General features: G+C 44.7%; 3 protein-coding genes across 7 annotated transcripts in view; 2 read left to right on the top strand and 1 right to left on the bottom strand.

Annotated features, from left to right (window-relative positions):
• The window catches only part of chic1 (cysteine-rich hydrophobic domain 1), a 31,466-nt gene extending 9,273 nt beyond the window's left edge, over nt 1–22,193 (top strand). The window contains exons 2-6 of the mRNA XM_055643548.1: nt 1,045–1,099; nt 5,378–5,533; nt 16,276–16,332; nt 17,954–18,013; nt 20,007–22,193. Coding sequence (XP_055499523.1) covers nt 1,045–1,099; nt 5,378–5,533; nt 16,276–16,332; nt 17,954–18,013; nt 20,007–20,057 — 379 coding nt within the window. The 3' untranslated portion in view covers nt 20,058–22,193. The remainder of the gene's footprint in view (nt 1–1,044; nt 1,100–5,377; nt 5,534–16,275; nt 16,333–17,953; nt 18,014–20,006) is intronic.
• A 5,692-nt stretch (nt 22,194–27,885) lies between these two features.
• LOC129702037 (pre-mRNA 3'-end-processing factor FIP1-like) lies at nt 27,886–64,212 on the top strand. Of its 4 annotated transcripts, none has more exons than XM_055643546.1 (16): nt 27,886–28,206; nt 36,323–36,365; nt 37,031–37,106; nt 39,726–39,829; nt 41,370–41,425; nt 43,096–43,206; nt 44,155–44,285; nt 45,746–45,870; nt 48,019–48,124; nt 49,386–49,524; nt 51,341–51,367; nt 52,919–52,976; nt 57,831–57,889; nt 59,712–59,904; nt 61,661–61,783; nt 63,871–64,212. In XM_055643546.1, exons 1-16 carry the CDS (start codon nt 28,119–28,121, stop codon nt 63,998–64,000), a joined length of 1,569 nt encoding a protein of 522 aa, XP_055499521.1. In that variant the 5' UTR covers nt 27,886–28,118; the 3' UTR covers nt 64,001–64,212. The 4 variants fall into 4 exon arrangements, with proteins under 4 accessions (XP_055499521.1, XP_055499520.1, XP_055499519.1 ...); XM_055643545.1 differs by having other exon boundaries at nt 48,007–48,124; nt 59,715–59,904; XM_055643544.1 differs by having other exon boundaries at nt 27,887–28,206; nt 48,007–48,124.
• Nucleotides 64,213–68,079: 3,867 nt separating this feature from the next.
• On the bottom strand, nt 68,080–138,962 carry lnx2b (ligand of numb-protein X 2b). 2 transcript variants are annotated; one of them, XM_055643542.1, is made up of 10 exons: nt 138,641–138,962; nt 100,292–100,752; nt 90,364–90,554; nt 83,197–83,393; nt 80,703–81,098; nt 78,969–79,124; nt 76,501–76,675; nt 73,281–73,503; nt 71,426–71,584; nt 68,080–68,549 (listed from the first exon to the last, which is right to left on the bottom strand). In XM_055643542.1, exons 2-10 carry the CDS (start codon nt 100,687–100,689, stop codon nt 68,414–68,416), a joined length of 2,031 nt encoding a protein of 676 aa, XP_055499517.1. In that variant the 5' UTR covers nt 100,690–100,752; nt 138,641–138,962; the 3' UTR covers nt 68,080–68,413. The 2 variants fall into 2 exon arrangements, with proteins under 2 accessions (XP_055499517.1, XP_055499518.1); XM_055643543.1 differs by lacking the exon at nt 138,641–138,962 and adding an exon at nt 138,468–138,588.
• Between the last annotated feature and the right edge of the window lie 5,217 nt (nt 138,963–144,179).

The following is a 144,179-nucleotide window of genomic DNA, read 5'->3' as shown; positions in this document are numbered from 1 at the left end:
GCCGGAGACGTCAGGACCAACAGGAACCCGCTCCCTGATGGGCCGCTACAGCGACAAGTGGCAGTTCGCCCACAGCCTGAGCTGCGCCCCCTCATCCACAACCCGGGTTCCTCTGGAGTTGGAACGGGGCTGGGCTAGAGTTGTTGCTGGCTGTGAGTCTCTGGGATCTCCGTGCTTGCAGTCGGTGTCCCGTTGGTCCTGACGTCTCCGGCCACCCCCCTGGACAGGACTTCTCAGCTCCCGTACAACGGGGTGGCCGGATACATCACAGCCCGAGCTGCGCCCCCTCATCCGCAACCCCAAGAACAAGACGTACCTTGCACACCATCAGCTTATGTCCCTACGGGGAGCGTGTTCCTCTGGAGTTGGAATGGGGCTGGGCTGCTGCTGGCTGTGGGTCTCTGGGATCTCCGTGCTTGCAGTGTGCCTGGGGGTCGGTGTCCCGTTGTTCCTGATGTCTCCAGTGACTGGCACTGACCTGCTGGGTTCGCCGACCTGAAGACAGTGCAAAGCCCCCGCGCCGGTACAATGGGCGGGGAGCTGGAGAGGGGAGGGAAGGGGTCACACACATGGCCGGGAAGCAGAAGGGTGTAGGTGGGGTGAAACTGAAGGGAGCGACAATCTGCTGCTGCCTGCCCGCTGAGTTAAAATGTTCCCACGCAAGACGCACGATACACTGTGTACACTGTATATCGTGAGTCTACCGTGAGAACGTTTTAACTCAGCGGGCAGGCAGAAGCAGATTGTCAATTATTAACCCTCCCGCGCTATATACCCTCACCTTCTCTTTTATGAATGGGGATTTAGTTCCCCTTTCTTCGAGGACCGACCGAGGTTCCGCTGTCACCTCTGCGGGCTGCCCTCGGTGAATGTCTTCAAGGACCTTTCTTCAAGGACCGAAAAAATGTCCGCTGTTCGGAGCTTTTCGTTATTTGGATGTTCGGATAAAAGGTTGTGCACCTGTACTTGCAAAATAGCCTTTTGCTAAAAAGTCAGTCTCCTCCTTGAGCAAAGATTTTTATTTGTGTTTTTTTTCCCCTTCAGGTTTGGCCTCAGCAACAAATTTGATCCAGAATTTCCTTCAGTGCTTACAGGAAAGGTGAGTTGTAATTGTACACTGGTGATTTTCCTCCTTTCATATATTGCCACCCAAGACTTGTTCAAAAAACCTTTTTGCATTTATCTCATGATTAAATCTTAAAACAAATTTGATCCATACTATTTAAGCAAGCGTTTTTAAAATCAAGTACACACGGGGATGTTTTGGCGACCTCTTGGTTGCAATAACGGGATCATTCAGATATCAATTTCCCTCCTGGGATAAATAAAGTTCTATTATATCGTAGATTCAAGATTTAACCTCTGATCCATGCTGAATGAGCTACTTCAGATGGGATTGTTAAATCTTGACTATAATCTATTTTTTGCAGCCGAAAATCACAAAGAACCATCCCAATGTGCTTTTTGTGCAATTTACTGCAACCGAGACTAATTTTAATGATTTGAATATTGTCCTTTTTTTAAAATCAGGTGTTCGCTGAGTCAGTAATGTATGAGAATGCACTGACAAACCATCTATTTATGCAGACAGTAAGATGCATTTTAATTTCTTTGCTTCCTTCCTTGCTGGTAAGAATTAAGTATCAAACCAGTAATGCATAGTTTGTAAATAACTTTATAATTACATTCACTGAAAACTATTTAACATGAGCTTTCCTTTATTATCACTAGTCCAACCTTTATAACTAAGTCCCAAAATGGTAATGAAAGCTTTTCACCTTACCTCGGTACATGTGACAATAAACTAAACTAAACGGCTTAAATAAAAATTGTACTTTGAATGTTCATTGAGTAAGATTCCAGAATTTAATATTTAAGGCAAAATTCATAGTTTGGTGAATTTTGGAAGATATTATCTGCAACTGATTTGATTTTGCAAAAAAAAAGACTTGCTTTTATTCTGCAGCTTCCTTTTAAAAAATATTCATTATGGGTGTGATGCAGGTCCAGAATCGATGATTCATACTCTTAACATCCACAAAAATGAAAATGTCAAAGTATGTCGTCATTCTGGTTCCTTCGGTGAAGTTCTTTCTTCTGATTCACAAGGTTATGGTTCAAATTCAGACAAATGAGTACACAGATCTTAGACTAAAGCTACATGGCAGTGCTTGAGGCACTGCTACACTGACTGAGGTGCCATCTTTAGTATAGCATATTTACCAGTTTGCCATATCAGTTTGATTTAAGGATTAACTAGGGATCGTTGCAGCATTCTTTTAATTAAATTGGCCATAAAAATAAAGGACAAATTTGCTTGAGCCTTCTGTAGTTGTTGCTGCTCATAGTTTTGAAGAGCTATATTGCTTTTAATGAATCTAAAGCAAAACATTAAAAGTATGCCTCGTATTTCCTTTCATGATCTCCAAAAGCTACAGAATTTTTATTCCATCTATTCTAATGACATTTAATTATTAAATATAACTCAAATGTTAATTTGATAATTACAAAGTTAAATTTGGCAGAGAGTTCCTGTCTTTTTTTCCCCGCAAAATACTATCCCCGTCCCGTCTTCTTTTCCTAACACATTGGATCCTGGCTACAATACAATTCTGCAAACTGTCTCAGTACCAACTTTAAATCTCCCTAAGGTTCATAGCAGACTTATTTGCTTTTGAATATTTCCAGCAAGAATCATTGGATTGAGATTATGTCTCATCTCTGAAGATCAAGCAAAGTTAGGGGGGGTGGGGAGAGAGAGGACAAGCAGTCCCAGAAGATCAACAAAAATAATTGATATTGTGGGCTTTTATGCGTAATTATAAGAAAACTGACTGCACAGTTCCATAAAATTGTTTGTGACAGATTATATGGAAACCAATCATGAATGTTTACTTGCATTTGCTGAAAGACTTCATGAGGGACAGAGTGAGGAGGACATGTTGGGGAGTAGAGAAGGGTGTTTGTGGAGAGAGAAGATAGGAAAATATGATGGATACCTGGTTAGATTTGGTAAGATGGGTATTGTAATATCCTTCCTAATTTTGATATTTTAAGGAAATTCAACCAAAATTACTTCATATGTACTTTATCATGTTAAAAAGAATAAAACTTCTGCTATCATAAAGCTTCAATATCATTTTTTTTTAAATTGTCAACTTGAGAGAAATAGTTTAATTTGTTGAGGTTGGAATAGGTTGATTCGGGTTAGAAATGTTGATTAGTACTGAAGTATTGAAACTAATGCCAATGACACCAAATTCTTTAATTAACATACAATAGATTTGCAGGTTATGACCTTTTATCAGCTGCCACGGAAAAGGGGTATTTATGTAAAGAAATTTGTATGCAATAAATTATCTTTTGTAAAACAAAGCCTGTGGTTCACTGTATTAATTTTAGGCGAGCACAACAAATTTTATTGACAAAAGCTGACCCTTTTCTAGGACTTGATCTTAATTGGATCTAGCTAACTTAATACTATAATTCTGTTCTAGACCTGTACTTTCTCTAAGAGAAGCATAGAGTAATGCCACAATGTTGTAATATACAACTCTGAGAATACACTCGATGACTAGACCTTATTAGTGATATGAAGAAAAGAACCTTCCTACTCTAAATCTGCAACAAAGAGCGAGCCTGTGGCTAGCTGGTTGTGCATTGCAGAGAAGTGCAAGCACTAAACAAGCCAGTTGCATTGTCCCTGTACCTGCCACTTGATAGATTACAGGGTTTATTATGATTGATGAGGTATGGTTAGCCTGCTGGGCTCTGCCAGGCTTTTCACTATTTGTGAAGTGTTTTTGCATCCTGTCGTAAAATGTTACAACCATGTTTTATTGGCCGGTCCAATATAAAGCTGGGAGGAAGTAAGGCTCATTTGCGGTGTGGGAAGCACGCCTTCCTGACCAGTAGCTGAATAGTCATTCACATTTTTCTGGCGGCCAAGGCTTGTAATAAATATGTTGCTATCTGGTAATAACTAGGATGTTTTTTGACATTTGATTATATTTACAAATGTGTCACAAATGAACTCATATGTTAGGATGTTTTGTACAAGTCATATAAAAGTAACATATTTAATTTTTCACTCTATTCAGTAAATTGTAACATGTTTTCCCCAGCTATTAGATTGATGTTAAAACTTTCAGAACTCTATAGGCCCATTGCACTCAAAACCCACACTGTTAGCAAGACCAATTTTAATGCTTTTGTTAAACGGTTCAATGTGGATTTAGTTTTTATTCAAAAAGCTAGAGTATATTTGAAAAGTGGGAAACAAAGCTGTTATACCTTGATCATTTTAATGGAAATTAATGTGCACTCGTTTCTCTCCAGCACCCGTTTATCTCCTAACCAGCTCCTCTTAAAGACCACTGTAACACTTGGTTTGCCATATAAATAGTTGTTGCTCATCTCTTTCATCCTTCTTTAGAGGATCACTTGCTTTGGTATTAACTTTATAAGGGACAGTAATATTGTAACATATTTTGTAAACCACATTATAATCTTGTATGTACACAAAAAAGCTGGAGAAACTCAGCGGGTGCAGCTTGTATCCTTTGCTGGATTTGATTATTTCTTTGAAGATGCACACCGCGTTATAAAATATCTAGGGGAAAATTAATATGCAACCTCATTGTCTCACTAAACATGTTTCCATAATAATTAAACCATCTGTAAATGCTGAGTGATTATTACATCTTGGGAACTGATTTGATCCTAAATAATGTTTCAGATCTTTGAGGTGAGTTTCCTTCCAACCAAAAGCTTTTCACTGTACTTCAGCACGCATGACAATAATTAACTAAACTAAACTTTTTTTTTAATGCCGATAAGGAAAGTATCTGGCATAAACATGATGGGCTAAATGGCCCAACACACTGTGATTTTTAATTCTGACAGATAATGGATTAAAAAAAAACTGTTCTACTTCAAATTTTACATGGAAAATTATCTAGCACCACATGAGAGGTTATGGAAATAGAGGGAACAAATCAATCAAATTCATGTTGTATTACTTCTCTCCTGCATTTTGAAGCCCGAAAGAAAAAAATTAGTAATAAATTATTTTTTTTAAATTGTAAAAATGATGATGGTCTGCTCGATACATTTATATTGAATTCACTGAACGCTCCAATTAAATTGTAACAATATTTGCAACAGGAACAGAGCAGGCTCCAAGTGCATTATAGATGTTAGTTTTTTTTAAATAATAATTAACTGGTCCTTACAAGCACACTTGTACACACGAACAAATTGATTTTAAACTGCATATGGGGGGGGGGATCAGTGTCCGCTGCTTGTTTGATTACTAACAATTTGAAACTTGCTCATTTTTCTACAAATAAATTCATTACAATTCATCCCTTTATAGGTGGCTCCAGAAGAGTATAAAACAAGCATTGGCCGAGTGAATGGATGTTTAAAGAAAAATCTCCCCATCAATGTGAAATGGCTGCTGTGTGGTTGTTTATGTTGCTGTTGCACCTTGGGCTGCAGTCTGTGGCCTGTCATCTGTCTTAACAAAAGAGTAAGTACCTTTTAATTTGGACCATACACACAAATAGGTCAATGTTACGAATTGGTCACTGACTTAGAGCTACTGAGGGAACATTACTTCCTTGAAGGAGACAAAGTAGTTTTTTGTTCTTGTTCTAGCACAATGAGCACTGGTTACAATCTCCCCCGAGTAGCCAGTGTTCATATGTAATATTTTGTAAGTATTAACACACAACTTGGTCACAAGGTATTGTCATTGAGTTCACTTCTATCCATAATTAATTTCAGTGCTGGAACTTCTTCTTTTCATGTCCATCTTGTTACAAATGTTGACCTTGCTGTCATCGTCTGTCGTAAAGAATACACACTCAATTACCTGTCTTTACACCTGCAGACGGAACTGTTTTATGCTATGTTTACCAAATGACTATCATATGTTTTTTTGACACGTGGCTGCTTACTTAATTTGTGTGGACCACTACTGTTAGTCTAGAGTGTTGTCCTGAATGTTGGTTCTATATTTAGAAGAAAATTGTGTCTCGGGCTGAGAAACGAGCCAATCATTTTTGTAGGTAGACGAAAATGCTGGAGAAACTCAGCGGGTGAGGCAGCATTTATGGAGAGAAGGAATAGGCGACATTTATTGCCGAGACCCTTCTTCAGACTGATGTCGGGGGGGAGGGGTGGGTGGGAAAAAGAAAGGAAGAGGCAGAGACAGTAGGCTTGTGGAAGAGCTGGGAAAGGGAAGGATGGGGAAAGCAAGGGGCTATCTGAAATTTGGGAAGTCAATGTTCACACCGCTGGAGTGTAAACTACCCATGTGAAATATGAGGTGCTGTTCATCCAATTTGTGCTGAGCCTCACTCTGGCAATGGAGGAGGCCCAGGACAGAAAGGTCGGATTCGGAATGGGAGAATGAGTTGAAGTGCTGAACCACCGGGAGATCAGGTTGGTTATTGCGAACTGAGCGGAGGTGTTGGGCGAAGCGATCGCCAAGCCTGTGCTTGGTCTCGCCGATGTAGAGAAGTTGACACCTGGAACAGTGGATGCAATAGATGAGGTTGGGGGAGGTGCAGGTGAACCTCTGCCTCACCTCTGAAAGACTGATTAGGTCCCAGGATACCCAACTTTTGCAGTTGTGGCCACAGAGACGGCACTAAAGCAGGCCCTTCGGCTCAACTTGTCCATGCTGACCAAGATGCCCCTTCCATGCTTGCCGCACCTCTTTATGTTTGATCCATATCTCCCTATACTTTGTCGGAGAGACTGCATGAAGCAGGGTGGGAAGAAGTATAGTCTAGATATTTGTGGGAATTGGTAGGTTTATAATAAACGTGTCGATAGTCTATCTCCTGTGATGGAACTTTATCACCCATTCTCCCCATTCTTCCATCTTCACCGTATATGCCCAGGATGATGTGTTTCATAGCAGGACATCCAAGTTGTCCTCATTCTTTAGGGAAAGGGGGTTCCCCATCATAGACGAGGCCCTCACACGTGTCTCCTCGGTACCTCGTAGCTCCGCTCTTGCTCCCCTTCCCCCTAGTCACAACAGGGACAGCCCCTAATCCATGCCTTTCATTCCATCAGCTGTCACAACACATAATCCTACGACATTTTCGCTAACCTCTAATGGGATCTCACCACTAGTCAGTCACATCTTCCCATTTCCACCCCTTTCTACAGAGACCATTCCCTCTGCAATCCCTTAGTTAACTCACCCCTTCCCACCCAAACCACCCTCTCCCTAGGTACCTTCCCCTGCAACCACAGGAGATGCAACACCTGGCCCTGTACCTCCTCCCTCGACCCTGTCCAGGGCACTGACAGTCCTTTCAGGTTAGGCAGAGGTTCACTTGCACCTCCTCCAACCTCATCTACCGTATCCGTTGTTCAAGGTGTGGACTCTAATACATCGGCAAGACCAAACGTAGACTGGGCAATCGTTTCGCGGAACACCTTTGCTCAGCCCTCCTGGGCCTACTTGATCACATTGACCTTTCTGTCCTGGGCCTCCTCCACTGTCAGAATGAGGGCAAATGCAAATTGGAGGAATTTCGCTTGGGCAGCTAACAACCCAGTGGTATGAAAATTGATTTCTCTAACCTCAAGTAACCCTTGCATCCACCCCAGTTCTCCGTAATTCCCCCACCCATGTCATTGTACTAGTTTCAAGGTTGTCTTGAATCTCATTGTAACTTGTTTTCACCCAGCCCACAGCTAGCAATGGCCTGTTTCCTTTATCATTGTTACTTTTTTGCATATCAACACTAAGGGTACATATCAATGACAAAATCCACTGCCACCATTCCCATATTGACCTTGTGTGTAGGAAGGAACTGCAGATGTTGGTTTAAACTGAAGATAGACACTGGTGTAACTCAGCGGGATAGGCAGCATCTCTGGAGAGAAGTGATGTTTCGGGTCTGAAGAAGGGTCTCGACCCAAAACGTCAACCATTCCTTCTCTCCCGGGATGCTGCCTGTCCCACTAAGTTACTCCAGCATTTTGCGTCTACCCACCCTTCCTGTCCTGGGGCCTCTTCCACTGTCAGTGTCAGGCCATATGCAAACTGGAGGAAGAGCACCCTGTATTTCACTTGGGCAGCTTTCAGCCCAGCGGTATGACTCTTGATTTCTCTAATTTCAAGTAGCCCTTGCATTCCCTCTCTCTCTGTCCCTACCCCATTGTAGTCGTCTTTCTAGTTTCACTGTTTGTATCCCTTCATTAAAGCTCTTCCAGGGTCAGGAATGGTGCATTGTGGGCTCCACCTTTCTTGTATCATCGGTGCCGGCTGTGATTTGTTCTGGACCGTTTCATATCTCTAGTATTCCTCTCCCTTGACTCTCAGACTGAAGAAGAGTCTCGAGCGAAACGTCGACTTTTTTTCTCCAGCATTGTATCCATCTTCAGTGTAATAGAGCTCCAGGGGCTAGTGGAGTCAAGGGATATGGGGAGAAGGCAGGCACAGGTTATTGATAGGGGACGATCAGCCATGATCACAATGAATGGCTGTGCTGACTCGAAGGGCCGAATGATCTCCTCCTGCACCTATTTTCTATGTTTCTATGTAAACCAGCATCTGTAGTTCCTACATGCATGAAAGTATGTGGATACTTATCTCTCCCATGTGAGGCAGAAGATAGACACAAAATGCTGAGGTAACTCAGCAGGACAGGCAACATCTTTGGAGCGAAGGAATGGGTGATGTTTTGGGTCGAGACCCTTCTTCAGACCATGTGAGGCTCGACCCCGACGGATTGCTGTGGAAGTTATCCTACAGAAAACATGCAGTTGGAACAGTGATGCTCTGGTGAATCTTAATTAGATTTTCTGTCATTGGATGATTGCATTGTTTCAACATCACTGCTGCCAGAATAAACAAAGGATGCAGCTGCAGACAATTACATATTGTTTTTGCAGTGTGTCACTAATGAGAGAATGAGAAGATTACATTTGTAACTGAGCTAAGCAAGTTTTCTGCCTGAAAGATTGAAGCAGTTGTTCAGATTGACATACTTGTCCAGAAACACCTACTGCTGTATTTATTCAACTCTCGCACATCTTTTTATGAGGATGTTGTCAGGATTTACGAGCATGTTGTCAGGACTAAAGGGTCTGAGCTAAAGGGAGAGGTTGAGCAGGCTGGGGCTCTATTCCTTGAAGCACATGAGGATGAGGGATGATCTCATGGAGGTGTATAAAATGAGAGGAATAGATGCACAGAGTATTTTGCCCAGAGCAGGGGAATCGGGGACCAGAGGACATAGTTTTAAGTTGAAGGGGAAAAGACTTAATGGGAGTCTGAGGGGTATCTTTTTCACACAATGGTGGTATGTGTATGGAACAAGCTGCCAGAGAAGGTAGTTGAGGCAGAGGACTATACCATCATTTAAATGGATAGGGCGAATTTGGTGGGATACGGACCAAAAGCGGGCAGGTGGAACTAATGCAGCTGGAGCATGTTGGCCGGTGTGGGCAAGTTGGGCTGAAGGACCACTTTCCACACTGCATCACTCTATTTAAATCTTTTTATTTAAATTTTGAATTTGACAGCAATTTGCATACATACAATGATAACAGACAGTGATAGTCAGGATATAATTGTACAACAGTATGTAAATGACCCTCAAAACCCTTGCTCTTACCCTTACCCACCCTCGCCACCCGGGGACAAACAACACTCACATACGTACACATTCACACAGATACAATAAGATAAACAAAAAGAAAATGAAAAAAAAAAGGAGTGGGAAGGGAGGGGAGGGGGGGGGGGGGGGGGTTGAGGGGATAGCAGCTGCAATAAGGCAGAGCAGTGATAGAGGGCACTCAGTCCTCTTCCGAGTCCGGAAACAAGTTAAGAGAGTTAACAAGTTCCAGGAAAGGGTTCCATGTATCTAGGAATGTCTTGGTAGCGCCTTTGAGAGAGAACCTACATTTTTCAAGCTTTAAGTTGTAGAGCACTTCCTTGATCCAGCGGGCATGTGTCGGGGGACAGGTAAGCCTCCAGTTAAGCAAGATCAGTCTCCGGGCTAACAAGGTTGTAAAAGCCAGGACCCGCTTCAACGCAACAGAGAGGTTGGTGTTGGGAGGAATACCAAAAATAGCTGACAGTGGGTTTGGAGGAATAGTCTGGCCATAGGCTCTGTTTAGCACATCGAAAGCACTCCTCCAAAAGGTTGCTAGCTTAGGGCAAGACCAAAACATATGACTATTGATTGCATCTGTTGCAAGTGTCTTTAACAGCGGGGTATATTCTAGATAATCTTGCGTTTGTGTAGTGGACTTTGTAAAGGACTTTGCATTGGATTAGGCCATGACGGGCACATATGGAGGAAGAATGGATCAAATCCAAGGCAGAGTCCCATTGCTGGTCTGTTAGTTTCGTATTCAGCTCGCCCTTCCATACAGCTTTTAATGAGGTATGAGGTTTCAATATAACCGACCCTAACAAGTTGTACAAAAAAGAGATGCATTTCTTCCGGTTGGGATCTAGAGCTAGGATGGAATCGGTCAGGGTTTCAGGGGGACGATTTGGGAAATGGGGGAATATCTTCTTCACAAAATCCCTAATCTGGAAAAAACGAAAAAGGTGGGAGTTTGGGAGGCTATAGTTGGACGAAAGCTCTGCAAAAGAGGAAAAAAAGCCATCCTTGTATAGGTTTTTGATACTACTGATGCCATTACTATGCCAGGGTTTGAATGCGGAGTCTGTACTTGAAGGTTTAAAGATGTGATTTTTAAGCAGTGGGGTCAAGATGGAAGGGCCTTGTAAACCAAAGTTTTTCCTAAGTTGACTCCATATCTTGAGCGAGAGGGACGCAATTGGGCCTGCCCCCGCAGATGTTATAGAAAGGGGGAGTTGAGAGCATAGGACAGACCGCAACGGGAGATGTGAACTCGCCTTTTCCATGTGTACCCAGATCGGTAGGTGGTCGCAATCATCATTCATCCAGTACAGGATTTTTTGCAAGTTAGCAGCCCAGTAGTATCGCCTAAAGTCAGGAAGTGCCAAACCGCCGTCACTCTTAGGAGACTGTAGTACCGTCTTTCGAATTCTGGCCGGTTTGCTGCCCCATAAAAATTTAGATATTCTCCTTTCTAATTTATCAAAAAAAGATTTAGTGATAAATATAGGAACATGCTGGAAAAGATACAGGAATTTGGGTAGGACGACCATCTTGACCAGATTTATCCGGGCCGTGAGGGATAACGGTAAAACTGACCAGCGGTCAAAGTCTCTTTCAGCTTTCTCAACCAGAGGCAGGAAGTTTGTGCGGAACATATCAGATATAGGTATTGTGATAAAAACGCAGAGGTAGCGAAATCCGTCCTCCGCCCATTTAAATGAGGTTAAAGAGCGAGGGAGCTGCTTAGCCGATGAGTTCATCGGTAATAGTTCACTTTTTTGGTAGTTAAGTTTATAACCAGAGTACGCACCGAATCGTTCTAAAATATTCGTAATCACAGGGAGAGAGCTGACTGGATTCGAGATGTACAGGAGCAGGTCATCCGCATACAATGAGACTTTATGAATTGTGTCAAACCGTGTGATACCTTTAAAGCCCTTCTCTGAGCGTAACCAAACCGCCAAGGGCTCTATCGCGACAGCAAACAGAAGTGGTGATAACAGGCAACCCTGCCTGGTACCTCTCCGAAGGGGGAAGTGGGGCGACAGTGTGTCGTTTGTTTGTACTGAGGCCACCGGGGACGAGTATAATAGACTGACCCAATGAATGAAACTATTGCCGAGGCCAAACCTGTCCATCGCCTCGTATAGGTACTTCCACTCGACCCTGTCGAAAGCTTTTTCAGCGTCGAGGGAGACCACCATCTCCGGGGTCTCACTACTTGTTGAATGGATGATGTTAAGGAGACGCCTAGTATTGTGGGAGGACTGTCGGCCTGGCATAAACCCTGTTTGATCTAACGAGATAATAAAGGGCATCACTTGTTGAAGACGGAGCGCAAGAACTTTAGAAAGGATTTTGAGGTCCACATTCAAGAGTGAAATTGGTCTATAGCTACTACAAAGCAGGGGATCTTTCTCCTTTTTAAGAATTAGGGAGATAGTAGCCCACGACAAGGTGGGCGGTAGGCGACGATGTAAAAACGCCTCATTGTACATATCTCTCAGGACTGGTGCGAGAAGAGCAGAGAAAGCTTTGTAATATTCTACAGTGAAGCCATCAGGACCGGGCGACTTTCCGCTTTCCGCTCCGTCAGGACTAAAGGGTCTGAGCTAAAGGGAGAGGTTGAGCAGGCTGGGGCTCTATTCCTTGAAGCACATGAGGATGAGGGATGATCTCATGGAGGTGTATAAAATGAGAGGAATAGATGCACAGAGTATTTTGCCCAGAGTAGGGGAATACTTACAAAATTCTTAAGGGGTTGGACAGGCTAGATGCAGGAAGATTGCTCCCGATGTTGGGGAAGTCCAGGACAAGGAGTCACAGCTTAAGGATAAGGGGGAAATCCTTTAAAACTGAGATGAGAAGAACTTTTTTCACACAGAGAGTGGTGAATCTCTGGAACTCTCTGCCACAGAGGGTAGTCGAGGCCAGTTCATTGGCAATATTTAAGAGGGAGTTAGATGTGGCCCGTGGGGCTAAGGGGATCAGAGGGTATGGAGAGAAGGCAGGTACGGGATACTGAGTTGGATGATCAGCCATGATCATATTGAATGGCGGTGCAGGCTCGAAGGGCCGAATGGCCTACTCCTGCACCTAATTTCTATGTTTCTATGAATCGGGGACCAGAGGACATAGTTTTAAGTTGAAGGGGAAAAGACTTAATGGGAATCTATGGGGTAACTTTTTCACACAAAGGTGGTATGTGTATGGAACAAGCTGCCAGAGAAGGTAGTTGAGGCAAAGGACTATACCATCATTTAAATGGATAGGGCGAATTTGGTGGGATACGGACCAAAAGCGGGCAGGTGGAACTAATGCAGCTGGAGCATGTTGGCCGGTGTGGGCAAGTTGGGCTGAAGGACCACTTTCCACACTGCATCACTCTATAACTGACTCTTTTGAAACTTTCTTTCAACAGTAATACATTTTGAGTGCAGAGATTATGTAGGCAAAAGCGGTGTTTGTGTTTGTCATGTTTATAATAGTGGCATTTAACAGATAGCAATGATTAGAGTGGCATTGACTGAGGGAAGAATATTATTACACTTCAAATTTTATTGCTGAACAGCAGATGGAACTGAAGCATAACATATAATGGAAGCACTTATCACATGACAATGCAGCAGTTTGCGTTTTTAGAATGTGATGAGAATTATAATATCCTAAGTATAGAGATGAAGCACTAATAACATTGCAGTAACATTTTATGAACTTAAAATTTTTAAATATTTAAACTTTATTGGTTTGCTAAATTTAGTGGTTTAATGATGCATTTGTGAATATCAGCATGACATTATAGAAGGATGAACATTTTGCAATAGGAAATGCAGTTATTAATGTTAACTTTATTTGATGTTTATGTCGGATCAGTCCTGCTGATAATGATTATTAAAAATATATATATCTTGCATACATTGCATTTGGTTATTTCATGCAATGTTTAAGTCTATTTCAGCCATGGCCCAACCTTGCAAACTTTGAAAATGCCCAAGGACTAAAACGTTGGGTGCTACTAAACATGTGTTTCATTCACATACTTGACAGCGTTGCATGGAGTCTGCATCAGGATCGTCGGGAAGTGGGTGAGAGGAGAGGACTTGGTGGTGAGAGAAAGGGGGTCAATTGATGGAGGGTGCAGGAAAGATTGGAGACATTGAGGGATCAAGGCATGGGCTAATTTGGGGCAATGGGTGTTGGAAGAAGAATCCAAAGCAACAACGACATATGTGCTAGGACCACTTTAATGGACATCTGTTGCTGCTAAGAAAGTGTGAGTTGTAACAAGAGAATAATGTCATATGGATATATATAGCCAACACTTTATTGAATGTGAAAAGGTTGAATTTCTGGAATGATATAAAAGAGTATCCAAGCTGCATTTTCAGTTCTGTGGGACAGAAATACAAAGCTTCTAGGCCAGAGTTTAATGACTGGGTAGATAGTAAACACAAACAATTTACGGAACCTGTTGGTGCAGAAGTAAATTGCAGTTGTTACAGGCCACACCTTGAATCCTCCAGATTCTTCAACAATCATATCTTGACATGTTTTTCTGCTAAAGAAAGGGTTCTTCAACAGCTTATCTACCTGTGACCACACTTTTCACGGAACTATGTAGCTATACTTCTAGGTCTCCCTGGTCTTCAACATTCTCCAAACCCCTACCGTTCACTGTGAAGGTTCTGCCCTGTTTTTTTCCCCCCAAATGCAGCAACATCTCATCTAGATTAAATTCCACTAGCCATTTTTTGGCCCACTTGCCCACCTGATCAAGTCACCAGTGATTCTTGATAACCATTTTCATTGTCTATGATACCACCTATTTAAGTGTCATCTTCAAACTTACCACATCATGCTTGTAGGCAGACAAAAATGCGGGAGAAACTCAGCGGGTGAGGCAGCATCGGGTCCGAAATGTTGCCGTTTTCCTTCGCTCCATAGATGCTGCCTCACCCGCTGAGTTTCTCCAGCATTTTTGTCTACCTTCGATTCTCCAACATCTGCAGTTCTTTCTTAAACATCATGCTTGACATTCTCATCCAAATTGTTGACATACATGACAGACCGCAATGGGCCCAGCACTAATCCCTGAGGCACATCGCCAGTCGGCACCACCACCTTGTTTCGTATAATTAAGCCAAGTCTGTATCCAGTTAGTTAACTCTTCCTGAATACCATGCAATTTTGTTGTTGGTGTCATGAAATGTTCAGCTGTCAGTTGTTGCACTATGCTCAACTTTGCATAATCACTGTCATTAGTCAATTTAAAACATGCATATTTGCAGTCTCCACCCCACCTTTCACCTTTCCTTCTCTGCAACTTCAATTATTCAACTTTCTATGTAGTTTCGATGGAAGTTCATCAACCTGAAACGTCAGTCTTTTCCCTCTCCACAGACACTGCTGGACCCTACTATATTTCCAGGTTTTTGTTCATTTCACAGCTTTCTTGTTTTACTCTACGCTTTGGAATGCTCTCTAATATCTTCCAGTGCTTCAAAAGAAGTAATCACGGCACAATTACTTATTTTGAAAGGTGGTTTACTGCAGTCCTCAATTACAGCTTTAAACTAATGCCATTGTACTCTATATACCGTATGTGTCTCAGATGTAGGATGGAAAGAGGAAGGAGTACATCCATTCATTTATTTACTTCGCTATTTTATCTGAAGAAGAATGTGCTGCCGTTCGAGAGGATACAGAGATGTATGAAAATGATCCTGGGAAAGAATGGGTTAATGTATGAGGAGCGTCTGGTGGCTCTCCTGTACTCGCTGGAGTTTAGGATGAGGGGGGGGGGGGGTGGGGGGTGGGGGGTTCATTGAAATCTACTAAATAATGAAGGGCCTAGGTAGAATGGATGAGGAGAGAGTGTTTCTCATAGTGTATACCTTTTAGAATGGGGATGAGGAGGAATTTCTGGGGTGGTGAAACTGGAATTCATTGCCGCAGAAGGCAGTGGAGGCCAAGTTATTGGGTATTTTTAAATTGAAGATTGATAGGTTCTTGATTAGTAAGGGCGTCAAAGGTTACAGGGAGCAGGCAGGAGAAGGGTTGAGAGGGAAAAATAGATCAGCCATGATCTAATGGCAGAGCAGACTCAATGGGACGAATGGCCTATTACTGCTCCTTTGCCATATGAATCTTAATTTATTTGTGTATATTTATACTCTAACCCTCCCCCAAATTAAAGTGACATAACATGTTTACAACTCCAGCAGCAAAACCAGTTTATTTTTTTAAACATTAGTTCAATTTATCTGTCTAAGTATTTCTAATATTTTCTATTTTTGGACCAAATATTCTTTGCTCTTGCCTTGAAGCTTTTCTGAAATTCCTATGAAGGCTAGTAGAATTAATAACCTGGTTCTGACGTTTAATGTCTTTTATTACTAATAGTATTTATTAATATTCTTTTAGTAAACCTCTTTGTTAAGAAATGGATTTGGTGTGTGGTTTTATGTAGACTGGTTACTATCTCTTCTGATGGTCTTGATTTAAAAAGCAAGCTTCAACTATGTAATGGGCAACTTTTGTAATGCTAGAGCAAAACGAAAAACGCTTTTACGAATTGTCTACGTTATTGTATAAATGCTCTGTTAAGTATAATACTGAAAAAAAACGATTTAATATTTTTCAGACTAGAAGATCAATACAAAAGCTGTTAGAATGGGAGAACAACAGATTGTATCACAAGGTGAATAAATAGTAATTCTATATTCAGAGCATATATATTCTAATTATGCTGGTTTATGACTTGAAGGTAAAGCTGTCATGCCAGATTATTGATAAAGATTATCGATGTGGAAATTCAACCAGTTCATTCCACATGGTGGCGCTGTATTTTGCTTGTCCATTTCAACACCTTGACCTGAAGAAACATTTTAAAGTATTAAAGATGTTATATTTTCTCTACATTGTATTGTGTTCATTCGCATTGAGATAATTTGGGCATCTATTCCATCTTGATTCTAAATCACTTATATTGCTGAATTGTGAAGGTTTCTTTTAGGAAGGGCTGGATGAAAACCTAAAACTGTAGGACATTAGAAAATCTTGAACTCTGCTGAAACTATTCAAACTGCTCTAAATTTCTTGAGTTATTATTGCATTGGTCCCGGGACAACAGACAAGTTGATTCCAAAATGATTGAAACCACTTTTCTGCAACTGTTCCATTCTCCTTCACTAATTCTCCATGACAGTGCATTTATACTTCTGTTCACTTCTAACAAAAGACAATATTCCTGTCATTGACATCTAGTCATCTCCAAGCATGTGTTTTGGGGTGGGGAGATAGTCTTCCATAACATGTTGCCCCTCAGTGATGTGTTTTGCAGACATTGGATCAGTTCACATATGCATACAGGGAGTAAACAGATCTACTTTATTATTTTTCTGGACTACTGTTCTGGTATGAAGTCCAGGGCATATTGCATCTTCTTTCAGATGAATATGAAGATATCAGATTGAAGCTTTCATTTTTCAGGACCTACTGACATTTAAAGCTGTGGGCATTTTCTCAGGAGGATTCCAAGTCCAGATTATGTATCATGTTTGATTTTTCTGAACTGGGTTTTATATTCATAATTGAGACATTTTAAGATCAGAAATTGCTCTAAAGTCTGTGCTTCATCCGATCTGATGCCCTTGATACCAAAAAATTAGTTGGATTTGTACTTATCCAAGTGCAGTAAGCTTGTTTAAATTGGAGCTGTCAATATCCTGAACCAGTTTTTGATTTGCACATTCATAAATTTCTTCTTTATATTTAATTGCAATCCTTGTCCTAATTTTAGATTCAACCATGACCGTGTTTCTTTTGCAATCCTCGTTACTTTTCTCGACAATTTTGGGCTCTTGTGAATTTCCCTCATTAAAACGTGACTAGAACTTTCCTCTCAATTCCCATAATGTCTCACATTCACTATAATCTTTTAGGTACAGCTTTTCAGCACGGCCTTGAATTATTCCTTTGTTCTCCCTGCAGGTTTGTTATCTGTCTCTCAGGAATTCTGTATAAACCATCTTTAGGATGTGTTGCACATTGGTTTGGTATATTTTCTATGGTGAAATACGACTTGTTTGTTAAATGGAGAGAAGTAGGAAGAATAATCTTAACATAATTCAGTGCTGCCAGTATCACTGAGTCATCATTTGCAGCATTTAAAACTCCTTCAATATTCTGAATGTAGATGGTTTAATAATTTAATGGAATTTTTGTTAATTGTCATATAGTTTGATTACTTCTGCACAAAGTTTGGCTCGTGTATTGCTTTTATTCCTCAACTAAATCTATTTTTCTATTTCTGAAATTAGCTTGGGTTGCATTGGAAGTTAAGTAAAAGGAAATGCGAGTCCAGTAACATGATGGAATATGTAAGTATAACTGCTTTTTAGTCATGTAGTTCTTTTCTTGATGGCACTTTCAAACAGAGTTTGTTCGCCAACGTCTATTTGGGATTTGCTATGAACAGTCACCTGCAGACCTCATTAGAATTATGACCAAATGTAAATGTTGAATCCCTGATGTTAATTCCTTTGATAGCAATATTTATCGAAGTATGATTTTAATGTCCTTGGAAAGCAGAACGACTGGAATTCCATGGAAATCTCTATACAGTATTTAAGCAATATTGAGCACCAAGGAGATAGATTCTGGTTGTTACCCAATCATCTCAACCCCAGGAAATAACCAGGGATGTTCCATAACCCAGTGATTTTTACAATGCTTCAGCAGTGATCTCCTTTCCATCATGGCCTCAGAAGATATATATTGGATTGTAAAATATACCATTCCATATCCAAATCCATGGCAAATAAAGCGACAAGTGGGCAACATTCAAGCTGAGGTTGAAGTGTTGATTTACATATTTTTATTGTTATGCGAGTACCTGGCATTGACCAGAACTAGAAAGAAAATTTGACTGCCTCTTCTAGACGATCAGTAAAGGGCCTGTCCCACGAGCATGCGACTCCATGCGGCAAGCGCGACCTAAAGGGCCTGTCAAATGAGCATGTGACTCCATGCGGCAAGTGCGACCTAACGTGGTCGCTTGAGCCATACGGCCTCGCGGGGCCGGTCCCACTTCGATCGCCGGAGCCGTATGGAGTTGTGCGGAGCTGGCCCCGACATCGCACGGGGCTCCGAAAAACTGACCATGTTCAAAAATTGTGCTCGGCAACGGCCTGCCGACCCGCAGCCGCCTCGACGCCGTACGTCACGCGCGAATTTCCCGCGGACTTCGCTCGAACTTCATGTCACTCACTCAACCTCCGCGCGGCCACCGCTTCTGGTTTGGTTGCGCTTGCCGCATGCAGGTCGCATGCTCGTGGGACAGGCCCTTAATTCTCGAATTATCTCACTGCCAATATCATCCCAGGTCATCATTTGACTTGAAACTTCACCAGATCAGCCATATGATTACTGTTGTTATAACAACAGTTCAAAAGATGGGTATTCTGTGTTAAGGGACTCTCTCAATTCAATCACCACCCTTTCCAACAAAGTATGTTATGAGCCGGATAAAATAGTCTATTTATCTGAATTGGTGGAATGATGACACTGGAAGTTTGACCCTCCTTGATTGACACCAATTAATCATATTGAATATTTACTCCCTGAAACATGGTTTGAAATATATCATGTATGAATATGCAATGCAGCTACTAGCTAAGACTAGTTTGACAGCACCTTTTTAAAATGGGTAACATCTTGCTGCTAAGGCTACAGGCAACAACACCGCATGCAAACATTATTGCTCCCACTCCATCTCATCCCAAATACAGTCTAACTTGGATTTGTTGTGTCAAAATATTGAAGCCCCCAACACCGCAAATAATGCAGTAATACCTTCTCACGGTCTTTGAGTTTCACTTTGGTTCATTATTGTCACTTGTACCGAGGTATCCAGTCAGCGGGAAGACAATATGATTACAATCAAGCCATCTACAGTGCACAGATACAGGATGAAGGGAATGTTTATTAGTGCAAGGTAAAGTCCGATTAAAGATAATCTGAGGGTCTCCAATGAGGTAGGTGGTAGGTCAGGGCCACTCTCTAGTTGTCAACAATGGGCTCTGATAGCTATTGTAATTGGTTAGCCCAGACCTAGAATTATAGTGAAAGGTGGTAAAGTCTGAAACTAATCACTCACCTGCTTAGTTTAAAATAAAACAGCATGTGAGTTAGTTTTGTGAAATGTATTTGTTGTGTCAGCATACATGTAAAATGCATCTATTTAAATGAAATTTAATACTACACTGCACACAATTGTTCTTGGTAGATTTAGATGCTTTTTTTTGCTATTTGCAGAATGTTCACTGTTAAATACTGTTTAAGGCCAAAGTAACTTGTTCTTGTTCTTCACAGGTAATATTAATAGAATTCTTACCAAAATTCCCTATATTCCGACCGGACTAAGAAAAAAAGCCAACCATCAAGAAAAACCATATCATTCCTGCCCTGAGTGCCTTGTAGATACCTGAACAGATGACTGCCAATACACCTGTTTTAAGTAATCTACTGTAGTGAGTGTAGATACCTTTCTAATGTATTTTTCCTTCACAAGCATATTTTGCACATGTATTATTTTCTTTCTTTAAGGTGTTGCATTCCCTCACTCTTGAAGACTGAGGTGTTTCACTTTGAAAGAATTTCAATCTTGTACATAATGCTTCCGTTCATATTGTACAGTGTGGTATGTTAATGTTTACAGAATATTTCTCTTTTACTACACCTCAAGAATATTGAAATATAGAAGGATTTTTTCATTAACTGTGACAATGTTTGCGTAGATTTCAATCTGTTTTCATAATGAGATTAGCAATGTAACTGGAAGAGAGAGTGCATTGTAGGAACAATTACTCCCATTGAAGTAAAATATAAAATCTAATATATTCTGCATTTGAAAATGACCTAGGAAGTGGAGTAGATAGTGTGGGGGGTGGAAAGGGTAAATGAGGTCACCAGTGCAAAATTGATGTGAAGCATCAATCTGTCTCCTGAAATTTAGATCAATTTGAGCTAAATTTTCAGTGGCAAGTACAGGTTTGATTAATAATTATAACCAAAAACTAAGCTTACCTCTATTTTTGGCGCTAATTGAATTTTTCAAATATTCTGGTCGTTTAAGTGTCAATTTTAGTGTGCTAATCATTGAAAGTAATATTGAATTTTGTATCTCATTTAAATGGATGAAAGATATAGCAATCAAAGAAGGTTGTTTTCTTGTGGTTTCTGTGATCAGACTGTCCTCGTAAGTAGTTCTTAACCACTCTCACATTACACTCACTCGTTTATTTTCTTGGTCTTTACTTTACCTTGTTTTGTCTTCCCTGAAATTGACTGAAATATTTATTTCCTTTGCAAAAGTGTTCTTGGCTTCATTGGTTAAACATCAAGTTTGATTCCTTTTCAGTAATAGTTGCAGACTATTTAAATTAGTTGCAGGCTACTTGGAAGTTATTATAGGGGAAAATGCATTGTAAATATTTGCTTCAGCTCCAAAGCATGTTGTTATAGAATGAGTATCTTTGCATCGTCATAGGTACAGGAGACAATGTTAGTGAAATTATATTTGTGGTTTAACTTTCCAGCCAGGAATGTAAACTTGAACTGCAAATGTTGTATCTAAAACACATCACAGCAACCTTTTAGTGAATAGAGTTGATCCTCTGAATTTTAAAAAAACTGGTCTTTCAGGGTTCAGCAAAATTTTGATTGAAGAAATTAATTAATGGTAACTTTTTTTAATGTATATTGTTGAAAATTGCAGAATTATTGGAAACTCCCGTAGACCAATTCCATTCAGTACAAAGTTTTTCTGATTGTAGAAGATTACCCTTATTGTCCTGGACATTTTTGATCCACTGAAACCAATGATGCAGTGGCCAATATCTACTGTCATACTCTCCAGCTACAAGTTTAATTTGTTTGTTTTCACTCTGCCTAGTGGTTCCAAGAATTTGATGATTTAAATAAAGATGGTCCCCATACTATTTATTTTAATTTCCTTTATTAACATTGTCTATTTACACTATCCATTCAGTTTTTTGGCAGTTCATAGAGGACCACTTTTTACTGTTTCTCTTCAACCTTCACCCCTCACTCACCCTTCCACCATGCCACATTTTAATTTCTAGAACTTTTAAGAATTTGTCAAATGTAATTTTTAACCAGATCTTAAACTGAATAAAATTTGTTCAGAGATAGGTGGAAGTGCCAAAGTAATTATATGGTTGCATCCGTGGGAGTAATTGCCCAAATCACTAAAACCAGTGAGAGTTTTTTATCTATTTGTCAAAAACAACAAAATCCAGTGTATGAAACTAGGATAAAAGGGATGGATTGCAAATATATCAAACTGCAATTGACCAAGACTTTTTAATGTAGCTCCCAATTAAGAATGGGGTTCCCAAGTTAACAAAGCATGTTGATTACCATAAGCTACACTAACCCACATTTTTAAAAACATTGAATCAAATTTTGGCATGCATTTCTTCATTTTAATTTTTGGGGATGGTGGGGGGGGGGGGGGGGGAAGAGATTAGTTTAAAACTATATACTTGCAGGAAGAAGACGTCAATACCAGGAATTAATTAGATTAAATTTAATGCGTCAGATTTTTTTTTTTTATTGTGCGCTCAGCATGTTGCTTCACGATTTGAAAGGTTCCTTTTGGTGCCCATTTTACTCTTAATTGTGCTTTTTGCCAGAACATTTCATCATAAATGGATTGAAAAATGTTATAATGTAATAGCAATTTGAAATATTCAAGAGATAGCTATGCGAATGATCCCTGATATTCCTGCACACTCAAAATATGTACTTTTTTTACTTTTACCTTTTTAAAAGGAAGGGAATGTTCATTTTCAAATGTTTTTAAATAACCAATTTCAAGTTTTTATAATTTGGATGTGCCACAAATGGATCTTAACTGCAGGAAAACAAAATTTTGAATTGTAGTTTTATGCTATTAAGGAGGCAAATTCGTCAAATCTGCTTGTGGTTAAAAGGAGTTTGAAAACAATAATTGTTTCAACAATCAAGATGCACAGTGGATTCAACACTTGTAAATTACATCAAAAGTTATTATTTGCCGGCATCCCTTTTTGGGTGAAAAATGCAGAACACACATTCTTAGTTGTTCAGTAACTTTATTTGACAGATTAATTATCAAGCGGTGCATGTCAGTTTATAAATGATGTCAGCAGAAGGATATAAACACACTTTCATTTGAATAAGGAGTTACATTTGCAAAGACTCATCATGGTTGGCTTTATGTATTATTAAACACAAGCAGGGGAAGACAAAAAATATACCTAAATATTAGTCTTTGCAAGTTTATACCAATATGCTCAAGTGTTGATTGTGCAGCAATTGATAAGTACATGATTAAAATTCCAGTGTTTTGTGAAAAACGTATTGGCCAAAACAGTAAAATGCTGTACTTGTGAATTGTAGATCGCATTAGAAATGTTTAACAAGCCATTCGTTCAATTACTTATTTACATTTTTTTAATCTCAGTGATTTGAGTTTCTTTAATTCCCTTTCTTCTCTTCTCTACTTTCCCCAAAATTATGTTATCATAGTTAAGATGTTAGCTATTTGTCTATTTCTGGAATGTATTATTTTCAGCTGATGTTTTTCATCTTAATAAGTCATTATCAACATGTATAAATAAAGTAAGTTTAAATATAGTGATGTTTTGACTTTCTTCCACTCCTCTTGCTACCCTTATTACATTGTCACATGTAATTATTACAAAAATACAATCCACAATTTTTAATTTTGCATTAAGGACTTTCTGGGCAGGTACTGATGTTAAATGGTTCCATAATCCTCTTAATTCCTACAGGCTAACTAATTTCTGTTCTATATGCCTTTCAGCCTTAAGAACAGAACTGGTTACTGCTTGCTAATTAAATGGTTGAATATGGTAAAATACTCACATTTTGTTTCCAAGTTTTCTCCTTGCATCACATAAAATTAAACAAAATGCCTAGAAACATAGAAAATAGGTGGAGTGGGCCATTCAGCCCTTCGAGCCTGCACCGCCATTCAATATGATCATGGCTGATCATCCAACTCAGTATCCCATCCCTGCCTTCTCTCCATACCCCCTGATCCCTTTAGCCAAAAGGGCCACATCTAACTCCCTCTTAAATATAGCCAATGAACTGTCCTCAACTTCCTTCTGTGGCAGAGAATTCCACAGATTCACCACTGTGTAAAAAAATGATTTTCTCATCTCGGTACCAAAAGACTTCCCTCTTATCCTTAAACTGTGACCCCTAGTTCTGGACTTCCCCAACATCGGGAATAATCTTCCTGCATCTAGCCTGTCCAGCCCCTTAAGAAGTGTTTACAATGTTTTTGGCAAAATATTCTCTGTTGGGTCCAATCAGCGTGCTGTAGGGATACCCGTAGTAAGCTAGTGTGTAGGGATCACAGGAGTAGACACAAAGTGCTGGAGTAAGTCAGCGGATCAGTCAACATCTCTGGAGAAATGGATAGGAGCGGAAAAGGCTGCAAAAAGTTGTAAACACTGCCCAGGCCATCACCTACTGACCTCCCTACTATCAAGGGGATCTATCGCAGTCACTGCCTCAAAGGCTGCCAACATCATTAAGAACCCACATCATCCTGGCCACACACTCATCTCTCCGCTGCCATTAGGTAGAAGGTACAGGAGCCTGAAATTTGCAACATCCAGGTTCAGGAACAGCTTCTTCATTAAACACGACTTCAAACAAACTCTGAACTATAATAACCTATTGCACTTTATCTGTTTATTTATATATGGTGGTCTATGGTATATAGACACACTGATCTGTTCTGTATTTACGCATACAATATTCTGTTCTGCTGCAGCAAGCAAGAATTTCATTGTCCTATCTAGGACACATGGCAATAAACTCTCTTGACTTGACTCTTGAGGTAATGTTTCAGGTCAGGGCTCTTCTGACTGATCCAAAAAAGGGTGCCGATGCACAGCGTTCCTGGTCCATGTTCTCCAGTGATGCTCTGCCCGACCAGCACTGTCTTTTATGTAAACCAGAATCTGCAGTTCCTTGCATCTACAGCTTTGGTGTGGCTTGTTGGAGCAGTTTCCCAACATTTGAGTACAGGAGAAGCTATGCACAGTGTGCTCTCAGTGGATTCTGGGATATCTAATATTTGAAGAGCACTAGACTACTGAAATTTCAGGAATTAAATTTGTATAGAAAGCCCAAAGTTACATGGTTACACAGGGCAGCACTCGCAATTGTACAAGGAACTCAATATTTTCCAGCAAAATCTATGGCAATATACTGGCAACACTATTCTCATTTATTATTCATGGGAAGCTTTCCAATTAAAGCAGATTTGTTCAATGGACATATGCTTTTTTTAAATTTAAGACTGCTTAAATTCTTTAATCTGGAATGATTTATTTTTGCATTTGGACAAGTACGTTGTTGATAGGAAAGGTTTGGAAGGATATGCACTAGGTTGGCAGGGCGAGTTGGGCTAAAGGTTTTGTTTCCAAGCTGTAGGACTCCATTTGCTCCAGTACTTTTAAGGTAACTTTAGTATAAGATTTAAGACTCCTAAAATCTACCCCATCTATAAATACCTTTTCCAGTTGAAGGTCTATACTTGTAGATCACTGAACAGAACCTAAGCAGCAAGAGTTAAGAGCAGTTTTGCCATGTGACACAACTTTTTAGAGTTTGAATGTACACCAGAAACCACCTCCAAGAGATGCTTCCAGTTTCTGAATAGCTTTGGAGTTATATAATACTCAGTGTGAATATCAAGAATTATTACATATCGCATAACCTCATCATCCATGGCCAGCTGTCACGTAACAAGGTAAGGAGCAGGAACATAAGAGGAGAAAGGAGAAAAATGTGAAATAGAAAACTAGCAAAATCAATGGCTCCTTTCTGCCTGGGCTCTGTGATGAAGTAATTAATAGTGGCATCAGGAAACCCAACTCCCTCATTCACCAGCAGTCACAAAGTTTAACTTTACTCTTAGTGGCCACCCTACCGGCTGCATCTGAGAATACAAAAAATAAAAGTAGCGTTGAAGCAGACTTGATTAATGGTAGGTCAGACTGGTTCTCTAGTTGATAAGAGGACGGTTCAGTTGCCTGATAACTGCTGGGAAGAAACAAAAGAAATGACATCTGACAAAAAAACTTTGTGCTCGTGGTCGTGTCAAATCGTCTCGGATTCTTAAAGCAAATTATTAATTTAGTTTATTATTGTCACATGCACAGAATTAGTGAAAAGCTTTTTGTTTGCGTGCTATTGAGTCAGTGGAAAGACCACATCATTACAATCAAGCCGTCCAGTGTACAGATAAAGGGAATATGTTTGGTGTAAGTAGTCTAATTAAACATCGTCTGAGGGTCTCCAATGAGGTAGATAATAGCTCAGGAGCACTCTATAGTTGGGGATAGGCTGGTTCAGTTGCCTGATAACTGCTGGGGAGAAACTGAAAAGAAATCTACCTCCGAAACAAAAAAGTTTGCGAGAATGCTCGTGTTCATGCCAAATCAAAGAAAATAAATTAGTTTAGTTTATTATTGTCACATCTGTTGTCGGGTGGAAGAGTGTAACCTTCACGTGGTCCGCCCTGTTTCAACAAATGCAATCAACCCGGCATACACAATCAAATAAGATCAAATAGAACAAGTTGTCCGACAACTTTTAAAAATATTTTTATTAGAATCAGTGTACACGTATAAACCGCGGCATATGACATAATACATTTATTGTACAGCTTCCATTTTAATTTTAACAAAGATGAAATAGAAAAAAGAGAGAAAGAGCAAGAAAGAAAGTGAAAGAGAGTGAATGTGTAAGAAAGTCCTACAACTTTAGGCTGTGCACGCCATACACTAGATGAAGACATGTACTGAGTTAGTGAAAGGTTTTTTGTTTACATGATATCCAGTCAGCAAAAAGATCATACATGATTACGATCAAGATGTCCACTGTGTAGATACAGGATTAAAGACATAATGAGAACTATATTCTGCACTCTGTATCTTCCCCATTGCTCTATCTACTGTTCTTGTGTTTGACGTGATTGTATTTAAGTATCGTATATCTAATCAGTTTGGATAGCATGCAAACCAAAATTTTGCACTGTACTTCAGTACATGTGACAATATTAAATATTTTCATTTCATAAGTTCTGGGAGCAAAATTAGGCCATTTGGACCATCAAGTCTACTCCACCATTCAATCATGGCTGATCCATCTTTCCCTCCCAACCCCATTCTCCTACCTTTGCCCCATAACCCACATTATTATTTGAATCTGCATCAAAACAGACTCCTTATTAAGAGATGATGGCACAAAGTACTAGAGTAACTCAGTGGGCCAGGCAGCATCTCTGGAGAAGAGGAATCTGTGACATGTCGGGTACCTTCTTCAGACAAAGATGCTGCCTGACCCAAGAGTCAAGGGCAGGGATTCCCAATATTTTTCGTCCCGTTTACCCCTGGCAACTGTAATAGCACATAACAATGTTGTTTCACTTATTTATGAACAATTAATGATGAACAGATACCAACTGGTATACCAGAACCAGTCAGTCAATGAGAAAAAATATGTACAAATCCACAACAAATTTACACCCTGGGTAGGTATGCGAAATTCACCCCCTGGGGATAAATTTACCCCAGGTTGGGATTTACCCCCTTGGTCAAGAGTGTTTTATTGTCATATCTCGAAGAAGGGTCCCGACCCAAAATGTCACCTATTTTCTCCAGAGATCGGAGATGCTGCCTGTCTTGCTGAGTTACTCCAACATTTTGAGGTAGTTGAGGCAGGGACATTTATCGCAACATTTAAGAAACAGTTGGACAGATACATGGATGGATAGGACAAGTTTGGAGGGATATGGACCAAACGCAGGCAGGTGGGACTAGTTTTTAGAAACATAGAAAATAGGTGCAGGAGTAGGTCATCCGGCCCTTCGAGCCTGCACCATTCGCCATTCAATATGATCATGGCTGATCATCCAACTCGGTATCCTGTACCTGCCTTCTCTCCATACCCCCTGATCCCTTTAGCCACATCTAACTCCCTCTTAAATAAAACCAATGAACTGGCTTCAACTACCTTCTGTGGCCAGAGAATTCCAGAGATTCACCACTCTCTGTGTGAAAAACGTTTTCCTCATCTCGGTCCTTTTGGGCCGAAGGGTCTGTTTCCACTCTGACACCGAGGGAGCGAGTCAGGCGGGTGGGCGCTAGGACCCAGCGGAGCTGCGCGCCGGCGCCGAGGCATGGCGGTGCGGACCCAATAGAGCGGATCGTGCGGCCGCGGGGACGGAGGGCAATGGGATGGGCGACTGGCGCTGTCCGCCATTGACCGTCCGCGACTGAGGGACGCGATCTTATTTTGCATCGTCTTTTACTTGAGGGGGAGGGGTGTCTATACTTTTCGGGACGCCCGCCCTCCCTGCTTGGCGCGGTAATGGCCACCGACATGGAGGCGCTGGGCTCGGCCGAGGCAGCGTCGGGCAGCGGCCTAGACGACGAGGAGGAGAGCTGGCTGTACGGAGGTAACGGGGAGGGCGGGAAGCGCGAGCGGCAACGGCGGCAACGGTTGAGTCGGTGGCAGTTGGTCGCGCTCCTCCCTCCCCCCCCTCCCGCTCCTTAAAGGGACGATGCCCTTTGTGTCGGCCCAACACGAAATGTGCTTCCCTCAAGCCTGACCCTGACCCGCCTTCCATCTCACTCACCAACTCACAAGTTTATAGGGAGTAGATAGGACACACACACACAACAAACTCAGCGGGACCAGGGCAGCAGCATCTCTGGAGAGAGGGAATGGGTGATGTTTGGTGTCGAGACCCTTCTTCAGACAGTCTCGACCCGAAATGTCACCCATTCCTTCTCTCCACAGATGCTGCTCAGCTGCCCCGTCCCCGCTAAGTTACTCCAGCTTTTTGTGTCTATCTTCGGTTTAAACCAGCATCCGCAGTTCCTTCGTACACAAGTGACACAAGTAGGATCGAGTCCACTCCGCCATTCAATCACGGCTGATTCTTAGAAACATAGACAATAGGTGCAGGAGTAGGCCATTCGGCCATTCGAGCCTGCACTGCCATTCAATATGATCATGGCTGATCATCCAACTCAGTATCCTGTACCTGCCTTCTCTCCATACCCCCTGATCCCTTTAGCCACAAGGGCCACATCTAACTCCCTCTTAAATATAGCCAATGAACTGTGGCCTCAACTACCTTCTGTGGCAGAGAATTCCACAGATTCACCACTCTCTGTGTGAAAAAGTTTTTCTCATCTCGGTCATAAAAGATTTCCCCCTTATCCTTAACCTGTGACCCCTTGTTCTGGACTTCCCCAACATCGGGAACAATCTTCCTGCATCTAGCCTGTCCAACCCCTTAAGAATTTTGTAAGTTTCTATAAGATCCCCCCTCAATCTTCTAAATTCTAGCGAGTACAAGCTGAGTCAAGCCGAGTCTTTCTTCATATGAAAGTCCTGACATCCCAGGAATCAGTCTGGTGAACTTCTTCTGCCTCCTGACCCCATTTCCCTGCCTTCTCCCCGGCACCCGTTCTAATCAATAATTTGTCCGCCTCTGCCTTCAAAGAAATATCCACTGACGGCCTCTGTGGCAATTCCCAATCTATTTATTCCTTCCCCCCCCCCCCCCACATGTCTGTGTTCCCTTTGCAATGATTCCCCCCCCCCCCCCATTTTAAACCTTTACAAAATAGATCACTTACAAGGGTTCTATCACTTTTTGTGTCTGTCTTCTATCACTTAAACTCTTTGCAATCTCCCTTTACCCCACAAAAGACGTTTCCAAAATAGACCACTGACATTGGTTCTATCGCTTAAACTCGTTGCAATGTTTTTTTTCTCTTTTAAAATACTTTTCCAACATAGATCACTGTCAAGGGGTTATATTACTAAAACTCTTTGCAATGTCTTATTTTTAAATCATTTTATAAGAATGGTTCCATCACTTATACCCTCTGCAATGTGTTTTTCCCCAAAAAACGTTTCCAAAATAGAGCACTGCACATAGTTCTATTACTTAAACTCTTTGCAATGTCTTTTTTTTCTCCCATTTTAAAATTCTTTTGTAAAATATGTCATTACCAAGTGTTCTATCACTTAGGGTCTCGACCCAAAATGTCACCCATTCCTTCTCTCCGGAGATGCTGCCTGTACCACTAAGTTACTCCAGCTTTTTGTGTCTATCTTCTATCACTTAAACTTTTTGCAATCTCCCTTTGCGCCCAAAAAACATGTTTCCAAATTAGATCATTTCCAAAGGTACTTTCGATTTAAACCAGCATCTGCAGTTTTTTCCTGCACATTTTGTCTGCTCCACGGCAAAATCTCCTCAAGGTATGTCTACTTTGAAACATGGAAAACATAGAAAAATACTTGCAGGAGTAAGCCATTCGGCTCTTGGATCCAGCACCACCATTCAATGTGATCATGGCTGATCATCTAAAATCAGTACCTCGTTCCTGTTTTTTCCCCATATCCCTTGATTCCTTTAGCCCTAAGAGCTAAATCTCTATTGAAAACATCCAGTGAATTGGCCTCCACTTCTTTCTGTGGCAGAGAATTCCACAGATTCACAACTTTGGGTGAAAAGGTTTCCTCATCTCAGTTCTAAATGGCCTGCCCCTTATTCTTAAACTGTGACCCTGGTTCTGGACTCCCCCAACATCAGGAACATTTTTCCTGCATCTATCCTGTCCAATCCTTTAAGAATTTTATATGTTTCTATAAGATCTCCTCTCATCCTTCTAAATTCCAGTGAATACAAGCCCAGTTGACCATTCTTTCATCATAAGTCAGTCCCGCCATCCCAGGAATTAACCTGGTGAATCTACGTTGCACTCCCTCAATAACAATAATGTCCTTCCTCAAATTAGGAGACCTAATACTCCAGGTGCGGTCTCACCAGCGCCCTGTACAACTGCAGTAGGACCTCCTTGCTCCTAAACTCAAATCCTCTCGCAATGAAGGTCAACATTCCTTTAGCTTTCTTCACTGCCTGCTGTACCTGCATGCTTACTTTCAGTGACTGATGTACAAGCACACCCAGGTCTCGTTGTACCTCCTCTTTTCCTAATCTGATACCATTCCGATAATAATCTGCCTTCCTGTTCTTGCCACCAAAGTGGATAATGTCACATTTATCCACATTATACTGCATCTGTCCACTCACCCAACCTATCCAAGTCACCCTGCAGCCTCATAGCATCCTCATCGCAGTTCACACTGCCACCCAGCTTTTTGTCATCCGTAAACGTGGAGATGTCACATTTAATTCCCTCGTCTAAACCGTTAATATATATTGTAAATAAAGGGTCCCAGCACCGAGCCTTGCGGCACTCCACTAGCCACTGCCTTTCATTCTGAAAAGGACCCGTTAATCCCTACTCTTTGCCACCTGTCTGCCATATCCATGTCAATACCCTACCCCCAATACCATGTGCTCTAATTTTGCACACTGATCTCTTGTGTGGGACCTTGTCAAAGGCTTTTTGAAAGTCCAGATCCACCACATCCACTGGCTCCCCCTTATCCATTCTACTTGTTACAACCTCAAAAAAATGCCAGAAAATTAGTCCAGCATAATTTCCCCTTCATAAATCCATGCTGACTTTGACCAATCCGGTCACTGATTTCCAAATGCGCTACTATAACATCGTTAATAATCGACTCGAGCATCTTCCTCACTAGCGATGTAAGGTTCTGATCTATAATTCCCTGTTTTCTCTCTCCTTTCTTAAAAAAGTGGAGTTACATTGGCTACCCTCCAGTCTGCAGGAACTGATCTAGAGTCGAGAGAACATTGGAAAATGATCACCAATGCATCCACAATTTCTAGGGCCACCTCCTTGAGTACTCTGGCCCCGAGGATTTTACTGCCTTCAGTCCCAACAGTTTCCCTAACACCATTTCCTGACTAATGCGGATTCCCTTCAGTTCCTCCTTCCCACTAGATCCTCGGTCCCCTAATATTAGTTCTCCTCTCTACGTCACCCTGTCCCGCTAAGTTACTCCAGCTTTTTGTGTCTATCTTCGTTCTTTCACTTAAACGCTTTGCAATGTTTTGTCTTCACATTTAAAAGACGTTTCTAAAATAGATCACTGCCAAAGGATTCTATTACGTAAACTGTTTGCAATTTTTTTGTCCCCAAAAAGGTTTCTAAAATCGATCAATGCTAAGCGTTCTATAATTTAAACTCTTTGCAATGTCTTTCTCCCCCCCCCCCCCGCCCCAAAAACATTTCAAAAATAAATCACTGCTAATGGTTCTATTACTTAAGCTCTTTGCAATGCCTATTTCCCCTTTTGAAAGACATTGCCAGAATTGATCACTGCTAAGGGTTCTATCACTCAAATTCTTTGCAATCTCCCTTTTTCCCTTCAAATAAAGTTTCCAAACGGGATCACTGCCAATGGATCTTTCACTTAAGCTCTTTCCATAGTTGCAGTGCCACCCCTCCGGGGGTTATTAAAAGTGTTTATTAAGCCATTTCCAAAATAGATTACTGCCAATGGCTCTTTCACTTAAACTCTTTGCAATGTCCATTTACCCCTTTTAAAAGACGTTTGCAAAATACATCACTGCTAGGGGTTCTATCACAAACTCTATCCATGGTTACAGTGCCGTTGAGCCAACCCTTCAGGTTTTAAAAGTGTTTATTAAGCCATTTCCAAAATAGATTCCTGCTAATGGTTGTTTCACATGCTCTTTCTATGGCTATGGTGCTGCTGTGCCATGTTAATTTTTCATGTGCAAACAGCAAGACTTCTGACGGGCCTTCACTTTGCCCATTCCCCCCTACTTGATAAATAATGTCTTCAAATCTAAGCATAAAGACAAACAATGTGATACACTAGCATGGTAAGCAAGAGCGTCATTTGTTGCTGACAGGATTTACCCAGTTAATTTTGCTCACAACCCTTCCTTGACAATGTCTTTTTTAATTTCAATAATAAACTTTATTCATAATAAGACATGTATGCAAAACAAAGCCCATGCAAAACTGTTAACACATTCTTAATATGCATTCAATATTGCTAGGGTAACACCCAGTAGTGTTTGATTGAAAGATACAGCATTGAAACTGGCCCTTAGGTCCACCGAGTCAATGCCGATCATCGATCACCTGTTCACACTAGCATCATGTTTATCCCCCTTTTCATCTACTCCCTACGCACTAGAGGCCAATTAACCTACAAACCCGCATTTCTTTGTGATGTGGGAAGAAACCAGAACACCAGGAGGAAACCCACATGGTCACATTGAGAACGTGTAAACTCTACACAGACAGCGCCCGAGGTCAAGATCGAACACGGATCTCTGACGCTGTGAGGCAGCAGCTTTACCAGCTGCGCCACTGTGCTGCCCTAGCAGTGTTAGCACCTCCTTGGCAATGTCTACATTTGGTTCATGCACTCGAGAGCATTGCAAGCAATTCACTAATTTGCGCACCAAGCTTTTAAACAAGTTTATTTGCAATGGCAGAGGACAACCAAGTTCTCCCAATGGTGAACCGCTTGCAGAGGATTGCAGTTGTACTTTTTATATCTATTTAGAATTCTGCATTAAACAAGTATACTAGCTTGTAAACAAGGAGCTGCAGATACAGGAATCTTGAGCAAAACATAAAAGCCCTGTCCCCAGGTCAGGCAGCATCTGTGGAGGGAATGGACTAATGAAATTTCGGGTTGGGACCCTTCATCAGTCTGAAGAAAGGTCCTGACCTGAAATGTCATCTATCCGTTCCCTCCACAGATGCTGCCTGACCTGCTGAGTTACAGTAACTTGGATTTGGTTCCTCGAAAAGTGTCAGTTAGAGAGAGTGTATTTTGGATGGTTCTGTAAATCGTTATCGTTTTCGTGCCTTAATGCTGTTGAAGAGTTCTTAACAACCCGAAAATAATTTTATGAAACTAATCTCTGAGAAATAATATGAATCACTAGAATCGACATCCACACAACAAGATTGCAGAAGCAAGTGTATAGATATTGGCCAAAATACCAGGGATATAACACGCCTACCCTCTGACATTATGTCATGGGAACTCTACCGCCCACTTGAGAGAATGTACAGGGATTCTGTTTAACATCTCATCTGAAGGTTTAGGTTTATTATGGTCACATGTACCAAGGTACAGCACAACGCTCTGTTTTACCCGCTGTCCAATCTGATCAGATAATACAATACATAAATACAGTCAAGTCCAACTCAAGTCAGACACAAAAACCTGGAGAGTACCTCAGCGGGGCAGGCAGCATCTCTGGAGAAAAGGAATAGGTGATGTTTCCCGTTAAGGCCCTTCTTCACAATCAAAACGCCAATACTCAGGTCTGTGTATGTTTTGCAAAATTCAAAGACGTCCATAAATATGCTATTTTGGGAACAAAATGATTTCTGTGGGTAGAAATTTTCTTACCACTGTAAATAGAATTTGTGACGGAATACACTCTACTATGAGTAGCAATGTGGTCACTGCCGTACCTGGCGACATCCCCTACGCCACAACTGAAGAAACATCTTGGCCCAAAAGCAAGCAGCTTGCAGTCTTGAGGCAACAGGAAATCTGCCACATGGCCAATTTTTCATTACTGAATATTGGAATATTTGGTAAATGTATTCTTTGATTTATGAAAATATTTCTAGAAAATATCCTGTTAAACAAAAAGTTGTGCATCATAGAGATATTTCTTATTTAGTTTCAATGTAAAAACTGGAACTGTGTTTAAAATCCACTGCTTAAAAAAATCAATATAAACCTTAAATAAATACTTTTATTAGCAATTTACATTTTATTTAATAAAATTGAAGATAAAAAAAACACAATGTTCCTTTCGCATCATGGCTCTTGTACTTCATCAAACTTAGTCTCAGTTGCTAAACTTATTTTCTTGAATATTTTTCAGTGGTTTGTAAACCCAAAGGAGACATGCACAAACTCTAGCCATAATTTTCTCCTTGTACAATTTATTGCTAAGATAAGCACTAAAAGCTTCTATGGTTATCTTGATCTCACATCACTTCTAGATGCTGAATAGCATGGTCATCATTGCTACTTAGCTCCAAAGTGACATGCCTCACTCTGCACTGCAAGTAGTAATCCTTGAATGTAGCAGCAGCAGCATCTTGGTCCAGAGCTTATAACAATGAAGTAGTCACAAAACGCTGGAGTAATTCCACATTTTGTATCTATCTTCGTATAAACCAGCATTTGCAGTACCTTCTTACTCGATGAAGTAGTGTCTGTGGGTACAAAAAAAACACTGAATGTTATTGGCCACGACTGTTATTGGCCATAGCCTTCATGTTAACTAGAGGTCCATGTATATTATTGTATTGCTCATTCTCTCCATAATATCGTTTAATAAAGCAGTGCCTGAATAAAGGCATTTTTGTTAAATGGCCACACCATTGGTAGATCAGACACTGAGGAGCTCTTTGAAGCCGTCAGGTTCTCTGAATGGTAAAATACAAGAGGCTTAAGCTTGCAGTTAATTTCTGCATTAGTTCCAAGGCGAAGGTGAAGGTTGTCTTTTGGCTGCCTCAAAACCTGAAGTAATTGTGTCATCCCTCGCATCCTTTTCCAATCCAATCTCATCCATGTTAAACACTGGGTTAGCTGAGTAACCACCTTCCTCGATGATTCAGTTCAGCTGCTGATGTAAATTCCCTGTCGCCTTGGTATCTGCAATTACTGCCTCCCCCACAAAACAAATATTATGCAGGTTTGATAATTCTTGAATCATTAAAAACAATCTGGCCCTGAACAGATTGACTAACCCCCTCACTAAGACTCTCCATAAAGATGTGTTTTTTTTTTCCTGGATCAAACACATGGGCACATGCTGTTGAATCTGACGTTCTTAATCCTTTTTTTCGGTTTTTTACATTATAACATCTCTTCATGTTGTAACATTTTATGCAATCTAGGGATAACATTTTGGACACTAAATTTTATTTAGTCTGCATTAAAGATTGATAGCACTGTTGACACTGCAAGTGAACAAACAGCTGATGTCCATTTATTTTTCTTCTGTTAATTAGCATCTGCAGTCTCTTATGTCTCTGGGATTAGTGTCAAGAGTCATGAGCATTTAATTGCCGGCAATGGAACAATGAAATTCTTACTTGCTGCAGCTTTACAGTCCGATTAACTCAAAACACTCAAATAAATATATAATACTCCATAATGTAGTAAATTAATAATCAGTAATACTAGGTAACCAGACCATAATAGTGCAAAACCAAAGTCTGTAGAGCAACCAATAGCAAAGTCCACAGCAGATCATAATTGCTGAGGTAGACAAAAATGCTGGAGAAACTCAGTGGGTGAGGCAGCATCTATGGAGCGAAGGAATAGGTGACGTTTCGGGTTGAGACCCATCTTCAGTGGTTAGTGTTGTGCTGCGTTTTACTGGGAAGAAGCTGTACTTGATCTTTGAGGCATTGTTTACAGGCCCCTGTACCACCTTCCCAATACTAGTATTGATTTGAGAGCATAACCAGGGAGGCGTGGGTCCTTCATGATATTTCAATGCGATGGTTGCGCTTTGTCACAGTGCTGGTTATTTTTCCAAATCATTAATTTTGAGATAATTTGTCTGCATTATGCCTTTTATCTTTTGTTTGTAGATGAAACCCCTGGTAAACAAGAAGAGATGTCTTTGTTGGATGGGTAAGAATCTCAGTTTTAATATCCAATACTCCATTGGGTGCTTCAGATGTATTTACTTCATTGGGAAGTTGAATGTTGAATTTAAACATGGAGTATAATTGACTGTAGACACAAATTGCTGGAGTAACTCAGTGGCACAGGCAGCATCTCTAGATTCTCCCCCTTTCTTCTGGGTTCTCCCCCTTTCTTCTCTCCAGAGATGCTGCTTGTCCTGCTGAGTTACTCCAGCATTTTGTGTCGATATTCGATTTAAACCAGCATCTACAGTTCTTTCTTACACATAGTACAATTGAGTAATCTGTTGTCTAATTTTAATCTTTTTATTTGCTTATAAAGCTTTGAAATGGCTCGTTGAACTTTTTTTAACATACTTGTATTTCTGAAACACATGCTTTATTTAATCATTTGTGTTTTCAGATGTGATCAGCATGATCTTCTGTGACTTTCTTGGTTTAGTTTATTCTGAATTGGTTGCATTTGTACAGATTTTCAAATTATTTACATGCAAGCTGCTAAACTTGATGTCTTACTTTTCAAGCTATTACTTCCTGTGACAACCTTTTTTATCCCCAGCTCACCTTGAACTGTTATTGTTGCTGTGTTCAGGAAAGCATTTTTTCGTGTAACTTTTGGTTTTGATTTAACTTGGCATTTTGCTTATGCAGGGATGAAGATTCTTTGAAACCATTGCAGGAGATGTCACTTGAATTTAAGGTCAACAACTTGGAAATGGCCGACGGTGTAAGTTTTGGAATAGCATTTCCCATCATTAGATAACATTCCTAATTTGTTTTGGTAAAGTTCCAATTCGCAAATATTGCAATATTTCAATGAGTAAATTCAGATTCTCTGTAATAGGTTTAAAATTGTTACCATATTGTTCCCCTAAATAGTAGGATTGGTTGAAAAGATTGTCACACTTGTCAGTCTGAAGAAGGGTTTCAACCCGAAACATCACCCATTCCTTCTCTCCAAAGATGCTGTCTGACCCGCTGAGTTACTCCAGTATTTTGTGTCTATCTTCGGTGAAGGCCGGCATCTGCAGTTCCTTCCTTCACACTGCTTTTGATCCATCTGTGTTAATAAGACATTAGTTTCTCCAAAGATAGACACAAAAAGCTGGAGTAACTCAGTGGGACAGACAGCATCTCTGGAGAGAAAGAATGGGTGACATTTTGGGTCGAGACTCTTCAGACTAGTAGGGGAAAGGGAAACGAGAGATATAGATGATGATGTCGTTTTTCCTTTCCCCTGACGAGTCTGAAGAAGGGCCTCAACCCCAAACGTCACCCATTGCTTCTCTCCAGAGATGCTGCCTGTCCCGCTGAGTTACTCTAGCTTTTTGTGTCTATCTTTGGTTTAAACCAGCATCTGCAGTTCCTTCCTACAATTTGTTTCTCCATTTTGCTGATGCGAGAAAAATTTGAAGGATTTGACACTCCTGTTCTGCATCTTCTTTGCCTGACATTGATTGTCTGCCTGCAAAGTCATTCTGCTTTTACTAGCGGTAAATACCGAAATATAATGAATCGTCAAGTGAAAAGTTATGTAATTAAATGCTGTGAATCGATGAACAAAAGACTGAAAATTGAACTGAAGAGGATGACAGGGTAGAGCGTGTTCAACATTTTTCATCACAGATACATTAACTGTAAAACCCTTTTAGTTTCATTGCAGGAAATAATGCATCCAAACAATTTCACTCAATTCATCACAGTGTGATTGAGGGACTCCGTATGTGAAAGGCATGGATATTCCATTGCACTTTCACGGGCCAAGCATTTGATGAGGGTTTAGGTCCTTTTCCCAAAAGACAGTTGCTCTGATTGCTTCTGAATGATGGGGAAAGCTGGTGGCGAGTTCCAAAAATAAAAGCTGAGGAAAATTTCCAAGGGGAATGGAAGAGTGGAGAAAACCAAAGGTGGAGACAGGAACTAAGTAGAAATAATAGTTACATAGCAAAAAATTAGACCCTTTGGCCAGCCATATCCATGCTGACCATCAATTACCCATCTACACCAATCCCATTTACTGCCTTGTATGATTTGGCAATTCAAGGACTAATATTGATACTACTTAAATATTGTGAGATACCTGCTTCCATCACCCACACAAGCAACTCATTAGAAACACTAAATTTGACTTCATTCTTTTCTCTATTGGGATATATTATTTTAAATACTTTAATTCATTGGTCAGCAGCTGAATGATGAAAACAGAAAAAATGAACCACCTGTTTGCTTAATGCATATCATGAATGATTCAGCACAAGTTTAATAATTGAGCTTGCACAGGAGAATGAATGGGTCATACAGGGGCAGAAAAAAAGCTGAGAGAAAGAGGAGGGATTTCACAATATTTTCAACATGTGACCATTATTCCATGCTCACTCCAGGGAAGTCCATGTCTGGAGCCTTTGGCTGAGAACAGTATTGGTTTCTTGTTTTCTGGGAAGGACCCCTGCCGAATGTGAATAAGTATTGTCCTTTCAAGTTAAAATTCTGTCATCAGAAGTGGAAAATTATTTGCTGAAAATGGTCTCCCATTATTCCTCGACATTATGTCCTGAAACCAACGTCAAAGGGAACGCCTTGTCACTATAACGTTTCCGTTTCCTGGGTTAGTCATCCTTGTGACTCCAGTGCCAGTCAAATGATGGATAGCTGTATTATGGACTGTAGCCACCTAGGAACGGATTGGAAACAACATTGGCCTTGCTCTGAAAGCATTCCTCCACTCATCACAGAGAAATCTTTCTCTCATCTGGCAACTGCTAGATTTGAATAATTTCTTAAAATGCCAGTGCATCAATGTCCTGTGGGATCCTTCCTCAACGTAAAGAATCCTACTATAATAATGATACTTTGTGATTTACTGCAGTATCTTGAAAAAGGAATCACCGTCCACCTAGCAACAGCAAATTGATTTGAACACATCTTTCTCTCCCATTTCAGTTCAGTTTCAGTTTAGTTTATTGTCACATGTGCCGAAGTACAATGAAAAGCTTTTGTTGCGTGCTAACCAGCCAGCGGAAAGACAATACATGATTACAATCGAGCCATTGGCAGTGTACAGATACATGATAAGGGAATAACGTTTAGTGCAAGTTAAAGCCAGTAAAGTCCGATCAAAGATAGCCCGAGGGTCTCCGATGAAGCAGACAGTAGTTCAGGACAGCTCTGTGGTTGTTGTAGGATGATTTCAGTTGTCTGATAACTGCTGGGAAAAAACAGTCCCTAAATCTAGACGTGTGCATTTGACCAATGTCACCTCGATAAGATAATTACGATAGTATTGTCCTGATCTGTATCAAGAGGATATTAGGACACTTATAATTGTAAAGGATTTTTATGTTTTTAGGTGTCACAAAATGGTGGTGACGAGGATGACAGTGATAGTGACAGTGATGACGATGATGTGAAGGTCACCATTGGCAACATTAAAACGGGTGCACCACAGTATATGTAAGTGATTTCACAGATGTATTCTCTTATTTTACTGAGGTTGGCACTGAAAATTAACCTTGGGGCTAACCTTACTACCACTTCATCATATTCCTACATTTCTTCATCAGTGCATCTTTCTTGAATTTATGGCACCTTCTGCAGGATTTCCTGCCAATCAATCCTCAAGTCCACCACATTAAGAGAAAAGTTATCATCATCTCCCTCTCATGTTGATTACTTAAAGCTAGAATGAAACTACCTCTATCTATTCTCGATTTAACTTAATAACCCAAGATTGACTTTCTACCCACAGATGTGTTCCCAAAATAGCATATTTATGGTCAGCTTTGTTTTGCAAAACACACACAACCAGAGTATGAAGAAGAGTCTTAACCCGAAACATCGCCTATTCCTTTTCTCCAGAGATGCTGCCTGACTCACTGAGTTACTCCAGCTTTTTGTGTCTAATTTTGGTGTAAACCAGCATCTGCAGTTCTTTCCTTCACAGAGTATTGAAAGATATTGTATTCTATGTATAGGGTCATAGATTTACAGCACAGAAACAAGCCATTTAGCCCAGCTAGTCCATGACGATCTAGGTACCCTCCTGGGTTACTTCCATTTGCCTACATGTAGCCCATATTTCTCTCAACCTTTTGTATCCACGTAGGTCCAAATATCTATTGAATATAATTGCATCTTCCCTACTATTTCCTCTCACGTAGTCCACTTGTGGCCAACCAGTATTTATAACAGTTCATAATAGCTTGCTTGTTCTTAGACTCTCTGCCTTCATAAATAAAGCCCAGCATCCCAACTGTTTTCCACACTTTTTCAACCTACCCCTTTGAACAAACAACGCACAAATCCTTGCCAAGCCTTTATACTACTTTAGAATTGTCAGCAGAAAGACAATACATCAGATACATAATGCGGGAATAATGTTTAGTGAAAATGCGAAATGCTGCTGTAGGAGTAGAGATTTAAAAGTGTGGAGCGATTGTAACAAGTGATTGCAGATCTGCTTCTGTGGACAGCACACAAAGAGTCGTTTGGGTTGGGCGCCATCTTGGAAGCGTAATTTTGTTACGCACAAATTATTAAACAGTGGAAATCCTTCCGAGTATTACTAACTTGGTCGTAGAATATTCTAGGGATCATTTGTAGATGTGAGAGGGCAGCCTGGTGTAGCATTTAGTACGACTGCCTCATAGCTCCAGGCACCTAGGTGTTGTTTGTAGGGAGTTTGCAGATTTAAAATTTAGAATTGGCCTCCTGTGCCATAATAAAACACAAAATATATTTTGATATTTGCTTCTGATGCTTATGATAGTTAGAAGGAAAGTGTCTTCTAAGTATCCCAACCATCTCATTTTTGAACAAAGAGAAGTTTAAAAAAAGAAATTGGGGATATATGAAAACACGTTTTTTATTCAATACCGTGAGATAGAATAATGAATAAAGACATAGACATACTAGAAACAGTATACTGTGTGTACTGATGGCTTTTAAGTTGTTTTGGAAACTGTTTTAATTTATTGATTTTAAATTTATATAGGGGCACGCCAATGAATTTGAATCTGAAGAGTGGACGTACCTATGGTTCTTCTGCAGGTTAGTGAGGGTGTTTATTCAGCAATTAATGGATAATTGGCATTTGTTTTGACTAAGAATGCATATTTTTATTCATAAACCCTTATATTAATGAGATAATGGAGCACAGAAGAAATATACAATGCTGAAGAAGCAGAGTATGCGTGCGCTGACACGGTGGTGCAGCGGTAGAGTTGCTGCCTTACAGCGCCAGGGACCCGGGTTCCATCCTGGCTACAGGTGCTGTCTGTATGGATTTGGACGTTCTCCCAGTGACCTGTGTGGGTTTTTCTCCGAGGTCTTGGGTTTCCCCCCACACTCCAAAGACATACAGGTTTGTAGGTTAATTGGCTTGGTATAAATGTAAATGTATAAGGGCCTGTTTTCCTCGCTGTATCTCGAAACAAACATTTTGAGATAGTTACATGTAGTCTCTTTACCCACTGTTGTGCTTCACCAATTTCATAGTGTTGGTTCTTGTTTGTGCATCCACTTAAAATGACACCATGTTTCAGTCTGACTTGCCACCGTGGCCAAAACTCATGACAACAGTTCAAATTTCTCTTTATCTCTCCTCTTTTTTGTTGTAACAAGTTTCCAATTTTTGAGTTCTGTCCAGAAGTAGTGTTTTCCTGCTTGCTCGACCAAAATGCTAGACATTCTTTGAAAAACTTTACAATAAATGTCCTATTTCTCTTCATTACCTCAAAACCTTTTTTTAATTTTTTTAACTCTCCCGGCCTTGAATCTGAATCAATCTTTTATGCTCTCCATTAATGTCATTTTACTAAATGGGATGTCCTGAACCGTGTACTGGGATAACATAGATTAAGCACTTCTCAAAAATAATGATTGTTCTTTAAAAGATTTTGTTCACTCAATAATTTTTAGTGATAGCGTAACACAGCGGCAGTGTAAGTATTTAAGTTGTCCAACAGCTCCAGCATCTTGTGTTGGACCTGAGCCCAGCGTTGGTCTGTGTGGAGGTTTTCATCGGGCGCTCTGGTCTCCTCCCAGGTCTGAAAGACATGCTAGATATTCGGATGCCTATTGTAAATCTGTGTAGGCTGCTAAAAGGGAAACAAAGTGATGTTAATAGGCTTGTTTAATGTAGTTTAGAGATTCTGCGTGGAAACAGGCCCTTCTGCCCACTGAGTCCGCTCTGACCATAAGGCCGCCAGTTGGCTACTTCTATCACGTACACGGTATGGACAATTTGCGGAAGCCAATTAACCCACAAACCTGCACGTCTTTGGAATGTGGGAGGAAACTGGAGCTCCCAGAGAAAACCCACACAGTCACAGAGAGAATGTATGAACTTAGTCAGGATTGAACCTGAGTCTCGCGCTGTAAGGCAGCAGCTCTGCCACTGTGCCGCCCTATGTAGGGGAATATCAAGATACAAGTGGCAGAACGCAACAGGTTGTATTAAAATGGACGTGATGGCCTCCTTTATCATAAGGAAACATAATATGAGTAATATTGTCGTAATTTTGATCAAATTCCTGATATGTTCAAGTAGTCAACATATATTGGGAGTGTGAAGTGAATGTGCATGGAGAGGTAACTGGTACATTTGCTGCTAACTCACAAAATAGGCTGTTATAGGAATTATGCAGATCAATGCAGAAACAATTTGAATAATAATCAATTTTACTCATTCTAAAATGTGGTCTTTGTTCTTGCCACAGCAAAACTACATTCTAGAGGCATTGACCTTGATGCCCCTGGAAGCATCAATGGAATTCCTGTGATTGAAACAGACTTGGACACATTTGAAGATAAACCATGGAGGAAACCAGGTATGTTTTAAACATGGAACCTCTTTTATTTTGTCTTTTAGTGTTTAAAATAGTTCACATTGCAAATATGCAATATTTCTATCTGTAGGTTCTCTGTAGCTGCAACATCATATTCTACAATCTGGTGATTTTTCTCTTTGCTCTACTTGTACTTGTGTATGATTTGATTAGACTGGATAGCAGGACATGTGACGATGATAACAAACTTATTTAGTGTCATCAGTTCCATGGTCATTCTATATACGTTACGACAGAACTTTATTTATCCCAGGAGGGAAATTGATCTGCCAACAGTCATAAAACACAAGGTATACGAGACATAAAATTAAAGTGACGAGTGAAAAGGATTGGAGATGTGCAAAGATTGGGGGGGGAGGGGGAGTCAGTCTACCACACGACAGATGGGGGAGGAGTTGTACAGTTTGATAGCCACAGGGAAGAAGGATCTCCTGTGGCATTCTGTGCTGCATCTTGGTGGAACCAGTCTGTTTCTGAAGGTACTCCTCAGGTTGACCAGTGTCTCATGGAGGGGGTGAGCTGTATTGTCCTGGATGCTCCGCAGTTTGAGGAGCATCCTCCCCTCCAAGACCACCTCCCATGAATCCAACTCTGCCCCCAGGACGGAGCCAGCCTTCATGATGAATACTTCACAGTAAGCAAATTAATTTTAATAGTGATCACTACTGTTACATATACAAAGGCAAATCTGTTTTGTTATGTCATAGTTGGGCAGAATGATCAGACTGGATTTTTTTGTCTGTTGTGTTTTAGCATAAGAAATCTTGATTATGCTTATTACATTTTCTAATGTAAATCTCCTGTAAAATTGAGAATGGAAATTTGCAGCTGCCTCCCTGTTCCAGTATAATTTCCAAAGATGGAGTCAAATGTACTGTGGGACTAATTGACCCTGAAGCAGCATGTACATATTTTGTTTCTTTTTCTTAGGTGCTGACCTTTCGGACTACTTTAACTATGGCTTTACTGAAGAGACCTGGAAAGCCTATTGTGAAAAGCAACGAAGACTTCAGTTAGGACTCGATCCCATCCTTGCAACTGTGCCGGAGAACAAAATATTGGTACAGATAAACTGCTTAATAACTAAAAAGTATAATAATTATTTTGTAAGTTCAGTTTATATCATTTAATATAGATTTATTAAAACTGCTCTGGATGGAGTAAGTTCAAAGTTATGTTTTAAAAAAATTGCTTGGTTCTCTTTGTCCTGAATTAGTTAACTCCGAAGCAGCAAAAACCTTAAGGAAGTCTCCTTGTCAAAGTTGGCGTATGTGATAAAATGCATGACAGACAATATTCCACATTTGGCGTTCACGGATATGTGTCGAGCGTACTCCACAGCACCCAAGTTCTCTCGCTGGAATTTACAGTTTTATGTGCGCAAAGAAAGAGATGGAGTTTGCACATTAATTGGACTCTGAATAGTGTGTAGGGACTGGATGCTCAAGGGCAATAACGTTGAACAATAGACAATAGGTGCAGGAGCAGGCCATTTGGCTATTCGAGCCAGCACTGCCGTTCAATGTGATCATGGCTGATCATCCCCAATCAGTACCCCGTTCCTACCTTCTCCCCATATCCACTGACTCCGCTATTTTTAAGAGCCCTATCTAGCTCTCTCTTGAAAGCATCCAGAGAACCCGCCTCCACTGCCCTCTGAGGCAGAGAATTCCACAGACCCACCAATCTCTGTGAGAAAAAGTGTTTCCTCGTCTCCATTCTAAATAGCTTACTCCTTATTCTTAAACTGTGACCCCTGGTTCTGGACTCCCCCAACATCGGGAACATGTTTCCTGCCTATAGCGCGTCCAAGCCCGTCACAATCTTATATGAGGTTTCATTGAGATATCCTCTCATCCTTCTAAACTCCAGAGTGTACAAGCCCAGCAGCTCCATTCTCTCAGCATATGACCGTCCTGCCATCCCAGGAATTGACCTTGTAAACCTATGCTGCACTCCCTCAAGAGCAAGAACTTCCTTCCTCAAATTAGGGGACCAAAACTGCACACAATACGCCAGGTGTGGTCTCACTAGGGCCCTGTACAACTGCAGAAGCAGCAACGAGTGTAGGCGGATCTGAAGAAGGGTCTCGACCTGAAATATCACCCATTCCTTGTCTCGAGAGATGCTGCCTGTCCCACTGAGTTCATCCAGCATTTTGTGTCTATAAACGGGTGATCAGCATGGACTTAATGGGCTGAAGGGACATTATTTCCATGCTGTACCTTTCAATCAACATAATCACGTTGTGTAGCGGGTTTCATCCTCGCAATGATGAAGCAATTCATGGACATTTGAATTGTTTTTGGGCATTGTCACAAATACAAATATGAATGTTCATTTGGGAATAATGGGTATTTTTAATAAATGTCTTGGTGCGCCGTGATAATGAGAAATGTTGTGCTGACCATTTTCTTTCATTCAATTGTTACATGGAGTCTCTTTATCCATGTGGGGGTTTGTTAATAAAAAAAGCATATCTGCCGTTATAGATATTATTTAAGACACTTCTTTTATTTAGTTTCACCAGGTGAGAGTGTGCAGCATGGAGAAAGATATGGAAAACAATTTGCCCAAATTGGAAATGAAGGATGATTTCATGTCTCCACCTGGAGCAAGGATGAAAGCAGGCCCACCACCCAATAGGTAAGATGCAGAACAACCAGAGACAACCCAGTATTTAATTGTAATGTTGAATGAAAATTAAAACAAGGTACAGTAGGCAGAGATGGAGCTCAGGGCTGAAGAAATTCTTTAGATCTTAGAGATCCAGCGCAGAATTTGTCCCTTCGGCCCAGCGTGTCCACGCTGACCAGCGATCACCCCGTACACTAGCCTATACTCTAGGGACAATTTATAAATTACAGATGCCAATTAACCTACAAACCTATTCAAGAAGGAACTGCAGATGCTGGAAAATCGAAGGTACACAAAAATGCTGGAGAAACTCAGCGGGTGCAGCAGCATCTATGGAGCGAAGGAATTTCCTTCGCTCCATAGATGCTGCTGCACCCGCTGAGTTTCTCCAGAATTTTTGTGAACCTACAAACCTGTATATCTTTGTGCCGTTCCATTTGTAGGAAGGAATTGCAGATGCTGGATTATACCGCAGATAGACTCAGCAGGACAGGCAGCATCTCTGGATAGAGGGAATGGGTGACGTTTCGGGTCGAGACCCTTCGTCAGACAGAGCTCAGTTGTTATCAAAAGTTGTTGAACATGGGAATTACTAGGGAAGAAGGGTCTCGAACCGAAACGTCACCCATTCCTTCTCTCCAGAGATGCTGCCTGTCCTGCTGAGTTACTCCAGCTTTTTGTGTCTACAGCTAAAAATTTTCCGAGGTTGGGGAGTCTAAAACTGGAAGGCAAAGGGTTTAAGGTGAGAGGAGGAGAATCTAAAGGAGATCTGGAGGCAAGTTTTTTCACACAGGTTACCTGAGATAGGTTTCCAGAGGCAGTGGTCGAGGCTGATACACAATGACAAAGTGCTGGGCAGATGGGAGCATGGTGGGGAAAGGAGATGTTTGTGATGTTTTGAAGGAGAAGTTTCATTTTCGAAATGTAAACACAGAATTTCATTGCTTCCAAATAGAGTCATGTAGTGTGGAAACAGGCACTTTGGCCAAATCTGCCCACACCAAATCTGCCGAACATGTCCCAGCTACACAAGTCACACCTGCCTGTGTTTGGCCAATGTCCCTCCAAACCTGTCCTATCCATGTACCAGTCTAACTGTCTCTTAAATGTTGGGATAGTCCCTGGCTCAACTTCCTCCTTTGGCAGCTCGTTCCATACACCCACCCACCACCCTTTGTGTGGAAAAAGTTACCCCTCAGATTCCTATTAAATCTTTTCCACCTTAAACCTATGTCCTCTGGTCATCGATGCACCTACTCTGGGCAAGAGACTCTCTTAAAATAATTTATTAATTAATAAACATTGACAATGATTCAGCTGGAGAGCTAATATTTTCTTTTTTTTAAGTTGGGTGGGACTCCGTGTTGTGAATGAAGACATTTTAAAGCTGGAGTAACTCAGCGGGTCAGGCAGCATCTGTGGAGAAAAGGAATAGGTGACATTTCAGGTAAAGACCCTTCTTTAGATTCCTATTCCTTTTCTCCAGAGATGCCGTCTGACCTGCTGAGTTACTCCAGCTTTTTGTGTCTTATCTTCATCTTCAGTTTATACCAGCATCTGCAGTTCCTTCCTACACATAAATAATAGGTTTATAGCTTTGCACTGTGTTTAGTTCATTCTTAAAGGCACAATCTGTCAGGCTTAAACAAAAAGATTTGATAAATACGTTTTAAGAGGACTAGCGAAGGAACTGCAGATGCTGGAAAATCGAAGGTACACAAAAATGCTGGAGAAACTCAGCGGCTGCAGCAGCATCTATGGAGCGAAGGAAATAGGCAACGTTTCGGGCCGAAACGTTGCCTATTTCCTTCGCTCCATAGATGCTGCTGCAGCCGCTGAGTTTCTCCAGCATTTTTGTGTACCAGCGAGTGCATCATATTTGCAGTGCAGCGATTTGAAAACGAACAGGAGAGATACTGCTCCTTCACTTCAAAAGTACATTTGTTTGACATTGTTTATCTTGCTCACTGCTTTGCAATAATTAAAAACAGAAAATAGTGGAAGGGCTACAGATTATTCATGTTTATAGCCATTAACTAACAATATCATGACAATATCAACCTTGTATTTTTAAATATGCGTTAATTCTCAGAGTTATTATTGGACCAAACTCTTTGGAACTGTCAGATTTAATGTAAAATTAAGTATTTACTGCAGAAAACTGGCCGGCACGATTGACGTTATTGGCGGATTCACGGGCTCGATCAGAAGGGTAGAAGGACGGCGGCGAGACAGGCACGGAGGGGATGAAACTGCAATTCAGGTACATTCCTTTCTTTCTGATACAAACAATTGATTTATTTTTGGTTGAAAGCAAGTGGCCTCAATGTACGACAGGTGGCACAATGGGCTAAGTGTTCGGCTGGCGACCGGAAGGTAGCCGGTTCGAATCCCGCTTGGAGTGCATACTGTCGTTGTGTCCTTGGGGCAAGACACTTCACCCACCTTTGCCTGTGTGTAAATGTAATGTAATTATGTGAAGCACTTTGGGGTCAATGCAAGTTGACTAAAAATGTGCTATATAAATAAGATTATTATTATTATTAATGATGGACACAAAATGCTGGAGTAACTCAGCGGGTTACATTGCTGTAAAAGATTCCGGGTGCAGCCCATTCCAGCTTCGGTGCTCCTGACAAATGTGAACGTGTAGTTGATCCATTCTGAAAACAAATTTTGAGGTGTTTGTATGAGATGTTTGGTGCGTGCGACAGAATACTGCATCAAGGTCATAATTTTCGGCAACAGAACCTCATATTTTGCTTGGGCAGCTTACAACCCAGTGGTATGAATATTGATTTCTCAAACTTCAGGTAACCTTCGCATCCCCTCTATCTCTCTCTATCCCTCCCCCACCCTAACCGTCGTACTAGTTTCACTGTCGTCTTGCTGTGTTTTACTGGTTGTATTACTCGTTTTCACCTTTCCCCACAGCCAACAATAGAACATTGTGGACTCCAACCTTTCTTGATCATTGTTGCTGGCTTTGATCTGTCTTTTTGCATATCTTTCATTAATTTGTTCCATGTACCTTTTCATATCTCTCAGTTCCCTCTCCCCTGAAGAAGGGTCTCGACCTGAAACGTCACCCATTCCTCTTCTCCAGAGATGCTGCCTGACCTGCTGAGTTACTCCAGTTTTTTGTGTCTATTTCAAAGTGTTTCTTATGTTGAGTAGTTAATCGTAGTTTGGTATTATCAATAAATGATAAGCACATACTCACCCAGGACTCGCTTATCTAAGATGTAGCATTATCACAGCGTCTAGAAAACATTTGTACAAGTACATAGATAGCATAGGCTGAGAGGGATATGGACCAAACATAGGCAGATGAGACTAGTGTGCATGGGGCATGTTGGTCGTCGTGGGCAAATATTGTTTCCACGCTGTGTGACTCTGTGACACTTACAAACTGTTTGAATGGTTTGTTGTCAAACTTGTCATCTTCCTCATGAGAAATTGTGATACTTGAATATATATTGGCTGTTCCATACAAAGATTTGTTTCTTGTTTTTGGGGATTAGGTTCTTGGAGATCATGCAAACAAACGGCCGCCATTTGCAGCCCCTACAGGTCCTCCTCCTCCGATGCCTGGACCACCTTGTCATTTCATGCACCCACCCCCTCCTGTCACAAGTGGGCCACCACCCATGCACCCACCAGGTAAAGCAGCATGAAATACCATTGCACTTTCTAAAGTTGTATTAAAAGTTCACTACCAATTTCCTGGCACCCTTGGTTCCAGAGCCTTGCTGTATTATCCGTTTTGCTGGACCAACAGAATTCACTGCCTTTGAGGGGGGGGGGGGGGGGGGGGGGGGGGGGGGGGCCGAGATATTGGCCCACAAAGTCGGCCACAAACGTTGGCGATGGGAACGGATCTGCCGGCTGGGGAAAATTCCAGCCACGGCCACAGGGGGCAAATTCCACCCGCCGATTGGCGCAGAAGTCCCGATGAGGTAGAGATCAGCCGCCTCACCAGGAGTGGGCACCACATTTTCGGGGGGGGTATCAAGGGGGCTTTAATCTCGTAATTTTGTCCGGATTAAAGGGGGTGCCGAACCAGGTTTGCCAGAAAATCGGTGGTTGATCTGTACCCAATGAAGAATACTAGGGTTTTTATTGACAGTAAACCTGGCCTTGATCAGTGCTTTGCAAGAAGTCACACATGTTAAAGGCTGCTACCAGAAATGAAGTCTGCCAATGCTTATCTCATGTCGTTTAAGAGGGAACTGCAGATGCTGGAGAATCGAAGGTTACACAAAAAAGCTGGAGAAACTCAGCGGGTGCAGCAGCATCTATGGAGCGAAGGAAATAGGCAACGTTTCGGGCCGAAACCCTTCTTCAGAAGGGTTTCGGCCCGAAACGTTGCCTATTTCCTTCGCTCCATAGATGCTGCTGCACCCGCTGAGTTTCTCCAGCTTTTTTGTGTAACCTTATCTCATGTCGTTTGTTTCAACTTGTAACCTGCTGTGATTTAACATAGTTTTCTGAATTTAGAATGCCGTGATTTATCGACTTAAAAGTCATGGGGAATTTTTTTACCATTTTAAATTGTCTCTAATCTCGTGTTTCTTCATTTTCAAAAGGCTTCATGTATTGCTATTTCCAGAAAAACATTGTTTTCTTTAGTTGGAATCATGTCTAGCAGGAGAATGCCTATCTCCTCTGTAGACTGGGTTAAAAAAAAGTCGTGCTAAAGTAAAAATAACTATTTTGGCATTCTTATTGGTTCCATGCAGTGTAAAATCATATTTCAGATTCAGATTCACATTTATTTTCACATGCACCAATTAAGGTGCAGTGATATTTGAGTTGCTATGCAGCTATACAATTAAAAGAACACAACACAATTAAAAAGAATGATAGAACTTAATATAAACATTCACCACAATGATCACTGTGATGGAAGGCAATAACGTTCAGTCAGTCTTCCTCCTTTTGTTCACCCGTGTTTGGGGCCTTGACCCTCCGCAGTTGCCGCTACGGACAGCCCGATATACAAGCCCTCTCGTCGGGATGATCAAAGCTCTGAGGTCGGGATGGATGAAACACACTTTGCAGCTTTGAGGCCATAATCGGCCACTTTCTTACGTGGCTTCTCGATGTATTTGGTGTCAGACTAGCAAATTAGTTGGGAAAATGAAATCAGGATTATGGTTGATTTGGAAATATCTATGCCGTCTTTAAGCTCACATCATTCCAATGGGTGACAATTCTTGCACAAATATTGAAACATTGAGTGCAGTGGAATTCACTTTATATTCATCTCGTGAAACTATATTAGTGCTTTATACTGTAACTTAGCTACATTATCACTAGGTTAAAAAATATTTTTCTTTACTGCCTTGGGATGGTTCAGAAGGAACCTCTCTTCCAGGTAATTGAAGTATTTTCTTTTTATCAATTAATATGAATGCTACGACTTAGCAAATGGTTTTATGCAGTTGGTTTGTATTAAACTTTTTGTATTTTGCAGGAATGCCCCCACCTGGATCGATACCAGGTAATCCTGCATTCAATGTACATACACTACTGTGGGAAATGCATTTGGTTTTCTCAAAGGATTTACTCTAAGGTTGATTATTCTCATGAAATGATTTTGTCGCATTCGGCAATGTAATCTTTTTCCACTGAGCTCTGTTCAGTGCCGTAGGTGGCCGCTATTTGCATACCTTGGGCATGCAAGTAAAGAATTTCACTGAGCGTTGACACATGTGACAATAAAGTATTCTATTCTATTCCATTCTGAAGTAATAATGCAGTCGTTAGAGTCATAGAGTGATACAGTGTGGAAACACGCCCATCGGGCCAACTTGCCCACACCGGCCAACATGTCCCAGCTACACTTGTGCCATCTGCCTGTGTTTGGTCCATATCCCTCCAAACCTGTCCTATCCATGTACCTGTCCATCTGGGATAGTCCCAGCCTCACCAACCTCCTCTGGCAGCTTGTTCCGTACACCCACCACCCGTTATCTCAAATTCATTCGTACAAATATTACGTAATACTGTAGAGATCATCTCTCAGTTGAGAAAATGATAAGTACGTAGTATTTTTGCATGGAATCACCTTTAAATTTCTCATGAAAATCTTCTAACTGAAGAAATTTTACCAGCAGGCAAAACCTATTCTTGAGCCCATTTAAACCCACAAATGCAAAATTCACTTTTTATTTTGTTTGACGAACATAATGCAAATGGATAATACAGATACAATTGTCTCTTGCAGTATTCCCTGAAATAGTGTGGATAAGGTCATTGCTTATTGTAATGCAAATGGTTGACACAAAATGCTGGAGTTACTCAGCAGGTCAGGCAACATCTCTGGAGAAAAGGAATGGGTGACCTTTCAAGTCAAAATCCTTCTTCAGGCTCAGATTGAGGGTTCTCAGTCTGAAGAAAAGTTTTGACCCAAAACATCACCTATTCCTTTTCTCCAGAGATGTTGCCTGACCTGCTGAGTAACTCCAGCATTCCGTGTTGATCTCCTGTGTAAACCAGCATCTGCAAATCTTTCCTACCAGTGAATGGTGATTGGCTCTTGTGTGTATAGAAATAGAATAGCTAATTTTAAGACCGAACTAGACCAAGTGAGTCTCTGTCACACTGGAGGGCTGGTCCCCAAACGCAATATTCCACCACTCACCCATAGCCCCCAACTGCGCAGGCGTGGCTGACGGGTTCCCGTTGTGACGCCAGAGAGTTGAGGTCACTTTAAAACTCTTATTTATGCCCATTCTGAAATATACTATCTCAGCACACACCTGGGATAAAATGTTGTACTTTTCTATTCTTTACTGCTCTGCAGTGGCAAGATAAATGTCGAAACTATCGCAGAAACAGTCATTGACACTAACCAATCAAACTAAAATGGAGAACTACAATGTATCGAACAGCTCTCATCAAACTGTTAGAAATATAACAAGTAAACCCTCTAAGCCATGCTGCCAGACAACAAATTGTGTAGTTTTTATGAATCATAATTTAATTATTAAATGATATATTTTTCTGATTTTGATTGACTTTGTAAAATGAACTTGCTTTCTTCTTACAGCATTATTTCCACCACCGTCTGTTCCCCCTCCATCTTTACTGCTGCCAAACATAGAAGGGTAAGTCCAGATCTGCCTCGCGTGTGTCTTGTGTTAGTCAGAGTGGAGAAAAAAACACTGCAGTGACTTTGCATTCAGATCATCACTTTCACATTTCAGATAGCTTCTGCAGCACTATCCATTGAGTACCATGCTTGTGTTTGAATCCTGTTACCATAGCAGATATTTTAGGTTTTAACCTGAATAAGGTTAAAATGTGCACTTGAGGGCTGTTAATTAATTGAATAGCAAGCTTGCTACAAAACAGAAAACAGGAGAGGAAGGTTCAGAGTAAACCACTCAGACTAGTAAATGATACAAGTGCTTTCCACAGGAATTGTCGATAGAACCATCGTATTTTATATAAATATTCACACAGAGGGTTGTGAGTCTGTGGAATTCTCTGCCGCAGAGGGCGGTGGAGGCCGGTACTCTGGGAACTTTCAAGAGAGAGCTAGATAGGGCTCTAGAAGGTAGCGGAGTCAGGGGATATGGGGAGAAGGCAGGAACGGGATACTGATTGTGGATGAACTGCCATGATCACCTTGAATGGCGGTGCTGGCTTGAAGGGCCGTATGGCCTACTCCTGCACCTAGTGTCTATAAATACTCTGGAATCAGGTGTGCAATTTCAAAATTCGCAGTTAGCACTAAACCGGGATGTTGATAATACTGAAGGTTGAATGGGACACAAGGGAAATTAATAAACTTGTCCCGAGGTGGTTTATTTCAGTAAGAAGAATGATTCAGCAAATTAATAATCGTCCTTGGGTGGTTTATTTTGGTCAGAAGAATGATTCTGCAAAGATTTGGATAATAGCCTTGATTGCCCTACACAACAATGAGCTGCACTTTAGAGAGATCCCTTTTTAGATCCCTCCATTCTACTTGTCACATATAAAATACTATTTGTTCATTTCACCTAACAATCAAGTCAAGTCAAGTTTATTTGTCACATACACATACGAGATGTGCAGGGAAATGAAAGTGGCAATGCTCGCGGACTTTTGTGCAAAAAGACAAACAACCAAACAACCAAACAAACTATAAACACAATCATAACACACATATTCTTTTACATAATAAATAATGGAAGGAAAAACGTTCAGTAGAGTTAGTCCCTGGTGAGATAGGCGTTTACAGTCCGAATGGCCTCTGGGAAGAAACTCCTTCTCAACCTCTCCGTTCTCACCGCATGGCAACGGAGGCGTTTGCCTGACTGTAGCAGCTGGAACAGTCCGTTGCAGGGGTGGAAGGGGTCTCTCATGATATTGTTGGCTCTGGAGTTGCACCTCCTGATGTATAGTTCCTGCAGGGGGGCAAGTGAAGTTCCCATAGTGCGTTCGGCCGAACGCACTACTCTCTGCAGAGCCTTCTTGTCCTTGGCAGAGCAATTCCCAAACCAGATGGTAATGTTCCCGGACAAGATGCTTTCCACCGCCGCTGCGTAGAAGCACTGGAGGATCCTCGGAGACACTCTGAATTTCCTCAATTGCCTGAGGTGGTAAAGGCGCTGCCTTGCCTTACTCACGAGTGCTGAGGCGTGTGATGCCCATGTCATATCCTCGGAGATGTGGACTCCCAGATATTTAAAACAGTTCACCCTATCCACAGGATCCCCATTTATCCTCAATGGAGTGTACGTCCTCGGATGATGTGCCCTCCTAAAGTCCATGATCAGCTCCTTTGTTTTTTTGATGTTCAAGAGGAGGCTGTTATCCTGGCACCAGAGTGCTAGATCAGCCACCTCCTCCCGGTAGGCCTTCTCGTCGTTGTCTGAGATCAGGCCCACCACCACAGTGTCATCAGCAAACTTAATTATTGAGTTGGAACTGAACCTAGTCACACAGTCATGTGTGTACAGGGAGTACAATAGGGGGCTGAGGACGCAACCCTGGGGCGATCCTGTGCTCAGGGTGAGGTACTTCAATGTATTCCCTCCCATCTTGACTACCTGGGGCCTGGCGGTGAGAAAGTCCAGGACCCAGGCACACAGGGAGGTGTTGAGCCCCAATTCCATTAGCTTCCCGGCCAGTCTGGTGGGGACTATCGTGTTGAAGGCTGAACTGTAGTCTATGAACAGCATCCTCGCGTAGCCCCGCTTCTGGCTGTCCAGTTGGGAGAGAGCAGTGTGCAAGACCTGGGAGACCGCATCGTCCGTGGACCTGTTCGGACGGTATGCGAACTGCAACGGGTCCATGTACCGAGGGGGGGAGGCGCAGATGTGTTTCTTCACCAGGGAAGACTCTCCCCTCAGTTTGTAAATCAGCAGCTCAAAGAATCTAGGGTAGACACAAAATGCTGGAGTAACTCAGTGGGACAGGCAGCATCTCCAGAGAGAAGGAATGTGTGACGTTTTGGGTCGAGACCCGTCTTCAGACTGATGTCAGGGGAGTGGGTGGGACAGAGATAGAATATAGTCGGAGACAGTAAGACTGATGGGAGAACTGGGAAGGGGAGGGGATGGAGAGAGAGGGAAAGCAAGGGCTATTTGAAGCTAGAGAAGTCAATGTTCATACCGCTGGGGTGTAAGTTACCCATGCGAAATATGAGGTGCTGTTCCTCCAATTTGTACTGGGCCTCACTCTGACATTGGAGGAGGCCCAGGACAGAAAGGTCAGATTGGGAATGGGAGGGGGATTTGAGCAACCGGGAGATCAGTAGGTTAAGGCGGACTGAGTAGAGGTGTTCAGTGAAACGATCGCCGAGCCTGCGCTTGGTCTCACGGTTGTACAGAAGTTAAGGTGGACTGAGCATAAGGAGAATCTCGGGATACATAAGCACTAATCACTAAAATCATAGTTGGTAGGTGGTGGCACAGTAGTGGAGCAGTAGAGTTGCTGCCTTACAGTGCCAGAGACCCAGATTTGTTCCTGACTACGGGTGCTTTCTCTACATTCTACACGTGACCGCGTGGGTTTTCTCCAGATGCTCCGCTTTCCTCCCATACTCCAAAGACGTGGAGGTTAGTAGGTTATTCGACTTTGGTGAAGATTGTAAATTGTCCTAAGTGTGCAGAATAGTACTAATGCATGGAGATCGCTCGTTGGCGTGGACTCGAGCTGGAGGGCCTGTTTTCACGCTGTATTTGTAAACTAAAGGTGCAAAGAAAGTTCACTGCGAAAATATAATAAAAAGGATGCCAGCGAGGTGGAACAGGCAAGCTCTTCTATTGTAGAAAATAGAAGACTGAACACTGATCTGAGATTGTGCCCTCACCCTGATAAACCATGCTGGACTGAGAAATTAGTGGGAACATTCAGATTGAGATACTTTTATTGTCTTTTGATGTGATGTGACAAGTCAGAGTGAGATGCTTTGTTTTGGATACCTAGGCATAAGTAGTTACAAAACAGACATTGACCTTGGCGAGACAAGTTACGCTGAAAGTCATAGTCTTTTGCCCCAATTGTCCCCCCTTCCTTAGTTGTCGGTGGCCCTCCACTCCAAGTCCCCCTTTGTCCTCGGCGGCTTGGGACCTCTGTAGACGACTGCTGTGGTAGACCGCAACACTGCTCCAATTGTGGAGGAAGGAAGCGAGTGGAAGGCTTGCTGATCGACTGGGTCATAGTGATGGAGTCATACAGCTTGGAAACTGGCCCTTCGGCCCAACTTACTCACACTGACCAACATGCCCCATCTACACGAGTCCCACCTGCCTGCGTTTGGCCCATATCCTACTACACCTGTCCTATCCATTAATGCGGCAGGAGCGGTGATTGGGTAGCTTGTTGGGGTTGTCGGAGTTGTTATTATTTCTTTGCTCACTTAGCTCTTTGACTCGGGCAAACTGCTTAAAAATAGAATAGCTGTTATGAGATTACAGATGTTTATTTTAATATCTGAATGACCAATCCACCTCTCTGAGGGCTATCACAGAAAGAGGCCATTCGACCCATTCAATCGGTTCAGGCTCACGTGAGCAATTTGATCCTCAATTCCTGCCCCACCCCTTCTTATTACTTAATTAGTGGAAGCAGCAACAAAGAAAGATCTACATTAGATGACCAGAGAGGTTCCATGTACAGAGTTGCCAATCTGGGAGTGTATGTGTCTCCCAGAGATGACTTTGCAGAGTCAAAGCTGTGACTTTAGAGATATAGTGTGGAAACAGGCCCATCAGCCCACCTAGTCCGTGTCGACTAGTGTCACCCTATACACTAGCACTATCCCACACACCAATTTACAATTTTTACCAAAACCAATTAACCTGCACACCTGTGTGTCTTTGGAGTGTGGGAGGGAACTGGAGCACCCGGAGAAAACCCACACGATCATACAAACTCCATACAGCATCCGTAGTCAGAATGAAACCTGGGTCTCTGGAGCTGTAAGGCAGCAACTCTACCGCTGCATTAAAGGAATATTCTTCTAAATCTAGCTGTACTGGATGGAGACGGTTTAACTAGGTTAGTAGACACGATATGAGCAAAAGAGTAGAAATGGTGATTGACTATATATTCTCTTGAATTATTCTCTTGCCTTCAACTGGTGGCAGCACAGTTTTATTTGACGTTTGCTATATCCAGCATTGTTATCCGTAAATTTAAAGTTTAAAACATAATTTCAAATTGTTTGAAATTTAAGAACAGAAAACCATTTCAAATTCCAAGATGAAACACAAGGAAAAATTGAAATGTTGATTTGAATTCAAGGGCACTGTAAACTCAAATTCCTTTTAAACGTTTTAATAGTTTGCTGAACAGAATCGCACGTTTCTGAAGATAACTTTTTATTTTGCGATGCTGTGATAATAAGTCACTTTCACTTAGATGTCTATTTATATTTTAATTTGCATGAACAGGGGTAATGGTAATAACATGACATACTGTATGAAAATTGTTTTGTGCCTCATTTATATTTCCTGCTCTTACAGTGTTCCACCTCCAGGTTTTGACAACAGGCCACCCCCTCTCTTTCCCTTTAATCCTACAGGTAATTGTTCATCAATTCTATAAGATATATCTTTGTCTAAGGATGATATTTATCAGGCAGAGGGAACAAAAGGGAATATCTTTGAAGGGGAGCAGACCAAGAGAACTCGGGTGACATAAATATTGTTGGTGCTGGCTCAGAAATTGAGTGGTAAAGGCTTGTTAATCAAGAGATGTAAATAGGTAAGAGGAATGAGGCCTCAAGAGAAAACGAACAATTCTGGAGTTACGAAATGCCGAGTACAACTGTTCCTGGAAAACCGGTGAAGCAGAATGCTGCCGATCAAGTAGCCTGGCACGGTGGCGCAGCGGCAGAGCTGCCTTCCAGCGCCAGGGACCCCGGTTCGATCCTGACTCTGGGTGCTGTCAGTACGGTTTGTATGTATGTACTCCTCATGATCAGCCTGGGTGGGTTTTCCCCGGGAGCTCCAGTTTCCTCCCACACTCCCAAAGACGTACAGGTTAGCTGGCTAATAGGATTGGTACCATTTGTAAATTGTCCCTCGCGTAGGTAGGATGATGTTCGTGTGCAGGGATCACTGGTCCGTGCATACTCGGTTGGCCGAGAGGCCTGTTTACTCCCTGTATCTCTAAACTAAACTATGGTAAATTCATTTCACTGCATCTGATGGTGCATGTGACAAATACATTTGAACCCTTGAAGTGGGAGTGGAATGCTGATGGGCAATGGGAAACTCCAAATAGACTGGAGAGACGTCCATCCATTAACCTAAGGCATGAGCTGGAAAAGATAGATTGGGAGCCTCTACTTGCAAGTAAGGCTATATATGTGCACAATTGGATACATTCAAATAAGATGCAGTTGGAATTTCCAGAACAATATGTTTGTTAAAGTTAAAAGCCAGGGATAGTAAGTGTGAGGAACTCTAGATGCCAAGGAATAAAAAGAAAAAAGGAAGCATATAGAACGTGTATAGGGAATTAATGACAGGAAATTTACTATAAAAAGTGTAGGGAGGGGGTTAAAAGGGAAATTACGAAGGCTTAGGCCATAAGAAAAATCATTGGAAGACAGGATTAAGGTAAATCTAAAGGTATTCTGTAAGTCTATTGAAGACAACAGAACAACCAGCAGAACACACAATATGATGACAAATAAGGCTGCAACAATAAACATAATATCAATCAGAACAAAACAGTAGGGCAGCGGCAGAGATGCTGCCTTACAGCGCTTACAGCGCCAGAGATCCGGGTTCAATCCTGACTATGGGTGCTGTCTGTACGGAAAACCCATGATTGCATGGGTTTTCTCCGAGATCTTCGGTTTCCTCCCACACTCCAAAGACGTACAAGTTTGTAGGTTAATTGGCTTGGGTTTGTATACTTTGGTATAAGGGTAAATTGTCCCTAGTGTGTGCAGGGTAGTTAATGTGCAGGAATCGCTGGTCGTTGCGGACTCGTTGGCCTGAAGGGCCTGTTTCCACTCTGTATCTCTGAACTAAACTAAACTAAAATCTAGTGATCTTGGATTTACCATTTGTCATGTTAGTAGTAACTAAGTTATAGAGAAGGTTGGAGGAATCTGAGAAGCATGTAATGGATTCATCCTTGTCCTCCATTCATCCCCACCACTTTAATGTGATGCTTGGTTATTGACTAATTTCCAAATATGTAAAAGAAATGAGTTTCAATTCCATGCCTCGACACTAAACCAAAACAATGCATTTTAATTTCACCATTTTTCAAGTTGCATATTTTTCAATGTATTATTGTAAAACTGTTTGTTGCAACTGAATCTCCTTCTCTATTTCCAGAATCTTGCTAATAACATCCACTTTGCTTTCCTGACATTTATTTTCCAGAAGCTGGCTTAATTGTATATCCAGCAGTCACCACAGCCCAGTCATCCTGGATAAACAAGGTGGATAAAGGTACCAATAGCCACTGGGAGTACAAAGGGCCACGAAGAGAACGCGAGCGAGAGCGAGAGCGCGAGCCCGATCGAGACAGAAACCGTGAGCGAGATCGAGGCCCGACCCCAACGGCCGAATATAAGTAAGTAAATGTGTAGGAAGGAACTGCAGATGCTGGTTTAAACCAAAGTTTAACACAAAATGCTGGAGTAACTCAGCGGGACAGGCAGCATCTCTCGAGAGATGGAATGGGGGAAGCTTCGGGACCCAAAACGTCACCCATTCCTTCTCTGCAGAGATGCTGCCTGCCCTGCTGAGCACTCCAGCATTTTGTGTCTATTATAAGTAAGTAAATGTTATGTTGTTTGCTTGTAGGATGTTGACATAATCAACAATGTCATATTTTGATGGCCTTGCCTCATTGCTCCTGAATTTAGGTAGCAGTTCATGAGCATATAGGGAACCACACTATATCTCTCGTTTCCCTTTCCCCTGACTGTCAGTCTGAAGCAAGATCTCAACCCAAAACATTGCCTATTTGTTTTCCCCAGAGATGCTGCCTGGCCCATTGAGTTACTCCAGCTTTTTGTGTCTATCTTCGGTTTAAATCAACATTTGCAGCTCCTTCCTATACACTGATGGGTCTGGAGTTAGATGAAGGCCAGACCAGTTAGGATAACAGATTTTCTTCCTTGAGGAGCATTTATTAATTAGACCAGTTATGGCAATTAACCCCGCAGTTTCATGGTTCCAGTTACTGGGACACCAGAACTGCTGGCTACTCCATTTGTGGCCTAACCAATGTTTTCTAAAGTTGTACCATCACCTCTCTGCTCTTGTTTTCCATGTCCTGACTAATGTAGGCAAGTATCCCATTCATCACCGTATCTAGCTGTGCTCCCACCTTTAGAGATCTTTGGGTGTATAGAGAGACCTCTTTACTTCTTGATACTGCCCTAACATTGTACGCAAGATGGCGCCCAAACCAGGCCACTCTCTGTGTGCTGGCCCCAGAAATGGATCTGCAATCATTCATTACAATCTCTCCACTCTTTTAAACCTGTACTCAGAAGCCTTGATTGTAATCTTGTTTAGTTTTTCCGCCTAAACTAGACTATTAAGTGAATGTAAGTTCTCCTGCTGCCATAAAGGGCTTTGAACTCAACAGTCCAGATTTCATGTTGACTATCACTGCCCCGACTCTGTCCCACCCTTTCCCTCACCATTCATTATGCCCATCGTGCTTATTTCATTCTATCATGTTGGTGCCATCGCCCATTAGCTTAGTTTCGTTTAGAGATGCAGCGTGGAAACAGGCCCACCGAGTCCGCACCGACCAGTGATTCCCGCACATTAACGGGACAATTTATTTACATTTCTACCAAGCCAATTAACCTTCAAACCATGATGTCTTTGGAGTGTGGGAGGAAACCGAAGCTCTTGGAGATAACCCATGTCGGAGTGTCCACAGGTTCAGTTCCAATAAACTAAACTAACTCATTCATCGTGTTTAAGAAGGAAGTGCAGATGCTGGAAAATCGAAGGTAGACAAAAATGTTGTAGAAAATCAGCGGGTGAGGCAGCATCTATGGAGCAAAGGAAATAGGCAACGTTTCGGGTCAAAACCCTTCTTCAGACATTTATTGTCTATTTTTTTTAATTAATTATCGTACCTAAATTGACATTTTCATTAACCTAACTTTAAAAAAAAAATTATTTTTGATCTCCCTGTTGCTATTATCATGTTGGATGCAAGAGCATTTTGACTAATTACACGGATCTAATTGCACGTGGTGACATGGCCCACATCTATTTGGATTTTATTTCTATTAATGGGAGAACTTGTACTTCTGCATCTCTTCGATTATTTATTAATCATGCCAATATTGTTTATGCAGTAGAGAACGGACCTATGACAGAGAGTATCATCGGAGCAGAGATCGCAGTCGAGACAGAGAAGATCGCCACAGGGAAAGGCGGCACAAAGATAAGGATGATACCAAGCACAAGTCGTCAAGGCGGTGTGTACCTCTTCAGAAACTCTACTTCTGTGCAATTTTGTGCAGTGATAGTTATTCTTATCCAAGTACCAATTAAATGGTTGGCAGCAAAATGCACGCTCCAGTCCTGGTAATGTGGTCAAGCTGCAATCCAGTTGAACACGAATGATTACTTTCAAGGGATTGCTTAATTATGGTTTGAAAATTGCTCGTAGTTATTAGATTCCCACACAAAAAAACCTAGCATGCATTAAGAAAATTACCAGTTCGATCCCTGCTGTGGATTAGCATCTGAGAATTCACTTGTGGTTAGAGATATACAGTAAGAATTAATTTATGTGAGATATAGACATTTCTAATGAGGGCTTGCCAAGATAGATGCTTAGATAATTTTTTCCACTGGCCGGGGTATCAATAACCTTTGGTACAACTCTCAAAATAAGAGATCAGCCATTCATGACTGAATTGATGGAGTCCCTCCCGCCACGGCTACCATGTAATCCCGTGCTACCTGCTCCATGGTCAGGCTAAACCGTCTCCTCCATCTTGTTTACCAGGTGAGGGGTCTGTGGACCCCCACCAGGACCAAAAACAAGACCTGTCAAAGGGTGGATGAGCTCTTGGCGAGCCAACGGCCATCCACACTTCAGAAGTTGCGATCACTGTCGTACATAGCATTGTAAGGCACGTGCCCGTTGATGCTTTCAACGATGATGATGATGATTCACATGGGATAACGGCACTGTGTACAGGTCCACTGATTTTCCGGCACCCTTGGTACCAGATCCTTGCTGTTCAGTTTAGATACAGCGCGGAAACAGGCCCTTTGGCCCACCGAGTCCGCACCGACCAGCGATCCCCTCACATTAACACAATCCTACACACACTAGGGACAATTTGCACCTATACCAAGCCAAATTCCGTACAAACCTGTACGTCTTTGGAATGTGGGAGGAAACCGAAGATCTCGGAGAAAACCCACACAGGTCACGAGTAGTACGTGCAATCTACGTAAGGCAACACCCGTAGTTGGGATCGAGCCCGGGTCTCCAGTGCTGCAAGTGCTGTAAGGCAGAAACTCTACAGCTATGCCACCAGACACCGTGGTGTATAATACCTCAGGTGTTGTGACTGTCGGCAGACCAATTTCCCTCGGGGGACGAATAAAGTTTTATCGTTTCGAAACATACCACATATTGAGTAAAACTATGTTCACCATTGCACCATGTAGGGTTGCGCCTCCCTGTTGCTTGAGGTGTTCTTGTTATGAAGTTGCAGACAGTGAAATGTTTAATGGAATCCAAGAACTCCTCCAGACTTTTAAGGAAAGACTAGTTTTATATGGTTGCTTTCATACACCTATCCTCAGTGCGATGATTATCCCAAAGCTTAAATACTCATGTTTTTATTTTGCTCTAACTGTCCTTGCACATTTATTTTCTCATTAGCAACTCTTTCAGTTCAGCATATAAAGGCAGCACATCCTATTGAGGAAATTCTAGAACCTGTAAATGTGTGAACATTAATAATGTTTACTTGTGTTGTGTAGTGATCAATCACCAAATTTATTTTCTCAGCTCTTGGTGATTGCATCATTTACCTGCTATATTTAACCCAAGTAATCATTGTTCATAGCTTTACTGCTTTCCACTACACCATTTTTTCAGAAGTCGTTGCTGACGAGAAAACCAATTTTTTATTTCTGACATGATTGGAAATGTTCACGTGTGTTTTAACTGGTTCGATCCAATAGCCTTGGAAAATACAGACTTTTTTTCTAGGATTTGTGGTTCTTCCACCAATGGAAAAACTAAATTTACTTATGGCAAAATACACAAAGTGCTGTAGTAACTCAGCGGGTCAGGCAGCACAGTTACTACATCTCTGGAGGACATAAGTAGGTGACAGTTCAGGTCGGGATCCTTCTTCAGAAGAAGGGGCCCGACTGGTAACGTCACCTACTCATATCCTACAGAGATGCTGCCTGATCCATTGAGGTACTCCAGCACTTTGTCTTTTTTTTTTGTAGCTACTCATTTGATAATCATGGATTAGCAAAATCTCTAGCTTCCAAGGAGATATTTACTGGTGGTAATTTGCTTTCACAGCAAACAGCATGAGAACGAGGAAGGAGAAAGTCACAGACGTCACAAACACAAGAAGAATAAACGAAACAAAGAAGATAAAGAGGCAGGGGGTGAAGGTACTGCAACAGCCGAGGCAGAGACAAAGGAATAACTCAGTCGCTGAACTGGTCTCCATACTGGGACATATTCGTGATGTGCAGGTTTGGTGAATGCAACTTTGTGGGGAAAAAAAAAACAACTCAATGGACTCTGATGCCTAACAGCTCAATGAGGAGCCTGATCCTACCTTTCTACGTACTTACACTTGGGATTTTTTTTGTAAAGTGTGCTTGGAAAACAAACATTAAAAGTTTTTTTTCTAAATAGTTTGCGTAATTCTCTCAACTCAGAATGTCAAATCCAAGCAGGCAGAATTAACTTTCTAAAAAATGTAATCTGTCCAATTTGAAAATCTGTTGCAAGTGCAAACTTTGGGGAAGAAAACATTGAAAAAGGGCAGGTGAAGCACAGTCTTGATTCAAATGATCGAATTGTAACTTTCAAAAAGCTTGCCAATAGACCTGATTGAATAGTTAAATGTTGAAGAATTGGTTTAATTTTACGTTCAAAATACAACTATGTAATAACCAACGAGCCAGCATATGTACGATCACAAAATAAGAGCAGGAATAAGGCAGCATGATGGTGCAACGGTAGTGCTGCTGCCTTACAGCACCAGAGACCAGGGTTTGATTCGTGCTAAGGGTGCTTGTCTGTATGGTGTTTGTACTAGTGCCCTCCATAATTTTTTTTGAAAAAGACCCATCATTTATTTATTTACCTCTGTGCTCCACAATTTGAGATTTGTAATAGAAAAAAATCACATGTGGTTAAAGTGCGCATTGTCAGATTTTAATAAAGGCCAGTTTTATTCATTTTGGTTTCACCATGTAGAAATTACAGCAGTGTTTTTATACATAGTTCCCCCATTTCAGGGCACCATAATGTTTGGAACACAGAAATGTCATGTAAATGAAAGTAGTCATGTTTAGTATTTTGTTGCATATCCTTTGCATGGAATGACTGTTTGAAGATTGTGATTCATGGACATCACCAGTTGCTGGGTGTCTTCTCTGGTGATGCTCTGCCAGGCCTGTATTGCAGCCATCTTTAGCTTATGCTTGTTTTGGGAGCCAGCCCCCTTCAGTTTCTTTTCAGCATATAAAAGGCATGCTCAATTGGGTTCAGATCAGGTGATTGACTTGGGCATTCAAGAATTGACTATTTTTTAGCTTTGGAAAAACTCCTATGTTGCTTTAGCTGTATGTTTGGGATCATTGTCTTGCTGTAGGATGAACCACCGACCAATGAGTTTTGAGGCATTTGTTTGAACTTGAGCAGATAGGATGTGTCTATACACTCCAGAATTCTTTATGCTACTACCATCAGCAGTTGTATCATCAATGAAGATAAATGAGCCAGTACCTTCAGCAGCCATACATGCCCAGGCCATAACACCCCCCACCACCGTGTTTCACAGATTAGTTGGTATGCTTTGGATCATGGGCAGTTCCTTCTCTCCTCCATACTTTGCTCTTGCCATCACTGATATGTTAATCCTTGTCTCATCTGTCCACAAGACCTTTTTCCAGAACTGTGGATGCTCTTTTAAGTACTTCTTGGCAAACTGTAACCTGGCCATCCTATTTTTGCGGCTAACCAGTGGTTTGCATCTTGCAGTGTGACATCTGTATTTCTGTTCATGAAGTCTTCTGCAGACAGTGGTCATTGACAAATTCACACCTGACTCCTGAAGAGCATTTCTGATCTGTCAGACAGGTGTCTGGGGATTTTTCTTTATTATAGAGATAATTCTTCTGTCATCAGCTGTGGAGGTCTTTCTTGGCCTGCCAGTCCCTTTACGGTTAGTAAGCTCACCAGTGCTCTCTTTCTTCTTAATGATGTTCCAAACAGTTGATTTTGGTAAGCCTAAGGTTTGGTTGATGTCTCTTAACAGTTTTATTCTTGTTTCTCAGTCTCATAGTGGCTTCTTTGACTTTCATTGGCACAACTTTGGTCCTCATGTTGATAAACAGCAAAGTAAAAAGTTTCCAAAGGTGATGGAAAGACTGGAGGAAAGACTAGGTGTTGAGAACTCTCTTATACCTGCATTAAGGAGGCAATTAAACACACCTGAGCAATTACAAACACCCGTGAAGCCATGTGTCCCAAACATTATGGTGCCCTGAAATGGGGGGGGACTATGTATACACACAGCTGTAATTTCTACATGGTGAAACCAAAATGTATAAAAATACCCTTTAATAAAATCTGACAATGTGCACTTTAACCACATGTGATTTTTTTTTTTCTATTACAAATCTCAAATTGTGGAGTACAGAGACAAATAAATAAATTATGGGTCTTTGTCCCAAACTTTATGGAGGGCCCTGTACGTTTTCCCTTTTTTTCATATATTTAATTGTTCTTTATCTCTCTACATCATTGTCTATATCTCTCGTTTCCCCTATCCTAACCAGTCTGAAGAAGGGTCTTGATCCGAAATGTCAACTATTCCTTCTCTAGAGATGGTGCCTGTCCTGCTGAGTTACTCCAGCTTTTTGTGTCTATCTCCCTGTGATCTCTGGGGCTTCAGTTTATTCCCATACTCCAAAGACATACTGGTTTGTGGATTAATTGGCTTTAGTAAAAATTGTTTTTAAAAATTCTCATGAGTGTAGTGCGGGTGTACAGGGTGATTGCTGGTCGGGGCAGACTCGGTGGGCCGAAGGGCCCGAATAGACCACTGGGTTTTCAAATGTGCCGTACCATTCATCAAATAGCCATCCACCTTCACCTTAAATATTTCTACTGTTCCAGCTTCTACCATCCTCTGTGAAAAAAAATCTACTTGCATCAGTTTTAAATGACCTACATCTAACAGTTATGTCTCCTTGTTTGAAACTAGCCACGAGTCAAAATATCCCCCATTTCTCCTCACCACTTTGGCTGTTTCATTCATCAACATTTCTGTAACTCACACTTTTATCCAGGGTGGGGTAGTTAACCCCACGCCCAACCCCCAACCTGGAGGACCATCACCAGAGGGGCAGAGGCAGACATAAAAAGTTGAATCAATAAGGCTAGGCTGGTGTTTAACATGCTCGGGAAGATCTGGAGCGCAAAACACATCTCAATCAACACAAAAATACGCATCTTTAACTCAAATGTGAAACAGGTGATGCTGTGTGGATCAGAGACACGGAAAACCGCAAAACACACTACAAACAGGCTGCAGACATTCATTAACACCTGCCTCAGGAGAATACTTAACATCTGGTGGGGAGACAAAGTAAGCAGTGTGGACCTGTGGAGAAGAACAAGCCAGGAGCCCATTGACTTACAAATTGGAAGGAGAAAGTGTAGTTGGATTGGACACACCCTCGGGAAACCTGCCACAAACATCACCCGGCAAGCCCTGAAATGGAACCCCCAAGGAAAAAGGAAAAGAGGTCGCCCCAGGAACAGCTGGAGAAGAGGTGTCCAGACGGAAATGTCTGAGAGTGGGCTCAACTGTGGAGATCTCGAAAGAACTTCCAACAACCGAGTGAGGTGGAGGACATTTGTCAATGGCCTATGCTCCCTAGAGGAGCAAAGGGCTTAAGAAGAAGAAGACCTTGGCTGTTGTTTCCTTAATTTAGGTTAGAGATTAAACGCAGAAACAGGCCCTTCGGCCCTTCGAGTGTGCGCCAACTAGCGATCCCCGCACATTAACGCTACCCTACACACACTAGGGAAATGTTCTTACATTTATACCACGACAATTAACCTACAAACCTGTACATCTTTAGAGTGCGGGAGGAAACTGAAGATCTCGGAGAAAACCCACACAGTCACGGCGAGAACCAACAAACTCCGTATAGCCAGCACCCGTCGTCGGGATCTCTGGCAAGGCAGCTATGCTCCCACTGCGCTACCGCCCCTTGTTTTATGTTATCCCAACTATGGGTGTCCTCCATTAAAGGTTCCCTTGAAGTTGTTCCTGCGACAATAGCATTGAAATCATCATTCAGTGAAGACAGGAGGCAGGGGTAAAGTTCGGTCTCAAACTTCACAATTTTAATTTCACTTTGCATTGAAGTAGATCTGAGAAAAGTGAACTGGTATTTAAATGTACAGCTCCGACTGCTTATGTAAAATGATAATCTTGTATTTAATCTTTTTAGATCGAAAAAAAAAATTATGTTCAAGTCTGTGACTAAATGCTTTTAATTGGCAGGAACAAGATCAGATAATGAATGATTCCATTTTGGGGAGCTGTACAGCTGTGCCCAGTGTAGTCCAGATACGTGGCAGTTGTATAACATGGTGTGGAAACTTTGGTTAAGAATTTAGAAATTGATGGCAGGGCTTTTCACAATCCCCGACACCTTTCCTGCCTTTTATAAATTGATTTAAAAATCTCAAATATCCGGTACCATGCCGCTGAAACATGTTGACGAATGCACTTTGGTGATCTGGTCATTTCCGCTGCTCTCGCTTTCCTGATTAAAACCGTGTGTTGATTTTTTTGGTCTTGCCACTTTCACACACAGCTCCCAGGCCACGATACGACCGTGAGAGTGACTCTGTTTCTCTGCTCTTTCAGCATTGGGATGACAGCCGAGTTGCTCATGCCTGCTGTAGAAACACCGTTCACAGCGACGATCTCATCCCCACACCTATGGAGAATAGAGAAAGTTAGACCCTGCTTCTTTGAACATGAAAGCTGCAAAGCACAAGTTATTTTAGTTGAGAGATACGGCGCGGAAAGAGGCCCTTCGGCCCACCGGGTCTGCAGCGACCAGCGATCACCGCACACTAACACTATCCTACACGCGCGCCAGGCACATTTTACATTTGCACCAAGCCAATTAACCGACAAACCTGTACGTCTTTGGAGTGTGGGAGGAGACCAAAGGTCTCCGAAAAAACCTCACGCTGTCTCGGGGAGAATGTACAAACTCCGTACAGACAGCACGCGTAGTCAGGATCAAACCTGGGTCTCTGGCGATGTAAGGCAGCATGTGCTTTGATAGTTATAAGAACAGCACACTGTTCGGTATTTGTTCTGCCACTCAATCAGATCTTGACTGATCCACTACTTACCTACATTTACCTTGGCTCTGCAATAAGTTATTTAACTAAAATGCATTGCTCAAAAACTGACTGGCTTTCACCTAAAGTCGTGACTTCTAGGTTCACCTATATGGCTTCCAACAGCAGCATTGAATTATAGGAAGGAGCACACCTCAAATCTCCCTCACTTTACTAGTTGCAAGCAGAAGGTGCTATGGAGATAAAAGTGTTCTTGACTAGATTATCGCTGCCACATTATTTGAGAGATAAATTATGGTTGTAAATTGCCCATTTATGTTCTCATACACAATGGCGAACACAAATGGCCACTTAGTTTCTATGTCTGTTCAGGACAATTAATATTGGAAGTGACCATTAGTGGGTCAAATGCTTTAGTGCACAATTGGTGCAGCCTGGAAACCGGCCCTTCGGCCCAACTTGTCCACACCGACCAACATGTCCCAGCTACGCTAATCTCATCTGCATGTGTTTGGCCCATATCCTTCCAAACCAATCTTATCCATGTACCTGTCTAACTGTTTCTAAATGTTGCGATAGTCCCTCAACTCCCTCCTCTGGCAGCTCATTCCATACACCCACCACCCTTTGTGTGGGAAAAAGTCACCCCCAGATTCTTATTGAGGAATCTATAAAGATTTACCTCCTCAACTTAAATCAATGTCCTCTGGTTCTCAATTTCCCTATTTTGGGCAAGAGACACTATGTGTCTACCTGATCTATTCCAAATGGAAATCAATCCAAATTGTCTTTCAACTGACCTAGCTGCAACCAGGATACGGATAAGAGGGAAGTATTTTAGGACCGAGATGAGAAAATCATTTTTTTTACACAGAGAATGGTGAATCTGTGGAATTCTCTGCCACAGAAGGTAGTTGAGGCCAGTTCATTGGGAGGGAGTTAGATGTGGCTAAAGGGATCAGGGGGTATGGAGAGAAGGCAGGGATGGGATACTGAGTTGGATGATCAGCCATGATCATATCGAATGGCGGTGCTGGCTCGAAGGGCCGAATGGCCTACTCCTGCACCTATTTTCTATGTAACCCCTTTTTTATAAAGAAGAAAATTGGGGTTAATGCTAACCACATTATTTAATGAGGCTACAGTTGTGATTTATTTAATCACAACTGTATGCATCATCTCTGGAAAATCATCCAGGAGGTAGCATCCAGGGCAGATAGTTGGACAGAGATGAAAAGACAGAAGGTGTGAGACAAAAGGATTGAAGTAAATTGTGAAGTCAGAGGAAGGAATGGAGCTGGAGGGGGAGGAGGGAAATGAGAGAAATAGGTGCATGTCCAGGTGGGGGAAGGGGGAGGCGGTTGTGTATTGGAAACCTCTTCACCAGCGGGTCAGGCAGCGTCTCTGGAGAGAAGGAATGGATGACGTTTCGGGTCGAGAACCTTCTTCAGACTAGCCAGGCTTTATCCTGCCCCCTCCTCTCTTCCGGCTTTCTTTCTCTTTCCTCTCCTCAGTCTGAAGAAAGATGCCGACCCAAAATGCCATCTATCCCATGTTCTCCAGAGCCGCTGCTTGTCCCACTGAATTGCTCCAGCACTTTGTGTCCTTGAGTTCTCACAGCAGTTTGCTTTTGCGCCACTTTCCAGCACCTGCCGTCTCGTGTGTGCCCAGAAAATAAGTTGATTTGTGGTGCTCATTTCAATTTAAAACAAGTAAATTCTGTGTGCTATCAATCTTTTAGGTCACTATGAACCTTTCAAAAAGTTGAAAATAGTGATACCAAACTCCTTTGTTTCTCAAGTCTTGTGATTTTGTTACCACTTCTGCCCATATTACTCCAACTGGAGTGTAACCAATGCCTAACGCACCAACGTATTCTCTGAGCATATCACCGTCTATATCTCTCGTTCCCCTCCATATAACCATATAACAATTACAGCACGGAAACAGGCCATCTCGACCCTTCTAGTCCGTGCCGAACACATAATCTCCCCTAGTCCCATATACCTGCGCTCAGACCATAACCCTCCATTCCCTTCCCATCCATATAACTATCCAATTATTTTTAAATGATAAAAACGAACCTGCCTCCACCACCTTCACTGGAAGCTCATTCCACACAGCTACCACTCTCTGAGTAAAGAAGTTCCCCCTCATGTTACCCCTAAACTTCAGTCCCTTAATTCTCATGTCATGTCCCCTTGTTTGAATCTTCCCTACTCTCAGTGGGAAAAGCTTTTCTCCTACTCCTACCCCTCACCCCCTGACTCTCAGTCTGAAGAAGGGTCCTGACCCGAAACGTCACCTATTCCTTTTCTCCAGAGATGCTGCCTGTCCTGCCAAGTTACACCAGCATTTTGTGTCTACCTTCGGTTTGAACCGGTTCCTTCCTACGCAAATTCTCTGAGCGTTACTGATGACGTGATTGAAAAGCTGCAGCCAAGTTATTATTTTTAGTGCAGCCAAGCATCACCTTGGTTGTTATTGAGTTTTAACTTACTTTAATCTACCATCAAAGTACGCTGGCGTGCCGGGTACAATGGTTTTGATGAAGAAAGGATGGTTTTCCTGGCTGTCCTCGAAGCCCCCAACAATGCTGAATCCCCAGCTTTCAGAGTTGCTCTTAAACAAAGTAATGTCTTTACAACAGTGAAGGTAACTGCAAAGGGAGAACAAAAAAAAGGTCAATATACGTTTCTGTGCGTTAAGATAATTCACGCTAAAGACACCATTTTGTTCAAGTCCAGCTATTGCAAGACAACAAATTTACGGTAATTCTTTGTATGAATTCTCTGCCTCAGAGGGCGGTGGAGGCAGGTTCTCTGGATGCTTTAGAGAGAGAGCTAGATAGGGCTCTTAAAGATAGCGGAGTCAGGGGATATGGGGAGAAGGCAGGAACGGGGTACAGATTGGGGATGATCAGCCATGATCACATTGAATGGCGGTGCTGGCTCGAAGGGCCGAATGGCCTACTCCTGCACCTATTGTCTATTGTCAACTAAATCAAGTTTAATCAACCTGATCAATTTTTAGTACAAAATTAATAGGTCTGTTTGTCAAGTACAACAACACAATTTAGGCACAAAATCCTGGAGTAACTCAGCCAGCGGTACAGGCAGCATCTCTGGAGAGAAGGAATATGTGACGTTTCGGTTTGAGACGCTTCTTCATTGTGTCTGTCTGAAGAAGGGTCTCGACCCAAAACACCCATTCCTTCTCTCCTGCGATACTGCCTGGCCCATTTTGTGTCTATCTGCCTGACCCACTGAGATACCTCAGCACCCTTAGTGTCCTTTTGTGGATTAACCAGTATCGGCAGTTCTTTGTTGCTACATGCTGATAATCAGTGATGTATAATGTCATAAGAGCAAGCCAACCTCACCTGTAGCTAATGCTACAAATCCTACCGAGGAAGCGCTGGGAACTTCATTACTTTAGTTATATTTCACATGTAAAATTCATTCATAACATAAGATAGACACAAAATGCTGGAGCAACTCTGACTGAGGAAGGGTCTCGACCCGAAACATCACCCATTCCTTCTCTCCACAGATGCTGCCTGCCCCGCTGAATTACTCCAGCATTTTGTGTCTATCTTTGGTGTAAACCAGCATCTGCAGTTCCTTCCTACACAACCCAATTTTTTTGGTTTGTGCATATGTGTAAGTCATATTTTGATCAGATTTTCAATTTTTGAATTATATCAACATTTTTCAAGGATACTGAATGGTCTTAAGTTTTAATAATCGGCTCCCTAGATCCGAAAAAATATGCAAACAACGTTATCCAATATTCCGGCCTGCACAGAGTGGATGTGGAGAGGAGAGGATGTTTCCACTAGTGGGAGAGTCCAGGTCCAGAGGTCACAGCCTCAGAATAAAAGGACGTACCTTCAGAAAGATGAGGAGGGTGGTGAATCTGTGGAATTAATTGCCACAGAAGGCTGTGGATGCCAAATCAATGGAGATTTTTAAGGCGGAGATGAACAGATTCTTGATTAGTACGGGTGTCAGGGATTATGGGGAGTAGCCTGGAGAATGGGGTTAGGAGGGAGAGCTAGATCAGCCATGATTGAATGGCGGAGTAGACTTGATGGGCCGAACGGCCTAATTCTGCTCCTATAACCTATGAATTATTCTCGTATCTTTTTTTTATTTTTAAATCTTCTTAAAAATACAAGCTGTAGTTTAATTGTTCAATTGATTTGATTGCCTGGTAGTCGTCTAAACTTGTTTAATCACAACCGTTTTATGGAACAGCATTACATTATCTGCCATTTTTTTTTCTACTCCACTATAATACTTATGCAACAAAGGAATAAGTATGCGTCTTTCATTTTGATAGTCAGGCATCACCTTGGTAAACTTAGCCACATGACCCATAATGGTGACCAGTCGTAACTGTTCTCCTTCCCCGCCTCCAAAAGCTCGTCCGATGTTGACCCCGCCTCTGAATCGGGCAACTCCAGCACTTTCAGCATCACCGTCGACGAGGCTGCGTTCAACTTGAGAACTGAGACGGCTTCACCGTAACTCAACTGCGTGAGATCCACCCCATTGATATTCAGCAGCACATTTCCTAGGGGCAGAAAACATTCAACGCATCAAAATGGCCAGCCACCGCAAGAGTGGCACGGGATGCAATACAATACAATACAATATTTATTGTCAGTTGAACCTCAGTGAGGCTCAAACGAAACTCTGTTTCTACAGCCATACAAACAAAAACGATTCCTACTCGACACCCAACCAATTTAATTCACACAAACATCCATCGCAGTGAACCTCCTCCTCCTCACTGTGATGGAAGGCAAAGTCTTTTCTCTCCCCTGCTCTTCATTTTTCTCCCGATGTTGAAGCCCCAGGCGAGCGACGGTAAGTCTCACCGCCATTTAAGGCCGCGCCGGGCGATGTACGGCCCCGCTCCAGGTCTAAATGTCACGAAGATGGAGCCCCCGGCGAGCGTTCGAATGTCCCGCGGCCATTAAAGCCGCGCCGGGCGATGTAAGGGCCCCGCTCCGGGTCGTTCAAACCCCGTGACTCGGGCTAGAGAAGACGCGTTGCGGGAGCTCTGGAAAGCGGTCTCTCACCCGGGACCCGCGAGCTCCCGATATCACAGTCCACAGAAGGTGCGTTGCTGGAGCTCCGGAGTCGGGCCGCAGCAGCCAACCACCACCGCTCCCCACGCACCGAGGCCGGCCAGCCCCACGATGGTAAGTAGTCCGCAGCTCTGCGACTGGAGCCCCCAGGTCGTTCCGGTTGGAGGCCGCTCCACGGTGCTAGGCCCCAACGACAACGGAGACCCGACAGGAAAAAGGTCGGGTCTCCCGTGCAAGGAAGAGATTTTAAAGTTTCCCCCCCACCCCCCACATAAACATAGTTAAAGACAGTATAAAAAAAACACACAACTACATTTATCCAGACAAACAATAAAAAAAGACGGACAGGCTGTAGGGGCCGCTGCAACGCGAGTCACGCCACCAACCGGAGAAGCTAGGTCAGCAACCGGAGATACTGGAGTAACTCAGCGGGACAGGCAGCATCTCTGGAGAGAAGGAATGGGTGACGTTTCAGGTCCAGAGTCCCGCTGAGCTACTCCAGCATTTTCTCACTATCTTCAGTTTAGTTCATTAGTTTGGAGATCCAGCACAGGCCCTTTGGCCAACCAAGTCCGCACCAACCAATGTGATCCCTGCACATTAACACTATCCCACACTAGGGACAACTTTCACATTTACACCAAGCCATTGTATGTTTTTGGAGTGTGGGAGCAAACCGAAGTTCTCAGAGAAAACCCACGCATGTCACGGGGAGAACGTACAAGCTCCGCGCAGACAAGCACCCCGTAGCCAGGATCAAACATTTCATGTCTGGAGACTTCTTCAGATTGGTCTGAAGATAGGTCCCAACCCGAAACGTTGTCTATCCATTCCCCCCACAGATGCTGCCTGACCCACCGAGTTACTCCAGCACTTGTCTGTTGCTGCCTTACAGCGAATGCAGCGCCGAAGACCCGTGTTCGATCCCAACTACAGGCGCTGTCTGTACGGAGTTTGTACGTTCTCCCCGTGGCCTGCATGGGTTTTCTCCGAGATCTTCGGTTTCCTCCCACACTCCAAAGGCGTACAGGTTTGTAGGTTAATTGGCTTGGTATAAATGTAAATTGTCCCTAGTGGGTGTAGGATAGTTAACGTGCGGGGATCGCTGGTCGGCGCGGACCCGATGGGCCGATGGGCCTGTTTCCATGCTACATCTTTCAATCAATTCAATGAATCGGGTTGTAACACCAAGTATTGTGAGCAATTTTGGGCACCATATCTGAGGAGGGATGTGCTGGCTCAGGAGAGGGGCCAGAGGAAGTTTACGAGAATGATCCCAGGACCGAGCGGGTTAATATATGATGAGCGTTTGATGGCACTGGGCCTCTACTCGCTGGTTTTAGAAGGAAGAGGGGCACCTCATTGAAACTTGCTAAATAGAGAAAAGCCTGAATAAAGTGGATGAGGAGAGGATATTTCCACCAGTGGGAGAGTCTAGGACCAGTGGTCATAGCCTCAGAATTAAAAGACATTCCTTTAGGAAGGAGATGAAGATGAATTTCTTAATCAGAGGATGGTGAATCTGTGGAATTCAATGCTACAGAGGGCTGTGGAGGCCAAGACAATGGATATTTTAAGGCAGCGATAGATAGATTCTTGATTAGTATAGAAGCTGGGATGTAATGTTAGAATTGTACAAGGCATTGGTGAGACCAATTCTGGAGTATGGTGTACAATTTTGGTCGCCAAATTATAGGAAGGATGTCAACAAAATAGAGAGAGTACAGAGGAGATTTACTAGAATGTTGCCTGGGTTTCAACAACTAAGTCACAGAGATAGGTTGAATAAGTTAGGTCTTTATTCTCTGGAGTGCAGAAGGTTAAGGGGGGACTTGATAGAGGTCTTTAAAATGATGAGAGGGATAGACAGAGTTGATGTGGACAGACTTTTCCCTTTGAGAATAGGGAAGATTCAAACAAGAGGACATGACTTCAGAATTAAGGGACAGAAGTTTAGGGGTAACATGAGGGGGAACTTCTTTACTCAGAGAGTGGTAGCTGTGTGGAATGAGCTTCCAGTGGAAGTGGTGGAGGCAGGTTCGTTGGTATCATTTAAAAATAAGTTGGATAGGCATATGGATGAGAAGGGAATGGAGGGTTATGGTATGAGTGCAGACAGGTGGGACTAAGGGAAAAAAAAGTTGTTCGACACGGACTTGTAGGGCCGAGATGGCCTGTTTCCGTGCTGTAATTGTTATATCGTTATTAGTACCGGTGTCAGGGGTTATGGTGAGAAGGCTGGAGAATGGGGTTAAGAGGGAAAGATAGATAAGCCATGATTGAATGGTAGAGTAGACTAAATGGGCCGAATGGCCTAATTCTGCTCCTATCACTTTTGAACATAAAATACACACTGCGTGCAGTAGCGTGAAATCTAAAAGCATGCCACGATGGTGCACTGTGTATGTTATGAACTATGATAGTGATGTATGATGATGCAGCCAGCAACCATTACAAAAATGCTCTCAAAATCTCACCTCTCTTGATTCTGCGGTCCCTGTACAGGCAGCCGACCGGTTGGATGCTGGTCACATATATCGGAACCTTGTACCTATTTTCACGGCCGCCTGATATTGTTATACCCAGGGAATCACGAGGTTCCTTTTTTACCAGGACTGTTTTCTCGACACACATTGAAGCCTGTGATAAATCCTGAAAGGAAATAGCTGTATCGTTAGAGGTTTAAAAGAGTAAAGTTTCATGGTGCTGCCACGCTGCGAGTGGGGGGTCAAGGGCAAACTCGGCAGAGGTCGTGAAAGTGGGACAGGCCCTTTTCAGTGCCAGAGGCCCGGGTTCGATCCTGACTACTGGTGCTTGTCTGTACAGAGTTTGTCTGCTGTACCTGTGACCTTTGTGGGTTTTCCCCAGCAGCTTCCTTTTCCTCCTACACTCTAAAGACATCCAGGTTTGTAGGTGAATTGGCCTCAGTAAAATTGTAAATTGTCCCTAATTAGCGTAGGATAGCGTTATTGTGCAGGGATCGCAAGTCAGCGAGGACTCGGTGTGCCGAAGGGCCTGTATCTTTAAACTAAACTAAACATGTCCAACTCACGCCAGTTGGCTAATGTGGCGATTTAAAACTAAAGCAGTTTGGCCGAATTCAACAAAAAAACTGTTTAGGCTGTTTGTTGACAAGTTAGTTTGCTGCTCTGAGAATTTTATTGCCATATACTTCTAAAGAATCTAACATTTGACAATAAATTATACATTTGCGAACCGATAGTTAAAACTGAAACCTCCTGAGCACAATGTGAGGAAAGAAAATCGGTAAAACGTTCGGGTGTTGAGGGATTTGCAAATGGTTATCAGAATTATCAATAGTTTAGGCGAGTTTAGAGATACAGCATTGAAACAGGCCCTTCGGCCCATTGGGTCTGCGCCAACGAACCAACCAACCAACCATACTCAACTTCCTTCCTACACACTAGGGACATTTTACAGAAGCCAATTTACCTCCAAATCTGCACGACTTTGGAGTGCGGGAGGAAGCCGGAGTCCCCGGAGAAAACCCACACGGTCACAGGGAGAACGTACAAACTCCAACTAGACAGCACCCATAGTCAGGATCAAACTGGGGACTCTGGCACTGTGAAGGTAGGCATGCAGGTGCAGCAGGCAGTAAAGAAAGCGAATGGTATGTTAGCTTTCATTGCAAAAGGATTTGAGTATAGGAGCAGAGAGGTTCTACTGCAGTTGTACAGGGTCTTGGTGAGACCACACCTGGAGTATTGCGTACAGTTTTGGTCTCCAAATCTGAGGAAGGACATTATTGTCATAGAGGGAGTGCAGAGACGGTTCACCAGACTGATTCCTGGGATGTCAGGACTGTCTTATGAAGAAAGACTGGATAGACTTGGTTTATACTCTCTAGAATTTAGAAGATTGAGAGGGGATCTTATAGAAACTTACAAAATTCTTAAGGGGTTGGACAGGCTAGATGCAGGAAGATTGTTCCCGATGTTAGGGAAGTCCAGGACAAGGGGTCACAGCTTAAGGATAAAGGGGAAATCCTTTAAAACCGAGATGAGAAGAACTTTTTTTCACACAGAGAGTGGTGAATCTCTGGAACTCTCTGCCACAGAGGGTAGTTGAGGCCAGTTCATTGGCTATATTTAAGAGGGGGTTAGATGTGGCCCTTGTGGCTAAGGGGGTCAGGGGGTATGGAGAGAAGGCAGGTACAGGATACTGAGTTGGATGATCAGCCATGATCATATTGAATGGCGGTGCAGGCTCGAAGGGCCGAATGGCCTACTCCTGCACCTAATTTCTATGTTTCTATGTTTCTATGTTTCTATGTAACGGGCCTGTCCCACTTGGGGGATTTTTTCGGCGACTGTCAAACTCGTAGCAGGTCACTGAAACACTGGCGGCTGTACCCCCCCCTACGACAATGTCTACAACAACCTACCACCTAGTTGACATCCAGCTACGGCAAGCTACCGACAACTGGCGGCCCATTAGGACGTCCACCCGCGACCACACCTACGACAAGGTTAGACAATTCAGTCGCCGGTTGGCGTAGGTAGTCGCCAATGGAATTCCCCAAAGTCAGCGCCAGCGACAACCTACATCACCCTGGCGACAACATACGACAGCGCCTACTTCAGTAGAAGTCCAACTACACTCATTGGGGTCAAGCCCACTGTTGCCGAAAAGTTTTAAACATTTCAAAATCCAGCGGCGACCAGAAAAATGCTACGATTCTTTGGGCGGCTGAGGAGACGTCTCACGACCACACGGGTGACACCCTAGTCGCCTGTAGTCGCCTAAGTGGGGCAGTGGCATAAGGCAGCAACTCTACTGCTGCTCTGCTGTGCTGCACACAGTGTTGTATGTTAAAACATTGACTGTTGAAAGGGAAAATAAACCAATGTGGAATCGGTACGTGTGTTTAGTCATTTGCCATCTAGCGCATTCCCCACCCCCCCCCCCCCCCGCCACTTACCTTTTGGTAGTGAGAACGTCGGCGACAATGGTGCTGCTGCGACTTGTTCCCCTGCCGCGACGGGCTACTGTTGCTCGAGCCCGCTTCCTCAATAATCTCCGGGCTTTGTTGGTCGGGGCACCTTTGGACGGTAAAGCTGACCACTCCCTCACTAGACTGACAAACGGTTGAACAGAAAAGTTCAGATTTCACAAAGTGACGAAGGGGAGAATATTTGTCGTCCTTAACCCATCTTGAGGGCCACAGCCAATGGCCAATGGTGAAACAAAAACTTGGCAGTGAACCGGTTAAGATGGAAAAATCCTTGCTTAGAGAGGACCACGTTATACACTGTATCGTGTCATATCACAGATGCCAAAACTTGGTTCCACCAAGATGCAGCACACAATGCCACAGGAGATCCGTTTTCCTTGTGGCTATCAAACTGTACAAACCCTCCCCCTTCTGTCGTGGTGTAGACTGACTCCCCCACCACCCCCCCACACACAATCTTTGCAATCCCTAATCCTTTCCACTCGTCACTTTAATTTCACGTTTCATGTGTCTTGTGTTTTTATGACTGTTGGCAGATCCATTTCCCTCCTGGGATGAATAATGCTCTATCGTATCATATTGTAACATCTTTGCACAAATCAGAGCTTTCACTTTGGATCTTAAGGAATCCTCATTTCGTTTTGATCCCCCGTCTCTGACCCGGGAACTGTTGCAATGTTCATAGGTTCTAGGGTCAGAATGATGCCAATCAGCCCATCAAGTCTACTCTGCCATTCAATCATGGCTGATCTATCTTTCTCACTCAACCCCATACTCCCGCCTTCTCCCCGTAACCTCTGACACCCGCACTGATCAAGAGTCGACCAATCTCCGCCTTAAAAATATGCATTTTGTATAAAAATTAAAAATTACTGGATGGATATTTTTAAAATTATCTCTGTAGTTGTTACAACATCCAACTGGATCCCGATCCTAAATTAATAATATCGGGTATATCAGAACAATACCTAACACCTACAACAAACCAAAGAAATTTCCTTGATTACAGTATAATAATTGGGAAAAAGTTAATATTACAATTTTGGGAAAACCCTGCAACTCCCACAATCAAGATGTGGATTATGGAGATGTCGGAGACTTTACATTTGGAAAAAATTAGATTTGTCTTCATTGACAAACCAGAATTTTTTATTAGAATATGGTCTCCATTTATAGATTACTTGAGGGGGTAGATCAGATCGGCACGGAGGCGGGACTGAAGCCTGAACCCAGAACTAGACGAATAATTATGCTCTCTGACCTATGAACCTATCTCCTAAGTTGTATTATTGATAGTTTATCCTATTTATCTAATTTCTTTCTTTCTTTCTGTATTTTTTCTATCTATAAATATAAATAAATAATTAGAGGCAATGTTAATATGTAACCGCTAAAGGAGGATCCCAGCTACTTTGGTAACTGGGTCCCGGGAAACCTGGATACTTAATATGTAACCGTTACTTAATATGTAACCGTTAAACAAACAAAGTCTGTACTGGTATGGGCTATGATATGCAGATGCCTATAATCATTTATTTATTTTTAATAAATAAATAAAATGAATTTTGATTAAAAATATCCATTGATTTGGCCTCCACAGCTGAATGTGGCAATGAATTCCACAGATTCACTGTGGAATTCATGGAAAAAGCGATGAAAGACATCTTTTGATCCTAACTCAGGGAGCCAGGCTGCATTTACCTGTATGATGTGAGCTGCCATCTCGGGGGTGCCGGAGACGAGGTCCTGCTGGTTTATCATAAGCACCTTGTCATTATTGTGGAGCTTCCCATCTCGAGCAGCCAACCCGCCTGCCAGGAGATCCAGGATAAACACCCCAGCCTCGTCTCCTTTGCGAATGAGTTTGATGCCCAGCGGCTCGCTGCGGTCTCTTTTGTGCAAGGCCACGTGCACAGTCTGCCTCGGCACGCCTTTGCTGCCGCCGCCGCCGCCGCCGCCGCCACTTCTCTCCTGCGCCGACCCTCGCACGGCGAAACCCCTCTCTTGGAGCACGGAGAGGCGCACGACGGAGCACGGCTTCCGCAGGACATTGACGGCGTAGCTGTGCGGGACGCTGGTGATGTTTACTCCATTCACCTGGGGCGGAGGGAAGCAGTTAAGAACATCATCACAGCGCATCGTAAGATCCATTATAACCGGGGCAACTTCACACGTTATAGAAGCAGGATTCGGCCATGAGGCCCATCCATTCTGCTCCGACAATCAATCATTCAACCCAAAATGTTTCGTTTTGTTTATTGTCCCGTGTATCGAGGTACAGTGCATAGCTTTTTTTTGCATGCTCACCAGTCAGCGGAAAGACTATACATGATTATAATGTACGCAGTGTTCAGATTTGTCAAGAAGGTTTGTCAAGGAGGACTCTCTCTAACGTCTACAGGTGCACAGTAGAGAGCATGCTGACCGGTTGCATCGTGGCTTGGTTCGGCAATTTGAGCGCCCTGGAGAGGAAAAGACTACAAACAGTAGTAAACACTGCCCAGTCCATCATCGGCTCTGACCTTCCTTCCATCGAGGGGATTTATCGCAGTCGCTGCCTCAAAAAGGCTGGCAGTATCATCAAAGACCCACACCATCCTGGCCACACACTTATCTCTCCGCTACCTTCAGGTAAAAGGTCCAGGAGCCTGAAGACTGCAACAACCAGGTTCAGGAATAGCTACTTCCCCACAGCCATCAGGCTATTAAACCTGGCTCGGACAAAACTCTGATTATTAATAACCCATTATCTGTTATTTGCACTTTATCAGTTTATTTATTCATGTGTGTATATATTTATATTATGGTATATGGACACACTGATCTGTTTTGTATTAAATGCCTACTATGTTCTGTGTGCTGAAGCAAAGCAAGAATTTCATTATCCTATCTAGGACACATGACAATAAACTCACTTGAAACTTGAGATACTTGGTAAATGGAACAATATTTTAGTGCAAGATAAAGTCTGATTCATTATTATATTGTCCGAGGGTCTCCAATGAGACAGATGGTAGGTCGGGACCGCTCTGTAGCTGTGGACAGGATGGGTCAGTTGCCTGATAACAGCTGGGAAGAAACTGTCCCACCTACAGCGCGGAAACAGGCCTTTCGGCCCTCCGGGTCCGCGCCGACCAGCGATCCCCGCACACTAACAGTATCCCACACCCACTAGAGACAATTTTCACATTTACCAAGCCAATTAACCTACAAACCTGTAAGTCTTTGGAGTGTGGATGAAAGGCACAGACTCGGTGGGTTGAAGGGCTTATTTCTGAGCTGTATCTCTAAAAGAAACTAAACTATGTCTAAGTTCTATCCCACATATCTACGTTGCCGTTAACCAACAACCCTGCAATAAATCAAAACCATATTGATGTTTTCCTTCCTGAGCAGATGCTTTAGTTCAGTTTAGTTTAAATCATGAGATACAGCACGGAAACAGGCCCTTTGGCCCACCGAACTCACGCCGACCAGCGATCCCCGCACACTAACACTGTCCAACACACACCAGGGACAAGTTACAAATATATTAACACGGGGGGGGGGGAAGAGACCAATGGAGAAAACCCGGGGGACCGAACTTACAAGTGGGGGAAGAGCGTCAGGATTGACCCGGGTCTCTGGCGCCGTGAGGCAGCGACTCTACCCCCGCGCCACCGTGTTTTGCGTTCACACGGTAGAGGGTGCCACCTTGGTGGTCAGCGAACGCAGCGCCGTGGGGGAAGAGCGGGTCACCCAGGTTCGATTGCCACGACTAACGGCGCCGCTGGTCTGCACGGGTTTTCTGCACGTATTTTCTCCCCGTGACCTGCGTGGGTTTTCTCCGAGATCTTCAGTTTCCTCCCAACACTCCAAAGACGTACAGGTTTGTAGGTTAATTGGCTTGGTGTAAATGTAAAAACTGTCCCAAGTGGGTGTAGGGTGGTGTTAGTGTGCGGGGATCGCTGGTCGGCATGGACTCGGTGGGCCGAAGGACATGTTTCCGAGCTGTATCTCTAAACAAAGGAGGGGCCGGCGTGCTTTTTAACTCTGTCAGCGCTGTAGGTGGCCGCTATGTGTGTACCTTGGGTATGCAAGCATGGAATTTCACTGTCCCTTGTCACATTCCATAAATGTATAAGGATATAGCGCAGCAGGCTCGCCACAGATAGCAGCCCGTTGCTCCAGAACTGTCCGTGGACCACATACCTACCTCTGTGATGTGGTCTCCGGGTGCAAGCTTCCCATTGAGAGCAACAACGCTGTCACGAAGGATCTCCTGAATGACAATGTTGCACAGTGGTGTGTCCTTCCCACCGACTACCTGGATCCCCAGCTCCTCCTGAGGGTCAGCCCGATGAATTTCAACAATGGTCGTCTCGGCCAGAAGGCTGGACAGCCGCGGCAAGTCTGCAAAGAAGCAAAAAAAAAAAACCCTGAGAGTTTCATTTACGATCGCACTCACAAACGGTGTCACATCCAGCTAGAGATTACAGCTTGGTTCAGGATCACTCACTTTACTTTAGAGATACGGCTCAGAAACAGGCCCTTCAGCTCACCGAGTCCACGCCGACCAGCGATCACCCCGTACGCGAGCACTAGCCTATACACACACTAAGGACAATTTTACCAAAGCCAATTCACCTACAGACCTGTACGTCTTCGGAGTGTGGGGGGAAACCGGAGCACCCGGGGAAAACCCACACGGTCACGGGGAGAACGTACAAACTCCACACAGACAGCACCCGTACTCAGGATCGAACCCGGGTCTCCGGCATGCGGGGCAGCAACTCTACTGCTGTGCCACCATGCCTCCCTGGTCCACAAGAATTTGCAGAGTTCTAGATGTAGCCCAGTCCATCACACAGACCAGACTCCCCACCATTGACTCCAGCTCCACTTCACCCTGCCTCGAGACAGCAGCCAACATAGTCACGGACAGGGAGAACGTGCAAACTCCACACCGGCAGCACCAGAGGTCAGGATCGAACCCGGGTCTCTGGCGCTGTGAGGCAGCAACTCTACCAGCTGTGCCACCTGGCTCAACACCGGGGTCGGATGTAGTTTACTAGACTAAACCAAACATGCACAACCCTTTGTTTAATAGAACCCAATTAATTGACTCAGGCTTCATTATAATAGGACGATGTATCAGATGGAATAAAAGTCAAAAAAATCATTCTATATAAGCAACCCTTTGACTTATTGTATCTGCGCAGAACAGAACAAAATATGGCAGCTGACTAAGAAGGAACTGCAGATGCTGGAAAAATCGAAGGTAGACAAAAATGCTGGAGGAACTCAGCGGGTGAGGCAGCATCTATGGAGCGAAGAAATAGGGTGACGTTTCGGGTCGAAACTGCAGGTTATGGTTCTTCAAATATACATCCGATTGCCTCTTTAAATGCAATCGGGTTTTGTCCCTTCCAACCTTTTGTGTGACACGTTCCCCATCAGCACCAGTCTCTGGGTAGAAATAACGATCCAGCAGGTGGCAGAGGCCAGAACTCTGAACAAACTAGGTTCAATAATGACCAACCCCACTCACCCACTCCACGCCCTGAAGGTGATCAAGTGCAGCATCTTCAGTCAGAGACTGATTGCACCAATGTGCAAAACGGAGAGACATAGGAAGTCTTGTATACCAGCTGCTATAAGGTTTTATAATGCACAAAAATAATTTTGGATTTTTTTTTTAGTATTCATTCATTGTATTTTAACTTATTAAGTATTGAAGCTATCTGTGGAAATGTGTGGTGTTATGTCTGTCTTGAAGCTGTTGTGGCACTGTAATTTCCTGTAAAGGATTATTAAAGGTTATTCAATTCAAAATACCTTTCCCCCTCTTGCCTCTCATCCTTCTGCCCATTACTTCACACCTCTCTGCCCCTTGGCTTTTAACCCCTTCACCAAGCGATCTTGCCTCTCCTTGTTCAGGCTGTACGTCTGTTGTACATTTACACTCTTCAATGAAGCTTCCCCTTAGCACTTTGCTTGCAAAACGCATGGGCGGGGACATGGATCAGAGGGTGGTGAATCTGTGGAATCTATTGCCACAGTAGGCTGTGGAGGCCATGTCAGTGGATATTTTTAAGGCACTTGATTAGTACGGGTGTCAGAGGTTAGGGGAAGAAGGCAGGAGAATGGGGTTAGGAGGGAGAGATAGATCAGCCACTATTGAATGGCGGAGTAGACTCGATGGGCCGAATGGCCTAATTCTGCTCCGATCACTCATGACCTTATGGATAGGAAATGTTTTGAAGGATAGGGACCAAACACGGGCAGGTCAGACTAGCTTAGATGCAGCTGGGGCATCTTGGTCAGCATTAACAAGTTTTCTTGGGCCGAAGGGCCTGTTTCCGAACTAGATGCCTCCGTGATTCTGTGACCTGCTTTTCCCAAAGAAAACAACATTCGGCTGATACAATCACTCCTCACAGCTGTCAATATCCTGGAAATCCCTTCTACACCCTCTCCAGTTTAAACACACCCTTCCTACGATGCGTTGGCCAGAATTGCACATAAACAGGTTGCTGTCAAACCAACGGGTGGGAAGGAACTGAAGATGCCGAAGATAAGCACAACATGCTGGAGTAACTCAGCGGAAGAGGCAGATTGCAGGGCTCCAGAGATGCTGCCTGACCTGCTGAGTTACTCCAGCATTTTGTGTCTTTCTTTGGCCACTCCAGTAATCAGTCCGAAGAAGGGTTCCCGACCCAAAACATCACCTAGCCGTGTTCTCCAGAGACGCTGCCTGAGCCGCTAAGTTAAAGCCCTGTCCCACTGTACGGGTTCATTCAAGTGCGCTCCCGAGTTTAAAAAAAAAATCAAACTCGTTGTAAGCACGTAGAATGAACGTAGCGGGTACGTCGGAGCTTGGGGACGTCTCTTAGCGGCTCGTAACGCTAACGGCAGGCACACGGGAAACGCGGTAAGCTCGTGAAGATTTTACAACATGCTGAAAAATGTCCACGAGAGCCCAGAGTACCTGCGAGCGGCTATTACTGTAAATCTCCGAGTTCGAATCGGGAAACTCCTTGAATGAACTCACACAGTGGCACACGGCTTTTACTCCAGTACTTTGTGTCCTGCAGTATTGATGGCAATGCATTTAATTTAATATAGCAACGAAACAATGGTCTGTTTCAGACCTTTCCGCTATAATATTTGCAATAAAAAAGGTGATTTCTCTCTCCTTCAGCAGCTTAGGATAACTTATCCTTGGCCACAGTATAAACTCGCTTCCATAAACATAGGGTCAAGTCGAAGTTTGAGTTTCAAGAATGAATAAGTTTATTGGCCATGTATTCACAAACAAGGGATGTGTCTCGGTTTGGGTATCAAGAGTATCATGTGACAATAACTAAATAATGGCATTCTTACTGTGTAGGAAGGAACTGCAGATGCTGGTTTACACCGAGGATAGACACAAAATGCTGGAGTAACTCGGCGGGAACAGGCAGCATCTCTGGAGAGAAGAAAGGGGGAGAACCCATTCCTTCTCTCCAGAGATGCTGCCTGTGCTGCTGAGTTACTCCAGCATTTTGTGTCTATCTTTCTATCTTTAATGAAATTCTTACTTACAGCCGCTTAACAGGCATGTAACAAAATACCCAGGGATAATATATAATAAATGGAAAAAAATCAGCCACGATCACATTGAATGGTGGTGCTGGCTCGAAGGGCCAAATGGCCTACTCCTACACCTATTGTCTAAATTAACAGATTAATATCCCCAATACTAGTGCAAAAAAAAATCAAACGTCCCCAGTGCAACCAAAGGCAGTCCACAGTTCATAGGTTAGTAGGTGGACAAAATTGCTGGAGAAACTCAGCGGGTGCGGCAGCATCTATGGAGCGAAGGAAATAGGCAACGTTTCGGGCCAAAACCCTTCTTCAGACTCCTTCATCAGACTCCTTCTCCAGACTCCTTCAGACTAACCCTTCATAGGTTAGTGTTGTGTAGCATTCAAGAGCCTGATGGTTATGGGAAAGAAACTAATCTTGAGCTTGGAGGCCACGGTTTGTGAACTCATCTATCTTCTTCCCAATGGCAGGAGTGAAATGAGAGGGTGGCCAGGGTGGTGTGGGTCCTTGATGATGCTGGCAGCTACTCCTAAAGATTCCTTAGATGATGGGGCGGGTCACTAGTCCTGATGGACCAGGCAGTGACCACCACTCAAACAGCTCCAATATATTCATTAATATTAAAATATTTGGAGTATGGTATTCAATTTTTGGTCACCCTGTCATAGGAAAAATGTTGTTGAGATGGAGTGACTGAGCGATAGGGAGAGGCCGGGCTGGCTGGGACTCTGTTCATTGGAGCATAGGAGGAAGAGTTGTGATTTCTTTATTCCTTGGAGTGTAGGAGGATGAGGGAGATTTTATAGAGGTGTGGAAGATTTTGAGGGAAATAGACTGGGGAGAAGTACAACGTCGTTTACGCAGAGTAGGGGAAATCAGAGTGAGATGAACCAAACGCAGGCAGGTGGGACTAGTGTCGATGGGGCATGTTGGTCGGAATGGGCAAGCTGGACTGAAGGGCCTAATTCCATGCTGTTTGTGACTCTATTGGAATTGGGTCTGTAGGTTAATTGGCTTGGTAAAATTGTAAATTGCCCCTAGTGTGTGCAGGGTTATGAGAGTGTGCGTGGATCGCTGGTCGGCATGTACTCGGTGGTCTCCGAGAACTTTGCTTTCCTGCCACACTCTGAAGATGTACAGGTTTGTAGGTTAATTGGCTTGGCTTTGTATACTGGGTATACGTGTCCCGTGTGTGTGTGTGTGTGTGTGTGTGTGTGTGTGTGTGTGTGTGTGTGTGTGTGTGTGTGTGTGTGTGTGTGTGTGTGTGTGTGCGTGTGTTAATATCGGTGGTCAGTGCGGACTCAAAGGGCTTGTTTCCACGCTGTATCTCTAAACTAAACCAACCAAATGACAAGGCCAATTAGCCTCGGTTTGAAGAAGGGTCTCGATCCGAAACGTCGCCCATTCCTTCTCTCCAGAGATGCTGCCTCACCCGCTGGGTTACTCCAGCATTTCGATTTAAACCAGCATCTGCAGTTCTTTCTTAAACAAATCTATCCTTGTGTTTCAGGAGCAGGAACAAGAACCTTGCAGGAAACTGATGAATATAAAAAAAAATGCCCCAGGTGTTTTGCTTTGTTCGTGAGAGTTTTGGCTTCTCCCTCATTGATACAAGCCCATGCAGGAGACTGGCAAGGAACATCGATACATTTCCAAGCCTTAAACCGAAGATAGACACAAAAAGCTGGAGTAACTCAGCGGGACAGGCAGCATCTCTGGGGAGAAGGAATGGGTGACATTTTGAGTCAGACATGAAGAAGGGTCTCGACCCGAAACGTCACCCATTACGTCTCTCCAAAGATGCTGCCTGTCCCGCTGAGTTACTCCAGCTTTTTTGTGTCTATCTTCAGGATGTTATATGATGTGGTACGGTTAGCAGACGAGCTGATACCCAGCCAACAAAGACACAAGTTCAGGTACTGCACTAACATTGCTGTTACCAAAGTCAAATTCAATTAAACAAACATTAAATCAAATCAAATCAAAAACAGGAATAACCTTAACAACACTTACCACAAGGCTTCTGAAGAAACCCATTGGATTTACTGATGCTACATTTAATCTCCCAGCCCCACACACAACACAAAACCCACAGCAACGTGGTCGCTGGTCACTAAAACTCCAGCAAGGTTCATCTTGACTAAATTGGAGGGCAAAAAATGCAGTGGGACCCACAATATCTCCCATCTACACTAGTCCCATCTACCTGCATTTGGCCCATGTCTAGGCATTGAATTCAGACATGGCAAAGTCACTGGGAGACATTAGGTTTACAGTGAGGGGGAAAAGATTTAATAGGAGCCTGAGGAGCAACTGTTTCACTCAGAGGGTGGTGGGTGTATGGAACGAGCTGCCGGAAGAGGTGGTTGAGGCAGGTACTATTGCAACGTTTAAGAGCCATTTAGACAGCTACAATGATAGGGCAGGTTTAGAAGGATATGGGGCCACATGCAGGCAGGTGGGAGTAGTGTAGACGGGGCATGTTGGTCAGTGAGGGCACGTTGGGCCAAAGGGGCTGTTTCCACGCTGTATCACTCCGTGACCTGAAGTGAGGTGCCTTCCTCTGTCTTCACAACTCGCAACCCTTCAATCCTTTTGTCACACACCTTCTGGCCTTTGACCAACCATCTGTCTACTCCTCCACTTGTATCAACCTATTACCCGCCAAGCTTTTCCCTGCCCCCAGGTAGACACAGAATGCTGGAGTAACTCAGCGGGTCAGGCAGCATCTCTGGAGAGAAGGAATGGGTGACGTTTCGGGTCGAGACCTTTCAGTCTGAAGAAGGGTCTCGACCCGAAACGTCACCAATTCATGATCTCCAGAGATGCTGTCTGACCCGCTGAGCTACCCCAGCACTTTGTAACGTTCTTTTGAGGTACCATGTTGACTTGAACATAGAAACATAGACAATAGGTGCAGGAGTAGGCCATTCGGCCCTTCGAGCCTGCACCACCATTCAATATGATCATGGCTGATCATCCAACTCAGTATCCTGTACCTGCCTTCTCTCCATACCCCCTGATCCCTTTAGCCACAAGGGCCACATCTAACCCCCTCTTAAATATAGCCAATGAACTGGCCTCAACTACCTTCTGTGGCAGAGAATTCCACAGATTCACCACTCTCTGTGTGAAAAATGTTTTTCTCATCTCGGTCCTAAAAGATTTCCCCCTCATCCTTAAACTGTGACCCCTTGTTCTGGACTTCCCCAACATCGGGAACAATCTTTCTGCATCTAGCCTGTTCAACCCCTTAAGAATTTTGTAATTTTCTATAAGATCCCCCCCTCAATCTTCTAAATTCTAGCGAGTACAAACCGAGTCTATCCAGTCTTTCTTCATATGAAAGTCCTGACATCCCAGGAATCAGTCTGGTCCGGGGGGGGGGGGGGGGGGGGGGGGAAGGGCAGGACAGTGAGGAGATTAATGGCCAGCAGTTTTGGAAATGGCGTTAAACTCAAGGGATGTAATTTGAAGTTGCAGCAGCCCGAGTCTTTCGAGGCCCTATTATTTCATGTCATCACAGCAGCTTGTCTCGTGTAGGAAGGAACTGCAGATGCTGGCTTACACCGAAGATAGACATAAAAAGCTGGAGTAACTCAGCGGGACAGGCAGCAGCATCTCTGGAGAGAAGGAATGGGTGACGTTTCGGGTCGAGACCCCATCTTCAGACTTGGACGCGGTGGGCCGAAGGGCCTGTTTCCGCGCTGCATCTCTGCAGTACACCAGACTTAACAATGGGCCATATTTCCCAGGCAGGGCCTACTCGCGATGTTCCAGCTGCACTTCTTACCGTCTTCGTCTTGGTCTTCTTCGAAGGCGGGGTTGACAAGCCCGGGCTCAGCTGCTTGGAGTGAAGCCTCCGCTGCCGTCGACTCCTCTGGTGCTGACGTCGTGTCCTCAGCCGCGCTCTGTTGCGTTCCCTTCAAGCTCGGCTGCCGCTTGTTCTCAATCTTAGCCCGATACTTCGTCAGACCGACACATCTACAAGAAATGAAAATTCATTACCAATATTTCACCAGGGTTCACCCTCCGAACCTTATGGCCCCAGCGTGGAAATGTCAAAGACTAGAGGGCACAGCTTTAAGTGGAAAGGGATAAAGTCAGGGCAGGGGTAGGGAACCTTTTCATGTTGGAAGGCCGCATTAAGTTAGCTGTAATCTAACAAGGCCGCATCCAAGAAACTTCAATTAGATATACATCAAAATGTACATTATTTTGTTAAAATAGCCCTCATGACTTACTAATGTTTCAATTGTGGCTGTCGGTCGGGGAGGATTATTTTGTTGAATTTTCTTTTACTCTTTAGTATTTTAAATACGTTCATTTTAAGATTAAAATAAAAAATAATTAAAGACAAACAAAAACATATTAATAAAGATAAAAGGATTTGTTCTACAAAATTTGGATTCATTCAAAAGGCCGCACTTAATGGCCTAGAAGGCCGCAGGTTCCCCACCCCTGAGTCAGGGGATATGGGGAGAAGGCAGGAACGGGGTACTGATTGGGGATGATAAGCCATGATCACATTGAATGGCAGTGCTGGCTCGAAGGGCCTACTCCTGCACCTATTGTCTATTGAGTGCCTTGAACACACCACCAGGAATGATGGCAGGCAGATAATGAGAGTGGTGTTTAAGAAGCTTTCAGATGAGCACATGGATACGCAGGGAATGGAGGGATATGGATCACCCTCTCCCCCTCCCCTCCCCCCCACTCCAGCACCTCCACCAACAGGAGATCAGGAGATGTATGGAGGACGAGTCTCGCCGTGACCGTATCCAGCGTTTCAAGGTGACGTTCTCTCCCCGACCCCCCCCCCCCCCTGACCCCCGTCTTGAACCGTGATGCTTCACGTGTTACACGCATGGGCGGGGGAGGGGCACCGTTACATGCGTGGGATTCACCTGCCCGACCTCTGTTGACCTTGTCCAAGTTGGCTCTGTGGCCTGAATGAATGAAGGGTGGTGAATCTGTGGGAATTCTTTGCCACAGACGGCTGTGGAGGCCACAAGTCAGTGGATATATTTCAGGCAGAGATAGATAGATTGTTGATTAGTGCGGGTGTCAGGGGTTTATGGGGAGAAGGCAGGAGAATGGTGTTAGGCGGGAGAGATAGATCAGCCATCATTGAATGGCGGTGTAGACTTGATGGGCCGAATGGCCTACTTCTGCTCCTATCCTTTATGAGTATGTGCAGGCAGAGGAGACTGGTTTAACTTGGCTTCAAGTTCAGTGCAGGCATTGTTGGGTCGAAGGGCCTGTCCCAGTGGTATAAAATGTCCCATTAACTGCTTATTATAAATAAACAGAGAGACTTTCAATCAAAACAAAACTTCATGTGTCAAATTTGAAAAACAAATTTTATTAGTTCAGAGTCTCCAGTGTTCAAATCTTGTTTCTGCGAGGGCTTCTGAAAATGTCACTCCGCGCCAGGCCCCCATCCACATTAGTGAAAGCTGTCATCAGTACTTATAGTTTGCAGATACAGGGCGGAAACAGGCCTTTCGGCCCAAAATGTCCATGCCGGCCCGTTCACACTAGTTCTATGTTATCCCGCTTTCTCATCCACTACCTGCACACTCGGGGGCAATTTACAGAGGGCCGATTAACCTACAATCCCACACGTCTTTGGCAGGTGGGACAAAACCGGAGCATTTGGAGGGGACCCACATGATCACAGGAATGCCACAGAAGGCTGTGGAGGCCAAGTCATGGGATATTTTTAAAGCAGAGATAAATAGATAGATTCTTGTTTAGTACGGGTGTCAGAGGTTATGGGGAGAAGGCAGGAGAATGGGGTTAGGAGGGAGAGATAGATCAGCCAGGATTGGATGGCAGGGTAGACTTGATGGGCCGAACGGCCTAATTCTACTCCTATCACTTATGACCTCGTGTGCAAACTCCACACAGACAGCATCCAAGGTCAGGATTGAACCTGGGTCTCTGGCGCTGTGAGGCAGTGGCTCTACCTGCTGCGCCACTGTGCCACCCTAAAACTAACCATGGAACTCGTGTGGGCAGTTGATCGATGGTCGGCGCGGACTCGGTGGGCCGAAGGGCCTGTTTCCATTCTGTACCTTTCAATCAATCAACTCTCAGATTCCATGTTTTAAAACTTGCTCCAAGATAAATAATAATTTTGCATCTACTCATTCATCACGGCCAAATAATTACTTTTCTTGTTGAAAGAAAACATGACAGCGAAACTCCGTACAAAGTCTAACAAAACAAACAGGTCGTTCCATCTAATCTGTTTTTTTTAAGCTTTGTTGGACAAGGCATTTAGTTTAGTTTAGAGATACAGAGTGGAAACAGGCCCTTCGGCCCAACTTGCCAATGCTGACCCTAGCCATACCTGCCCGCGTTTGGCCCATAATCGCTCGAAACCTTACCTGTCCAAGTGCCCTTTAAATGCTGTTACAATACCTGCATCAACTACCACCTCTGGCAGCTCGTTCCCTGTGCCCACCACCCTCTGGAGAACATGGACAGGTGATGTCAATTATAGCATCAGAAGATCATAAGACATAGGAGCAGATTTAGGCCATTCGGCCCATCAAGTTTACTCCGCCATTCGATCATGGCTGACCCGCTGATAACGGAATCAAGGGATATGGGGAGAAAGCTGGAACGGATGGGGTACTGATTCTGGATGATCAGCCATAATCTTATTGCATGGCGGTGCTGGCTAGAAGGGCCGAATGGCCTACTCCTCGACCTATTTTCTATGTTTCTATCTACCCTTCTCAACCCCATTCTCCTGCCTTCTCCCCACTACCTTTGACTCCCGTACTAATCAAACCCAAGAGAATTACAATGGAGCAAATCAACTTGTGTAATGTGAAGTAAAAACATTTTGTTGATGAATAGCCTCAGACCTGATATAAGGTTACTCTTTTAAAAGGTTCGGATATTCTTTCCCCTCCACTGGTCTTTTTGTGACCCATTCACGATAATCCCCGTGGAATTCTCCATTCAGGCACTAAATATTATTCACATTATAACTTTGTCCTGTATCTGTACATTGTGGATGGTTTAACCGTGATCATATATGGTCTTTCCGCTGACTGGATAGCATGCAATAAAAAAAAAAGCTTCTCACTGTGAAAGTGGCAATAGACAATAGGTGCAGGAGTAGGCCATTCGGCCCTTCGAGCCAGCACCTATTGTCTATTGTGATCAGTTATCCACTTCACTTCTGCAGTTGTATAGGGCCCTAGTGAGACAGCACCTGGAGTATTGGCCAATGCACCACAGGGTAACAGAGACACGCATATGTTTCTAACCTCAGCAAGGTGCTCTCAGCTCACGATTTATCTGCCATCTCAACTCACGTCAGCAAACGGCTGTCTTTACCAGATGGCCTCACAAAAATCAACCAGCAGCCGAGAGTTCAACATATCGGTCATAGGTTATAGGAACAGAATTAGGCCATTCGGCCCATCTACTCTGCCATACAATCCTGGCTGATCTATCTTTCCCTCACAACTAGGGTCGCCAACTTTCCCACTCCCAAATAAGGGACAAGAGGTCAAAATACGGGGCAAATTCCCCACGGCAATTCGTTGACTGACTGGGCCGTGACTGGGTGAATGATGAGTTGGTCCGGGTGCTGGAGTGCACACAAAGCCCAGCCGGCGGGGCCAGCTGAGGAGTTTTGGCCCGGGCCGCGCGACATCGTGCGCAAAGTCCGGCTCCCCGTCCAACTCGTGAACCGATGATCGGCCATGAGAAGGTGGTGGTGTCAGCGGTAAGCGAAGGTCCGAAGGTCGGACAGCCGACCGACGGGGTCACGGGCGAGGCGCTGCTGCTGCTGCTGCTGCTGCACTCCATGGGCTGCACCACGTCGGGACGGGTGAGACGGGGCCGGACGCGGCGCCACGACCCGACTGTCCCCTCGACCCGAGTAGTAGCGGTCAAATACGGGACAACGGCGGTCCCGTACGGGACAAACCAATTTAGCCCAAAATACGGGATGTCCCGGTTAATACCGGACAGTCCCATTCTTCTGCCTTCTCCCCATAAAATTTTGATGCCCCTACTAAACAAAAATCTATCAATGTCCGCATTAAAAATACTCGTTGTCTTGGCCTCCACAGCCATCGGTGGCAATGTATTCCACAGATTCACCACCCTCTGGCTCACGACATTCCTCCTTTAAACCAGAGATAGACACAAACAGCTGGAGTAACTCAGCAGGACAGGCAGCATCTCTGGAGAGGGGGAATGGGTGACATTTCGGGTCGAGACCCTTCTTCCATTCCTTTCCATATAACCATATAACAATTACAGCACGGAAACAGGCCATCTCGGCCCTACAAGTCCGTGCCGAACAACTTTTTTTCCCTTAGTCCCACCTGCCTGCACTCATACCATAACCCTCCATTCCCTTCTCATCCATATGTCTATCCAATTTATTTTTAAATGATACCAACGAACCTGCCTCCACCACTTCCACTGGAAGCTCATTCCACACCGCTACCACTCCATATAACCATATAACAATTACAGCACGGAAACAGGCCATCTCGGCCCTACAAGTCCATGCCGAACAAATTTTTTTTTTCCCTTAGTCCCACCTGCCTGCACTCGTACCATAACCCTCCATTCCCTTCTCATCCATATGCCTATCAAATTTATTTTTAAATGATACCAATGAACCTGCCTCCACCACTTCCACTGGGAGCTCATTCCACACTGCTGCCACTCTCTGCGTAAAGAAGTTCCCCCTCATATTACCCCTAAACTTCTGTCCCTTAATTCTGAAGTCATGTCCTCTTGTTTGATTGTAGCCAATCAGTTGCTAATTTCCGTCTCTAGTCCCAGGCAAAGGTAGGTGAAGTGTCTTGCCCAAGGACACAACCACAGTACACACTCCAAGCAGGATTCAAACCGGCCACCTTCAGGTTGCCAGCCGAACACTTAGCCCATTGCACCATCTGTCGTCCTCGTTTTACTCTCTGAGTAAAAACTAATTTCCTCCAGAGATGCTGAGTTACTCCACCATTTTGTGCCCGTCTCTTTTCTAAAGGTACATCCTTTTATATCGAGGCTGTGCCCTCTGGTCGTAGACTCTCCCACTAGTGGAAACATTTTCTCCACATCCACTTTATCCAGGCATTTCATTATTCTGTAAATCTCAATGAGGTCCTCCCTCGTCCATCTAAACTCCAGCGAGTCCAGACCCAGTGCCGTCGAAAGGTTAACCATATGTTAACCAACTCATTCCTGGGATCATTCTCCTAAAACCTCCTCCGGACCCTCTCCAGAGCCAGCATCCTTCCCCAAATATGGGGCCCAAAACAGCTCACAATACTCCAAATGTGGCCTGACCAACACCTTGTAAAGCAGCAGCAATACATTCCTGCTGTTGTGATGTGCAAGGCTCTGTGTAACACAATGCAGGCGCTGCAGCTTCCATTGATAGGGATGGGGGAGGGGAGTGGTGAGGGGACAGGGAGAGGGACAGGGAGAGGGGGAGGGGAGAAGGGAGAGGAGGTGGGGAGGGAGGGGGATGGGGAGAGAGGAGAGGGAAGGCAGGGAGAGGAGGGGAGGAACATCTACTCTCCCAGTTGGGACAGTGACAAGCAATCAAATGCAGCCAAGGGTGAGATGGTCCCATCTGCTCCCACCCGGCACTGCAGCTCAATACAGGTCTCCAGAGCCAGCCCACACTGGGAGGAACTAGCTATGATATTATTGTTTGTGGTTCTCACTGCTGTTGGAACAAAAACAATCTCCATCTTACTTTAAAGAAAGACCCAAGTTGCTAAAGTAATTCAATGGGTCAGGCAGCATAGGAGTCTGAAGAAGGGTCTCGCCTATTCCTTTCCTCCAGAAATGCTGCCTGACCTGCTGAGTTACTCCAGCGTTTTGTGTCTATCTTCGGTCTAAACCAGCATCTGCAGTTCCTTCCTACAAATAAAGAATAGGTTTTTAGCAAAACCTGTACATCTTTGGAGTCTGGGAGGAAACCGAAGAACTAAAAAAGTTAGTTAAGGAACTAACGGGGAGAACATACAAACTCCGTACAGACAGCACCCGTAGTCGGGATCGAACCTGGGTCTCCTGTGCTGCAAGGGGAGACAGGAGTCACCAAAGCCTATGTTTGGACAAGCTTCAAGGTAAAACTTCCAAGATAAATAATATGGCTTGGATATTTGAAGGTGCTCCGTGCTAATTGCCAACAATCCATCTGAAACCTTGCCCCTGGCTACAAGGCGCTGGTCAGGCAGCATTTGGAGCACTGTGAGCAAATCTGGGCCCCATATCGGAGGAAGAATGTGCTGGCTCCGGAGAGGATCCAGAGGAGGTTTACAAAAATGATTCCAGGGATGAGTGGGTTAACATATGATGAGCGTTTGACAGCTACTCGCTGGAGTTTAGAAAGTTGAGGGGGGACCTCATTGAAACTTACAGAATGATGAAAGGCATGGAATGGATGTGGAAAGGATGTTTCCACCGATGGGGGAAGTCTAGGACTAGAGGTCACAGCCTCAGAATTAAAGGGAGCTCTTTAAGAAAGGAGACGAGGAGGAACTTCTTTAGTCAGAGGGTAGTTAATCTGTGGAACATTGCCACAGAGGGCTGTGGAGGCCAAGGCAGTGGATATTTTTAAGGCAGAGATAGACAAATTCTTGATTAGAACGGGTGTCATGGGTGATGGGGAGAAGGCAGGGAAATGGGATTAGGAGGCAGAGATCAGCCATGAGTGAATGTAGACTCAATGGGCCGAATGGCCTAATAGTACCTGTGAACTTGTGAATTTACGACATAACAGAATAGCTACTGCCTGGGAAATACACAGGGCGACATGGCGGCACAGCGGTAGAGTTGCGGCCTTGCAGCGCCAGAGACCCCCGGTTCGATCCTGTCCACGGGTGCCATCTGTACAGAGTTTGCATGTTCTCCCCGTGACCCACGTGGGCTTTCTCCGGGTGCCTCCGGTTTCCTTGCACACTTCAAAGATGTGCGGGTTTGTAGGTTAATTGGCTTCTGTAAATTACCCCTACTGTATAAGATGGAACTAGTGTACGGAGTACAAAGTGTCTCTAAAACTAAAAGCAAATTAACTTAATGTAAGGAAGGGAATGCAGATGCTGGTTTACACTGAAGATAGGCACAAAATACAGAATAATCAGTCTGAAGGGTCTCGACCCAAAACGTCACCTATTCCTTCGCTCCATAGATGCTGCCTCACCCGCTGAGTTTCTCCAGCATTTTGTGTGTACCCACAAAATAACAGTGAGTCTGGCAGCATCTCAGGGGTGAAGGAATATGTTTATGGTCGATACCCTTCTTCAGACTCGAACATCACATATTCCTTTTCTCCAGAGATGCTGCCTGACCCGCTGAGTTACTCCAGCACTCTGTGTCTATCTTAGTGTAGGGGCGTAGCGTAGTGTAGTGTAGTGTAGAAGATTGTTAAGGGCTTGGACACGCTAGAGGCAGGAAACATGTTCCCGATGTTGGGGGAGTCCAGAACCTGGGGCCACAGTTTAAGAATAAGGGGTAAGCCATTTAGAACGGAGACGAGGAAACACTTTTTCTCACAGAGAGTGGCGAGTCTGTGGAATTCTCTGCCTCAGAGGGCGGTGGAGGCCGGTTCTCTGGATGCTTTCAAGAGAGAGCTAGATAGGGCTGTTAAAAATAGCGGAGTCAGGGGATATGGGGTGAAGGCAGGAACGGGGTACTGATTGGGGATGATCAGCCATGATCACATTGAATGGCGGTGCTTGCTCGAAGGTCCAAATGGCCTACTCCTGCACCTATTGTCTATTGTCTATGGGCAGGCTGTTTATCGTTAGCCTTATGCATAACCTTTCTTCATATCCGTTTGAGTACAAGACCTTTCAAACATTGTTTATTGTAGCTTCAGATCGCTGTGACTCTCAGCAGTGACGCAAAAGGAAATTTCAAAAGGCAGCAATCAAAACCGCGACAAAATGTAAGAAGCATTTTGGGCGGCTATGGTCGCTCAGCGGCAGAGTTTCCGCCTTGCAGCGCCGGAGACCCAGGTTCGAACCTGACCACGGCGGCTGCCTGTACGTTCTCCCCGTGACCTGCGTGGGTTTTCTCCGAGATCGGCTGTTTCCGCCAGCACTCCAAAGACATGCAGGCTTGTAGGTTAATTGGCTTGGTGTGCGTGTGTGTAAAATTGTCCCGAGTGTGTGTGGGATAGTGTTAGTGTGCAAGGATCGTCGGTCAGTGCAGACTCGATGGGCCGAAGGGCCTGTTTCCACGCTGAATCTCTAAAACTAAAGAGCTAAAATAAAAATTTAAAGCGGCTACGAAGTACAGCAGGAGGAATATCTTGGCCACCACTGCTCTTTCAGTGCCTCAATCAATCGCTAGGTCACGACATTCATGTTGACAGCACAAATGACCACACGGTCCACTACTACCGCAAGAATCTTCATCTGACATCCACTTGCCAATATTCCAGTGGCAATCAGGAGCAAGAATCTTGACTAATGTTTCTGTTCTCCCTGGGCCATGGGTCAGGGAGACACGCTCAACGTCTCAGCTGTGTCCCCGGCTTAGATTAGATTAGTTTAGGGTTAGCAATACAGCGCAGAAACAGTCCCTTCGGCCCACCGAGTCCGCACTGACCAGCGATCCCCGCACCGCACCGCAACACTACCCTACACACACACACGCACACTAGGGACAATTTTACATTTTTATGCCAAGCCAATTAACCTACAAAAAAGAACACGGCAACCTCTCATCAGACACAGTCTGAAGAAGGACCCCTGACCCGAAACATCACCTATCCATGTTCTCCATGAGGTGTTGCCGAGCCCACTTAGTTTAGTTAAGCTTAGAGATACAGCGTGGAAACAGGCCCTTCGGCCCAGCAAGACTGCACCGACCAGCGATCCCCGCACATTAACACTATCCCACACACGCACTAGAAACAATTTTGCATTTACACCAAGCTAATTAACCTACAAACCTGTACTTCTTTGGAGTGTGGGAGGAAATCCACACAGGTCACGGGGAGAACGTACAAACTCTGTGCCCGTAGTCGGGATCGAACCTGGAACTCTGGCACAGTAAGGCAGTAACTCTACCGCTGCGCCACTGTGCCACCCCTAGTTACGCCAGCTTTTTGTGCCTGATACACTCTATGACACATGCACATGTACGCGCATTCACACATGCACACGCTCACACACACACACACACACGTGCACACACCCACTCATGCACACACCCACTCACGCACACACCCACACACACCCACGTACACACACCCACACATACGCACCCACACATACGCACCACTCATGCACACACATACACTCACACACCCACCCACACAAACACTCACGTACACACACCCACGTACACACACCCACGTACACTCCCACGCGCACACACACACACACACCCACACACACACCCACGCACACACGCGTACACACACACACACACACACACACTCACACACACACGTACACACCCACGTACACACACACATACACACACACATACACACACACACACACACACCCACACACACACACACACACACACACACATACACACACGTACACACACACACACACACACACACACACACACACACACACACACACACACACACACACACACACACACACACACACGTACACACACACGTACACACACACACGTACACACCCACACACACACCCACGTACACACACACACACTCACACACACACACTCACCTGTTGTGTAGGTGTGGGTCGAGCTCACATCGTTGCATCACCATGTCACAGTCGGGCCGGAAGGGGCAATGAACGGGCAGCTTGTCGAGGAGGTTGCGCACCAGGAGGCTGGAGCGACGGCAGTGCTGGAAGTGCAGCCTCTTGCGGTCCATGGGGCAGAAGTCCTGCTCCTGCAGGAAGTTCTCCAGGCACTTGAAGCAGAAGGTGTGCTGGCAGGGCGTGTCGAGGGGCTGCAGGAGGGGCTGCAGGCAGATGTGACAAACCAGCTCGTCATCCACCTCGTCCTTGTAGTCGTACAGGTGGTTCTCCAGCACCATGTGAGCCTGGCCACACTCGTAGCACAGCTCACTCACACTGGAGCCCGCATCGTCAACACTCTGCTCATTCATGGTGTCCATGGGCCTGCCTGCCTCACGCTCTTCCTTCTTGGCTACTTCACGCCAACCAGTGGCCAATACACACTGCAGAGGGAAAACAAGATCAACATTAATACACAAATCTGACATGAATAAGTAAGTAAGTACGTTTATTGGCCAAGTATTCACATACAAGGAATTTGCCTTGGTGCTCCGCCCACAAGTAACAACATGACATACAGTGACAGTTACAAATGACCCCGAAAGCAAAAAACATTAATAATAATAAAACATTAATGATAAAACACCATTGATCAAGCATGTGAACCAACAAAATAACAGATCAAAGGGAGGCTACAGATTTTTGGCTGTTGAGTAGAGCTACTACTCGTGGATAAAAACTGTTTTTATGTCTGGCTGTGGCAGCTTTGACAGTCCGGAGTCGCCTTCCAGAGGGAAGTGATTCAAAGAGTTTGTGGCCAGGGTGAGAGGGGTCAGAGATGATCTTGCCCGCTCGTTTCCTGGCCCTTGCAGTGTACAGTTCATCAATGGAGGGAAGGTTGCAGCCAATAACCTTCTCTGCTGATCGGATGATTCGCTGCAGCCTCCAGGTGTCGTGCTTGGTGGCTGAGCCCAACCAGACCATGATGGAGAAGGTGAGAGCAGGCTCTACGATGGCCGTGTAGAATTGGACCATCATTGCCTGTGGCAGATTGTGCTTCCTCAGCTGCCTTAGGAAGTACATCCTCTGTTGTGCCTTTTTGAATCAAGCTGCTATCAGTCGACTGAACCCATCAGACACCTCATCACAACCCCATCCAAGACCACAAGAAATTGCAGAGAATTGTGGACAATGCAGCCCAGACCATCACACAAACCAACCTCCCTTCCATTGACTCCATCTCCACCTCACGCTGCCTCGGCAAGGCCAGCAGCACAATCAAGGACAAGTAGCATCCTGGCCACTCCCTCTTCTCCCCTCTCCCATCAAAAAAGGTGCGGAAGTGTGAAAACGCGCACCTCCAGATTCGGGGGGCAGTTTCTTCCCAGCTGTTATCGGGCAACTGAACCATCCTACCACAACCAGAGAGCAGTGCTGAACTACTATCTACCTCTTTGGTGACCCTCAGACTATCTTTGATCAGACTCTACTGGCTTTACCTTGCACTTAATGTTAATGCCTCGCTCCTTTTCTCACATAGAAACATAGAAATTAGGTGCAGGAGTAGGCCATTCGGCCCTTCGAGCCTGCACCGCCATTCAATATGATCATGGCTGATCATCCAACTCAGTATCCCGTACCTGGTTACAGGTTAAAAGGTTAAAATTGAAGCTGTACGATAATTGTATAATTTTAAATGCCGAATGCTTTATTCTTGTACAATTGTTTCTAATAAAAACAATAATATAAATAAATAAAGATAAATGCCTTCATCATGTATCTGTATGCCTCAATTGTAAGTATGTATTGTCTTTCCGCTGACCAGTTAGCATCGAACAAAAGTTATTTCACTGTACCTCGGTACGCGTGACAATAAACAAAACAAACAAATATTTACTGCGGAACCCAACAGCGCCATCGACAAACCATCAGTTAAACAAATAAATAAATGCACACACTGGAAACGGTCAGGTTTCGGTTGAAGTTTATTAGTGCAGCGAGAAACAATGAGAAGCTTTGTTCCGCGTCAAATCAGAAATGCAATCAAGTCAAACTCAAGTCCAATTGGTAGAACAAAGAGGCAGACACAGAGCGCAGAATATAGTTCTCATCATTGTGGAAAGAAAATATCAATAGAACGCTTGGAAACGGAGGTAGATTTGCAGGCGGAAAGGAAAGTTAAGAGTTGAGCGATCGGCAGCATCTGTGAAAGGAGAAATAGAATTTGCATGCCTTCCCCCTATTCTAACCATGTTTCTTCTCCTACCACCCACTCACCCCCTTCCTCCCCTCCAAACCCCTAACATCCCTCCACAGTACCTCACACATGCCTCCCTCCAACCTGCATCCCCCTCCCCCAGCCCCCTTCACCTCCTTTGTTCCATAATATGGAATCTGAAGAAGGGCCCCGACCCAAACACGTCGCCAATCCATGTTCTCCAGAGATGCTGCCTGACCCGCTGAGTTACTCCAGTACTTTGTGTCTTTCCTTGGCAAACCGTCATCTGCAGTTCCTCGTTTCAATAGAATTTGCGTATTGTGTCAAAGATTAGACGCAAAGAGCTGGAGTAACTCAACGGGTCAGGCAGCATCACTGGCGAAAAGGGATAGATGACATTTCGGGTCGAGACCTCTTCGCCAGACTTGCGTCAAAGATTTTTCATCACAACTCATTAATAATAATAATAATAAATTTTATTTATGGGCGCCTTTCAAGAGTCTCAAGGACACCTTACAAAAATTTAGCAGGTAGAGGAAAAACATGTAAGGGGAATGAAATGAATAGTAGAGACATGACTAGTACACAAAGTAAAATACAGAATTCAATACAAAACACAGTATGAGGCAATTAATGCACATTAAGGGCCTTTGACACAAAATACTAATTATAGGATTCTTAATCGGTTTCTCTTTCTGCTGAGGAGTTAACATCGAAACAGAAAATAGGTGCAGGAAAATCTGTTGTTTGCATGCTATCCAGTCAGTGAAAAGACTAGACATGATCATAATCAAGCTGTCCACAGTGTACAGATATAGGATAAGGGAATAATCTTTAGTTCACGATAAACTCCACAGAACCATGCAGTACAGGAACAGGCCCTTCGACCCACAATGTTTGTGCCGAACATCATGCCAAGTTAAACTGATCTCATCTGCCTGTGTACGTGATCCATTTCTCCCTATTCCCCTTTGGCCCAAATGTTGCGTGCTAACCAGTCAGTGGCAAGTTCATAAAGTTATAGGAGGAGAATTAGGCCATTCAGCCCATCAAGTCTACTCCACCATTCAATCATGGCCGATCTATCTCTCCCTCCCAACCCCATTCTCCTGCCTTCTCCCCACAACCTCTGACACCCGTACTAATCAAGGATCTATCTATCTCCACCTTGAATATATCCATTGACTTGGCCTCCGCAGCCTTCCGTGGCAAAGAATTTCACTGATTCACCAGCCTCAGACTAAAGAAATTCCTCCTCATCTCCTTCCTAAAAGAACGTCTGAGGCTCTCGTTCTAGACTCTGCCACCAGTGGAAACATCCTCTCCATATCCACTCTATCCAAGCCTTTCACTATTCTGTACAGCGAGTGTAGGCCCAGTGCTGTTAAACGCTCAGAAACTCAGCGGGTCAGGCAGCCTCTGCAGAGGGAATGAATGGGCAATGGTTCCAGTCAGGATCCTTCTTCAGTTTGATTGTAGTTGGGGGGAGGGGGGAGATGAAGAGGCAAATAGAGGTGGGAGTGGGGCAAAGACTGGCAGTGATGGAGGGGGGGGGGGGGGGGGGGGGGCACATGGGTGGAGTAAGGGACAAAGGCTAGAGATGATAAGAAGACTAATGGATGTCAGCTGAGGAGGGGAAGGGGTGTGAAATCAAGGATGTTAGCGCTTTGTCTAGCATTTCGTGTCTTATCCGTTCTCTCCAGAGATGCTGCCTCGTGCTCCAGAGTTACACCGGCACTTTGTCCCTGCTATTTAAACCTTAGAGATACAGCACAGGAACAGGACCTTCTGCCCACCGGGTCCGCGCCGACCCGTGATCACCCCGTACACAAGCACTATCCTACACACTAGGGATTCATTGTCACATACAAGTTACAGAAGCCAATTAACCTACAATCCTGCACGTCTTTGGAGTGTGGGAGGAAACCGGAGCACCTGGAGAAAACCCACGCGGTCACGGGGGGAACGTACAAACTCCGTACAGACAGCACCCGTAGTCAGGATCGAACCTGGGTCTGGCACATACTCTACCACTGCGCTACTGTACCCCGACGTTTAGCTCAGTTTAGTTTATTGTCACGTGTACCGAGTTACGGTGAAAAGCTTTTGTTGCGTGCTAACCAGTCATCGGAAAGACAATAAATGATTACAATCGAGCCTTATACAATCGAGCCAAGATTGTTAACGCCTTGTTAAGAGGCAGGAAACATGTTCCCGATGTTGGGGGAGTCCAGAACCAGGGGCCACAGTTTAAGAAGAAGGAGCAAGCCATTTAGAACGGAGACGAGGAAACACTTTCTCTTCACAGAGAGTGGTGAGTCTGTGGAATTCTCTGCCTCAGAGGGCGGTGGAGGCCGGTTCTCTGGATGCTTTCAAGAGAGCTAGATAGGGCTCTTAAAAATAGCGGAGTCAGGGGATATGGGGAGAAGGCAGGAACGGGGTACAGATTGGGGATGATCAGCCATGATCACATTGAATGGCGGTGCTGGCTCGAAGGGCCGAATGGCCTACTCCTGCACCTGTTGTCTATTATACAGCGCCTGAGCAATTTACATTAGAAAGTTCTGGTAGTTTTGTGGTTTTGTGATTTAATGTTGAATTTAGGTTTCCTAGTTACCGTGGCAGTATTAAATTTGTGGCAGTAAGTCAATGGTGTGGACTTTGATCAGTACCTTACGGAGGCCTGAACCATTCAATTCAAATGCAAATACATACACCTTGTGGTAACAAATTGAAGAGAGCGAGCTGGTTGACAACTTAGTTTGAACAGAAGTTATCGGGCAATAATAAAACAGTAGCTAACTCAAATAGAGCACATTCGCAGTCCTTACCCACACCACACACAGATATCCAAGTCCTCCACTACTCCTGCTGTCAAATGTTTGACTATATTAACCACTCCTCCAACCTCCCCACCTTTACATGGACTCACCTGCCCTGCATTACAGTGCAAGGCAAGAACAACATGTACCTGGCGTTTAAAGCACATGACAATTTCCAAAAGAATTGGTTCTCGTGTTTTTTAAATAAAGAGGCCAGCAAGTGAGGCAAACATCCTGTATCTAAGTCAGGGTGTGCTTTCAGTCCAATGCAGTGTACAAAGTCACACGGTGGCACAGCGGTAGAGTTGCTGCCTCGCAGCGCCAGAGACCCGGGTTCGATCCTGACTACACTGCGGGTGCTGTCTGTACGGAGTTTGCACGTTCTCCCCGTGACCTGCGTGGGTTTTCCTCAGGTGCTCCGGGTAGACTGCTGACATGGATAGAGAAGTCTTCAATGTCTCCCATCTGGTTTGGGAATTGCTCTGCCAAGGACAAGAAGGCTCTGCAGAGAGTAGTGCGTTCGGCCGAACGCACTATGGGAACTTCACTCACCCCCCTGCAGGAACTATACAACAGGAGGTGCAACTCCAGAGCAAACAAAATCACGAGAGACCCCTTCCACCCCTGCAACGGACTGTTCCAGCTGCTACGATCAGGCAAACGCCTCCGTTGCCATGCGGTGAGAACGGAGAGGTTGAGAAGGAGTTTCTTCCCAGAGGCAATTCGGACTGTAAACGCCTATCTCACCAGGGAGTAACTCTACAGAACGTTTTTCCTTCCATTATTTTTCCTTCCATTATTTATTATGTAAAAGAATATGTGTGTTATGATTGTGTTTATAATTTGTTTGCTTGTTTTGTTGTTTGTCTTTTGCACAAAAGTCCGCGAGCATTGCCACTTTCATTTCACTGCACATCTCGTATGTGTATGTGACAAATAAACTTGACGACTTGACTTGAAGAAGGAACTGCAGATGCTGGAAGATCGGAGGTATAGAAAAATGCTGGAGAAACTCAGCAGGTGCGGTAGCATCTATGGAGCGAAGAAAAATAGGCGACGTTTCAGGCCGAAACCCTTCTTCAGACTGAGTCTGAGTCTTCAGTCTGAAGAAGGGTTTCGGCCCGAAATGTCGCCTATTTCCTTCGCTCCATAGATGCTGCTGCACCCGCTGAGTTTCTCCAGCATTTTTGTGTACCTTGGATAGAGAAGTGGTTGGCAGACAGGAAACAAAGAGTAGGGATTAACGGGTCCCTTTCAGGCAGGCAGTGATTAGTGGGGTACCGCAAGGCTCGGTGCTGGGACCGCAGCTATTTCCAATATACATCAATGATTTGGATGATTTGGATTCAAAGTAACATTAGCAAATTTGCAAATGACACAAAGCTGGGTGGCAGTGTGAACTGTGAGGGAGATGCTATGAGAATGCAGGGTGACTTGGACAGGTTGGAGGAATGGGCAGATGCATGGCAGATGCAGTTAAATGTGGATAAATGCGAGTCATTTATATCCACTTTGGTATCAAAAACAGGAAGGCAGATTACTATCTAAATGACGTGCAGCGTAGGTTTACAAGGTTAATTCCTGGGATGGCAATGTCATATGCTGAGAGAATGGAGCAGCTGGGCATGTACACTCTGGAGTTTAGAAGGATGAGAGGGTATCTTATTGAAACATAAAAGATTGTTAAGGGTTTGGACACGCTAGAGGCAGGAAACATGTTCCCGATGTTGGGGGAGTCCAGAACCAGGGGCCACAGTTTAAGAATAAGGGGTAAGACATTTAGAACGGTGACGAGGAAGAGGGTTTTCTCACAGAGGGTTGTGAGTGTGGAATTCTCTGCCTCAGAGGGCGTGGAGGCCGGTTTAAAAGAGAGCTAGATAGGGCTTAAAAATAGCGGAGTCAGGGGATATGGGGAGAAGGCAAAAAACGGGGAACTAATTGGGGATGATCAGCCATGATCACATTGAATGGCGGTGCTGGCTCGAAGGGCCAAATGGCCTACTCCTGCACCTATTGTCTATTGTCTATATTTGCTAAATGTGTAGGAAGGAACTGCAGGTGCTGGTTTACACCAAAGATAGACACAAATTGAAGGAGCAACTCAGCTGGTCAGCCCGCAACTCTGACGAAAAAAGGAATAGATGACGTTTTGGGTCGAGACCCTTCTTCGGACTGAGAGTCGGGGGAGAGACATACAAGTTTGTAGGCCAATTGGCTTGGTAGAATTGTAATATTTTTCCTAGTGTGTGTAGGACAGTGCTAGTGGGTGGCGATCACTGGAACGGCACGGACTCGGTGGGCAAAAGGGGCCGATTTCCGCGCTGTATCTCTAATTTAAGCAAAGCGAAACTATTGCTAAAATAAGCATCTCAGTTCCTTGTGTCTACAATGTAGAATACATCAGCTGGGCAACACGGTGGCGCAGCGGTAGAGTTGCTGCCTTACAGTGAATGCAGCGCCGGAGACCCGGGTACGATCCCGGCTACGGGTGCTGTCTGTACGGAGTTTGTGCGTTCTCCCCGTGACCACGTGGGTTTTCTCCGAGATCTTCGGTTTCCCCCCACACTCCAAAGACGTACAGGTTTGTAGGTTAATTGGCTTGGTGTATGTGTAAATTGTCCCTAGCGTGTGTAGGGTGGTGGTAATGTGTAGGGATCGCTGGTCTGCGCGGACCCATTGGGCCGAAGGGCCTGTTTCCGCATTGTATCTCTAAAACTAAACTAAAAAGACACTAAATTTTCTGCATTTACTGATATTAATTTGAGGCCAATTAATAAAAGGAAATGACTTGCGAAGAGATTGTCACTCAATATCTTCTCGTTGCACTTAATGGATCCATTTAATTCTCAAACTTAATGAACCTTGCAGCAACCAAGGCTTGGAGTTTGGCTTTTGGATTTAATTTAAATAAATTACCTACTGCAAAAATCAATACCTCTGCTCGTTCAATACTGAGCTCGGTCAATATTAGAACATCCAAATGTACAGCACCAATGCACAGCCATCTTAAAATTCTTTCCATGCAAAATGCTGGAGTAACTCAGCAGGTCAGGCAGCGTCTCTGGAGCAAAGGAATGGGTGACATTTCGTATTTCGGTCGAGACCCTTCTTCAGACTGCGAGTCGGGGAGAGGGAGAATAGAGAGGTAGGGAAAGGTACAGAGCAAATCAGAGCCAGCACCGATGGCCAAAGAGCCCACAATGGTCCATTGTTGGCAGTGGAGGAGGTGATCACGAAGGGATACGAACAGTGACACTAGCAGGACGGGGAGGGACGGAGAGAGAGGGAATGCAAGGGTTACCTGAATTTAGAGACATTAGAGAAATCAATATTCATACATCACCACATGGAAAACAACTCCTAGCATCCATTCAGCCAACTGAGACAAGGGCACACTGGATAGCCACCAAGTGGTCACAGGAGTGGAAGGCAACCTCATCTCCACTACACAGCTACACCTCTTCACCAGATAAAAGCTGTCCAGGGTCTGACCTCCCCGGAGGAGCGTGGGTGAAGCTCAACAGACTTGGTACTGGAGTTGGGTGTTTCAATGCCAGCGTGCGGAGATGGGGGCTCCCTCCGCTAGAGCCCAACCATGTCATCTCTGGGCGCCCGCTCTACCACCCACCAAATGGAGCTGTGTCAGGGCCCGGCAGACATTGACGCCAACTGAGACATCAACCTGGCTGCTCAATGCTATATTTAAGAGGGAGTTAGATGTGGCCCTTGTGGCTAAGGGGATCAGGGGGTATGGAGAGAAGGCAGGTACGGGATACTGAGTTGGATGATCAGCCATGATTATGTTGAATGGCGGTGCAGGCTCGAAGGGCCGAATGGCCTACACCTGTACCTAATTTCTATGTTTCTATGTTTCTAACACCCGGCTTGGGATCTAACTATTCCTTTGGTTTAAGTTTCATTGGCAAGAAGAAGAAGAAGATTCAAACCATATATCAACATTCTTTGATCTAAGCACCCCCATCTTAGAACAAGCCTGGAGTTGTGTCTACATTCCTTCCTTCATGTTTACCGTGGTTCATTGAAAGACAATTTGTCTGCACCATTATAAACTGAGGGGATAAAAAGCACAGATATGTACGTGGCTTTTCAACCAGCTGCAAGAATCCTGCATCTTGACGGCAACAACCATGGCTGTGGTTACTGATAATAAATCTCCATTTTATGTAAACTGCCACTAAAAATAGCAGCTTGGTAAGGTGTGTGTAAAACAAGCCGAGAGTCCAATGAATAAGAAGTGTGTGGAATTCTCTGCCTCAGAGGGCGGTGGAGGCCTGTTCTCTGGATGCTTTCAAGAGAGAGCTAGATAGGGCTGTTAAAAAATAGCAGAGTCAGGGGATATGGGGAGAAGGCAGGATCGGGGTACTGATTGGGGATGATCAGCCATGATCACATTGAATGGCGGTGCTGGCTCGAAGGGCCGAATGGCCTACTCCTGCACCTATTGTCTATTGTATCGTAAGGAAATTCTTCCTTACAGCAGCATAACATCTTGTAAACACTGTAAACACACATAGCACAATAAACAACAAAGATCAATGTTTAAAACCCTATACGCGTGCAAAATAAGTTCATGGGTCATAGGAGCATAGGTCATAGGTCATCGAGTCCACTCCGCCTGATCTATCTTTCCCTCTCAAACCCATTCTCTCCGTAACCTTTGACACCCATACTAATCAAGAACGTGTCAATCTCCGCCTTAAAAATACGCACTGTCTTGGTCTCCACAGCCGTCTGTGGCAATGAATTCTCCACAGATTCTCCACCCTCCGACTGAAGAGATTCATCTCTTATCTCCTTTCTAAAGGTATGTCCTTTTATTCTGAGGCTGAACCCTCTGGTCCTAGACTCTCCCGCTAGTGGAAACATCCTCTCCACCTCCACTCGATCCGGGCCTTTCACTGTTTGTGGTAAGTTTCCATGAGATCCTCCCCTCATCCGTCTAAACTCCAGGCCCAAACCCCTTGGTGACTCTAGAGAGTTCATAGTTTAGTTGGTGTTTCTGTGGTGTTCACAAGAGCCTGATGGTTGGTGGGAAGAAGCTGTTCTTGAACTTGGTGGTCATGGTTTTCAGACTCCTTGCACCTTCTGCCCGATGGGGGGGAGAGCTTTGCCAGGGTGGTATGGGTCTTTATCGAGGATGTTGGCATCGACCATGTCATTTATGAGCAAGCAATCAGTCCAGGTTCTGATGCAAGTTCACAGAACCAGAGTCCTCTCAGCACACAGAAGGCGGGGAGAAGAATTGTATGCAAAGGAATAGATGACATAAAGGCCAGCATCAAAGTCACCTGACGTCAGCCTTGGGTGAAATCCAGCTAACACATTCCCTCAGGAACACAGGAAACATAATCAAAGACTGGTCACATCCACGCCATTCCACATAAGATCATAAGTGATAGTAGTTGAATTAGGCCATTCGGCCCATCAAGTCTACTCCGCCATTCAATCATGGCTCATCAGTCTCCCCCTCCTAACCCCGTTCTCCTGCCTTCTCCCCATAACCTCTGACACCCGTACTAATCAAAAATCTATCCATCTCTGCCTTAAAAATATCCACTGACTTGGCCTCCACAGCCATCTGCGGCAATTATTTCCACAGATTCACCACCCTCTGACTAAAGAAATTCCTTCTCATCCCCTTCCTAAAAGAACATCCTTTAAATCTGAGGCTATGATCTCTAGTCCTAAACTCTCCCACCAGTGGAATCATCCTCTCCACATCCTCTCTGTACAGGCCTTTCACTATTCTGTACGTTTCAATGAGTTCCCCCCTCATTCTTCTAAACCCAGTGTCGACAAACGCTCATCATAGGTTAACCCACTCATTCCTGGGATCATTCGTGTAAACCTCCTCTGGGCCCTTTCCAGAGCCAGCACATCCTTCCTCAGATATGATGCCCAAAATTGCTCACAATATTCCACATGTGGCATCACCAGCACCTGATAGATCCTTCCTTCTCCCTGCTCCTATCGGACAGAAGAAACAGAAGCACACACCACCAGAATCAGGAAGAGCTTCTTCCCCTCTGTTATCAGTCTTCTGGACGGTCCTTCCATAAGTTAAGGTACTGTCCGATTCACCTCTACCCCATTGCGGACATTGGACTTTGTCTCTCGATCAAGACACAAAATGCTGGAGTAACTCAGCGGACAGGCAGCCCCTCTGGTGAGAAGGAATGGGTGACGTTTCAGGTCGTGACCCTTCTTCAGACCTCAATCTGTTGGGCTACAATGCCGAGAATCACATTCTGTACTCCACCCTTGCTCTACCTATTGTACTCGAGTATGCCTCGATTGTATTTAAATGTGCAGTATTGTCTGATATGATAGCATGCAAAATTAACCTTTCATTGCACCTCGGTACACGCGACAATAAGAACCAAAACCTAAACACTAATTAGTAACTCCAGCAACTTGGCATATTTACAACACTGAAGTGTAGAAACATAGAAACATAGAAATTAGGTGCAGGAGTAGGCCATTCGGCCCTTCGAGCCTGCACCGCCATTCAATATGATCATGGCTGATCATCCATCTCAGTATCCCGTACCTGCCTTCTCTCCATACCCCCTGATCCCCTTAGCCACAAGGGCCACATCTAACTCCCTCTTAAATATAGCCAATGAACTGGCCTCAACTACCCTCTGTGGCAGAGAGTTCTAGAGATTCACCACTCTCTGTGTGAAAAAAGTTCTTCTCATCTCGGTTTTAAAGGATTTCCCCCTTATCCTTAAGCTGTGACCCCTTGTCCTGGACTTACCTAACATCGGGAACAATCTTCCTGCATCTAGCCTGTCCAACCCCTTTAGAATTTTGTAAGTTTCTATAAGATCCCCTCTCAATCTTCTAAATTCTAGAGAGTATAAACCAAGTCTATCCAGTCTTTCCTCATAAGACAATCCTGACATCCCAGGAATCAGTCTGGTGAACCGTCTTTGCACTCTCTCTATGGCAATAATGTCCTTCCTCAGATTAGGAGACCAAAACTGTACGCAATACTCCAGGTGTGGTCTCACCAAGACCCTGTACAACTGCAGTAGAACCTCCCTGCTCCTAGACTCAAATCCTTTTGCAATGAAAGCTAATACAGATATTACAGATAATACAGATCTGTACAGATATGGAGCTCTGGAAATTCTCCCCCACGTCAGACCGAATGACTATGGTAGACACAAGCAACTCAGATGCAGGTTTATAATAAGAAGATACATAGTGCTGGAGTAACTCAGCATCTCTGGAGAACATGGGAAGGTGATGTTTCGGGTCGGAACCCATCTTCTGAAAAAAGGTCCCGACCCAAGACATCACCAATCCGTTTTCTCCAGAGATGCTGCCTGACCCGCTGAGTTACTCCAGCACATCCTTTAGCTGAGAGATACGGCGTAGGCACAGGCACTTCGGCCCACCGAGTCCACGCCGACCAGCGATCACCTGTACACGACCTCTATCCTGCACGCTAGCGACAATTTATCTACTAACCCTGCACGTCTTTGGAGTGCGGGAGGAAACCGAAGATCTCGGAGAAAACCCACGCAGGTCACGGGGAGAACGTACAAACTCCGTACAGACAGCGCCCGTAGTTGGGATCGAACCAGGGTCTCTGGCGCTGAGGCAGCAACTCTACCCGCTGCGCCATCGTGTTACACGTTGACCGTTATCCAGTACTTAAACATTATCATAGAAACATAGACAATAGGTGCATTCGGCCCTTCGAGCCTGCACCGCCATTCATTATGATCATGGCTGATCATCCAACTCAGTATCCTGTACCTGCCTTCTCTCCATACCCCCTGATCCCTTTAACCACAAGGGCCACATCTAACTCCCTCTTAAATATAGCCAATGAACTGTGGCCTCAAGTACCTTCTGTGGCAGAGAGTTCCAGAGACTCACCACTCTCTGTGTGAAAAATGTTTTTCTCATCTCAGTCCTAAAGGATTTCCCCTTTATCCTTAAACTGTAACCCCTTGTTCTCGACTTCCCCAACATCGGGAACAATCTTCCTGCATCTAGCCTGTCCAACCAGCCTGTATCAATCAGCAGATGTCTCCGTGAAGCTCTATTTCAGTTTTTATTTTTTTTAATTTGGCCATTTCTGTGAGGAGAATATAATTTACAAATTAAATACGCAAGACTGTACAGTTTAAACTTCATACCACTAGTCTGAAGAAGGGTTTCGGCCCGAAACGTTGCCTATTTCCTTCGCTCCATAGATGCTGCCGCACCCGCTGAGTTTCTCCAGCATTTATGTCTGTCTACCTTCGATTTTCCAGCATCGGCAGTTCCTTCTTGAACAATACCATATCAGCCGAATGGATTTACTGATGGTATAATTAGTAAGACTACACTGGAGTTCCAAACTTAAAAGCATTGACAAGGATAATATCTACCATTGTACATCAGAAATGTAACTTAATTCCCTGTGCTATTTTGATTTTTTTTTTTTAATATTTTCTGTATGGGAACAGGAAAGCAATGTAACAATATTTAGTTCCCATTTCCTAAATTAATCCTGCCTTTGTCATCATGCCCATTGTGCCACAAACCCTTGAGAGCAGAAGAACTATCAATAGCACGGAACTATTACAGTACATCTGAACATTTCAATAAAGGCTTCAACATTTAAGTCTCAAATCATTTCCCAGGGGTCCAAGGCATTTTTTCCCCCATCAATGAAATACGTCAATATTAAAGTCGACTTGTCAAAGTAACAATAGTTCCTACGCATGGTTCCCGTCAGAAAAAAAGGTGCCATAAGTCCGAGACAGATGGATTGCTTTTAAGATCATATTTCGCAGAATACTTTGTCAGGGCGGTGCAGCGGGTAGAGCTGCTGCCTCACAGGACCAGAGGACAGTTCGATCCTGATCTCGGGTGTTGTCTGTGCGGAGTTTGCACGTTCTCCCCGTGACCGGATTGGTTTCTTCCCGGGTGCTCCGGTTTCCCCTCACATCCCAAAGACATGCGGGTTTGGGGGTTAATTGGCCCTCTGTAAATTGGCCCCTAGTGTGTCGGGAGCGGATGGGAAAGTGGGATAACATGGAGCTAGTTGTGAATGGGTGGTCGATGGTCGTCGAGGACACGGTGGGCCGAAGGGCCCCTTTCCCTGCTGTGTCTCTCAATTAAATTCAATGAATCAACTGTTGGACCTTATGTGGTCATGAGGTGGGGAGAGGTGGAGAGAGGTGGAGAGTGGTGGAGAGAGGTGGTGGAGAGAGGTGGAGAGAGGTGGAGAGTGGTGGAGAGTGGTGGAGAGTGGTGGAGAGTGGTGGAGAGTGGTGGAGAGTGGTGGAGAGTGGTGGAGAGAGGTGGAGAGAGGTGGAGAGAGGTGGAGAGAGGTGGAGAGAGGTGGAGAGAGGTGGAGAGAGGTGGAGAGTGGTGGAGAGAGGTGGAGAGTGGTGGAGAGAGGTGGAGAGTGGTGGAGGAGAGTGGGGGAGAGAGGTGGAGAGAGGTGGAGAGAGAGAGGAGAGAGGTGGAGAGAGGTGGAGAGTGGTGGAGAGTGGTGGAGAGTGGCGGAGAGTGGCGGAGAGTGGCGGAGAGAGGCGGAGAGAGGCAGAAACAGAGATAAACAGCAATGCCCTCCAGGGTTTGTACAGTCATGTGGGAATTTATACAGAAAAAAAACACAAGATGCTGGAGTGACTCAGTGGGTCAGGCAGCATCTATGGAGGGAAAGAATAGGTGATGTTTTAGGTTAGAACCCCTCTTCAGACTGAATCTGTTTGTGAGATTGATTGGAGCAACACTTTGTCTGTGGCAGGACTCAGTCACAGTCTCTTCACTGGGCAGTTTTCCCAGCTAAACAAGGAACACAGGCATCTTTCCCTATCATTTACCCAAATGATTACAATGTCAGAAGTATTTGTACTCCTGGACCAAGATGAGGCAATTCTATTGCCAGATGGAGTGGTATTCATAACGCAGTCACTCCCAGCCAAAGGTAATGTCTGACTGAAACAAGTTAGATAAAAAGGTTCATCTTTCTAATCTCCTTTCAGACAAATAACTCGCTGGCATCCTGTGAATGGGTCCAGGTATAGGATGACCACTTGGGAAACGTGTGTCTGAAACCTTATTCCAGCCGCAGTCCCGAACGGTAAAGGGACAGGGAGCTGCACAATAAAATTGCGATTGTATTCTTGTGAATGAACAGAATAAGTCCCCTAGCTAGCAATGATCTATTCTACATATTCCTTTGATCTTCCTCCCCTTTATTCTTCCGTTTTCACAAATGTACCCTTCCATATCTCTGTGTTTCCTTCACCCCCTGACTCTCAGTCTGAAGAAGGGTCTCAACCTGAAACGTCACCCATTCCTTCTCTCCAGAGATGCTGCCTGACCCGCTGAGTTACTCCAGCATTTTGTGTCTATGTTCGGTGTAAACCAGCATCTGCAGCTCCCTCCTACACATGGACTGTATAAACTGTTTGTTCATGAACAATGTTCTTATATTTGATACATACATCTCATATCTGTGGTGGTGGTGAATCTGTGGAATTCATTGCCACAGACGGCCAAAGAGGCCAAGACTTTGAGTGTATTTAAAGCGGAGGATATCTTCTTGATTACTAAGGGTGGTCAAAGGTTATGGGAGGAAGGTATGAGAATGGGCTTCAGAGATACAGCGCGGAAACAGGCCCTTCGGCCCACCGGGTCCGTGCCGACCAGCGATCCCCGCACATTAACACCATCCTACACCCACTAGGGACTATTTTATTTTACAAACCAATCAACCTACAAACTTGTACGCTTTTGAAGTGTGGGAGGAAACCGAAGATCTCAGAGAAAACCCACGCAGGTCACGGGGAGAACGTGCAAACTCCGTACAGACAGCACCTGTAGTCGGGATCGAACCCGGGTCTCCGGAGCTGCATTCGCTGTAAGGCAGCAACTCTACCGCTGCGCCACCGTGAGAGAAAAATGGATCAACTATGATTGAATGGCGGAGTAGACTCAATTGGCCGAATGGCCTAATACTGTTCCTATGAATTGTGGTCTTATAGCTTGAGATTTGGGGGGTAAGAGTAATTCATAACTTTGGCATCTGCACACACGATTGTGGAATCTCAGTAAATGCCTTTAGTGATAGATTATCTTTCCACAGTCTGGGATACTGCTTTGAATTGTATTCAAATTGATACAATTTGAAACAACAAGAAGTGTATCTGATTTATTGACTCATTATGCAAGCCACTAACATGAGGATCTTCACCTTGCTGAATGCAACTTGCCGTTTATCAAAGGTAGACACAAAATGTTGGAGTAACTCAACGGGGCAAGGCAGCATCTGTGGAGAGAAGGAATGGGTGACGTTTCATGTCGAGACCCTTCTTCAGACACTTATCAACATACCATGCCATAATCACTTAAACCCATCTCCAGCCCCACAAAAGATTTTTTGTTTGAACAGACAAAAGAACAATGAAAAAAAACGATTTATAAATAAAGTTGAATTTTAAAGTTACGACAGTTATAGTTTTATCTTAATCCAATAAAAGTTCACTTTTTCCACTCCAGATTTGCTGCTTCTGAATGCTTCACACTGGCTCTTCAGCTAACACGATTCAGATTCAATTTTGTTGCGGGATGTTATGACAAAAGGTGTTGAATTAAAGTCACGTTACTTAATTAGAGGCTAGAGGGTTTTAACTGCAGGGATGAGAGATTGGGTAGACTTGGGATTGTTTTTTTCAGGAGCATCTCTGGAGAGAAGGAATGGGTGACGTTTCGGGTCAAGACACTTCTTCAGAATGGTTTCCTCTGGAACAGCAGATGTTGAGGGGAGGCAACTCCCTGCTACCTTCAGGTAGAAGGTACAGGAGCCTGAAGACTGCAACGACCAGGTTCAGGAGTAGCTACTTCCCCACAGCCATCAGTCTATTAAACCTGGCTCGGACAAAACTCTGAACATTAATAGCCCATTATCTGTTATTTTCACTTTATCAGTTTATTTATTCATGTGTGTAACATAGAAACATAGAAAATAGGTGCAGGAGTAGGCCATTCGGCCCTTCGAGCCTGCACCGCCATTCAATATGATCATGGCTGATCATCCAACTCAGTATCCTGTACCTGCCTTCTCTCCATACCCCCTGATCCCTTTAGCCACAAGGGCCACATCTAACCCTCTTAAATATAGCATTGTATATGTTTAATATAATGGTATATGATAAATGGTATATTAAATATAGCAGTGTATATATTTATATTATGGTATATGGACACACTGATCTGTTTTGTAGTCAATGTCTACTATGTTCTGTTGTGCTGAAGCAAAGCAAGAATTTCAGTCCTATCAGGGACACATGACAATAAACTCTCTTGAACTTGATAGAAGTGTGTAAAATTATGAGAGGCAAAGATAGGAAAGACAAGTCAGAAGATAGACACAAAATACTGGAGTAACTCAGTGAAGGTAGACAAAAATGCTGGAGAAACTCAGCGGGTGAGGCAGCATCTGTGGAGCGAAGGAATGGGCGAGGTTTCGGGTCGAGACCCTTCTTCAGACTGATGAGGGGATGGGGGGGGGGGCGGGAAGAAGAAAGGAAGAGGTGGAGAGGTGGGCTGTGGGAGAGGTGAGAAGGGGAGGGAAAAGAGGGAGAAAGCAAGTTCTGGAGTAACTCAGCGGGTCAGGCAGCATCTCTGGAGAGAAGGGACGGGTGATGTTTCACGACAAGACCCAAAACGACGTTCACTCCTTCTCTCCAGAGATGCTGCCCTGTCCTGCTGAGTTACTCCAGCACTTTGTGTCTATCTTGCGTGTAAACCAACATCTGCAGTTCCCTGTATAAGACAATCTGTTCGCTTGGAGATGTGCAGCACTAGAGGGTGAGAGGGGGAAAGTTTAATGGAGATGTGCGGGGGAAGGTTTTTTTTTTTGGTGGTGGTGGAGGCAGATTAAGAGGCTTTTAGATAGGCACATGGAAGTGCAGGGAATAGAGGGATATGGATCACATGCAGGCAGATGAGACCAGTTTAATGGCATCATGTTCGGCACAAACATTATGGGGTGAAGGGCCTGTTCCTGTGCTGTACTGTTCCACATTCTATGTACTTAAGGGGAAATTTACTGCAGAAATCCTGAGGTCAAGTTCCTTTGTTCAATAGTGAGCACCGTTCACCTTGCGCTCTGACCCAGGATCCAGGCTAACAGATCTTCCATATCTTTCCAAAACTGAGCTACGGAACGAAACTGGACCTGCTCCGTCCGAGCAGAGAATGGTTCTGTCAAATGAACTTGATCCAAAAAGGTCACGGTCGGCCGAGAGTTCCAGGAGGTGCCTCGTGTGACTAACTGCGAGTGATCTACGCTCCCACCCACATTGCTTTGAACAAATACACACACGGCCAGAGGAAGAATATCTTTCCAAAATCAAAGTGGACACACCTGTTACTGTGGAAGAACGTCAAACAATCCCACCCGCTGTTGGCAGAAGAAATGTTTACCGGGTCGGCCATTTGGCAGTGGCTTTGAGGCAGGTCACTGATGGGGGGGAGATCGGAGAGGGGCCAAATAGAGGGAGCGGAGGTCACGGGGGGGTGGGGGGTAATTTTTTAACAGTTTCACTGGGGCCACAGTTTGAGAATAAGGGGTAAGCCATTTAGAATGGAGACGAGGAAACACTTTTTCTCACAGAGAGTGGTGAATCTGTTGAATTCTCTGCCTCAGAGGGCGGTGGAGGCCGGTTCTCTGGATACTTTCAAGAGAGAGCTAGGTAGGGCTCTTAAAGATAGCGGAGTCGGGGGATATGGGGAGAAGGCAGGAATGGGATACTGATTGGGGATGATCAGCCATGATCACATTATAAACCATATAACAATTACAGCACGGAAACAGGCCATCTCGGCCCTTCTGGTCCGTGCCGAACATTGAATGGCGGTGCTGTTTCACGGTACATGTATAGTGACAATAAATGGCATATCGCTATCGCTGGCTGGAAGGGCCGAATGGCCTACTCCTGCACCTATTGTCTATTGTCTATTAACATCTTTGCAAACTGGCTACGTGTAAAGCAGCACAAAACACTTGGGAAATTTGATCAACTCAGGCTACAGTTCTTCATGATCACCCCTCCCCCCCCCCCTCCCCCTCCCCCTCCCCCCCCCCCCCCCCTTACTTCTCACTTTAATAAGAGAATGAGGACGTGGTGTTTAAACACAAGCTGCTAGAGGAACCAGGCAGGTCAGATCAGGCAGCATCTCTGGAGAACGTGGAAAGGTGACGTTTCGGGTCAGGATCCTTCGATCGGTCCTGACCTCAAGACGTCTCCATGAGTCTCGTTTCCACCCAACAAACAGCCTGGTTCCTTCACCATTGTAACTTTTTTTGCTTATCTTTCATTCACTGTTCTTTATCTCCCTACATCATTGTCGATGTCTCTCTCGTTTTCCCGTTCCCCGTGACTTTCAGTCCGAAGAAGGGTCTCGTCCCGAAACGTCACCCATTCCTTCTGTCTGGAGAAGCCGCCTGTCCCGCTGAGCTGCTCCAGCATTTTGTGTCTATCTTCGGATGAAACCAGCATCTGCAGTTCCTTCCGAAACAGTGACTCCAGCACAGTGTCTGCCGTTGGTGTAAACCAGCAACTGCTGTTCTTTATTTGTTGACTTAATTAAGTTTTGTTGCAAATCTGTTTGATTATGAATCATGAATTTATGAAATATAGACAAAAATGGTGGGGAAACTCAGCGGGTGCAGCAGCATCTATGGGGCCAAGGAAATAGGCAACGTTTCGGGCCGAAACCCAAGGGGTTTCGGCCCGAAACGTTGCCTATTTCCTTGGCTCCATAGATGCTGCTGCACCCAGCTGAGCTACTCCAGCATTTTTGTGTACCTTCGATTTTTCCAGCATCTGCATTTCCTTCTTAAAGAATTTATGAAATGTCCATTTACTATGATCAAGATGATTTAACATTAAACACTTTAATTAACTCCATCCAAAAGCTCACACATATATATTTAAAAAAAAACCCAACAGCACTTTGTGAGTGCCTGTAGTTCTGTTGATAGAGCTTAATGTGCTCTCTTCCCCATCCCACCCCCAACTACCAAGCTGAGCTCTGGGGGTGGCACGATGGCGCAGCGGTAGAGATTCGAGTACCATCCTGACTACGGGTGCTGTCTGCCCGGAATTTGTACAATAGACAATAGACAATAGGTGAAGGAGTAGGCCATTCGGCCCTTCAAGCCAGCACCGTCATTCACTGTGATCATGGCAGATCATCCACAATCAGTACCCCGTTCCTGCCTTCTCCCCATATCCCTTGACTTCGCTATTTTTAAGAGCCCTATCTAACTCTATCTTGAAAACATCCAGAGTATTGGGCCTCCACTGCCTTCCGAGGCACAGAATTCCACAGATTCACAACTCTCTGGGTAAAAACGTTTTTCCTCATCTCCGTTCTAAATGGCCTACCCCTTATCCTTAAACTGTGGCCCCTGGTTCTGGACTCTCCCAACATCAGGAACATGTTTCCTGCCTCTAACATGTCCAAACCTTTAATAATCTTATATGTTTATTATACGTTCTGAATTGTTTTCTCCCGGTGCTACAGTTTCCTCCCACACTCCAAAGATTTTTCCTTCGCTCCATAGATGCTGCCTCACCTGCCGAGTTTCTCCAGCATTTTTGTCTACCTCCAAAGATGTGCTGGTTTTGTAGGCTAATTGGCTGCTGTAAAGGGTAAATTGTGCCTAGCGTGCGTAGGATAATGTTAGTGTGCGGGGATCGCTGGTCGGCGCGGATTTGGTGGGCCGAAGGGCCTGTTTCCGCGCTATATCTCTAAAGTAAACTAAACTCTCACTGATCCTTGTAATATAATTAATGCTGTTAGGGAAAGATAGATCAGCCATGATTGAATTTCGGAGTAGACTTGATGGGCCGAATGGCCTAATTCTGCCCCTAAAGCATGAACTCGCATTCAGGGGAAAGAATTTCTAATTTTCAGTGAACTGAAAGAAATCACCAGAATTAGTAACTTATCTGGAGAGGAGCATTAACCTAATGTGTGTTTGTTCACTGGGCCCTTTAGTCATGTTAAGGTTCTGCTAATCCAGCAGATGAGTCATGTTGATCATTTCATTATTTACCTCCCTGCAGCATGTGGTAACACCGACCTTTATCCTCCAGGGAAAGTGTGGTTTAGTTTTAGGTTAGAGATTTTAGTTTTTGAGATACAGTGTGGAATCAGGCCCCCAGGCCCACTATGTCCACGCCCACCAACGATGATCCGTACGCTAGTTCTATTCGACACGCAACGGACAATTTACCGAAGACAAACAACCTACAAACCTGTACGTCTTTGGAGTGTGGGAGAAAACCGGGGAAAACCCACGCAGGTCACGGGGAGAACGTGCAAACACGGTACAGACAGCATCCGTAGTCAGGACGAACCCTTGTCGCTGGCGCTGTGAGGCAGCAACTCTACCGCTGCACCACCGATACAGCATGGAAACAGGCCCTTCAGCCCACTGAATCCATCGAGTGCCCGTTCACACTGTTCCTATGTGATCCCGCATTCCCTGCACACCAGGAGCAATTGACAGGGGCCGATTAATCTACAAACCCGCCTGACTTTGGGATGTGGGAGGAAAGCGGAGCACCCGGAGGAAACCCACGCGGTCACGGGGAGAACGTGCAAACTCTGTGCAGACAGCACCCGTAGTCAGGATCGAACCGGATCTCTGGCGCTGTAAGGCAGCAACTCTACCGCTGTGCCTCTGTAACTTAATCTTGTTACTTCCTTACCCTCTCCCCTGACATCAGTCTGAGCAAGGGTCTCGACCCGAAACGTCACCCATTCCTTCTCTCTAGTTACTCCAGCATTTTGCGCCTACCTTCATCTACCCAGTTCAATGTCAAAAACAATAGAAACCAATCAGTAAAGGTCATTCGCCATTTAAGCAGATTCACATATTAAAGCAACAGGATTTGAGTATAGGAGCAAGGAGGTTCTACTGCAGTTGTACAGGGTCTTGGTGAGACCACACCTGGAGTGTTGCGTACAGTTTTGGTCTCCAAATCTGAGGAAAGACATTCTTGCCATAGAGGGAGTACAGAGAAGGTTCACCAGACTGATTCCTGGAATGTCAGGCCTTTCATATGAAGAAAGACTGGATAGACTTGGCTTGTACTCACTAGAATTTAGAAGATTGAGGGGGGGATCTTATAGAAACTTACAAAATTCTTAAGGGGTTGGATAGGCTAGATGCGGGAAGATTGTTCCCGATGTTGGGGAAGTCCAGAACAAGGGGTCACAGTTTAAGGATAAGGGGGAAAATCCTTTAGGACCGGATGAGAAAAACATTTTTCACACAGAGAGTGGTGAATCTCTGGAACTCTCTTCCACAGAAGGTAGTTGAGGCCAGTTCATTGGCTATATTTAAGAGGGAGTTAGATGTGGCCCTTGTGGTTAAAGGGATCAGGGGGGTATGGAGAGAAGGCAGGTACGGGATACTGAGTTGGATGATCAGCCATGATCATATTGAATGGCGGTGCAGGCTCGAAGGGCCGAATGGCCTACTCCTGCACCCATTTTCTATGTTTCTATGTAAAACATGTTTAATGTCTTCCCATTCAGTATGTAAGTTGTAACCAGTCTGATTAAAGTCGCACAATGTCATTTACAATCTTATATAGAAGTTATGTTATGACTGAAAAAGGGTCTTGACCCAAAACGTCACCCATCCTTTCTCTCCAGAGTTGTTCCCCGACCCGCAGTGTTACTCCAGCACTTTGTGTCTATCATCATTAAACACAAGGTCGACCTCACTTGTATCAGCTAGTCACTATCCTCCACTGTTTATTGATGGCAATCATCTTTCCAAGCTCGCTATCATCTCTTTAGTTTACTGTTATCTCTCCGTGGCAGGAATGTAAAACAAAAGTCACCAAAGTTTATTTAGAGTAAATGCAAAACGACTTTCCCATTGCCCTGATGCTTCTGAAACCAAATAGAGTCAGGGGCAGCTAGGCCCAGAAAATAAAGTGTGTAGGAAGGAACTGCAGATGCTGGTTCATACTGAAGATAGGACACAAAATGCTGGAGTAATTCAGCGGGACAGGCAGCATCTCTGGGCAGAAGGAATGGGTGACGTATTGGGTGGGAAGACATCTTCAGACTCTGGCAGTTTGAAGAAGGGTCCCAACCAGAAACATCACCCATTGCTTCTCGTGTTGCCATCTGTCCTGTATTAGCCGGGACATTCCCGTTTTTTGGGCTAAATTAGTTTGTATCGGAAGGGACCTTCCTTGTCCAGTATTTGACCGCTACTACTCGTGACAGTCGGGTCGGAGCGCCGCGTCCGGCCCCGCCTCACCCATCCTGACGTAGTGCAGCCCATGGAGTGCAGCAGCAGCGCCTCGCCAGTGGCCCCGTCGGTCGCCAGCTGTCAGACCTTCGGCCTTTTGCTTACCGCCGACACCACCACCGCCCCTCCTTCTCGTGGCCGATCATCGGGTCATGAGTTGGACTTTGCGCGCGACATCGCGCGGCCCGGGCCAAAACTCCTCAGCTGACTCGTGTGTGGTCCAGCACCTGGGTCCAACTCATCATTCACCCAGCCACGGGCAAGTCGGTCAACAAATTGCCGTCGGGAATTTGTCACGTATTTTGACCCTTATTTTGGGAATGAGAAAGTTGGCAACCCTAATTCCAGAGATGCTGCCTGTCCCGCTGAGTTACTCCAGCAGTTTGCATTCATCTTCCCCAGAAAATAAAGGTTTACTGACCTCCAAGTTTAGACATCCTTGTTTATGGGGGGTTTCCAAAAACATACACCTTGTACCTTACACGTGTTTGATTTATGGAGTTTTGTAATAACGCGCTTACTTAATTAATACCAAAAACTTTACGCTTGGCAGCCTAGTCACGTGTGATTCATGATAACAGTACCATTCAATGTTCAATTCACACGTGCTACAGATACAAATGCTGGTGGGTGTATGGAACGAGGGCCAGAGGAGGTAGTTGAGGCTGGGGCTATCACAACTTTTTAAAAACATATGTCAAGATACATGGATAGATCAGGTTTGGAGGGATGTCGGCCAAATGCAGCTAGGTGGGACTAGTGCAGATGTGACATGTTGGTCAGCATGGGCTAATTGGGCCGAAGGGCCTGTTTCCACGCTGTATGACTTCAGATGATTACCAGTGTGACTGTGTTCCACAAAACCGACACATCAGGGATAAACAGCAGGAGAGGCCACCCACAGACAGTGTCTCTGTCAGGGGGTCGGGCTCTTTACGGTTATAGACGCATAAGTCCCGACAAGAAGCATTCTTTATATCTTGCCAACAAGTAACCACTCGCATTTGTCTGGTGTAAGAAGGAATCCTTGTCAAAGTCAACACCGACCTACATTAACCTCAAGATAGAGCGGCTCAGTGGGAGAGTTGCTGCCTCACAGCTTCATAGACCCGGGTTCGATCCTGACCACGGTCGCTGTCTGTACGGAGTTTGCCCGTTGTCCCTGTGACCTGCGTGTGCTCTCTGGGTGCTCCAGTTTCCTCCCACACACTACAAACGCATAGAGGTTTGTAGGTTAATTTGGGTTTGGTGTAAATTATAAACTGTACTTAGTGTGTGTAGGATAGTGTTAGCGTGCGGGGATCGCTGGTCGGCGTGGACTCGGAGGGCCGAAGGGCCTGTTTTCGCACTGTATCTCTAAACTAAACTAAAACGTTGAGATTCATCGAGTCATGCAGCGTGGAAACGGGCCCTTCGGCCCACGTGAAAGTAAGAAGCCTCACTATAGTTTCGTCTGCCCTTGAACACTAATGTGGAATTTGGGGATTTCCTCACACTTAAAGCCCAGACTGCAGAGAAATCCTGCAACACTCAACCACACCTTGTTAAGCTGCATTTTCCCCTCAGTCACGATAACAACAGTCAAAACACTGCTGGGTGCGGCCAGGGTGATGTGAATTGATTGGTAATACAAACTCTAAATAGAGATGAAAGAGCAATCAAGACAGGCAGAGAATGCTGGAGTAACTCAGCGGGACACCAGGCTCATGGAGCGGAACAGGCAGCATCTCTGGAGAGAAGGAATGGGTGACGTTTCGGGTCGAGACCCTTCTTCAGATATTCAAGGAACAATGGATGGTTTGACATATTGCATCGTTACATTAAACAAAAACCATGGACACTAATCCTGAAACATGTTTCAATCTGCTCCTTAAAGTAAAGTCATGAATGACAAACTTGAAAAATATGATATTCCTGAACCCCTCCTAACCATGAATAAGATCATGTCATTGCAAATAAGTCTTTTTCCACATCATGCGTTTTACACATCACAAAACTGTGGTAATAAAGTACTGGAGTAACTCAGCGGGTCAGGCAGCATCTCTGGCGAACATGGGTAGGTGACGTTTTGGACCAGGACCCTTGACTAGTCTCAGGAAGGGTCACAACCTGAAAAGTCGGCTGTTCATGTTTACCAGGGATGCTGCCTGGCTCGCTGAGTTTTAGTTTCAGGGATACAGCCTGGAAACAGGTCCTTCGGCACACCGAGTCCACATTGACCTACAATCATCCTTACACTAGATCTATACCACACACCAGTAATTCAGATTCAATTTAATTGGCATTGTCAGTGTACAGTACAGAGACAACGAAATGCATTGTCAGTAACAATTTACAGAAGCCAATTTATCTACAAACCTGGACATCTTTGGAGTGTGAGAAGAAATCAGAGCAGCTGGAGAAAACCCATTTGGTCACATGAAGAACGTGCAGACTCCGTACAGACAGCACCCGCAGTAGGGATCGAACCGGGGTCCCTGGCGCTGTGAGGCAGCAACTCTACCGCTGTGCCAGCTGGCAGCCCAGCAAACGGAGTTACACCAGCATTTTGTGCCCTTCTTTGTAAACAAGCACCGATAGTTCCTTGTTTCTACAAACTGCCCTAATACATTTGTTTTTAATAAGAAAATCAAACTCAGGGAAATACCGTATTTCCCGGCAATGAAGACGCCATTTTTCACCCTAAAATAAGGCCCGAAAATTTGCCTGCGTCTTGTAGGCCGAAGGCTAGTTCCGTGGCACCCAGGCGACCTGGTTGTCACAGCCAGACCTGGGGCAAGCGAGCCGACCTGGGCGCTATATGTTTATATATGTTTCTTATTAAAACATATAAAATTATAAAAGGACTGGACAAGCTAGATGCAGGAATAATGTTCCCAATGTTGGGCGAGTCCAGAACCAGGGCCCACGGTCTTAGAATAAAGGGGAGGCCATTTAAGACTGAGGTGATGAAAACAGAGATTTTAATGTTTTTGTGAATTTGTGGAATTCCCTGCTGCACAGAGGGGGAGTGGGAGGCCAAATCACTGGAATGGATTTGAAGAGAGGGTTAGATACAGCTCTGGGGGTACCCTGGTGGAAAATGACGAGAGGTTATGGGGAAAAAAGCAGGCCTGCAAATGGTTGTTTGTTGATTGGGGACGATCAAAAAGGATCACTCTCTCCCCCCCCTGCCCTCCTCTCGAAGGGCCGAGTGGCCACCCCTCCTGCCCTCCCCCTCTTGTCTATGTTTCTAGAGCCAGTCCTGGGGACACGAGGGATCTAGGAACTGCAGCCAGCCCTGGGGCACGCGGGTGATCTGGAAACCCCTGGACTAAACCAAACCCTTGATCCTGTCCCGCCAGCCTTTTTCCAAAATGTAATAACTCAAAATGGGGGTGCCCCTTCGACGCAGAGACTTCTTCATTGCCGGGAAACACGGTACATCTTTTAAATAATAATACTTTTGGCTTCTCTCCAAACTGTTAATTTCTAATGGGCCCACATCCTTCCACAGGAACCAATCTTACTGTACTGTCTAAGGACTGCAGCTAATGAGAACCTCTGGTTGCCAGCTAGTTAGCATGCAACAAAAGCTTTTCACTGCACCCGGTACATGTGACAATAAACTCAAGCTCGACTCAAAGCATCTCCGGAGAGATTAGACAGGCTGCATTTCTGGTCAGGACCCTTAATCCATCGATCATTGATGAGTCAGTTTCTTCCCCGCTGTGATCAGGCAGCTGAACCGTCCTATCACAACTAGAGAGTGGTCCTGAAATTTTCTCTACCGAATTGATGGCTATCTGAGATCAGACTTTGTGTTTAAGAAGGAACTGCTGATGCTGGAAAATCGAAGGTACACAAAATTGCTGGAGAAACTCAGCGGGTGCAGCAGCATCTATGGAGCAGTCTGAAGAAGGGTTTCGGCCCAAAACGTTGCCTATTTCCTTCGCTCCATAGATGCTGCTGCACCCGCTGAATTTCTCCAGCATTTTAGTGTACCCGAGATCAGACTTTACCTTGCACTAAGTGTTATTCTCTTATCATGCATCTGTACACTGTAAATGGCTCGATTGTAATCATGTGTTGTCCCTCCGCTGACTGGTTAGCACGCAACAAAGGCTTTTCACGGTACCTCGGTACACGTGACAATAAACTAAAGAAGAAGGGTCCCGATGCGAAATGTCATCTGCCTGTTCCCTCCACAGATCCTGCCTGGCCGGCTGAGTTGCTCCAGCACTTTGTGCTTTGAGTCCCGACCTGACCTGCCAAAGGTGACATGGATTTACAGCCTGACCCAACTTGTTCAGCAGAAACTGAAATAGTTAGCATTTAGTATTTAGCATTTCAATGCATTTAAATACAACCAGCAAGACTCTTAAACACGTGTAAAAAGGAACTGCAAATGTGTGCTGATTTGACCGCTGAAGCTATTATCAGCCTCCAGCGTAGCTATTCCCAGGGTGGGGATAGCATTTCAGAGTTCTCGAGTTTCAGGCCCTCGAGTCCTGGCAACATCCGTGATCAATCTCTACGCTCTTTCCAGCTTAATGGCATCTTTCCTCTAACATAGAGCCCGGGATTGAAACTGCAAATCTCTCTGTGTGGGAAGGAACTGGTTTAAACCGAAGATAGACACAAAATGGGGGCGCAACTCAGCGGGACAGGCAGCATCTCTGGAGAGAAGGAATGGGTGACGGTTCGGGCCGAAACCCTTCGTCAGACTGCTCCATAGATGCTGCTGCACCCGCTGAGTTTCTCCAGCAATTTTGTGTACCTTCGATTTCCCAGCATCTGCAGTTCCTTCTTAAACACAAAGTCTGATCTCAGATAGCCATCACCCGTTCCTTCTCTCCAGAGATGCTGCCTGCCCCGCTGAGTAACTCCAGTTGCAAATCTCTCTGATGGTTAATGTTTAAATGAAGACGGCACAACGAGAGGGAACAATTAGTAGCCCGTGGGCGGCAAGATGGCGCAGCGGTAGAGTTGCTGCCTCACGATGACAAAGATCCGGAATCACTCATGACCACGGGTGCTGTCCCAAGGGCCAAGATACAAGGAGAGTGAATTACCAGAGGTCATAGCCTCAGAATAAAAGGATGTTCCTTTAGGAAAATGATGAAGAGGGATTCCTTTAGTCAGAGGCTGGTGAATCTGTGGAATTCACTGCCGCAAAAAGCTGTGGAGGCCAAGTCCAGAAAAACATTTTTTTTCACACAGAGTGGTGAATATCTGGAATTTTCTGCCACAGAAGGTAGTTGAGGCCACAGTTCATTGGCTATATTTAAGAGGGAGTTAGATGTGACCCCTGTGGCTAAAGGGATCAGGGGGTATGGAGAGAAGGCAGGTACAGGATACTGAGTTGGATGATCAGCCATGATCATATTGAATGGCGAATGGTGCAGGCTCGAAGGGCCGAATGGCCTCTACTCCTGCACCTAATTTCTATGTTTCTATGTTTCTAAGGCAATGGATATTTTTAAGGCCGAGATAGATAGATTCTTGATTAGTACGGATGTCAGGAGTTATGGGGAGAAGGCAAGAGAAGGGGGTTTGGAGGGAGAGGTTGATCAGCCATGATTGAATGGCGGAGTAGACTTCATGGGTTGAAAGGCTTTAATCTTCTCCTAGCGCTTAGGAACTTATGCAGGAACTGCTGGTGCTAGCTTAGAAGATAAAGACTCAAAGTGCTGGAGGAACCCGGCAGGTCAGGCAGCATCCCTGGAGAACATGGGTAGGTGACGTTTCGGGTTGGGACTCTTTCTTACACACAACCTGAAACCCCACCTATCCATGCTCTCCAGAGAGGCTGCCTGACCCGCTGGGTTACTCCAGCAATTTGTGTCTTTTTTTTTTGTAAACCAGCATCTGCAGTTCCTTGTTTCTACCTAGGGGCAGCACAAGGCCTAGCAGGTATTAGTTTGCTTGGACCATTGCCATGTCCTTCAGCCCGTTATCATCTACAGTCTTAAGGGCGGTCCAGAACCAATATGTCGCCTTTCCCTGGTAGACAAAAGTGCTGGAGAAACTCAGCGGGTGGGGCAGCATCTATGGAGCGAAGGAAATAGGCAACATTTCGGGTTGAAACCCTTCTTCAGACTGATGTAGGGCAGGAAGAAGAAAGGAAAAAGGAAGAGGAGGAGCCCGAGGGCTGAGGGAGAGCTGAGAAGGGGAGGAGACAGCAAGGGCTACCGGAAATTGAAGAATTCAACGTTTATGCCGCTAGGGTGCAGACTGCCCAAGCGGAATACGAGGTGCTGCTCCTCCAATTTCCATCTCATGTCGCCTATCCATGTCCTCCGGTGATGCTGCCTGACTCGCTGAGTTACTCCACCACTTTGTGTTTTACTTATTCCAGCATCTGCAGTTCCTTGTGTTTTCCTCACCCATTGACCACCCCCACCTGCCTTTCCTGACCCTCCCGCACTAGCCGATGGGATCAGAGCTTATAGTGTATTCCATTGAATCAAAGTCCATGATTGATGAAGAAGATTTTTCTTCTTCAACACAGAAAGAATTCATTCTTCAGCTCCGCGCCGGTCAAGTTCAGTTCATTGCCACGTGTACCAAGGCTCAGTGAAAAACATTTCTCGCGTGCTATCCAGCCAGCGGAAAGTTCATATTAGTTATAGGAGCAGAATTAGGCCATTCGACCCATCAAGCCATTGAATCATGGCTGACCTATCTCTCCCTCCTAACCCCTACCTTCTCCCCATAACTCTCGACACCCGTACTGATCGAGAATCTAAGTATCTCTGCCTTAAGAATATCCATGGACTTGGCCTCCACAGCATTTCTGTGGCAGTGAATTCCACATTAATTCACAGGACAGCATTCAGGAGATGTGGTTTTATAATAGGATTTAAAACATGCGGGACTATAGAAAATCCCAGGTTAGATCGTTAGTTTAGTTTTGAGAGACAGCACGGAAGCAGGTCGTTCGGCTCACTGAGTCCGTACTGACCAGCGATCCCTGCGCATCAACAGTGTCTACACGGACTTGGGACAAAATCCCGGAGAAAAACCCACGCCGGTCAAGCACAAGGACATACTCCCCCCCCCCCCCCCCAATACAGTTTCCAATCCCCCCAACACTCCGAATATCTGACCCCCCCGAAATTTGCACTGCTACCCATAGTCATTATTTTGTGATCGAACTAACCATTTCTTTGTCTCTGTACTTGTACGCTGTGAAGTTTGACAGAATATGACAACTAGTCTACGAACCCAGCTCTGTGCCAAGACAGCAATCTCGGTGCCAGAATCTCGGCCAGAAAATGGAGGTAGAGAGGTGATGGTTGATGACACAGCCTTTATTTTTTACAGCATAAACAAGGTGCCACAGGAGGTAGTTGTGGCAGGGCCTATTGCAATGTTTAAAAAGCAATTAAGACAGGTACATGGATAGGACAGGTTTAGAGGAACTTGGGCCAAATGCAGGCTGGTGGGACCAGTGTGGATGGGACATGTTGGCCGGTGTGGACAAGCTGGGCCGAAGGGCCTGTTTCCACACTGTATCACTCCATGACTCTAAAAGACCCAGGCTCTAGAAAGATATCTGAAACTTGTGCAAGGTGGTAGGTACGATGGAACGATTTTCACGGGGAGGAGAATTGGAGCGAAAGGAATTTGAGGGAATTTTTCCCCAAAAACCTGAACAGCAAGTTCAGATCCTGAATATAGAGACAATAGATGCAGGAGTAGGCCATTCAGCCCTTCAAGCCCGCGCCACCATTCAATGTGATCATGGCAGATCATCCACAATCAGCATCCCGTTCCTGCCTTCTCCCCATATCCCCTGACTCCGCTATCTTTCAGAGCCCTATCTAGCTCTCTCTTGAAAGTATCCAGAGAACAGGCCTCCACCGCCCTCTGAGGCAGAGAATTCCACAGACTCACAACTCTCTGTGTTTCCTCATCTCTGTTCGAAATGGCTTACCCCTTATTCTGAAACTGTGGCCCCTGGTTCTGGACTCCCCCAACATCGGGAACATGTTTCCTGCCTCTAGCGTGTCCAAACCCTTAATAATCGTATATGTTTCAATAAGATACCCTCTCATCCTTTTAAACTCCAGAGTGTACAAGCACTGCCGCTCCATTCTCTTAGAATATACTGCCTGGAAGTGTGTTGGAAGGTTCAATAATAGCTCACAAAGGAATTTCCCAAATGTGGTCTTCACAGCTCATTAGAGAAACCCCACAGAGGAATGCAGCAAAGATTTAATCAACAGACCCCCACACACAACAACTAATCAATCTCTTTCTTCCTTGGCCATGATCAAGTTCAGGAGTCGGGAGAACTGGTCTTGGAGGAAAGCACCAAATTATACAAAGGAGTCCATCCAAAGAGGATGAAGAAGGGACTCGACCCGAGACGTCACCCGTTCCTTCTCTCCAGAGATGCTGCCTGTCCCGCTGAGTTACTCCAGCATTTTGCGTCTGCCTTCCAAAGAGGAGTTCATCAGCAGAGGAGGAATCCAAAGGGCGGCACGGTGGTGCAGCGCCAGGAGCCTGGGTTCGATCCCAACTACGGGTGCTGTCCGTACGGAGTTTGCACGTTCTCTCCGTGACCTGCGTGGCTTTTCACCAGGAGCTCCGGTTTCCTCCCACACGTGCAGGTTTGTACGTTAATTGGCTTCGGTAAAATTTGTAAATTGTCCCTAGAGTGTGTGTAGGATCGTGTTTCTGTGCGGCAGGGGTTCCCAACCCTTTTGGTCCCGTTTGCCCCTGGCAACTTTAATAGCACGTAACAATGTTATTTCACTTATTTATGAACAACTAATGATGAGCAGATACCCACTGGTATACCAGAACCAAACACAGTCAGTCAATGATAAAAAAATATGTACAAATCCAGCATCAACAAATTTACCTACTGGGTAGACAAAACTTATCCCCTGGGGGTAGATTTATCCCAGGTTGGGTACCCTTGCTGTACGGGGCGATTGCTGGTCGGTGTGGACCTGGTGGGCCCAAGGGCCAGATTCTCTATCTCTAAGCCCGACACGACCCACCAGCTTCTGGGCATCCCTCCCATCTTGATTGTACAAAGTGCAGAAGGGGCCTCTCAAATTCTCAAATTGTCCGCCTACTCACCCTGTTTGCTGTTTACTCACCCTCCCAGTCGATCTATGAATTACAACCAGAAATAGTCTCCTCAAGTCAGATCCTCCATTCAATACAATCAAGGGAGCTCTGACTCCCAACTACTTAGACTAGCGTTTCTCAACCTTGTTACCCTTGCGGAACCATTGAAATAATTTCCATGTCTCGGGAAACCCCTACATAAAAATGATCAGATATCTTTATTAATCTCTTCCCTTCTCCTTCATAAACTTAATGTTCACAAGGAAAACATAATATATATTTTTTGATTGAAAAAAATAACTTACATTTTTCTCAAGTTTATTGGCAATGCAAAAATAAAAAAAACTGAAATCAAACTGCTTGTTCAAATATGAAATTAAACACAAAAATTACTTAAAAATGCATTTACATATGATTAAAGGTAGACATAAAATGCTGGAATAACTCGAGGCAGCAGGTGAGGCAGCATCTGTGGAGAGAAGGAATGGGTGACATTTCTGGTCGAGACACTTCTTCAGACTGATGTCGGGAGGGGACCTAATTTTTTTTTAAAATAATAATATTTCTCTCGGAGCCTCCTAGCAACCGTTTGCAGAACCCGAGCATTCCAGGGAACCCCAGTTGAGTAACGCTGGCTTAGACACTGAATGCTGGAGTAACTCAGCGGGACAGGCAGCATCTCTGAGGGGAAGGAATGGGTGACCCTTCGGGCCGCAACCCTGTTGCCCCGATCAGGGGAAGGACATTATTGCCATAGAGGGAGTGCAGAGAAGGTTCACCAGACTGATTCCTGGGATGTCAGGACTGTCTTATGAAGAAAGACTGGATAGACTTGGTTTATACTCTCTAGAATTTAGGAGATTGAGGGGGGATCTTATAGAAACTTACAAAATTCTTAAGGGGTTGGACAGGCTAGATGCAGGAAGATTGTTCCCGATGTTGGGGAAGTCCAGGACAAGGGGTCACAGCTTAAGGATAATGGGGAAATCCTTTAAAACCGAGATGAGGAGAACTTTTTTCACACAGAGAGTGGTGAATCTCTGGAACTCTCTGCCACAGAGGGTAGTTGAGGCCACAGTTCATTGGCTATATTTAAGAGGGAGTTAGATGTGGACCTTGTGGCCAAGGGGATCAGAGGGTATGGAGAGAAGGCAGGTACGGGATACTGAGTTGGATGATCAGCCTTGATCATATTGAATGGCGGTGCAGGCTCGAAGGGCCGAATGGCCTACTCCTGCACCTAATTTCTATGTTTCTATGTTTCTATCAGACCCGAAACGTCACCCATTCCCTCTCTCCAGATGTGCTGCCCAAGTTACTCCAGCATTTTGAGTCTATCTTCGGTTTCAGCTAACATCTGCAGTTCCTTCCCACATATACCTCCAAACTGCTTGGTTTTAGTTTAGAGATACAGCACGGAAACAGGCTCTTCGGCCCACCGAGTCCACACCGACCAGCGATCCCCGCAAATGAACCTACAAACCTGCAGATCTTTGGAGCGTGGGAGGAAACCGAAGATCCCGAAGTAAACCCACGCGGTCACGGGGAGAACGTGCAAACTCTGTACAGACAGCACCCATATTCTGGATCAACCCGGGTCTCTGGAGCTGCAAGTGCTGCAAGGCAACAACTCCACCACTGCGCCACCGTGCCGCTGTACATTCATGGCTTTCCCCACTAACCTCTCACCACCCACGTGCGCATCCACCCAATCCAAGATGGCTCCCGACACAGGCGACTCTTTGTGTGCAGGTCACACAAGTGGATCAACAATCACGCATCACAATCGCTCCACTCCTTTTCAACCTCTACTCCAACAGCGGCATTTCATCCTTTATCTGTGACCTGTACACCGTGGATGGCTCGATTGTAGTAACCACGTATTGGCTTTCCGCTGACTGGTTAGCACGCAACAAAGGCTTTTCACTGCACCTCGGTACACGTGACAATCAGCTGAACTAAACTCTCCCTGTTGCCAAACATTTCAACTCCCCCTCCCACTCCCACACTGACCTTTCTGTCCTGGGCCTCCTCCATTGTCAGAGTGAGACCCCAGCGCAAATTTGAGGACCAGCACCTCATATTTTGCTTGGGCAGCTTGCACCCCAGCAGCATGAATATTGATTTCTCTAACTTCAAGTAACCTCTGGCATTCCCTCTCTCTCCGTGACTACCCTCGATCATCCTGCTAGTTTCACTGTTCGTATCCCTTCGTAATCACCTCTTCCACAGCCAACAATGCACCATTGTGGGCTCCACCTTCCCTTGGTCATCTGTGCCGGCTCTGATACCTTCTGTACCATTTCATACCTCTGGTTCTCCTTTCCCATGGCTCTCAGTCTGAAGAAGGGTCTCGGCCCAAAACGTCACCTCTTCCTTTTCTCCAGAGATGCTGCCTGACCCGCCGTGTTATGGGTCTGTCCCACTTGGCGATTTTTTTAGGCAACTGCCGGCAACTGTCATAGTCGTAGCAGGCCGCCGAATAACCGGCGGCAACCTGCGCCATCCTGGCGACAACCTACGACAGCACCTACGTCAGGAGAAGTCAAGCAACGCTTATTGGCGTCAAACCCACTGTTGCCGAAAATTGTTCAACATGTTGAAAATTCATCTGCGACCAGAAAGACGCTACGACTTTTTGCGCGACTGAGGAGACGACGCCCGGCGACAACCAGCGAACATGCGGTGACAACCCAGTCGCCTGTAGTTGCCTAAAAACTTGCCTAAGTGGGACAGCCCCACCACTCCAGCATTCGAACTAAACTAAATATTGCTGGCCCTTCGGGGTGCCGGTTCCACATTGACCGCGACAATCACCTCCGAAACTCAATGGAAAACCTGCACAAGCTTAAGATTCCCATTGGAATTAGAAGAAGTCATCCTTGATCCTAGTGGACCAGGGATTCCGAGACCTACTCTCCCACGCTCACTTCAAGCGGTTTTGATGTAGGTTTCCATTTATCATTGTCGCATGTACCAGAGAGCAGGCCTGATCTACCACCCACCACATCGGGGGACCATCCGACTATCTTTCATTGGACTTTACTGGCTTTACCTTGCACTAAACGTTATTCCCTTATCATATATCTGCACACTGTGAATGGCTCGATTGTAATCATGTATTGTTTTTCCGCTGACTGGTTAGCACGCAACAAACATTTTCACTGTACGTCAGTACCAGTGACAATAAACCAAACTGAAATTGAAATGCGTTGAGGTACAGTGAAATGCTATGCAAACATAAATCCCAACAGTTCAAACTCAAGCACATTCGATAAAAGCAACAGCATAATGACGCAGCATTAACAAATGTCAACATTAGAAAACAAAATGCTGGAGCAACTCGACAAAGTCAGGCAGCATCTCTGGAGAATGTGCATGGGTGTATTTCAGGTCAAGACCCTTCTTTAGACAGGAGCCTCTGAACCTCCTCCTAGGTGTCCAGAACCATAACTGGGGGCAGTGCATGAACAGATTCTTCAACCCATAATGTATGGGATGAACATGATGCCAGCTAAACTAATCGGGTGGCAAGGTGGCGCAGCAGTAGAGTTGCTGCCTTACAGCGCCAGAGACCCGGGTTCGATCCTATCTACGGGTGCTGTCTGTACAGAGTTTGTACGTTCTCCCCGTGACCTGCGTGGGTTTTCTCCGAGATCTTTGATTTCTCCCTCACCTCAAAGGCGTATAACTTTGTATGTGAATTGGCAGTGTATAAATGTAGAATTGTCCCTAGTGTGTGTGTGGTAGTGTTAATGTGCGGGGATCGCTGGTCGGTGTGGCCTGTTTCTTCCGCGCTGTATCTCGAAACTAAACCTTTCTGCCTGTACATGATCCGTATCCCTCCATTCCCTGCAACTCATGTGCCTATCCAAAAGCCTCCTACACACGACTAATGTGGTTGCCTCCACCACCATCCCTGGAAGCACATTCCAGGCACTCACCACTCTCTGTGTAAACAAATCTTTGCACCGAACATCTCCTATAACCTTTCGCCCAACCCACCCATGGCTCTGCTGTCTAGTATTCCATCGTTTCCACCCTGGGGAGATATTCTGACTGTGTACACTATCAACCCTCTCTATTTTATAAACCTCTATCAGGTCTCCCCTCAGTCTCTGACACTCCAATGAAAACAAGCCAAGTTCGTCCAACCTCTCCTTATAGCCTTTGCAGGTCCGCCACTGGTTATCCAGTACCCTTGGCTCCGGAGTCTTTCAGGATCTTCTGTTTTGCCGGACCAGCAGAGGTCACGGCCTCCGAGAGGAGTCCAACGGTGCTGGAACGTTCCACCTAGGCTGTCGAGGGGCCGAGATGCACTCTGGTAATTTTGTCCGGATGAAAGGAGGTGCCGGGCCACCAGTTGCCGGAAAATCGGTGGTGAACCTGTAAACATGGACAATAGGTGCAGGAGTAGGCCATTCGGCCCTTCGAGCCAGCACCGCCATTCAATATGATCATGGCTGATCATCCCCAATCAGTTCCCCATTCCTGATTTTTCCCTCACATCCCTTGATTCCGTTAGCCAGGCAGAGCTGAATCAAACTCTCTTGAAAACATCCAGTGAATTGGCCTCGGATAGACACAAAAAGCTGGAATAACTCAGCGGGACAGGCAGCCATTCCTTCTCCCTGGAGAAAAGGAAGGTGACGTTTCATAGAAACATAGAAATTAGGTGCAGGAGTAGGCCATTCGGCCCTTCGAGCCTGCACCGCCATTCAATATGATCATGGCTGATCATCCAACTCAGTATCCCGTACCTGCCTTCTCTCCATACCCCCTGATCCCCTTAGCCACAAGGGCCACATCTAACTCCCTCTTTCGGGTCAAGACCCTTCTTTATACTGGTGAGGGATAAGGGAAACAAGAGGTCTTCTGTGGCAGGGAATTCCACAGATTCACAACTCTCTGGGTGAAAAGGTTTGTCCTCATCTCAGTCCTAAATGGCCTTCCCCTCATTCTTGAACTGTGACCCCTGGTTCTGGACACCCCCAACATGGGGAGCATTTCCCCCTGCATCTAGCCTGTATTTCCATATCCATTACAGGTTACTATCCCATCACACTGGGCTCAATCCCACAGGCAATTTTCATAACATAATCCGATCCTGGCAATAAAAACAACGCGATGCCAATGCGCCCATGGCACTGGGCAGCACAGCGTCACAACCAGTAAACACCCTGCCTCGCAGCGCCTGAGATCCGGGTTCGATCCTGACCTCGGCTGCTGTCTGGGTGCAGTTTGTCCTTTTCACCCTATAACTGGGGGGTTCTTTGAGCGCCCCAGTTTCCACCCACATCCCAAATAGGTGCGGCTTGTAGTCTAAACTTAAATTGCCGGTAAATTGGGAGCAGTGTGGGGGGGCGGTGAGTGAATGCAGGATGAATGGGTTTAAGGAGGGATGAGATAGACCAGCCGTGATTGAGTGGCGGAGTAGACTTGATGGGCCGAATGGCATAAGTCAATTCTGCTCCCATCACTCACGAACGGATGATTGCGATGGCCGGCACCGACTGGATGGGCCGAACAGCCGTGTTGTTTCACGTTGGTTTCTCTGAAATCCCGCTGCAATTTCAGCGCGGGTTCAAGACTCGAGTTGCGGACTTTTTTTAAAAACTGCATTCGTTTTTAATTTTTTAAATAATAATAATAAGAACCCCAGTCGCTGACTCTGCCGCTAGAGCAAAGGCTTTTCCCCGAGCCACACGTATTCTTCCTTACCTGCGACTCTGCTCCGTCCCTTCCCCCGGCTACATGGCAGGGGCTCCAGAACAAAGAGCCGGCGCCAACAACACAGAGAACATCAAGATAATATGCCTCCCACTGTAAAACCCCAGCCAACCTGCCACTTGCCGGCGACTAACACGCCGGCCAACCTTGGGCTTGGAGCTTACCTGTGGAACCTCTCTGGAAGGTGGGAGGGAATTAGCACACGAAGCCAGTCAGCCAACCTCGGACAAAGTCGAGAAGCAGGAACAAGAAATGCTCTCGCTCAGATACAGACACACACACACACAGTCTTCTCCTCTCCTCTCCAGCAAGATCACAGCATTCCTGGTAAGTGCATCTTCTCCAGTCGCGATCTCTTCTCTCACCTCCGCGGGTAAATTCACAGTTAAAACAAAACTGCACCCTCTCCCTCGCTTCACCTTACTCCTCTTTGGTGCAAGGAGAGGGAGTGAGTGAAGGGGGAATAAGGAGAGGAACTGACGTTTCGGTAGGCGGGCAGAGACTAGCGCTGGGAACCTGTTCGTCAACCAGGCAACCCTGGAGTATTGATTGAAATATATGTTTTAAAAAAAAGTATCGATAATCATGGAAACTGGCCATTGTTAGCTGTGGGCTAGGCGAAAACCAGTTATAGACAATGAGACTCAACAAGACGACTTTGAAGCTTGTGGGGTGGGGGAGGGATGGAGAGAGAAGGGGGGATGGAGAGAGCAAGGGTTACTTGAAGTTAGAGAAATCAATATTCATCACCACTGGACAGACACAAAATGCTGGAGCAATTCTCTGGGGAGAAGGAATGGGTGACATTTCCGGTCGAGACCCTTCTTCAGACTGAGAGTCAGGGGAAAGGGAAACAAGAGATATAGACCAGACTGATTCCTGGGATGTCAGGACTTTCATATGAAGAAAGACTGGATAGACTCGGCTTGTACTCGCTAGAATTTAGAAGATTGAGGGGGGATCTTATAGAAACTTACAAAATTCTTAAATGGTTGGACAGGCTAGATGCAGGAAGATTGTTCCCGATGTTGGGGAAGTCCAGAACAAGGGCTCACAGTTTAAGGGTAAGCGGGAAATCTTTTAGGACCGAGATGAGAAAAACATTTTTCACACAGAGAGTGGTGAATCTGTGGAATTCTCTGCCACAGAAGATAGTTGAGGCCACAGTTCATTGACTATATTTAAGAGGGAGTTAGATGTGGCCCTTGTGGCTAAAGGGATCAGGGGGTATGGAGAGAAGGCAGGTACAGGATACTGAGTTGGATGATCAGCCATGATCGTATTGAATGGCGGTGCAGGCTCGAAGGGCCGAATGGCCTACTCCTGCACCTATTTTCTATGTTTCAATGACAGTGGTGTAGAGAGAAATAGAACAGATGAATGAAAGATATGCACAAAAAAGTAACGATGATAAAGGAACCAGGCCATTGTTAGCTGTTGGCTGGGTGAAAACGAGTTCTAGACAATGAGACTCAACAAGACGATTTTGAAACTGGTACGACTTGGGTGGTGGAGAGATGGAGAGAGGAGGAGATGCAAGTGTTAGTTGAAGATAGATAAATCAAAATTCATACTGCCAGGTTGTGTGCTGCATTCATTTGTTGCTTGCCTTACAGCGCATGAGGCCAGGGTTCAATCTCGATTACGGGTGCTGTCTGTACGGAGTTTGTACGTTCTCCCCGTGACTGCTTGGGTTTTCTCCACGACCTTCTGTTCCCTCTCATGCTCCAAAGATGTACATGTTTGTCGGTTAATTGGCTTTGGTATAAATTGTCCCTGGTGTGTGTAGGGCAGTGTTAAAAGGTGGGGATCGAATTTACAGTATCTGGGACTTCAATAATTCAGCTACGAGTTGTGGCTGCTCCTCCCAACCCAACCCAATAGACACAAAGTGTTGGAGTAACTCGTAGTGTAGGAAGGAACGGTAGATGCTGGTTTCCAAGTTCTAGCAGCAGAATTAGGCCATTCGGCCCATCAAGTCTACTCTGCTATTCAATCATGGCTGATCTATCTTTCCCTCTCAACCCCATTCAGCAGGACACATCTCAACCCCATTTATGCAAAGCGAACTTCACTGTGCAGTTGCCAATGTGACACTATTGACTCCAGTCTGAAGAAGGGTTTCGGCCCGAAACGTCGCCTATTTCCTTCGCTCCATAGATGCTGCTGCACCCGCTGAGTTTCTCCAGCAATTTTGTGTACCTTTGACACTATTGACTATTGGCCATTTCCTGTTTCTCACTGTGTCCAAGTAGGAGACCTGGGACTCCATCATCAGGCCCTTTTTGGGATTAACTTTAGAAGGAACAGAAGTTTAGGGGTAACATGAGGGGGAACTTCTTTACTCAGAGAGTGGTAGCGGTGTGGAATGAGCTTCCAGTGGAAGTGGTGTCGGCAGGTTCATTGGTATAATTTAAAAATAAATTGGATAGGCATATGGATGAGAAGGGAATGGAGGGTTATGGTATGAGTGCAGGCAGGTGGGACTAAGGGAAAAAAAGTTGCTCGGCACGGACTTGTAGGGCCGAGATGGCCTGTTTCCGTGCTGTAGTTGTTATATGGTTATATGGTTATATAAGGGCTTTAGAACCTGGACTGTAATTTCATGATTAGTATGGGTGTCAGGGGTTATGGGGAGAAGGCAGGAGAATGGGGTTAGGTGGGGGAGATAGATCAGCCATGCTTGGATGGCGGAGTAGACTAGATGGGTCGAATGGCCTAATTCTTCTCCTATCGCATGAACTTATAAGTGAGTAGCATTTTACCAAGGAGTTTGAGATGTTCCTCCCAGTTCTCATCTGCATCAACACTGTTAAGTAAACACTAGGTTCGGGTAACACAAGAATGCTGGAGAAACTCAGCGGGTGCAGCAGCATCTATGGAGCGAAGGAAATAGGCAACGTTTCGGCACGAAACGTTGCCTATTTCCTTCGCTCCATAGATGCTGCTGCACCCGCTGAGTTTCTCCAGCATTTTTGTGTACCTTCGATTTTCCAGCATCTGCAGTTCCTTCTTAAACACTAGGTTCGGGTAACCCTGGCCCTAACCCCAATGCATGGGTTGTGGAGAATTCCCAAACCCCTCCAGTAATGTCTGGTGGAAAATCAATGGCAAGATATGCAACCCCTGGAGTAGACGTGTCCAGGTGGGCTGCTACGCCTGCACGTTGTAATCCACCATGTGTCGTGAGATGCCTGTAGGTGTTGTTAGTTTACACTGGGCACGTACACCCTGTTAAGGTATGAACAGTAGCAACAGTGGAGAGGATGTTTCCACTGGTGGGAGAGTCTAGGACTAGAGGTCACAGCCTCAGAATTAAAGGACGTTCTTTTAGGAAGGAGATGAGGAGGAATTTCTTTAGTCAGAGGGTGGTGAATCTGTGGAATTCATTGCCACAGAAGGCTGTGGAGGTCAAGTCAGTGGATATTTTTACGGCAGAGATAGATACATTCGTGATTAGTAGGGGTGTCAGGGGTTAAAGCCCTGTCGCATGGTATGAGTTCATTCCAAGAGCTCTCCCAAGTTTGCCCTGATTCAAACTCGGAGATTTACGGTAATGGCCACTCGTCGGTACTCGGGGCTCTCGTGGACATTTTTTACCATGTTGAAAAATCTTCACGAGTCTTCTCGTGCTTACCTGCCGTTAGCGAGTCTTCCCGAGTACCTGCCGTTAGCGTTACGAGCCGCTAAGAGACGTCCCCGAGCTCCGACGTACCCGCTAGGTTTATTCTCCGCGCTTACCACGAGTTCCATTTTTTTTTTTTTTAAACTCGGGAGAGCTTTTGGAATGAACTCGTACCGTGGGACAGGGCTATTATGGGGAGAAGACGGGAGAATGAGGTTAGGAGGGGGATATAGATCAGCCACGATTGAATGGCGGAGTAGACTTGATGGGCCGAATGGCCTAGTTCTACTCCTGTCACTTATGACCTTATGAACAAAGAACTGCACTGCCAGTTTACAGTTTACACAGTTTAGTTTATTGTCACGTGTACCGAGGTACAGTGAAAAGCTTTTGTTGCAGAAAGACAAAAACATGATTACAATCAAGCCATTTACAGTGTACAGATACACAATAAGGGAATAATATCTAGTTAAGTAATGTTGCTATAGAGATATAAGAGTGTGGAGCGACTGTAATGTGTGATTGTGCGGTGGACCTGCTTCTGTGGCTCCCATGCAAACAGTCACCGAGGTTGGGCACCATCTTGCCAGTTAATACACAAAGAGGCACAAAGTGCTGGAGTAACTCAGCAGATCAGGCAGCCTCTCTGGAGAACATGGGCAGGTGACGTTTCAGCTGGAGACCCTTCTTCAGACTCAGTCCAACACACTCAGTCCCAGCCTCAAGCCAGACGCCAAATGCTGGAGTAACTCAGCGGGACAGGCAGCATCTCTGGATAGAAGGAATAGGTGACGTTTCGGGTCGAGACCCTTCTTCGGACTGAGTCCTTTTCTCCAGGGATGCTGCCTGTCCCGCCGAGTTCCTCCAGCATTTTGTGTCTATCGTCGGTGTAAATCAGCATCTGCAGTTCCTTCCTACACCCAGCCTCAAACATTTCTCCCTTGAAAATGTATCATGGACTGCTGGTCATTTCCTCTGTCTATACTTGGGCGGGCTGTAGTCTTGTCTGAGACTCAAGGATGTGGTAAACAGGACGCATCTGTTCCATTGTTCCCTCATCCAACCTCAATTTAGCAACCTCTGCCCCGGACAGGTCAAGTAACCAGTTCTGTCCGAGATTGCAAGAAATGGCAGTTGTAGATGCAGCCCAGTCCGTCACACAGACCATAACCCCCTCCCTCCCCTCCCTGCCCCCACCCCACCAATCCACCACATCTACAATTCACTCTACCTTGGGAAAGCAGACATTACACTCACGGGCACGTTCACACCAGTCATCGCCTCTTCTCCCCTCTCCCGTCTGAAATTACTGAAAGTACCACCTGATTCAGGAACAACTTCTTCCCTGCTGTTATCGGACTACTGAATGGTCCTCTCAAAAAGTAGGAAGTAGGGTGTATTCCCGATCTCCCAACCCACCCCATTGCGGACGTTGCGCTTTTTTTCAACCCGCACTTTCCCTGTAACTAACGTTTCTCTGGAACTGAAATGCTATTACGCTATAAAACTGCACCCTTGGTATTTTCTCCCATTGTTCTTGTGTATTGTCATTGGCATCGTGTGGGAAGAAACCAACAACCACGTCTGGACCAGTTACACCAGAGACAACTACACCAGAAGCCAATTCACCTACAAACCTGCACGCCTTTGGGATGTGGGAGGAAACCGGAGCACCGGAAGAAAACCCACGCAGGTCGCGGGGAGAATGTACAAACTCCGTACAGACAGCACCCGTAGGCGGGATCGAAACGCTGTGGGGAGGCAAATCTACCGCTGCGCCACCGTGCCGCCCACATCTGACTCCACCACCAATGCTGGCAGCGTGCTCCAAGTTCACACATTAAAACACATCAGCAAAGGCATGCTCCCATAATCTCATATGACATATGGAAGATCCTAGTTGCGGATGGACATACAGAAGATATGTGGGAACAAGTGACAACCAAGTGTGTCACAATGGTCAGGGACATCAAGGGTTCGAAATAACATCTGAGCACATGGATAAAACCACTGACGTCTTAAGATGGTGGCTTCATGTGGATGAGGATGTCATTATCACTGTACACCTTCACTCAGTC

Source organism: Leucoraja erinacea, chromosome 12 (genome assembly GCF_028641065.1).
Source record: "Leucoraja erinacea ecotype New England chromosome 12, Leri_hhj_1, whole genome shotgun sequence".
In the NCBI taxonomy this organism is placed as follows: domain Eukaryota; kingdom Metazoa; phylum Chordata; class Chondrichthyes; order Rajiformes; family Rajidae; genus Leucoraja; species Leucoraja erinaceus.
The sequence above is the reverse complement of the archived record's forward strand: the minus strand, read 5'-3'. Positions and strand labels throughout refer to the sequence as shown.

What these genes read in the sequence shown, in the direction of transcription:
- lnx2b (XM_055643542.1), bottom strand. Translation starts at nt 100,689, where the DNA reads ATGGACACCATGAATGAGCAGAGTGTTGACGATGCGGGCTCCAGTGTG. An exon ending in GACCCACACCTACACAACAG is followed by an intron (nt 90,555 to 100,291) that starts GTGAGTGTGTGT and finishes CATTTCTTGTAG; the next exon opens with ATGTGTCGGTCTGACGAAGT. An exon ending in GGACCGCAGAATCAAGAGAG is followed by an intron (nt 73,504 to 76,500) that starts GTGAGATTTTGA and finishes TTCTGCCCCTAG; the next exon opens with GAAATGTGCTGCTGAATATC.
- LOC129702037 (XM_055643544.1), top strand. Translation starts at nt 28,119, where the DNA reads ATGGCCACCGACATGGAGGCGCTGGGCTCGGCCGAGGCAGCGTCGGGC. An exon ending in TGCCGGAGAACAAAATATTG is followed by an intron (nt 44,286 to 45,745) that starts GTACAGATAAAC and finishes TCTTTTATTTAG; the next exon opens with TTTCACCAGGTGAGAGTGTG. An exon ending in ACCCCAACGGCCGAATATAA is followed by an intron (nt 59,905 to 61,660) that starts GTAAGTAAATGT and finishes TTGTTTATGCAG; the next exon opens with TAGAGAACGGACCTATGACA.